The 118828-nt window shown below is 35.2% G+C and overlaps 10 protein-coding genes across 11 annotated transcripts; 6 read left to right on the forward strand and 4 right to left on the reverse strand.

Annotated features, from left to right (window-relative positions):
• Nucleotides 1–37754: 37754 nt before the first annotated feature.
• Nucleotides 37755–41459, reverse strand: LOC132901838 (uncharacterized). The gene is made up of 2 exons (XM_060944686.1): nt 40325–41459; nt 37755–38504 (listed from the first exon to the last, which is right to left on the reverse strand). The coding sequence occupies exon 1, from the start codon at nt 41314–41316 to the stop codon at nt 40330–40332; it is 987 nt and encodes a 328-aa protein (XP_060800669.1). The 5' UTR covers nt 41317–41459; the 3' UTR covers nt 37755–38504; nt 40325–40329.
• A 1197-nt stretch (nt 41460–42656) lies between these two features.
• Nucleotides 42657–70960, forward strand: LOC106131213 (CD151 antigen). Of its 2 annotated transcripts, XM_013330224.2 has the most exons (7): nt 42657–42692; nt 64117–64341; nt 64782–64973; nt 65412–65585; nt 67244–67393; nt 67873–68064; nt 68476–70960. In XM_013330224.2, exons 2-6 carry the CDS (start codon nt 64201–64203, stop codon nt 68014–68016), a joined length of 801 nt encoding a protein of 266 aa, XP_013185678.1. In that variant the 5' UTR covers nt 42657–42692; nt 64117–64200; the 3' UTR covers nt 68017–68064; nt 68476–70960. The 2 variants fall into 2 exon arrangements, with proteins under 2 accessions (XP_013185678.1, XP_060800585.1); XM_060944602.1 differs by lacking the exon at nt 42657–42692 and having other exon boundaries at nt 64068–64341.
• LOC132901859 (uncharacterized) lies at nt 45529–46425 on the forward strand. The gene has a single exon (XM_060944762.1). The coding sequence runs from the start codon at nt 45529–45531 to the stop codon at nt 46423–46425; it is 897 nt and encodes a 298-aa protein (XP_060800745.1).
• LOC106131212 (sorting nexin lst-4) lies at nt 60616–63964 on the forward strand. Its single transcript, XM_013330223.2, has 2 exons — nt 60616–60744; nt 61443–63964. The coding sequence occupies exon 2, from the start codon at nt 61458–61460 to the stop codon at nt 63123–63125; it is 1668 nt and encodes a 555-aa protein (XP_013185677.1). The 5' UTR covers nt 60616–60744; nt 61443–61457; the 3' UTR covers nt 63126–63964.
• Nucleotides 70961–72709: 1749 nt separating the features above from the next.
• Nucleotides 72710–74773, forward strand: LOC106131215 (GATA zinc finger domain-containing protein 15). The gene has a single exon (XM_013330225.2). It carries the CDS (start codon nt 74039–74041, stop codon nt 74720–74722), a length of 684 nt encoding a protein of 227 aa, XP_013185679.2. The 5' UTR covers nt 72710–74038; the 3' UTR covers nt 74723–74773.
• A 597-nt stretch (nt 74774–75370) lies between these two features.
• On the forward strand, nt 75371–77516 carry LOC106131216 (inosine-5'-monophosphate dehydrogenase). Its single transcript, XM_013330226.2, has one exon. The coding sequence runs from the start codon at nt 75693–75695 to the stop codon at nt 77229–77231; it is 1539 nt and encodes a 512-aa protein (XP_013185680.1). The 5' UTR covers nt 75371–75692; the 3' UTR covers nt 77232–77516.
• A 509-nt stretch (nt 77517–78025) lies between these two features.
• LOC106131217 (rab proteins geranylgeranyltransferase component A 1) lies at nt 78026–91397 on the reverse strand. The gene is made up of 9 exons (XM_013330227.2): nt 91238–91397; nt 90272–90470; nt 89855–89990; nt 89279–89522; nt 88952–89174; nt 83998–84347; nt 82438–82556; nt 81814–81936; nt 78026–79825 (listed from the first exon to the last, which is right to left on the reverse strand). The coding sequence occupies exons 1-9, from the start codon at nt 91284–91286 to the stop codon at nt 79676–79678; spliced, it is 1593 nt and encodes a 530-aa protein (XP_013185681.2). The 5' UTR covers nt 91287–91397; the 3' UTR covers nt 78026–79675.
• A 1531-nt stretch (nt 91398–92928) lies between these two features.
• Nucleotides 92929–99971, reverse strand: LOC106131382 (uncharacterized). The gene is made up of 2 exons (XM_013330481.2): nt 99560–99971; nt 92929–95011 (listed from the first exon to the last, which is right to left on the reverse strand). The coding sequence occupies exon 2, from the start codon at nt 94987–94989 to the stop codon at nt 94108–94110; it is 882 nt and encodes a 293-aa protein (XP_013185935.2). The 5' UTR covers nt 94990–95011; nt 99560–99971; the 3' UTR covers nt 92929–94107.
• Nucleotides 99972–100130: 159 nt separating this feature from the next.
• Nucleotides 100131–103106, forward strand: LOC106131159 (histone PARylation factor 1). Its single transcript, XM_013330157.2, has 5 exons — nt 100131–100855; nt 101133–101281; nt 101375–101604; nt 102216–102469; nt 102963–103106. Exons 1-5 carry the CDS (start codon nt 100280–100282, stop codon nt 103014–103016), a joined length of 1263 nt encoding a protein of 420 aa, XP_013185611.2. The 5' UTR covers nt 100131–100279; the 3' UTR covers nt 103017–103106.
• A 570-nt stretch (nt 103107–103676) lies between these two features.
• Nucleotides 103677–108788, reverse strand: LOC106131135 (DNA-(apurinic or apyrimidinic site) endonuclease). The gene is made up of 6 exons (XM_013330131.2): nt 108614–108788; nt 106555–107290; nt 106006–106164; nt 104494–105069; nt 104198–104378; nt 103677–103924 (listed from the first exon to the last, which is right to left on the reverse strand). The coding sequence occupies exons 1-6, from the start codon at nt 108638–108640 to the stop codon at nt 103786–103788; spliced, it is 1818 nt and encodes a 605-aa protein (XP_013185585.2). The 5' UTR covers nt 108641–108788; the 3' UTR covers nt 103677–103785.
• Between the last annotated feature and the right edge of the window lie 10040 nt (nt 108789–118828).

Below are 118828 nucleotides of genomic sequence, written 5' to 3' on the forward strand. Positions count from 1 at the left end.
CCCCTAAAACGTGTGGTTCCCGGCACTAAAGAACAGGACCACTACGTCTCTTTCCCATAGACGTCGTAAAAGGTGACTAAAGGCTAGTAATCGTCTTTTCAAGACTTTTGGCTCTGTCTACCCCGCAAGGGACATAGATGTGGTAATATGTATGAGCATATGTAAATCGCAAAATCCTGATGCAATCGTAGGAGGTATTGTCTCGAAAAATTATGGGTCTTAATCTTTTAAGCAATGTATACGGCTATCCTTTAGTCATATTTTAATTTCATCAATTATTTGAGTTGAGTGCTTACTTTTGCCAGGTAAACATTTCTGACACAGAATCATATTAATACACACACAAACAATACTATATACAAATATTATTCACTCACGTAGTACATTTGGAAACTTCCACAAATCCGGACCATAGCTTCAGCTCAGCTTAGCATATAAATTTGTTTGTCTCATTCATCGAACAGCAAATTGTCTTCCATTTCATCGTTTTCTATGAGCCTCAAATTACTCCAAAAATTTCCCAATATTCACATAACAGATATATTAAAAGTATTGGCGTTCTGAACACGTTTTCGGCATCAATTTTCGACGGTTATACTATTATCGAATCCGCAGGCACTATTTTGTGAATATAAATAACGCACTCTATTTCTGTATGTCACTGCCAAAAACTAAAAGCGTAAAAGTGAAATAGGATGTAATACTGTTCGATAATACTGGTTTCTATATGGCCAAACGTTGAAAGCACTATCCCGTTAGATTTTTATGTATTTTATGTGTACTAGAGGATTAACTGTGACGATAGTTCAGCAGTGGGTTTTATTTTTAATACTGGCTGAAAATAAAAAAAGTCCAATTTTGTTCGAATTTTAAAACGTATTTCGTTTAAGAGTAAAAATAGGCAAATACGACTGTTTTCTTCCTCTTCGCATTAAACCAAATACATTAAATATAGTTACCTACATCCTCACTTCGCTAAAGATAAATAACTAATTTACTTGAATTTTAGCTGGAAGATAGTGCCTTGTAGGAAAACTACCTGACGTACGTAGTTATTGTCTTATCTGCTTCCTCCACAATAGTCTTATTCTAATAGCAACATTATTTTTACATTACATATTTGATTTTATTCTTCGGTTTAACAATTTATGTTCTTTTCCAAAAGCATTTATTAACTAAAACATTTTCTTTATTTAGGTACCTAAAATGACTGACTTTATATAAAATTTTACTTACTCTAAATTAAAGCTATTTTGAAAATTTTTTATTGTGCCATATTTTTTAGCTAGTATTATTTTATAACTTCCCCGTTCACGACCTGTTCAGAAAATAACCTGAAAAAGAACCTGATAATAATCTGTTGAAACCTTCTTATTCAAAATAGCTAAAATAATATGTGGATGAAGCGAAGGAAATATGCAGATATCGTGGCAAGTGGAAAGAGGTAGTCTCTGCCTACCCCTCCGGGAAAGAGGCGTGATTTTATGTATGTACTAGAGGCCGCCCGCGACTTCGTCCGCATGGAAACCCTATCAATCCCGCGGGAACTCTGGGATAAAAAGTAGCCTATGTGTTATTCTGGGTCTTCAGCTACCTACATACCAAATTTCATGGTAATCGGTTCAGTAGTTTTGGCGTGAAAGAGTAACAAACATCCATACAAACTTTCAACTTTATAATAGTAGTAGGATGACTGTATGTAAAATAATATGCAGGAGAAGAACTGAAAACAACAACCAGGCCACAATAATCGAAATTCCGATTATTCCGATTGCTATGCTAAGAGCATTATTTGAAGATAAGAATACTCGCAGGGTCTATCTAGATCTATGTCTGTGCTTAGTATGCTGATCTGAGTCAAACAATATGATGATGAAAACAAACATACACACGTTACGTACAGAGGTTGAATATGATTGTACAAATCGGCAGCAGCAACCGGGGTAAACGGAAATTGTCGAATTTTCGACGAGTGCAAATCCGCGATCCATCGCAAATAGGGTTGCCAGGTGTCAAAAAAGCAGGACATAGTCTTTATGATCGCCTGTCAAAACATAGCAGATTTTTATGTACAAGAAAAAACAATGAGAATCGGGAGGTCTTCAGGATTACAGATAAAAATGACCACTCGGTGTATCCTCAGCCTCTCTCCATTTCAGGATCTCACCTTCTAGAATAATCCCCCCCAATTCTACGGCTGACGATAAACTAAAGAAATTTTATAGGAAATCAAAGTAAGGGTGCGCTCTTAGAGAGCAAACGCGAGAGCATGGCACTTCCCCCATAATTCGGGTCACATAACCGGAAGGTTGGTCAAGCCATGGGTGGTAGTGGGATAGTGTCCGTCTAAAATTTACGATGTGCCGCCTTCCCGGCTTTTTAATTATCCAGATGCATGAGCGCAAATGTTTTATATTAAAGCTGAATCTCATTATCAATATGCAACCAAAAACGAACTCATTATATCAAGCAAGTCATGGAATATGTTCCCCTCCGTCTCAAAAGAAATTGTCTCATTGCTACTGGGTGTCCGGCCTTTTTACTGTTTTTACTGTTCGGCTTTTACTTACGGCAATCTAGCAACCCTAATCGCAAATAGAGCTCCACTAGATTTTCATGCATTTCATTTCTATATCGGTTCAGCGTGGCGAAAAATTCGGGTGTGGATCTTGATATTATGATTTTGGGTGGGTGTTTGTAAAAGCATCGGTGGTTAAGGTACTCACAATAAAAACGCGATGCGCAGGCTAAAATTGTACCATGTACTAAATAATTCTTTTCTGAGTTATTTATATTCAATAATTTCTAATCTGAGGGAAAGAAACGTGAGAAAACCTGCACTTTAAGCATCTGAGTGAGTAACCAAATCCAATTTGGCTTAGTCTCTTTTGCATTGATGTGAAGATATTGAATGAAAATTTTACTCCACCGGAAACCACGCATCTTCTACTCAAATACTATAAGTTTCTAATGATTTATATTTTCTATTCTTAAACATTTATATTTCAGTGCTAATTTTGTCATTAAAGTCAAATTAGCTACTAACCACTATCACGTTTGAACGAAGAAAATAACCCTATTATGGATATCAGGCAAGGAGATTTCATATCGCATGATGACCGAGGATCGTAAAATTGAATAATTCATATACAGCCCTCGTTTGCATTCGGCCTGCGAACATCGACAATAAGTTGTAACATGCATACAGAGGATGAAACAACAGCTAAAATCCCCGAAACTTAAACGATTTGGAGCTGAACAATTTAAGCGGCATTTAGAGTTTAACTACAGCCTAGTGTGGCCTTCAAACCTTGCTACTATTAGCTCTGAATATCGTTTATGGGATAATTATCGGTTCAAATTTAAACAGGGATAAGTGTAAATAAACAATAAACACACCGATTGGACTAATCTATACATATTTTAAATACATTTTTCGGTTTCAGGTAATAATAATAATGAAGAGTGGATCAGTTGGAGTGATCATACCGAAATGACTCAAATATTTGCGCCTTCTTGAGGTAGGTAGGTAATTTAAAACATTATTTAATCAAAACGTTGAGATGTATTTTCCCATCTCACGTTTCCTGGACAGGTGGTTATACTAAATGAATAATTGATATTGTTAATCAATATTAGAACTGAAAATATTATCAACCTCCTCACTTCGTTTGCATAGACAAAATGTAACTGCCCACTATAAAAAAAAAAAAACAATTAATTTTAAGCGCGCTTTAAAATTAAATAAATTATTTTATACATAAGCTTTATTATCTTAAAATATAATTAACGTTAAGTTTTTAATTCATCCATAGTATATTCTTATAAATTAACACGTTCTCATTCTGTTAATAAAGGTTTTCAAAGAGTGCACTAACAATTTAATATTGTATCAGTGTGTTCGTTTGTAATATTAAAAAAAAAATTGAATCGCAGCGTTCAAAACCTTGAACACGCAAGTCAAATGCGAAAATGACATAGATTTCAGAGAATCCGAGGTCACATTCCTGAAAATAAATTACAGCCGGCCTCAAATTTTCAGCCAGGCTTGAAAATGTGTTTGCAGTGAGTAATGGCGATGGCATAGTAACATGACACTATTACACGAATTACCGTCCATTTATCCTGATTCGGTCTTTACGACACGATTTTACCATTCTTTTTAATTTTATTTTTAACTACCATTATTGTAAAATACGTGATATTTATACTACGTACAGTCACCGGCTCACTACCACACCAAGTACCAGTACACGTCTGTCTGCGATTGCCGTTCGCACGCAACTGTCAACTTGACATTTATAATACCGACTTGTGTGTGTGAGACAGCGTCTTGTATCCATTACTAGATACAAACACTACATCCCTTCCTTATTAATATTTTTTTCAATAAATATAAGACAAATATATTGTTCTACTTTTTTACTCATAAAATCAACATACCAAGCATAAGTTTCAATTCATAGACATAAATCAGCAATCAATTATTATAACCACTCGTATCACTTTCACAATCATCTTTATTCATATTCAATTCATCTGTAACTGCAGGTTTTTGGACTGGTTTCCAAACCCCCTCTATCTTCTTTAAATGAACTACGTTCCTACGTAATTTCTGACCAGTTACTTCGTTTCTAACAATAATATCTCCACCACAGGTCTCTTCTACTACATGTGGTGTAGGATTAAAGTTAGTCGATAATTTGTTTGCCTTTTCCATTTCTTTAATGAAAACTTTATCACCTTCTTTTATCACATTATCTGTAGCTCTTCGTTTCCGATCAGCATACTCTTTCCCTCTCTCTTTTTGTAGTTTGTCTCTATCCCTAACTTCAGAGTCATCCCCTCTTCCATTAATATCTTTCAACATTGGAATTTTGTCTCTATTTTGGCGTTTGAAAAACAACTCTGATGGAGATTTTCCAGTTACAGCATGAGGAGTTGAGTTATACATCATCAAATATTCATACAGAGTCTCTTTTATATCTTTCTTTTCCGTATAGTCAATTCTCAACCGCTTTAAGATGTCTCTGTTTTGTCGTTCTACTTCTCCGTTCATTTGAGGCCAGTAGGGGATAGTATTAAAGAGTTTAATGCCCGATTCTTCGCAATATTCCTTAAATTCTTGACTAGTAAACTGCCGCCCATTATCTGCGGTTATGGAGAGCGGAAATCCTAAACGGCTAAAAATTTCCTTTAACTGGTTAATAATTTGTGTGCTCGTAATTGTACGAATAATTTTAATTTCTTTGTAACGGCTATAGTAATCAATAATTACCAATAAATAATCGTTACTAGGTAATGGTCCTAATAAATCCATTGCAACATGGCTCTTCAGGTAGGTCACGGCGTTTCATACCGACTGGATTATTTGGCAAACTCACTAGGGTACATCCTTTGCAACTTTTTACCAACTTTTCCACGTCTTTATCAATTCGCGGCCACCAGACCTTGCTCCTGAGCCTTCCTTTCATAGCTACGACTCCAGGGTGGCCCTCGTGAGCTGCATCTAATACACGTTTCCTGAGGCTACTAGGGATAACTATTCTATTTCCTCTTAGGAGTATGTCTTCATAAAAACATAATTCATCTTCAAAAAGTTTATAGTTCTTAACCGTTTCATCCCACTTACTATTGTAAATTCCTTCTTTGACTTTAATAATTTCTAAGTCCTTTTCCACTTCATTTATTATTTCCTTCAGAGAGATAGCACGAGGTCTTGCCATTTCCACAATATGGTGGACATAGTCATACTCATCCTGATGACTAGGTGTGATGTCACATAACCGCGAAAGCGGATCTGCAATATTAGTGTGACCCGGCCTGTATTTTATTACGTAATGGTACGCTTGCAATCTGAGAACCCATCTTTCTACGCGAGCGCAAGGTTTTGATTTAGGTCCAAATAAAAACTCCAGGGGTTTGTGGTCGGTTATTAATTCAAATGTTTTGCCAAATAAATACGTACTGAAATGTTCTACCGCCCAAACCAAACCTAAGGCTTCTTTTTCCGTTTGGCTATATTTTCGCTCACATTCATTGAGAGTCCTGTTCCCATACGCAATAATTCTCGGACCATTTTTGTCTGTTTGCACCAAAACAGCTCCTAGCCCAAAAGGACTAGCATCAGCTATTACCTGTGTTTTGTCATTGACGTCGTAGTATCCTAGAGTTCGTATTTTAGTTAAATTATCCTTAAGTAATTGAAATGCATGTTCTTGTTCCTTTCCCCAGTAGTTTTCTATGTTAGCCTTTTTACCCAGCTTCTGTCTTAGTAGTTCTTTTAACGGTTCTGTTGTTGTAGCTAGATTCGGTATCCATTTGTTAATGTAATTAACTAGCCCCAGGAAACTTTGTAATTCCTCTATAGTTTTTTGGTGCTCTAAACTTAGATATGCCTTCCATGTATTTAAGTAATGGTCTTATCCCTTTGGAACTTAATTCATGACCTAAAAATTGTACTTTCTCAACTTTATGTATGCACTTCTTTTCATTCAAGAGGACATTATTTTCTTGCAATATTTTTGCGACCTGTGATACCCTTTTATCATGTTCTACTTCGTCTTTTCCGAATATAAGGATATCGTCTATGTAGTTTATTACACCCTCACATTTTATAAGCATTCTTTCGAGAACTTTTTGAAAAATTTCTGGTGCACATGTTACTCCAAACATAAGTCGTTTATATCTATATAATCCGTGTGATGTTATAAAGGTGGTGATATGTCTTGAATTAGGGTGTAATTCTAATTGATAAAACGCATTTTTTATGTCTAATTTCGTGAAAAATTTCGCTTTCCTAATTTGCGGCAACAGGTGTTCCATACAGGGCAATGGATGATTTTCCCTAAGGATTGCAGAATTTGCACGACGCATGTCTACACACAATCGTATTTCGCCATCGTCCTTCAATATGGGTACAATGGGTGAAACCCAGGGGGAAGGCCCATAGACTTCTTCAATAATATCTAAATCCAACAGTTCTTGAAGTTTTTCTTCAATTTTCTTCTCAATAGGAATGGGTATCCTTCGGTACGGTTGTATGACTGGTTTGACTGATGAGTCTATTGGAATCTCTACTAAAATATCTTTAAATTTTGGAAAAGGTTGCTTTACTGCCGATATTTGGTTTACTCCAAGGCCAACTCTGAGAACACCTAAATTGATAGCTGTGTCTTTTCCTAAAAGGTTGCGCGATCCATTTCTAACAACATAGATTTTAGCTGTAAGCCCTTTGCCGTTAGGTTTTATTTTCGACTCAAAGCATCCTTTTATATTTAATGGAACCGAACTGCCATAAGCCAACATAACTTTATTTGGTTCTTTAATTTGCCTCTCACAAATGATCTTTTGACTTTTTAAATACTCCCAAGATTTTTCCGTTATAATATTGTTTTTACAGCCCGAATCAATCAACATTTCCAATTGTACCCCACCTATCTCACATTTAATCATAACATCATTATCGACGTTAAAGATGTAGTCTATCTCTTCATCATTTACAGCATTTATTTCCCTTTTGTCCTGTCGAAACTTTTTATTATTGTTGTCACTTTCTTGCTGTTGCAGTTTCCTTTTTTGTCCATTGAGTTTAGAAATACCACCACTTTTACAACATCTCTGGTAATGACCCATTTTTCCACATCCATTACATTTCTTTCCTTTCGCGGGACACTTCAAATCAAGATATTGGTGCCATGTAGCCCCGCATCTGCTGCATCTCTCGTTAGCCTTTCCCTGTCTTCTTTCTACACTTTTCCATCCTGATTGATGTGTACTTTTATTTGTGATTGCGTTTATCTCATTCGTTTTATTTTCTTTAGATTGACTGTCGTACCCTTGCAGTTGATGATTCACAATTTCCAGTGTATTTTCTTCTACTATAATTTTGTCCAAAGTTCCTTCATCACCCATTGTCAGTATCTTTTTTCTAAGTTCTGCAGATATACATCCTTCGATGACTTGGTCGATAATGTGTTCGTCAGTATTTTCGAATTTGCATTTAACAGCTTGATCCCTTAGTTTTACTAAATACTTTTCGAAACTTTCTCCTTCTTCTTGCTTGATGAGGCGAAAAATATGTCTTTCGTATATTTTATTTTGTTTGGGACGGAAATATCGATCAAGCTTTTCGATTGCCGTCTTGAAAACATTCACTCCTTCTTTATCTTCGACACTTGAGCCAGGCAAGTTGAAAAAAATCTCCTGCAGCCCTGCACCACCTAACACAAGTAATGTTGCTCTCATCTTTTTAGGTGAAGAGATATCAGCTGCTTCAAAATAAATTTCTAACGACCTTTTCCATTTCTCCCACTTTATACCAACAGAAGCGCTGTCTCCTTCTAATTCCAGTTTATCAGGCGGCGGTAGTTTGTCCGACATGTTGTCTTATGGGGCGACCTGTAAGAGTGGAGGGGTAATAGTTTTACCGTTATGTAACTACGCTTCTATGGGCGCTACGTCCAACTTAATGGACACCTCGTCCAATTTAATGGACGCCTCGTCCAATTTAATGGACGCCTCGTCCAATTTAATGGACGCCTCGTCCAATTTAATGGACGCCTCGTCCAATTCAATGGACGCTTCGTCTAATTCAATTGACGCCTCGTCCAATTCAATGGACGCCTCGTCCAATTCAATGGACGCCTCGTCCAATTCAATGGACGCCTCGTCCAATTCAATGGACGCCTCGTCCAATTCAATGGACGCCTCGTCCAATTCAATGGACGCCTCGTCCAATTTAATGGACGCCGAAGAATTGCTCTGATCAGTGAAAAACCTAAAACTAGAAATATAGAATTTAATTATTTATTTCTTTGTTCCTAGATAAATTATTTTATTAATTTTATTCATTTTATGAGTGTATTAGTTACAATAATGAATTGGTGTTTATGTACTTGACTTGACATAAGCAATAAAAGTTATATATTTTATACAATTAAGTATTTAAGGTCGTGATAATTATGTGAATTTGTTATTAAAACCGTATTATTTTAATCTCATAATAATTTGCTCTGTCTAACCCGCAGAAATAATGACTTGGTAGATTAAACATTTTTTTTAAATTTTAAGTAATAGGAAATTTCGTGAATAGCACTCTTTTATGATAGGCTGTATCGTGAACGCAACCTTCCCATTGTCTGTGCTCGTTCACTTTTTTTTTTTGCGTATTTACACTTTAGCGTTCGCGCCAATTTGAAAATTTATTTTATTGTTTTGTAAACTATAAACATAATTTCGTCATAATACCTTACGGGCAGACAGAGTCACCAATCTTGAAAAAAAATGAAATGCCGCGACCAGCTGGCGGCTTAATGTTAATACAATCCAAAGTTTAATCTAGTACAAATATATATGTATCCACTGTTGTATATTATTCTTATAAAAGATGCATAGAAAATATATTAATTAGCACATATTTACTTCTTAACAAAATTATAAATATAATTTAACTGTCGTAGAAATTCCATTTTTCGTAAACTTATAACGCCCTATTTCGGAAAAATTGTTTGGCTACATGCCGCTGGTACATTTTATAAAACATCATCCAATTATTATGCGTATATATATATAACAAGTAATAATGTTCACGCATCAAAACAATATGACTTACCTTTTATCTCGTCGCCACTTGTAAAATACGTGATATTTATACTACGTACAGTCACCGGCTCACTACCACACCAAGTACCAGTACACGTCTGTCTGCGATTGCCGTTCGCACGCAACTGTCAACTTGACATTTATAATACCGACTTGTGTGTGTGAGACAGCGTCTTGTATCCATTACTAGATACAAACACTACAATTATGTCCAAGGCTTCGATACTGTGGAAAATTTCATAAAAAACATGTAGATACTTATTAAGGTCTCGCCTATATTCATTTCAAAGAACTTATGTTAAAATTCATAGACTCCATTCATATATTATTTTTAAAGTAAAAGCGAATAAATCTGGTTAGTAGCTATTTCGTACGAAATGAATCCCAAACTTTATTCTCTCTCTCCTCTGCGTGTTCCCGGTTGCACCCTCCACAGAAGTTGAAGGGCGGACCACGGACTAACTCTAACTCTTCTTCTGCCACCTGTCCAAGTCGCATCCTCACCATTCTGCAGAGGAGCCTGGAGTATGCCTTTGACCATGGTTCCTGGATTGGATGAGTCAGTCTTTGTCGGACTAACTCTAACTCTGTCCACCACGTAAGCGATGAAGACGTGGTTATGTTGATATCATATTTATTTGGTTTACTTACCGAAAATCTCAAGCTAGATTTTTATATACCTACTACTAAAATCGTAAAGTATATACCTACTACTAAAATCGCAAAGTATATACCTACTACTAAAATCGTAAAGTACATACCTACTACTAAAATCGTAAAGCTTAAAATTAAATCTGAAGGTTGTACTAACCTCGCCCAGCGTAATGAAGGCTCGCCCAGGGCGAGCTGGGAAAATTAGTCATCATTAAAATTGTGAACATAACATTTCTACTAAACAGTGGAAAATTGTCCACTTGGTCTAAAAATTTGCAAAGGTTAAACACACAAACACATTAACCTTTACATGGAAAACTGCAGTAATAGTTAAAGCAAAAGACTCGAAGGCTACCGTTTGTCATGTCGTATTTACTATATGATAATTTGATTTTAATAACATTCGCAATTGTATACAGGCTTTTTTTTGTTCCAACTAAAATTGTATTGGTTGGTATTCTCGCCATAAAACATTATTAAACCACTATCATTTTTATCTTACTCACATGTTTCTCACGAAACGGAAGTTTGTCGAAGTGTCCTAAGTGTTAGGTCTATCTGGGTCTCGTAACAACTTTCGCGACGTCAAGCGTGTCGAATTACATGTATAATTCGAGAGGTATGAGAGTACATTTTGAGGGCGGTGGGAGGGAAAATTGTAGTCATTCGAGCCGCTACAACGAAGGCGTTATATCACATTCCTAATCGCTTAATTTATCCTCAAAAGCATTGCTCGATGAAATAAGAGATTTTGAAAAGGACAAAGCGGTTATGGGATGATTCTCATAAGATCGAGCCGTGCCCGAGCGGATCATGCACTGTTAAATCTGTATGATGATTTCAGTCCACTATAGAGGTGTTTTGAGCTCATTAACAATCAACACATTTTTTGTATGATAAATACATACATACATACATATATCCATATGGTCACTTCTATATCCCTTGCGGGTTAGACAGAGCCAACAGTCTTGAAAAGACTAAATGGCCACGTTCAGCTATTTGGCTTAATGATAGAATTGAGATTCAAATAGTGACAGGTTGCTGGCCCATCGCCTAAAAAGGAATCCCAAGTTTGTAAGCTTATCCCTTAGTCGTCTTTTACGACATCCATGGGAAAGAGATGGAGTGGTCCTATTCTTTTTTGTATTAGTGCCGGGAACCACACGGCTATGATATTATAAATACTAGTAATAAGAACACTAATACTGGCCCGGCTCCATATAAAATGTCGAACTTTTGTATAATTACGTTAATCTTAACCGTCACTTTGTTTGATCGTTAAGCGGATGAACAGACAGAGTCAAGGGCAATAACTTTTTGTAACTAAGAAGTTCAAGTTGCCTTAAAACACAGATATCCTAACGTTTCTTCACACTGCAACTTATGTGTCAGACAATAACTTACTCCCGTTAAGAAAAAAAAAGGACATAGAGAAAGAAAAAAAAAACACAGTCTCCGCTACTAACGGTTACTCTTTGTGGTAGAAAGTTGAGATACTCATATGAGGTTTAAATCCAATTGCCCAAAAAATGCTACAATACCCCCGTTGGGAGAAAGCTTGGAACGCTCCCAACAAGAGCAATCAGACACGCCTCGCTCCACACGGTGGCGATTGAACTTACTGTTTGTATGGAACTTGCTGTCTAAAGATCTTCGAAGTGGCATAGACGAATTTTTAAAAGCTTTTAGAATAACGTCAAATCTCTTTATCCCTTACAAGGTAGATAGAGCCAATAGCTCGAAAAGTCTGTAAGGCTGCGTTTAGGTGAAATGTCAAATAATGGAATTGCGATTCAAATAGTGACAGGTTGCTAACCGATCGCCTAAAAAAGAATCCCAAGTTTGTAAGCCTATTCCTTAGTCGCCTTTTACGATCCATGGGAAAGAGATGGAGTGGTCCTATTCTTTTTTGGTGCCGGGAACCTCACGGCACCAAGTTAAGTACATACATAAAGTGGCTAAGATAAAAACAGTGAATGTATTACTAGGGTGTAAACAGTGCAAAAGATGCGAACGAGGCGAATGTAAATACTTGTTACTTTTTAAATATCTTCTCATGTTAGTGATTTTTGTCCTTTTTTTGAGAATAAATATCTTTAAACCTAACCTATAGATATAGAAAATTATGAATCTTTTTGTTCTCGACCCCTAGAAGGCACAATTTGTGCTTTGAACCCTGTACTGAAAGAGTTTAAATACTTATTACTACATGTTACGAAGGAAATTCGCATTTTACCTTCTTTCATCCAATCTAAATCGCATTGGCAGTATATTCACTAGAGCAGTAACTAACTTAAGTGTAAATTTAAATTCGTTTCCTATTGCCCCGCTCTCTAAGTCTTGTTGGAGCACGCCGAACTAAATGCAATCACTTTCAGCAGTGACATGAAATGCATTCGACCTTAGTATTGAATTAGGCAACAAGGGGTCTCAACCAGTTTACTTAAATAGACCAAAGTGATAGTAGAATCATAGAAGACTAGCTGTGCCCGCAAATTCGTCCGCGTGGAATAGTTATTTTGGGCATCATTGAAGCCATCATCCTTGATGAATAATTGTCCCCGTTTTTTCTCATTTTTCATTATTTCTTTACTCCTTATGAATGGTCGTCGTCGCCGTCGCCGTCCTCGATGAATGGTCTATTCAACGTAAAAAGTATTTTTCAATTCGAACCAGTAGTTCCTGAGATTAGCGCGTTGAAACAAACAAACTCTTCAGCTTTATAATATTAGTATAGATAAATGAATGAATGAATGAATGAATGCTGCCATTCTTTCACATGTCACTCCGATACCGTGTTATCGAAAAGACATGAAGACCATGTTCAGTAATAGAATTAAGATTCAATAGCTATCCTGAAGCCGTAAAAAATACCAAATTCATAAGCCTTAATTGCAACTGCATGGCATATTTCTTCACTACTAGACCATGTTAGTATTTTACTTAAAACAGAAAATTCTAACTAAGAAAACGAGCTTAGATAACTTATAACGTCTGTCTGTCTCGTAATTTCGTGACTTCTCGCCATCACCTCCGACAGCCATTATTTCAGAATCACCCATTGTTATAAACACAAGCCAGGTGTAAGATGTACTTCGTTTATTAAATACAAGTTAGTATGGAAATAAGGCGATAGAATAAGCTGCCTTTTAAAAATTTAAAAATGCCGGTGTTTTATTATCACATCTGGATACTGCATAATAGCAATTGTGTTATTTCTATTTATTAGGTTTGAAGAATGTTAACACATTTTTTTAAGTTACAGTTTAAGTTACACTAGTATCGAAGCGAAAATAATATTATTATACTAAAAACAAAACATTCATATAGTCCATCTGTCTCGTAATTTCGTGACTTCTTGCCATCAGCTCCGAACACCATTATTCCTTCGAGCAGAATCACCCATTGTTATCAACACAAACCAAGGATAAGATTTACTTCGCCAACGCTCCCGAGTTTCACTTAAATAATAGAGTCCAATGAATTCTGCCTTTTGTTGACAGAACCACAGTACAGTTTAATTAGCTTTTAAAGTGGTCTTGATTAAGCGACATTTATTTGATTTACTTTATACATACATACAATATAGTCACGTCTATATTCCTTGCGGAGTAGACAGAGCCAACAGGCTTGAAAAGACTGTAAGGTCACGTTCAGCTGTATGGTTTTATGATGGAATTGAAATTCATATAATAACAGGTTGCTAGCCCATAGCCTACAAGAAAAATTTCAAGTTTATAAGCCTATCCCATAGTCGCCTTTTACGATATCCATGGAAAAAATATGGAGTGGTACTATTCTAAAGTGGCGGAAACCACAAGGAATTTAACACGTAGTTTTGTCTTTACTCCTAAGTAAACAGAACTAATATCTATAAGATTTGAAGACCGCGTTTATCTAGATGACGTGATGGAATTGAAACAATGAGATGGTGGCAGTTGCTAGCCTGTTGTCTTAAGGAAGGATCTCGATTATAAGCCTTCTCCATGATTGGCATTTACAATTTAGACGGGGAAGGAAGCAGCTGGTGCACACTATGTTTTTTTTTTCATAACACCAGCAGGCAGCATTCAATGCCAAAATATCTTTTTGAAAAATAGATTTTTTTGTATGAATATGTTTAATTATCAGAGGTCGAACGTAATTTATCTTTTTTCTTGAGAAATTCTACGGGAATAGTAGAAATTTTAGTTTAGCACGGGCGGGGCTGCGGGCAAAGGTTGGTTTCTCTATGAAATAACGGGTTAAATCAATTCGCACAGCTGAACGTGGCCTGTCAGACTTTCAAGATAGCTGGCTCTGTCTACCCCGTTAGGGATGTAGACGTGATTTATGAATGAATAACGGGTTAAATAAAGTGGTTTCCCACAGACCCCTAATTGGTTCACTATCCAGATATCACAATCCAGCCTGATTGCCCTATGGTGGTGAATTGTGACAATTCACAATGTACACAATGGAACCACATTCTATAATTTATTCGAAATATAATAATATTTAGATTGGCAGACTTAAACGCTTTTATCCTACTAATATTATAAATGCTAAAGTTTGTGAGTATGTCAGAATGTCAGTATGGATGTTTGTTACTCTTTCACGCCAAAACTACTGAACGATTACGATGAAATTTGGTATGTGGGTGGGTAGCTGTGGTAGATTTTTCCAAACCACTACATACATATATAAAAGAGAGAAAAGAAAACTGGAAAAAAATGGAATAGAACTTCAACAGTAACATTCGTACTCATATTATACATACCGAACTCCTAGAGTATGATGGGTGAGAAAAGTCTTAATTATATTTTCAACTAGTTAAATAAAGCGACTAATAAACTAAATAAAGTAAATCAATGACAAACAACAACAGTGAAAAAAAAATCAAATTGACGTAAAAGAGGGTTTACAATCGTAACTGTTTGACATATCTACTCTCACGTACTATTTACCGTCAAGTAACTACTTACTAAGCCCACAAGAACTTGAGGCATAATTACTGATACGAATGCCGGTCGAATAACAATAGGAAATAAATTGCGTTCCGATTGTTAAGCTGTTGCTTGTCGATATAGAAAATAGGCCAATTCGAATGATGAAGCGGGGTGCTATTTTTATATTAAGCGAATAGGAATAACAAGTGAAAATAGTTCATCAAAAAAAGAAAACAGTTATTTTCAAAGGAATAAACTTAAGACCGGCAACATTATCCTTCTTTTTCAATTATAAGTATTGTAAGCCACTGAAAAACTAATTTTACCTTTATTTTAAAAACTAATGTTTAGGTTTTATATGTGTAGGAAATCAGTGCATCAATGTTTTAAAATAGAAATTGTACAATCGCTGTCAAACCGCAGGTGTAGAAGAAGCGGTGGAACCTATAGACATTTTCACCGGACGACAATTTACAAATTTATTCAGCAATTAAATTTAAATATCGTTTAGTATTAGTATCTTTATATTATGTGGTAAGACGATATGATGTCCCCAATAATACCATTTCAACATGGACGACAAGTATTTTATAACCAAAATCAGCTATACGCGCACGTAACTTACCTTTATTTTATCTCCGACGCGAACTGCGACGCGAGAGTTTAAAATCAGTTAATTTTTTACGAGATGAACGAATCACTTTATTTTTATAGATACTGTACGGTTAATTTGACCAAATTCTTTGACCATCAAGTTAGAAAATTTAAGACACTTATTTTATTTTTTAAGTAATTGCCACCTCTGGAATTCAAACCCAGACTGGTGAAATAACTACTACGCCATTGAGTTAATTTGGTACAGTTTTATCTGTTCGGAGCAACAGCAGTCGGTAATGCAAAGCCTTCGGCCCCGGCTGTTATCACATGCCTTCAGGCGATATAAAATCTGGCACGTGTATTGACCAGCCTCCACTTCGAAAACAAAATGTTTTGTTTCAGCTTGTAAAGTATTAATTTAATAAGAATTTAAAGATCATACGGCTTTCCAAGCAATCCAAGAAGTTCGTAACTTATTAGGTAATAATTTCATAAGAATCAAAGGGAATTTGTCTATTAATTTAGAATAACGTCAATATTTTATAAGAATGTTTGTAAATTCACTAAGTACCTATTTATAAGTTACTAATTTTCATTTAGTGCAGTGTCAGTATTCATGGAGTTAAGAGGGATAAAGTGAAAAGAATTAACACCAGGGGCATGAAGATTTATTTTTTTGGTGAAATCAAAGAACTGGATATACATGTGCTCATAAAAACACAAAAGAAATCCGGAATCAGGTCAAATGTATCGTTTATAATGCGCTCCCACTCGGCGGATTAAAAAGGATCGAGGTAGGGTAAGGGCTATTGGAGACATGATACTTTTGGTCTTGCAGACTGTCGATTAATTTGGAAAAAAAATATTTTTATTTCAACACTTAAGCAATTTTCACTATGATTAAGACCTTAGAGTACGAGGATTAATACTTTAATCGGAAGACCACCGACGCTCTATATGTATATATCAATAGTTTTGGATAAAATTTTAAATCAAAACGACATTGGAATGTTTCCATAATCATATCTATTTAATATATTTAGCAAATTATAAAAATCCAGTATATACAGATAGATACATTTCTTTACGGCCTAAAGCAAAAGTAGTAAAGTACCTAGTGAGCGAGCCACTATTGACTCAATTTTATTTTTAGGCCTATTATCTTTTTTATGCCCACTAACATTATGCATACATACATATGATCACGTCTATATCCCATGTGGGGCTAACAAACTTGAAAAGACTGATAGGCCACGTTTCGTCAGCAAGTTTCAGTTCAAATACAAACTAACATTATGTTAAAAAAAGTATAGCATAATACAACCCCAAAGTGGCCAGTCTGCCTAGACTGTAAAAAGGATTGAGTTGGAGGCTGGAGGGTCGCAGAGGTAAGCCCACACAGATTAATTACGGTTGTTTGTGTAATGAGCTCCAGTGCGTCATCATCAAGGAAAGGGCAGAATCTCTAGAAAACTACATTAATTTTAAAAAATGTTTTAATTCTCGTAATAAGTCTCCAAACATACGTGTAACGAGTTATATTATATGTCTATGTATAGTGCTAATGATTTAAATGTCATAAACTAATAATAAAGGCCTTCAATTGGCTGAGTTAATAAAACAAACGCTATTGGTATCTTCAAAAAAATAAAATATATGTAATTAATTAAAAGAATAACGTCTGTATTGTAGTCACTTCTATATCTTAAACAGAAATTGATGAAAAGGTCCTATTTTGCTCAAAATAAAATTTTATTCATAAAATAATTGCTTAAAATTAGGTACAGAATTTTATTTTTTTGATTGGTATTTATTTAAAAAAAACTGTTTATTTTTTTGTCATTGATTCGCAAGAAATATATCAGATTTCATGTCAGCTCGTAACTGAAAGTTCTATTATCGATTCCATTAAACGAAGTGGCTTTCTGTCTCAAGCAGAGCCCTCTCATTAGAGGTCATTGCTTGGAGAGCATGTGAGTTTGACTGAGATTTGTACTTGCCATCAATTAACATAAGTTACAGATGTCTATCTTTTTTCTGCTGACTTCGGGTCATCTACGTAGATAGTTTGTACCTACAATTGTAAAAATTATAGGATCTCTTATTAACGTCGCTATCGTGTATATAATAATGTTATAATATATATCTTTTAACAAAAAAATACATAAATTAGAGGAATTATAAAACCTTCTATAAGGATCTCGTTACGGCTTACCTAATAATAAGTAAAAACTTTTCGTGCTCTTAACTTTTCGGTTTTATCCATAGGGATAATTATCCTCGTTTTGTGTGTGACTAATCTGAAAAAAAAATCTCTACAGATTTTGATGAAATTTGCAAAAGACATAAAATAGGTTTAGGAATGTGTGTGTGGGATGAGGTGAATAACCATACCTGAAAAATACAGTTGTTTCCTTTACCTACTAAACAGATGACTAAATTAAGGAAGGGACAAATAACAGACTGCGAAGTGGCCAAAAGATTTAAAAGATGCATTTAGTTTCTGGATAAACGAGGAGACGGCTTCAGCTGTTACATGCCAAGAGAGTTGTTCTAATGGGCCATTAACGAGCACAGTTCGACGGCCTGCTTCCTGGCAACACTGAAAGAGGTTGTATGCAGACTTTTGTAAGAGTGCGCTTTAGTACTGAAACTTACGTACTTGTTATTGTACATCTATAGTCTACACTAAGAAATTTCATTATGGCTTTTTTTTAAATAAAGAAAAAGGAGTAGGTTTTTTTGGATTTAATCCACTTTATTCAAATGGTTTTTATCTTTATTTTATGTTTGATCAGACGTAACAATTTTTTAGACTATCTTTTCAGCACCAGTTGTTCCTTTTAGTGTAGGTATACATATATTATGTGAGTATTCATGATAGTACTCAGGGTATTTGATAAACTATTGACAAACTATTGACAAATTTTTTACTAAAAATTTACACAGCAATTAACTTATACTTAATTTAAATAAAAAACTGAAATGTAAATTGCACACAGATATTTTATTCCGACCGCTCCCTATGTTATTACTTATGTATTTGACCAAAGCGCACTCCACAACACTTCTAGCATGGACCGCGTTCGGTTCACTCAGCAGTTTTTACTTTTTCGCCACCATAGACAAACGAGGCTCGCGAATTTATGGAATTACCGCGTAGTCTGTAAATTGCAAATGGCGGTACTTTTCTGGCGCGAAAATGGATATAATTTTATAATGCAATTGTGCATTTGTAAGTAACTGGTTATATATTTGTATTATTAATTTATTTATTTGTATATTTTATATAATGAAACCAGTATCTTTAAAGTAATATTTGCAGGATATTTTTATAATATATTTTAAGTGAATAACAAAATCTTTTATAAAGAAGGTAAAAGGGGACGTCCTTGACTAGCAGTTTCAATGGCATAACAATATAAAAAGTTACAAGTTTTATTTATTACTAGCTGTGCCCGCAACTTTGTTGGCGTGCTATTTGAAATAAGATTTTCTTTAACATATAAGGTTTTTGGATCTAAAATCTTTGCTACATCACTAATGGCACATATCTTTCTGTTTTCGTACGTACTACAATATTCAGGTACAGTTTATTCCTTGCTATCGGAGATAGTACAGCTTAGTTGACTTTATCAAGCTGCCCGATGCGCCTTTATCATGCAAATTAACTACTGCTGGTCCACACAGCACTGCGATTAAACCCCTTGGCCATTGTCATTTTCCCTGGATTTGCAACTGAAGGTTCCATAAATTTTCGTCTTGACGTTTTACTTGCATTGATACTGTAAGATATCGCTTGTGCTTTTCTTAGTTTTTGCGAAATAATTATTATTGTGAATTTGCTGTAATTTATTGTATTGCAATAAAGAGTTATTGTATTAGTGCTGTATTTGCTAAATTGTAATATTAAAATACAACAGAATACATGAACAGAAATTTGTTTACATAAAAGACATTGAGATTATTACTATCTGCCGTTAAGTGTCCTTTTGGCTGTTTTAAGTACATATTTTTCTTTATTTAGTTTTCACGTATTTTAATAAAATGTATGTATTAAGTGGGACAATAATGAGAAGATCGACAAAGTTAATTAAAATATTTTTATTTACAACAAATGTTATTTTTTATTCTAAAAAAGGACTTAATGGTAAACTATGGTAAACTATAATGAAAAAAAACAATTTTTGTTTCATATATTATTATGTATCCAATAGACCAATTAACGCGCCCTTTTTTACGAACGCATTATTTTCATGACCAAACTTTTTATAGCATGACGAGAGCGCGAATGTTGTTTTCATTCATTCGAAAAGTGACGTTGAGTTATGAGTCGATGATAGTCAAAGTGGCAAGAGGATACAATCGGTACATAGTTTATTGTGCTGTCAGTCAGATTATGTTTACGTGGTGAACCTTTTGTTAGGAAACAAAGTTTGGCAAAATGCATTCAATAAAAATCAATGAAAAAAATATATGTTTACCATGGTGGTGCACTGTACTGAAATTAATCTTTCGTAAGGTTGGCTATTAGTTAATGAATTTGCCTTACTTGTCATAAAAATAATAACTCATAAAATTTTATTTATATCAAATATACTTTTTTTTATAAAAGCATAAGCAATACGACATACAAAAAACACAAACAAAGTCGATTTCTCGTATATTTTTTTGTTAGATACTTAGTTGATTTTCACGAATTTCTTTGATTGGCTTTCATCAACTATCCCCGATAATTAAATTGCTGACGGCAGTCTCACATCGTATGTAAAAATACCGAAACTTACAATGGAAGGGAAGTTCAGTGTATTTCTTTAGACCTATTATTTTTAAATAATACTTTTTTTTTGAAGAAATTTAATAAAACTACAGTATACATGTTTATTTTAATAGTAAAATAACCTCAAACTTTAATATACATAATTTATTTAATTACTTACTAGCGGGGTATAAAATTATACTTAAGATATTTTATATATTGATTTATCCATGTGACACGTGGGAAATTAAGGCAAAAAATTAACTTGCTTTTATAAATTAATCGTCGATTTAATTTCCCTAACATCTATAAAATTTGAACTGAACAAATGTATCTAGACCTGCAAAATGAATATTTCCCAATGCACAGATAAATTCTCACGCTAAATCGATCGGATTTATTTCTCTCCTGAGTGCAGAATGACTGTACAAATGGCTCGAACTTTTATTGTACTATCTATAGTGATGTTACTTAAACAAGCTAAAATTTGCATTAAATTCACGGCCACGTTTTAAACTCGCTTAATGAAAGATGAAGATTAGTAAGCGAAATTAATATCTTTGTAATAAATTACAAGAGATGACAAATAATACTAATACATGTAACATAACAATATTTTATGATTTATTGACACGTATTACTTCTTCCTCCTAGATTTAGTCCCGGTTGCATCCTCACCACTCTAGAGGCCCGGGGTATGCCTTTGACCATGAATCCTGGAGTGTATGAGTCAGGTTTTAACACGAAGCTACTCCCATCTGACCTTCACAACCTTTGAAGTGAAAACTAACACGTACCTATTGGATCCAGTGTGAACTAATTGTGAGAATGTGCAGGTTTTCTCACGATGTGATGACCTCAAGAACATCGATTAGTATTCAAATTTTTATTGACACGTATTATAATTATCATAATATGAGTATGATTCCGATTTCATTCATTACGTTAGCTGTGAATCTTCATGCGTGGAAGTTCCTCAAAAAAATCTTATTTAAACGATAGTATACAAGCAAACTTATATACAATAATACAATAGGTATTCTCTTCACCGACCTTAGCCAACGGCACGAACAAACAACTTCAAGATTCAATTTTATAGGGATCAGCGGAAGATGTTGCGAAGGAAATATGGACCTAAGCATCTGTGATGTGTGACAGTATTATTGAAAACGTGCACAACGTGTTTGTTTTGCATACAAAGTTTCAATTCGGTGTTATTTTAACACTAGAGGCTTTATATACAAGATTATATTGTAATAGTGTGTAAATAATAGTTTCGTCTTTTATTTGTTTGTTTAGATAACGTAGGGGAAAACAACCTACCTACCAATTTTATACCTTTAATCCCTATTTTATACAAAATTAATTATCTTAAATCACAAATCTTCGCCCTTGTATTTCTGGCCCCCAATAGATCATTACATTGCTTGTTATAAATTGATCTTTTGCTTAATAAACACTCCACAAAATTAGCGATAGTACCCGATGTCAATGAAAATAACCCCGTAGGTACACAGGATGTTTAAAATAATTTCCCTTGACAGAAACCAGCGTAATTTGTCAACGTCGCTGCGCCACGTAAAACAATGACTTGGCCTTTCCCCACCCGCGCAACTTATTAAATAAACATTCAATTTAAGGACTTGTCACACTGTTAGTTTGGGGGGTAACTTGCAAGTCGCCAAACTGGTTACAATACGCCACATGTAACTCACAACACAGATGAAAGCCTTATTTCTGAGACTGGTATATAAGGTATTTACATATACATTTACTTTATTAATCTAGAAAATTGGTTGCTGCATCTCTAAGAATTGTCCTAATAGGCAACTAATGTAAAAAAAAATGGGATTCTTCTTGTAAGCGATGGGATAGCAACCTGTCCCTATTTAAATCTAAATTCCATCATTGAGCTATACAGCTTAACCTTTCGTGGCTCTGGCCAGCCAGCTCTGTCTACCCTGCAAGGGATATCGTCTTGATTAATGTACGTATGTACGTAAAGTCGTAGAGTTATTAACATAGGAATCGAATAAAATCCTTACCTAAATAATTTCGGTTTCTATAGTAGAACTTATTAATACAAATAATACATACGATAGCTTTTTTGTGGACAATGATCGTACGCGCCATTTACTGACCTATTTATTATTTACCTTTATGATTTTATTACCTCTAATGCACGATTCATCCTTGTTCTAAAAACTCGCAATCGCTAATGTGACCTACCCTAACCCTTTCCGATCGCTAATGGTGTACAGATAAAAATGTCCTCATAAAATAACATTTGCGTCGAGGAGGGAAAATCGAGGCGTCCTTGTTTGCCTACCTAGGGTGCCGTCATTTATTGCTCGGGTTCGTTACTTATTGTGTGTAGATCAAATAATATTTTACTTTGTTTTTATCTATTTATTACACCTTAATGATTTTTTTCTTGTCAGGATTACGAACCGATTTAATAAACACAATCTCAGGGCTCAAGTCGTTATAAAAAATGTACGTTATCTGATTAGTCTCGAATATTTATCTTCCTCAGTATTTATTGCTAAATACAGACTTATTGAATAAGTATACAGTAACACCAGTCTTGAACTTACTTTGATGCTATCAAAATCTATGTAATTTACTTTTTTGCATATTTACTTATCAATATGATGTGCAGACGAATGAAAAATGTAGCCAAGCATTGGAAAGGGTCACACCGGTCATCGATATTCAAAACCCTTTTTGGCTCACTGAAGATATTAAAAGCTCAGCTGTACAGAAGATAAATATTTTACGGTCCGCTTGTGACCAGTAAAAGGTTTGATGTTACCCGCTCCGACATTTTGAGGGTCACCTACAAGGAAAAATTTTCAGATTAGGAGATGCAGATTTCCTTGTAGTTTTGTAATAGAAAATAAATAAATAAATAATAAAATCATGACTCTTTCCCGGAGGGGTAGGCAGACTACATCTTTCCACTTATCACAACCATGATAGTATAGGTAGCAATAACTAGATGTAAGTACCTATATAATTTCTGTACTATTACAATTACTAATAACTTACTTTTACTGTAAAAAAATAAAAAAGTCATGGATTTTATTGCAAAAACCTTAAACATATAATTTGATATTTTTACTTTGGAAAAATTTCACGATGTTCTAATGCATCATTTGCGAATTAAATCAAAACTAAACTGTATGTAAATTTTTCCTCGGCGACGGTTAAAGCGGGAATATTCTCAGAAAATATAAACCCTCAAACGATGTCAAGTACTATTGATGGCCTCCTTAAAGATATTATGTTCCAAAACAGCGGAGTATTGGGGAAACAAAGTGTGCTACAAGTATAATGGAGTCGTCCAACAAAGGAATTGGGCGCAATCAGGCCTTTCGCCTTTTTTCCTTGTGCAAAAACGGCCCCTTTGTATGAAAACAAATATAAACTTAATTCGAACAATCAAGATTTTTTTGTATTCTACGATTTTCTAAGGTCAGCTAGTTTGATGACCTAAAATAACCTAATTTTATCAAGTAAACGTGACCTCATGCTATAGTTAGATACAGAAGTTATGTACCTATTGGCTCTGAATACTCGCATTACTAAGTGTTAAGACGTAATATGTGCGCGGCTTTACCGTCAATTAATAGAGGACAGTACTTAAACGTACCTATTTATTTGAAGAAGAAACTGCTAAATATTTTCTATTTCGACAACTTCAGCAACAAATCGCTTAATATTTTTGTAGAAAACCGAACGATCCTTTTGTATAAAATCGGATCTTGGTTATTCGTGCGTTGAACAAAGTAAAGGCGGACCCTCGAACTCCTGAAGATATTTAATTTAAAGTTCATCAGTTTCCTTTACATTCCAATTTAATGACCCGACAAGGAAAGCGTTTTCTTTGTAAACTTTGTTACCGCTAACAAAACCTTTGTACTTCATGTGTGTATTAAAACTTGTTCTTGCCACTGAAACCAACGTAAAGAAACCATTAGAAACTGAATGTGTAACCATGAACTAATATGGGCCAGGTTACGGGAGTCATGGCTTGCCCATTCCGGAAACACGGAGAAGGCGTACCCTGGACTCGATGTGACGATTTAACTGGGTCTAATGGCAATTTTCCTTGTTTTTGCATGTTCTAATTGATATAAATTCAATAATCTTTGATCCGCAGCACTAAAGTCACTCCCTTTGTTATCTCAAAGTCAGCCTACTTAATAAGATTTCAACACTGTGCTACTTCTTCAACTTTTGAACTTCATCCATTGAATTATTTTTGTGTGATTCGATTAACAAAGCCGAAGTGGATTGATTTATATTCATTTTTGGGGCTGCCAAAATATAATGACATGATTTATTCTGTAGTATGATGTCCATTATCAACTGACCGTAGAATTAAATAAATCTAGTATAATTGCTCAATTACAATATTATAAAAAAATAAGGAAGTTATCTCGAAGTTAAAAGTAAAAACAGCTATAGACACACGTTGTTTGTCGGTCAAGTCAAATAGTAACCTACAGGCATTGTTTAGCAGTTATCACTATATTACCCACAATATCAAGATTGTATCTTCAGGACTGTCGCAATCCTAAGTAATAAACAAATGCTAAATGGCTTGTGTAGTTGTTTGTTACGTCTTCACGCCTTATCTAACCAAAAATGATAACGAATTCGCGGACAAAATATATAGAACCAAAATACTTACAGTTTTGTACAGTCAACCAAAGTTCTTCCTTCGCATCTGACAGAGATCATAGTTGTATGCACTTTACTTATTCAATATAACGTCGACGTCGTTCTTTCGCGAACTTCTTAGAACTTGAATAGAATTTGAATTTTTGCATAGCGAGGCAAACGTTGGACTCAATCATAGAAATACAATTAATCCGATTTGGACACAATGATACCAAAAATGAACTATATTCGTATATAAGGAACCTTTGTTCCGGGCGGTTTTTCCATAACTGCTACGTAAAAGGTTTCGATATTTTTTAACATAAATATTTTATATCCTTCTAGCTGGGAAAAGCTTGCGGTGCTCTGCGTATAATTCCGAACTGACTTACCCAATCCAACAGCTTTATGGTGGAGTAATAAGGATGATCAGGTAGTTATACAAAACGACTGACTTCCCGAAATTAACGACTGTATATTATCTTGCAGGCGAGAAACAGAAAGAGAGGCAAGAGAAACGCTTAATTCAAAATATTTTTAATTATATATTTTTACGTTCATGTCAACATCAGAACCTGCAAACTAGTTAAGCATGTTTTTAGATTCCTTAAATCTAATGTAGAAGTATGACTTAGGAAATTCTGTTCATCATTTTATTACTTCGGTCACATCAAAATGTTTGAAACTTGTGAAACGTCGTGGCCGTGCCTTTTCCGGCTTCTACTATTGAAATAAATGTTCTGAAAGTTAACAAAAACGAACTCAGTCAAGGCGCGGCGTTTTTACCTCTTTCTATTGTTGATACGAACTTTTGTAGGCAACCGAAAGTGTACTTTGAAAGGAACCTCTGTATAATATTTTTATTTCTTAACTCGAAGTAATGCCACAATATACATACACTCCGATGTAAATGTGAATTTATTCTGAGAGATGATATCAAAGAGCGATTTGTCATCAGCACAGAGTGCGATGTTTAAAAAGTCATAAACCTACCTTACAATCCTTTTCACCTGTTTTCTAAGGAAATCAAAAAACATCCAGTGAACAGTATATACTTTTTTAGATTGAGGAACAAAACGAAAAAGGTACTTTATTAACACCTTTTCGTCAACGTCCAATATAGGTAGGTCTCTTCTATTTAAATTCTTGAGTACATTACAATAAGAATTTTTATTTAAAACGTAAAACAGTGAATCCTAGTGGAAACCTCTAAACGAAGTTGCTTTATGTAAAAAATGTTACTGGCCACCATTTTGAAACAATAAAAATAAAAAAATATAGAATAATTCAAATAGCTCACACAATGTTCTCCTCGCAGTAAACCTATTTAATTCAAACTAAACATGAAATAGGCAACCTGTACCGTTCTGTATCATTAGTGTATGTCAGTTCACATTACAGGGCAAATTACGCCCCTTTGATCTTTCAGCTTTTTCAGACAGACGCAGAGATAATTAAAGTACAGTGAGGATGCACGATAATGTCGGTAAAATTATTTAACTTTAAAAAGGCACAGAGGAAGTGAGGCAAAGAACTGTAATGTGAAAATTAAGCCTTGTCTGAATCGGATAATGCTTCGGATGCATTTCAAAGTTATTAGGTACTAAATAGAGTATAAATAAAAAGTTATTGCTTTATTTGTTGTTTTCGTTTACTTTTTATATGAGTATTAAATAAAGATACAATATTATATTCTGGTACCTACTATGTTAATGTTTTGTCAAGGTGCAACACATTTGCTTTGTACAAAAGAACAACTATCGCGTTAAAGATCATATTCCGTTTTACTAGAAATTATTGCATTCATCGATGAACTTATGCTTGTAACAAACTTCAGATATTATAAATACCACGATAAACTTACAGGATATTTTAATAAAATTTTAAATATGAACTCTTCAAAGGGTTAGCCATGTGGTTTACATGTTTAAATTGAAAATTAGAGCAACTGACCTCTTAAACCACAACAGGGTTATCAGGATATTTTAAACTAAAACCAGTTTATACAAGGTTTAAAATACTTTCAGAAACAAATAAGCTTTTGAAATTTTTAAAACTGTTAACCGACAACTTACAGAAACTGTAGTGTATGTAAACATAAAAATATTGCTTTCAACATCGGGTTCATTGAAATCTCTTAACTGATTTGATATAAACCGTTTCTAACTAAAAATAATTCTGCTTTTTGTTAATTGAATGAATAACATTATGAAACATAAAGTAGTAGTAGATAATAATTTTCCATCTTATTTTTTTTTCTAGTGCTACATTTCAATCTGTGTAATTTGTCCCGGATATATTTATTTTATTTATTTATATTTTACTTAAGTAATACGTTACTGCTGCTGAAACTTTAAGTACTTGACCAATTATACCAACCATAGATGAAAACACTAAAAAGTCATACAATACCTATATATATCTTTCATTGTCACTAAAATTGACATCAAACTTTGATTACTTGTTCCCGAAGACATGAAATTCTTTAAACGGACAGTTGGTAGCTAAATTAAACGAGGATTCCGCTAAATGTAGTCTCTGTAATGGGATACGAAGGCGGCAATTTAGATGAACTGCACAGAAATTACAGGATGCTTTGCACGTCACACTCAATTTGCATAAGAAATAATGGGGAATGTTAATTATGCATAGGTTATATTGATGGTTAGTAACGACAGTTTTGGAACCCAAAAATTTAAACAGAGAGAGAAAGACAGAAGAAATTGTATGTGCACAGACACTTATAAAATACAAACACATTTATTTATTTAAAACTTTATTGCACAAAAAAAATGTACAAAAGGCGGACTTAATGCCGTTTGGCATTCTCTACCAGTCAACCAGCTGACCAAACAGAAAAACTTTAAGTTGGTGGTGCGATAAATTGCACATGCAAACTGCAAAATAAATACAATACAAAAAAATGCATAAATACAACCAAAAGACAGAACACTCGAAGCGACATACAACTTAGATGTATAGGAATGGAAATTATTTGAGCTCTAACATTACCGCCGTGTTTTTATCCTGTTTTACGATTAGGCATGTGAGGATACATTTTTCGCGTTAAAATTTCATATGTCAACCCTCAGCTCTTCTTACAACAACAAGTAATAATATAAGGGAAAAGCAAGGACACTATTCATAATACCGGTACGAATATGGATTTTGGGACGCGGAAGTCAATTTCCGATATTTGTAAAATATATCAGGTAGTGAGCCCGCGAGCCTCCTCAATCATGCAGGCGTCCCAGGAATTTTCAAGGAATGTTCAAGGAATTTTTCGATTAAGCCTGCCGCCATTGTGTGAGAGTGACTCGACAATGCCGCGTTACATTTTCTTGGACATCAAGTGGGGTGAATCCACTTTTTGCGGAAGGAAATGTGACCGAGCTTCTTTTTGTTTTCGCGGTGTAAGAAATGAGGCGTAGGCTGATTAATTGTGAGAAAAAGATGGTTTCATGCTTTATTCTTTGGCCATCAGTTTTTATAATGTCAGATGAGCCGTTCTATACATTGTAAAGGTTGGATAAAAATAAAATAAATATATACTGTACGGTGTGAATTCATGATGAGACATACAATACAATACAAATTATCTTTATTGTCCATAAAAAAATACAAACGTAGTAGAAACATACATTATGAATATGTTGAGCAAAGGCGGACTTATCACTAAGCAATCTCTTCCAGCCAACCTTTGGGTAGTGAAAGGTTTTGAGAGAGAGATTAGAGAGAGAGACATTAGATTTTGATTATCGCAAAAAGACATTAGTCCATCCAGCAGGCGTTTCGGTCTTTAAGATACAGTGGGCTTCGTCAACCCCGTAACTGATACACATAGAGTACATAAACTGAAGACTGAATAAAGCGAAAAAAAAAGTCGGATTGCGAACCCCAGACCTCGAAGCTTATTGGCGGAGGGTGCAACTGGGATCGCGCCAGGATGAGAGTACATATACCTATATGTAAAAAATTGCCTACGACCCCTGTAACGGAGGGCCGACCTTGACATTAAATTTTCGGTCATCCTACGACCGTGATCTTGACTTACTTTACAATAAGTGGGGGTATCTTAGAAGGCACAGAACCAAGACATTACAGCACTATTACCGCCGTTATTGCTTGAAAACTAGAACCATCAAAGAGGTCGTGGTGTGATATATACTTACTATAAGTATTGTTAGTATAATAAGTCGTAAAAAACAGCATTTGTCTGTACACATGAGATAGTTTAACAGAAAAAAATTTAAAAACATTTGGAGGACCAATAAATAGAAGTTTATTTTCAAGATTTTTATCTATCTTTAAGTTTTTTACTCATATGAAATATTAATGAAATTTGATTAGATTTTATATTTAGCACTTCAAAAGAACTGCGTAATATAATTTACGTAAGTAAAAAAGTGTTAAATTGTTAAATGAAATTGATTCGGCAAGTTATAAAATATTTTTATGTTGGAAGTTCAGAGAGGCTGGAGACATGCCAAATGAAACCACAAATTAAATCCCCCACTACTAATATATCTATTGTTTGCGAACTTCATGATGAGACATTAGATTTGGAGAATTGCAATTTCATGCTTATATTATAGCTTAATAATTTGAAGCAATAATTAAGAGAGTTATTTTTCTTACTTACCTATCTGTAATATATTATCTACTAGCGAGCGACCCGCCCCGGCTTCGCACGGGTGCAAAATTCGGAAAAAATTATACATAAAAATCTTCCTCTTGAATCACTCTACCTGATACAAAAAACCGCATCAAAATCCGTTGCGTAATTTTAAAGATTTAAGCATACAGACAAACAGACTAAAATAACGACTTTGTTTTATACTATGTAGTGATAATAATATTATCTAAGTATTAAAACTATTCCGTAACTGAAGTGACTGACTGGCTGTAGACCACACACAGCCCAAACCGCTGGGTCTGGTAACATGTAAAAACATTAAAAGTTTAAAGAGGTTTTCCTGAATTTCCCGCGGGAACAGGAATAAACGGGACTTTACGTTGAAGGCGGGCTGAGCCGCGGGTGTCTCTCTAACACCACATTTAAGTTAATAAAGTATGTAGTGTTACATGTAGTTTCTAAGGAAAGCGAAATAAATTTATATACATACATACATACTCCTAGTTACCTTACGGGGTAGACCAAGCCAACAGTCTTGAAAAACTGAAAGGCCACAGCTGTTTAAATTTATTTATTTGTGCCAATTTTTATTTCTGTCGTAGATTTCACAGATCACAAATCAAGACTGTTTTTTGCTGCATTTCCCTTCACCTACACGGGTTTTCGTTACATATTATCCATCCACACTAATAATAGAGCGAAAATATTTGTATTTTTATACATTTGTAACGAATAAACTCAAAAACTACTGGGCTGATTTTAACGTAATTTGGCATAAATATACAGATTGAATGGACCTTCAGGCGTAAAATAGGAAACTTTTTCTAGAATTTCCCACTAGAGCGTAGCCCGCTAAAGCTAGTATAAAATTAAATATAAAACGCTGTTTCATAAAAAAAATATATTTTGCTTATTCTAAGACGATAGTAAGTAAGTCAAGACCAGACTGAGGTGAACAATATTGCCTCATACACCGTATAACGGCACTCATCGGAAAATAGCTGTGTTATGAAGGCCTGATGCCGTGTCTGTCATCATTATTCATTACTTGTAAGATGACACAACGTTTCCTAGTGTTTTCCTTTGTTTTACGTTAATTCTGGATAAAATTTAATCTATTCCTAATGATAGTATCATAGACAACAAAAATAGGTAAATTTTTCAATGACTTAATGAAATAGACTGACGAAAATAAAACACCGCCAGAAAGATGTAGACGTTGTTGTACACACATTTTTACATGCATAAATCACGTCTTTATCCCTTGCAGGGTAGACAGAGCCAACCGTCTTTTCAAGACTGAAACGTCACGTTGAGGTATATGACCCAATGATGGAATCGATATTCAAATAGACACAGGTTACTGGCCTTTCACGTACAAGAAGATTTAATGAAACATTAACACATTTAAATACTTACTTTATTTAAGAATAATTATATTCAAGCCGATTGATGGAAAAATTCAAGACGACCGTACAAAGTGTAGGGTCCGAAGACAGATCTCAGGCGAAGCATATCATTGGATGATGGTGTAACTGGGAACACGGAAATGTGAGAGAAATAAATGATTAATGATACCACAGTAACCAGGTTTGAACCATTATCGAGTGTCGTTGATGGACTTAAGATTTATGAACTTCAATAACATTGTTTACGGAACTTTATGAATACTAATACTTAGGCAAAGAGAGTGTCATAAGAAATCAATGTAGAAAAAATGTTGGGTTTTTATTTGTAATTAGAGGTCGTAAGAGGCGTCATTTTTAAATTGGTCAATATATGTTAATTTTTTATTTAAATAGTAAAAACATAATTATTTAATTCCTACATTTTAGTTGCTGCATTATACCTATATAAAACCAAATTAATTCACTTCATTACATTCTTTTAAAAAATTTCAAAATGAGAACAGTTTCCTCGTTTTTCGTAATCTCGATGTCACCGGCCAGTGCGACTTTGCGAGTGACACACATCCGCGGCAGACCCTCGTCATGTCACCAGCATCTTTTTGCTACAAAACTGCAACAGACGGCTGGTACCTACTTTGCTTTTTTTTCCTATGTAATAATATAGTAGTGGAACGGCTTAGGCATACACCGCGAAACCTTTACCACTCATAAATGGAACAGTTTTCCAAGAGATTTCCTCTTTTTTTCATAATAAAATGTGTTACTAGCCAGAGCCAAAGATTTATTAGTTCGAGTCAGGTTCTTTTTATTCTATAACTTTTATTTGATGGAAGTTCTAATCAGGAGTGCTCTAAGCCGCCAAGCTTGCATGAAGAGAATTATGAAGAGAGTCGCGGAAAGTGCCTATCTTACACTGCCATTATTATCTTGCATAAGTACATAAAAGCTATCTAATGTACCGCTATAACCAAAGTCAGCAAGAGGAATGAGCGTTAGTCACAACAACAAAGCCTTCCTACACAAAGTTAGATTTGCGGTTTCTATTTGTTAATACTAAGCTTGAACCATTTAGCACGCTCTATAGGTTTAATGCGCAAACTAGAGCTTAAATTCAGTCAGAAAACATACAATTTGTGGGAAATAGCTCGCCACTTTCAGTGCTAAAGTTACAACGGTGCAAAGCGAAATACAAATTGTTGTTGTAATTTACTGTGTACTAAAACTTTTAGTGGTAATAGAGTAGCAAATATTTGCTTATCTTCCTACAGTATGCCAAAATGGAAACATAAAGTATGATACCAAACCTAATGAAAATTACATTCTTCTCATTCTAGCGGGAATTCTGGATAACCTCTCCTGGTCCACCCCTAGATCATATAGGTATGTAACCTATGTGGATACCCAGCAGTTTAGTCTGTGTGTTAACATATCAGACAATAAGTCAGTCAATGTCCTGTTTTATATACATACATACATACATATGGTCACGTCTATATCCCTTGCGGGGTAGACAGAGCCAACAGTCTTTAAAAGACTGAATGACTACGTTCAGCTATTTGGCTTAATGATAGAATTGAGATTCAAAAAGTGACAGGTTGCTAGCCCATCGCCTAAAAGAGGAATCCCAAGTTTATAAGCCTATTCCTTAGTCGCCTTTTACGACATCCATGGGAAAGAGATGGAGTGGTCCTATTCTTTTTTGTAATGGTGCCGGGAACCACACGGCACTGTTTTATATATTGGGAAGTTGAAGATGTTTAATGCACATGTTATGCAGTATTTCATTATCATTAAAAATTCAACAGACTTCAGTGTTCTGCTCTGTTCAATACAATTAATTTCCGTACTCCATTGGATCTGCGAACTACGGGAACTATCTTACCAATAAATTCTAAGTGAGCGGGCGCAGAGATCTGATTTCCGATGATATAGAATTAATACTCGATGGTTTCCTTACTATGCGTTTTAGATTAAATTTGATATCCGTAGTTGTTAAGATTAATTACAAACCGATAGAAGCGAATAATAAAGGGTAAGGGAAAGATGTTGTCCCTACCTACCCCTCCGGAATAAAGACATGATTTTATGTATGTTTATATGTAATAAAGGGTACCTTTACATAGTATTCTTTAAACTAGAGGACGCCTGCTTATAACGAAAAATCTCGTTAATTTCCGTTTGCGCGGGTATTTCAGGAAATCCTCTCATATACGCACTCCTAAACCACATAAAGAATTGAATGAAATTTGGCAAGGCGCAGCCCTAAATGCTGGTTAGCAATTTAAGCAATGCCTTGTCTCTCAATCAGTCAGTCACGGAAGAGTTTTATATGATGTACATTTTAGTTTACTAATTTCGGTCACTTCGCTTCAAATTATAACACTTATTATGTTTAATCTTGGTTTTTAATTCTTACGAGACAGACCGAGCTAACTGTCTTGAAAATGTTGATGGGCCATGTTCAGCTGGTTGACATAATGATGGAATTTAGATTTAGATCTAAACTATCCCTTTATTTAATAGCAAACACATCAGCAGCCAATGTTGACTTATTTCATAACTCAGTGTCATGTTATGCTATTTTTGTTTTTTTTTGTTATGTATATAAATGTATGATAGAGCCACCACTTCATTTAAAGGTAGTACAAACAGTTTTAATCTCTTTAAAGCACACCTGAATGCCGTTTCCACTCCGCTAAAAACCTTTAGTTCGTTTTATTTCCCAGTATACAGCCAGAACAAGCAGAACAATGGCTTTTTGAGATTTCAGCATCTATTTTTGCCTTTTTCAGAAATATAGTTGAAAGCATACACTATTCAAATATATCACGAGTAGCAGAACGGATACGTGTAGAAACTTTACTAGGTGGAATACATATATCCTACTCCGCAATGCCTAGTGCCGTGTGGTTCCCGGCACTTTATTTTAATAGAACCTCTTTCCTTAGTTGTCGTAAGATGCAGAAGAGCAACAGAGAAAGAAGAAGACTGTACTCTTCTTTACTCAGTTTGAACGGGAAAGAGATCATGGCTTTTTTGGCCAAATTATGTATTTGTCTTACACATATCATGAAAATTATATTTAGTAGTTACTAATGACCCGGCCTGCCTTCTTATTAATTATCCAAATAGCTGGGGAAACTACACCAAAATCCGCCGAAAAAGAAGAAAGCTTGAAAAAAAGAGGTGGAGAGGCTTTTTAATTAAATATTCTATTTATGTAGTGATTATATTAATTTTGCACTTCTAATTCCTCAACAAAAGATGTGGTTTCTGCCAACCCCTCCGGGAGAGAGGCGTGTTTTATGTATGTATGTATTAGTTTATATTTCACACGTCTCTAGGCAAAGACTCACGTCATTATACATATTCAGGTAAATTCTTACCTTCAAATTTCAGTTATATTTGATACTGAAGCAATCTAGAGTTTCGTATCCGAGTTACTGAGAACTAGAATCTAGTAATCTCTCTAGAGATAACATCTCTAGAGAGAGAAGGTTCGCTTGAAGACTTGTGTGTACTTCGTCAAAGCGGATATAGTCTACGATTTGTTTCTATGTACCTAAAGGATGAATAAAATGAAATGGAGAGTCTTAGGAAATAGAAATTGAGATCTGTAAAGTGTAAAGGGGAAGCAGACTGTTAGTAAATCCTACTAATATTATAAATGCGAAAGTTTGTGCGTATGTCAGGATGTCAGTATGGATGTTTGTTACTCTTTCACGCAAAAACTATCACTTACGATGAAATTTGGTATGTAGGTAGCTGAAGATCCAGAATGACAAATAGGCTACTTTTTGTCCCGGAGTTCCCGCGGGATTGATAGGGTTTCTATGAGGACGAAGTCGCGGGCGGCCTCTAGTTGTGTTATATACTTATTAAGCCGTATTACCAAATACTGCTCAAGCTACTATGACCGATAAGATATTTAATTAATTGGCGCACCCTTTTAGGTAGACCTAGTGGAACATAGGTACCTCCGCTTGATTCGCCTGGGAAAGAGGCATAATTTTATACACCTATTAACTGTTGCCCGCGGCTTCGCCCGCGTTTCAGTCGCCTTTTCACGTAACCTGTGTGTAACTACAATTATATTAACTACACGCATAGATGATTGAAAGATTTTGAGATAAAACCTTTTGTAAAAAATGGAACTAATGACAAAAAGGCTCTTCATAATTTTCACACAAAAAAGAAATAATCCTCATTTATAATTACAACATGAAGATAATTTGTCCACAAAAGAACCACGTTATTATTCCTTGATAAATTATTCATTTTGTTGTAATTAAATTGGAGATAAAATAAAAGGTGCAAAAGAGATGAAAGGGATGCTTTTGGAATTAATTAACAAAGAATAATATCCTGTTTATTCTTCACTAGCAATCGCCTGCGTAGTCGCTCGCGTATATATTATAGCTAATGTGTTATTTTTTATATATAAGCTAAATTACTATAAATTTCCATCTTAATTTTGCAAAAGAGTAGGAAAAAAATATATCCACAAACTTCTGCATTAATAATTTAAGTAAAAAAAATGTATGTAAATATTGATAAGGAAATGATTATTGTAAATTAATAACTTCCTGTAATATGAATATAAAGACTAACTTATTTCCAAAAAACGATCGCTAATTCATGATCTTTTTTACAAACTTTGATCAAAATCGGATTTACAGTTTGGCCATGAAAGAGTAATAGACAGAAAGATAATAAGACAGACTTTACTTATTAGTTTACTTGAAATGTATTTGTTGCACAAGGTTAAGAAATTAAAACGTAGCTTAATGCTATTTCACGTGTAGAACTGAACTTCTTCAAGAAGAATACCCTTTTTACCTAGGTTCTAATCCTGAACGATGACCGGACACCTCTCGGAGGCACGCATACAAGATAAAGTTGACGGTAATCTTATAGCTATATACAGGTTAAAACAAAATAACTTTCGGAAACAAAAGATCAATTTAAATTTTATCCCGTCCACATCACACGCAGTCACATCCAAAACAAACAACAAATAAAACGAACGCGAATTCATTTTGCGTAACTCAACACGCGTGCCAAAGAAAAATAATTTCCATTTTGTTACACTCCCTGAATGCTGTAAATATTTCATTCCGCGGGGGTACGAAGATCGGATAAATCCGCGAAATAAGAAACAAACTGAGCGGGTGGATAAGTACAAAAGCTATGAATGAAGAATCAATAAGCTTATTTTAGAGTGAAGGAATTATATTAATTCTCAATTTAGATAGATAAGACATATTAGACAAATACCATGATTGCCTACATGCACTTAATATGTTATAAAATATTAAAAATTTCTAGTTGCTTTAAAGTTTAAGCGAGTCCTTATAAACACTTGCAAAAACAAGTCGACAAAAGCAAGGTATCGCAGCATACCGTAGCAAAACCCGATAACCGCAAGTCTCGATTAGTTGGCTGCAGCCGGTATCCGGAATCCGGGCTTTACCGATATTTGCTAAGGATGTATCGAGAATCGGGAAAATGTAAATGGAGTCCAGAAATCCGGACGCTCGTTACGAATGGACGCTTGTAAATTGACTAAACCTTGATTTGAGGATAGATTTTTGAATAATATTGCAATATGCAGATTTCTGTCGATTTCAGGAATAAATAAATAAATATATACGGAACAAATTACACTGATTGAGTTAGCCTCGAAGTAAGTTCGAGACTTGTGTTACGAGATCCTAACTCAACGATACTATATTTTATATGATCAAACGAACTTCACAAGTGAAGTTCGATCAATATTATATGATTCGCTTCATTCGAAGATATATTTAATACTAGTAGTCCTTTTAGTCTACAAGATAGCTCACGCACGATTTTTAAGAGACAATCGATGTTTAAATCGATAAGTCAAATGAAATCGATTGATTCAACCACTCATCGTTCCTTGTTCCAACCGTCATTCTTTTAGAGATAGAGACGATGCAGAACTTTGCTTTCGGGAAAGAGTGAGGGGGGACCTTATATCTTCGAATGAAGCGAATCATATAATATTGATCGAACTTCACTTGTGAAGTTCGTTTGATCATATATTATATTTCTTCGCTTCATTCTTCAGATATATTTAATACTAGTAGATGTTAAGAGAAAAGTTTTGCAGTCGACTAAATAAAACAATTAAGGAACTTCTACTAATCATTTTAATATGTACTCAAGGTACGTTAATTAAGGATACATTCTTACTTATAAATAGAACAATAATAACCACAAACCCTGTTATTATCTCAATCTTGTAATATTGAATGAGCAAAAGTATGATCATCTAATATTGGTCGATGATAGAATTGAGCGAAAACCTTCGACGCATTTGTCCAGCCGGCAGCTTTCCGTATGGTATCGATAGAGGTCCCACGAGTGGCAGCTGTGGACGTGGCTGCGTGTCGCGTGCTGTGCGCGCTGAACGTCGACACGTCTACACCGCTTTCTGATAGCGTCTGCTTTATCCATCTACTTATTGACTGTGCTGTCGCGCTCTTGTACGGGCGCTTCACAGTTATTAAGAGATAAGGTATATTAGCAGGTCGGTCTTGTTTTGTAACGAGAATGTAATCTTGAAGAACTGTGGCAGGACAAATGCGTGGATTTTCATGAAAAAAAGGTAGAAATAAACATGGTTGTTCTCTGCCTGGAGCGGATGTCTTCAACATGTCTTTGATTTCTATGTTAACTCCTGTCGAAGTAATGGTAATATTTTCTAGCTTTATAAGAGACATGGTTTGAACTCGCTGTGCCGTGCATAAAGCTAATAAGATCACTAGTTTTTTTGTAATTTTTTCTCGGCTGAGTTCTTTATTGGGATACCATTCGGAAATATAACTGAGAACTACTTGCGGATCCCATGTATTAGAGTATTTAGGAAAGCTAGGTCTTAATTTAAATGCTCCTTTAAGGAGTCTTTTAATACGGTCATCAGATCCAATATTACTACCTAGTAAAAGTGATAATGCTGATCTGTGATTATTTAAGGATCCATATGAGGCTCCTTTATAATACTGCGAACTTAGGAAAGATAAAACTGTCGGCACATAGCAATCAAAGACATCTAGACTATTGTCATTGCAATATTGCCACCAGAGCTTAAATGAAATATTATATTGTCGCATAGTATTCTTGGCCAATGATGCTAACATGAGATCTAGGGTCGAGTCTGGAGCACCCCGCGAGGAGAACGCTTGCCTGAGAGAATCGCGGCACCCAGGGTAAGGTGATTTCTGTAACACGATTTTATACGATGAACATTAGGATTTAACCAAACTATATCGGAGGTGGTCATTCTCATTAATTGAGGATACCATGGCTGAGATGGCCAAAAGGGGAATACTAGAATTCCGGTAGCATTTTCTTGTATTATTTTTTGAAGACACTTAAGAATAAGTGAAAATGGTGGAAAGGCATAAAAAAAATATTTATTCCATTTTACTGTAAAAGCATCAATAGAAAAGGCGTCAGGATCTTTTCTCCACGAAATGTAGTTGTGGCATTTAGCATTGGCCCGAGAAGCAAAAAGATCTATTGCTGGATATCCTAAGCGATTAGTAATCTTTTCAAAAGCCAAATCGGATAATTGGCATTCCGTATCTGGATTGAGTTTACGAGACTCTTCATCTGCTTCGAAATTATCCTTTGTATTAATGTAAGATGCAAATAACCAAATATTTCTTTCCTCGGACCATTGCCATATTTGTCTAGCCAGATTGTTCAAGTGGGGGAATTGTATACCACCCATACGATTAACGTAGCTGATCGCTGTCGTGTTATCAATACGTAATAAAATTGAACAATTAGATTTTTTACTTGCAAAATATTTGAGACCTAGAAAAACTGCTAATAATTCTAAATAGTTTATATGCGATTCGAGTTCATCGGTCCTCCAAGCCCCGTTTGTTCTACTTTTATTGCATACTGCACCCCAGCCAGTACGAGATGCATCTGTGAATATTTCCAAATCAAAGTCTGCTATTTTTAGGGAATTATTACAAGTTAAAACATTAAGCTTCCACCAGTTAAGGTCTTCTAAGATTACAGAATCAAAATTGAATTTTGCTTCGTAATTTGCGCATTTCTTAAGTGCTAGAAATTTTTGACGTTCTAAAATTTTTGTGTATAACCAACCGTATTTAACTGCGGGGCAAGCAGCTACTAGAATTCCTATAATTTGAGCGAATTCTCTTATAGTACATTTCGGGGCTTTTGAGAATTTCGTTACCAAATCTAAAATCTTTTATCGCTTTTCAGAAGGTAAAGACAAAGTTAGATGAACTGAATCATATATAAATCCAAGAAATTTGCATGACTGTTTAGGCTCTAATGAGCTTTTTTCGTAATTTATAATAAAGCCCAGACATTTTAAGAGTTTAAGCGTTATTTTAACGTTATTATAACAATCATTATAGTCATCTCCGATGCACAAAACGTCATCTAAATAAAATACATTTTTAAAGCCCTGGGAACGAAGATAAGACATTACTTCTTTCATAATTTTAGTAAAGACTCTAGGAGCGACCGAAAGACCATACGGTAATGCATTGAATTCATATGTACTAATATGGTCATTTTCGTCCTGATGAAGAAATCTTAAAAACTTTCTATCAGACTCATAAATTGAAACGAGAAAATAAGCTTCTTTAAGGTCAATAGTAGCCATGAAGCCATTTTGTGGTATAAGTTTAGATGCCGTCCGGAAGTCCTCCATTTTAAAATGTTGTTTAGAAACGAATGTATTTAATTTTCTTAAATTTAAAATAAAACGTTTATCGCCATTTGGTTTTGGGGCTAAGAATGTTTGCGATATGAACTCACCAACACAAGGTTCGCAAGAGCGAATCGCACCGAGATCTATAAGTTTATTTATAGCCACAGTCATCTCTGCATTTTCGGAGGCTGTACGTGACAATAAAGGAACATGTGTCTGTATAACATGAGACTCAAAAGGGATAGAAAATCCAAAACGAATCCAGTCTAAGACTACAGGATTTGATGTTATTTTAAGCCAGCAGTTATAGAAATAAGAAATTCTACCAGCATGTTGTACCTGGTTCACTGACGAGTTGCGGTTGTTTTCGATTTGCTCGTGACCGCTGTGCTCGACGATTGTTGCGCTTGAGACCGGCGTGTCACAGGGGTAATCGTCCTGCTTGGTCCTCGGCGCCCCCCCCTGTTCTGATGGTAGCGCGAAGACCCGGTCCAGTTTCCCTGGTATGAGCCAGTTTGTTTGGTCTGGTAATGCGAGCGCAGAACTGGTGTTGGGTGTTCTGTATTAGACGTACTTTTAGAAGTCTTTACAAATTTTTTGATAGAAAGGCCTTGTTTTTCAATCGTTTTTGAGGCCTTTATTTTTTCACCCAACTTATTCCCGTACAACCTGTCATCTCTTTCGCTGTCTTGGACAACATTAAGGAATGGTTTCGCGAGAGAGTAATTAATAACACTAATACGCGCCTGCGTCTCTTGAAAGTGAAGGTCAGTAAGTATTCGGCATCCATCGCTTAATATTTTAATGGCTTCTACTTTATTATCCGAGGTTAGCATCGATGTCAAAGCCTTATTAATAGCCGATATGCCAATCCCTAATTGCTGCTGCGCAGTCTCCTTCTTCTTGTCCCGTTGCCTGGCTGCCTCAGCTATAGCGGCCGATACCTCACGATTCAATTTTGGCGCTTGCAATAAAGTGCAATTTTCGGGTATAAGGTACTCCTTCATCAGCTTCTCCTTTGCTTCTTTTGGTAGGCCTTTTTTAAGGATAGGTTCCCATCGCTGGGCTAGATTACGATGAATAGCTTCCCCAAATTTACTTTTATCCTCAATTTCTTCTCCAAGCGCGGTAAGTACATCCGGGTCAAGTTCCGGGGTGGCATCAGCATCGGCGTTATTTTCTGGTACCGGTATTGAGAGTTCATCGATAAGTACTGGGGCAGACTCTCCAGGTGTACCGTTATTCGGGGTTGGCGAAGTGGAACTGCGAGACGAGTTATCGTCTGAAAAATATAAAACGATTTGTAATCGTTCAGCGACCGTTTTAACCATCGTGTTAACTCACGGTTAACCGCCCGGTATTTGGTCTATATAGAGAGGTGACCTTCGTGTTAACTCACGGTTAACCGCCCGGTATTTAAACTCTATACACAGGTGACCTTCGTGTTAACTCACGGTTAACCGCCAGGTTTCAAGAGATACCTACTATGAATACCAGTAGTTACATAGTAAGTACTTGCGTAAATAAAATAAATCCCTTGTAAAGGTTGCTATTATTGTATGGCGGATTTATATTTTATGTTTGAGGGTAGGTTAAAAATGCATTTTCTATGTACTTATTTCATATAAGGGATTTTGATATGGTCTAAAATTCTAAATTGTTAGCAAGGCATTTTAAGTGTACCATTTGATAAAATTTTCATTTCGAGGAAATGATATTTAAAAAATGGGTAATGTATTAGTTACTCACCAGTATCTGTTGAAGATTCTATGAAAATTCGACGGCGTTTCCGTTTTTGTTGATCTTCGAGCTGTTTAAGTTTTTTCTTTAAGTATTGTAGATCACGTTTCGACATTTTTTAATGAAGAAATAAATTTTATTTTTTCCGAGTAGGGTATGCGTGTGTAAGCTATCTCGCACGAAAAAAGAATGACGGTTGGAACAAGGAACGATGAGTGGTTGAATCAATCGATTTCATTTGACTTATCGATTTAAACATCGATTGTCTCTTAAAAATCGTGCGTGAGCTATCTTGTAGACTAAAAGGACTACTAGTATTAAATATATCTGAAGAATGAAGCGAAGAAATATAATATAATAAATACTTATATAGATAAACATCCAAGACCCAGGCCAATCAGAAAAAGTTCTTTTCTCATCATGCCCTGGCCGGGATTCGAACCTGGGACCTCCGATGTCACAGGCAAGCGTACTACCGCTGCGCCACAGAGGCCGTCAAATAAAGGAATAGCAAACATTTTTCGGTTTTATGACGATCTTTATCACTTAAACATGATTTTATCAAATCAAAATTCAATATACATAAAATCACGTCTACAAGAACATCACTTGTGAGGTAGACAGAACCAACAGTCTGGCAAAGACTAAAAATCCACGTTCAGCTGAGATTAAACAGTTCAGCATCATTGTACAATACCAAAAAAAATTACCAAAAAGTCTTTATTAAATATTAGATCCAATCATATAAATAAACAAGACCGGGAACTATTTACCCATGCAGTAAAAATAAAGTTTATTTATAACCCCATTTCAAATTGTTATTTCATTCTACTATTATCAAACGAATAATCAAGTTTATACGTTTGCTCTCACAAATGTCTATTGCTTAAGGTTGAAACATACGCAGTTGCTAAACATACCTTTTCTGTTCCAGATCTTAACACTTCCCAGCAAGAATTCATTGCAGGTCAGTATTGAAACTTTTTGAGTTCTCCCGAACCCGCGGCACAACACGAACGATTCCTTTGATCCATTCAGAGATGCTTTCAAAAAAGTTAGATACTGCGTGTATGGCTTTGAACACGGGAATTCGCTCAAAAGGTCGCGCTTTTAATGAGATGAATGAGTTTCAGCCGGATAAGCCTTTTAGGTGGCTTCTGTGTGAAACATGCTTTTTGTAGTACTTTTGCCGTTTGGAAACTATTTATATTGACTTAAGAAAAAAATTAAACGGTTTTAAATCTCTAAACGAGATCAGATGGGTGGCTAAATATGTTCAAAAGAATTGAGATACACATTTTATTTATTAATTATTTATTTATAACTTTAATGCACAAAATAAAATGTATAAAAGGCGTACTTAATGCCGTTTGGCATTCTCTATCAGTCTACCAGCTGACCGAACAGAAAATTACTGACCCTTATTTCTAGAAAACAGATGCAATACATAAAAACATTACTCACAAAACTTCTACATAAAATACAAAAATATTTAAATTAAGCCTGAAAATCCGAAGAAAAATTTCCTATTAGCCAATAACGAAACCAATTAGCATGTCTTCAAGGCAATCTTTGTTGAGAGCAATCATTGCGATTGTCATCAATCTTCTTCAGCCGCCTCCTGATGAATTCCCGGTTATAAGAGCCTCTTGTTCGCATTTTTTTTCCATCGAAATGAATCTTTTGCCGCTGATTAAAACTTTTCTTTCAACCGAATTGGCTTCGGTGATTTTCGCGAAGTTTCGATCGTTGTTTCAGAGTGATTGATGCCTTTAATCGCGGCCTGTAATTAACTATTCTTTTAGTTTTAAGAATTAGTTATGATTGATGCCTTCATAAAATGAATCGACATTCATATTACAATCGAATGATTTTTCAAATTACAAATTGAAACAACTTTTTTATATTTCCCTCTTTGATAGGTATGTAAGTGGAATAAAATTATGGCGCATTTGTATGCGGATCCCACAGAAAATGACAAAGTAACTCCAATATGCTCATACCAAGTGTTTCTTTATTATCTAACTAAAATGTCCAATTCGTTACAATTTGTTAAATATTTAAATGTCAACTATGCTGAATAGAATTTGCATTAAAATTATTATACAAAAACTCTCAAAATTGTGCAAATTACTATCTCATTTCGGGGCTAAGAGGGCAATTTCATTTTCAATTCCCTTTGTGATATCGGCCCTTTAGTTTTCTATTATTTTATCATTCCGAAAATTCCAACTCATTAGGTGTTTTCATTTGGAAAATGAGAAAAAGCGAATACGTAATGGGAGAAAATTATGCGTAAAATTTTTGCCCGGCCAATTTTTGATCTTTGTTTTCAAAGAAAGTTTTGAGATCTCTTGAATTTGGGGTTCTGAAATGTAAATTATTTTTATACTTCTTTGCTCTTATGTAAAAAAAAGTGAAATAAGCGCACAGTACACCTATATGATTGTAACAGGTTTTTTAGAAGCTCCGTGTCAGTCTTTATATTAATTAAAAACGTAATTCCATTATGTTCAAGATCACTTTGTGCGAGTGAACAGCAAAGCCACAGTTTCTTATCGAAGTTGTGCTAGGCTTTACCCACAAATTAAATATATCACAGATGATTATTAATTGATTTATCTGTCTCTCTTTCTTTATCTCTATTCTCATCTGCTCTCTTGTGAAGTCAATATATCAGTGATACCTTGTATCCAATTGTGAAAATAAATCTATTCTATTATATCCGTATCGAAAAGTGTATCGGGGACAGAAGAAGTTGGAGCAATAACATAACCCTGGAAGCACTAAAATATTAATAGTAGTAACGTTAAAACTTCTTAATTAAAACAAATAATTATATAGTTTTAGCTCCAGCCTCCCAGCTACCCTTCTGTGCCCCCGTTTTGCGTCCGTATAGAAAAGTGTATCGGAGACAGTAGAAGTTGGGGCCGTAACATTTGCCTCGGAGTGCACTTTAACTTTGTTACGAGCCTCCCAGGTCAACGGAGCTGTTCGTTTAGAGACCAATAATGACGAGAGCTGGCAAACCTTTCATCATCATTTTTAATTTAGCTTTAAATTTTAATAACAGCGGAAAATTAAAAGAAATTAATACTCTCTCATAACTATAGAATTCGAAGTTCAGTTTTTTTAGTCATTATTTAAGAACATTAGGCAGGCATATAATGTTTCTTTTTGTTCGGTATGTATAATAGGGGTGTAATGAAATGTTGACTTGCATAAATACGTCATAAAGTGGTCAGGTCTATCTGCCCCCGACTGTACATATAACTTTTTATCTGTTTGCATACGTGCAAGCTGTGATAATCTCCTTCCTTACGAGACCTCGACGAGAGCGGACGTGTTTAGTGTTGTATTTGCAAAAGTTTAAAGGTGTACGCGCTTATCTATATCGTAACGATACGAGCAGTCAGGTCATATTCCTATCAACAATAACAGTGCAATTACGACCCATACAAATAACACTGCTCCCCGGTGCGGTGCGCGAGTGCGGCTACGGTAACCTACGAGCGCGGTTGCCCCTCCATTCCTTCGCAAGATAAAGACATCAAGGTTGGGATTTGTTTATCTCGCTCGCACCTGCGTGAAGGACGCTGGCCCGCCGCCGCTTGGTAAGGTGACTGGTGATAAAGGCTACGAGGCTACGACGCTTACCCGCCTACGTCTACGGCCAACCAGTGCAGTGCTACGACGATCTACGTGGATTTCTATTCATAACTTCCTTACGAGTGTTTGAAGAATTCGGTCACAAAAATATCAAGTACAAATAAATAGGTTACCCAATCGCAAAGCTACCTAAAATGGCTACGCAAAGATCCCCACCGCCCATAAACAGAGTACAAAGCAATGAGCCACGCAACTTAGCACTCCCACAAATTGGTGACTCCTTAAGTCGAGCGCATTCGGATCCTAGTCTTAATGTTACACAGCGCGGCAATAACAAGCGCGTGCGCCGGGACAGTAATGATAAACCTATCGAGTCGACTGAGGATAGTACCTCGCTCAAAGCTTTGATTGCGGCTCAAAACACGAAGCTGGAAACTATTATTAACTCAATTAAAGATTTGCAAGGCCAAATGGGTGTCGTACAAAACTCAGTGGAGTTCATGTCGAGCAAATACGACGAGTTGCTGGGTCGTTGCGACGTCCTAGAGGAAGAGCGTAGGGCGGATAAGGCCTATATTAAACAACTTGAAGGAAGAATTGAGAACCTTGATAGAACTGGTAAAATGACGTGTATAGAAATAAAATATATACCAGCCAGAAATAGAGAAACAAGGTCTGATTTGTGTGACTTGGTACAGTCAATCTGCAACGCCATTTGTGTTCCTTTGAATAAAGAGGATATAAAGAATATTTATAGACAGGGTACAAATAAACAAATTGTTGCCGAGTTTATAACAGTGACCAAAAGACAGGATATTTTGGCCGCGGTAAAGAAGTTTAACCGAACTGATACTGACAAGAAACTGAATACGTCACACATCAGCATGGAAGGTCCACCACAGCCAATTTATATAGCAGAATTATTAACGTTTAAAAACAAGAAGCTGTACGCGATGGCAAGGGACTCAGCCAGAATGCATAAATATAAGTTCTGCTGGATTGCACAGGGTTCAGTCTTTATGCGCAAAATGGAGGGATCTCCGGCGATCCGCATTAACGAAGAGAGTGATTTTGGCCTCATACAAAAGTGACTAGACAACCTAGCAACAAGCAGCATTACATATGGTTCCCTATATTTGAGCTACTTTTATAAGTTTTTATTATTATTTCTGTTTTTAGAGTACATGTTTAGTAACAATGGCAAGCTATCGACTTCGTACACACTAACACACCCACGCATCAAGACACATCCAAACAAAATCAACAAACAACACTACCCTTCTTTAAGTGCAACGCATTTCACATTCATATATATAAAATTATTCCAAACATTAATTACAAACCTACTACAACTTCAGTCTTACGAAACTTTATACTTTTACAAACAAAATTCGCAAACCCTAATGAAGAAATTATAACGGACATAGACGAAAATAACATCATTCCATGTGCAGAGGTTGGGTCTCCGTCTGAAACCCCGTCAATTTTAACATTTAATTATAACAATCAAAATACTCTTTCAATTATTTCTGTCAACATTAGAAGTTTCAACAAAAATTGGGACAGATTTTTAACATTTATAACTGACATAAAAATTTCTATTGATGTCATAGTGTTGACGGAGTGTTGGACGGATTCTGGATTTGTACCTGATTTGCTAAGCATATGTTATTACACAAAAAAAAGCTTAAATCAAAACGACGGAGTGGTTGTATATATCAAATCTAATATTCCGTGCACTTGCTCAGAACCAGTTGTTAGCGAAGGCAGTTGTCTTTTACTGAAAATTTCTAATGATTATTCACTCATTTGTTCATATAGATCACCCTCTTTTAAAAATCCAACTAAATATATAAACTCTATAGACGAAATCCTAAAATGCATAAAATCAAAAAATATAATCGTCACAGGTGATATAAATATAAACGTTCTTCCAGGGTATGATAACATATTCACAAATCTTTACTTAGAAATGATGAATTCACATGGACTTTTAACAGGTGTCTATAAACCAACCAGAAAAGAAAGATGTATTGATCATTTCATGGTCAAAACTAATTTAAAAGCCCAGACACTCATATATAACGATTTTACTGACCATAGACCTATACTTCTGGTGTTAGAAAAGGTAGACATAGATAAAAACGAAACTTCGTCTTACAATCTCAAACTTGACTACGAAAAAATAGGCAAAACACTGCAGATATATAATTGGTCTCCTTTATACTCGAATGATAGTCCTAATACTGCAGCTAATATACTAGTATCAACACTACAAAAAATCATCAATGACAACACAACCATTGTGGAAATTCCAAAAAAAGTCAGACCTATCAAACCCTGGATCACAATAGGATTAGTTAAATGTATGCGCAAACGCGATCAATTATATAAAACATACATTAAATCTCAAAACAATGATTCGCTTAAATTTGAATTTATTAATTATCGGAATATTTGTAACAAAATTATAAAAAATGCCAAAAAAACATACTTCCAAGCACTAATCCATGAAAACAAAGGCAACACAAAAAGGACATGGAAGGTTGTTAGGGAAATTTGTGGCTTATCGAAAAGTAAAACGACATGCGAGGAGCTACTGTCAATAAAAACTAATCCCAAAGACTCACTGACGGAAGTTAACTCATACTTTACATCCATAGGTAAAACTTTAGCAGACCAAACTCTTTCTAAACTTGGGACAACGCAGGATGTTCTAGCGAGTAAGATAAATTCAGACTGCAGCCCATCTAAATCGATGGCATTTATCCCAACGGAACCAACTGAAGTGCGTGACGTTATAATGAAGCTAAAATCTGAGTCTGCTCCAGGTATAGATAAAATTTCCGCCAAATTTTTAAAAACTTTTATAAACCTTTTAGTTGAACCAATAGTATTCATTTGTAATCTCAGTCTTTCCACTGGCATATTTCCAAAACAATTTAAAACCGGAATTATTTGTCCCATATACAAAAGTGGAAGTAAAGATCAACCTACAAATTACAGACCCATAGCACTATTATCAACACTTGCTAAAATACTAGAAAAAATTGTCAACAAAAGACTGGTGAGCTATTTGAATGCATCTAAATTGTTATCACCCAATCAGTATGGTTTTCGGAAGAATAGGTCCACCGAGGATGCGTTACTGGAACTTACTGGTTCCATCAGCTCTTACCTGGATAGAGGTGAGCGATGCATCGGTTTCTTTCTGGACTTGCAAAAAGCATTTGATACGGTCTCTATCCCAATTCTGTTGAAAAGACTGTATGATGCAGGTGTCAGAGGTGTCGTCCATGACTGGTTCAGGGATTACCTTACTGGCAGACAGCAATGTGTGAGAGTAAAAAGCCATAAAAGTACAGAAGAATACTGTTCATATGGTGTGCCACAAGGTAGTACGCTTGGACCTAGTCTGTTCTTGTTGTATATTGACACGTTATGTAGCCTGGATATCCCTGGAGCAGAATTGCTCATGTTTGCCGACGATACCGCGGTTATATTCCACGACAAAACTTGGGCTGGGGTGGAGGCTCTATCGGAAGCTGGACTTGCTAAAATTACATCCTGGTTGGAAAACAATCTACTAACGCTGAATACGGGCAAATCTAACTACATATGCTTTTTTAAAACTTCGGCATCATGTCCAACATCTGACTTCAAAATCAAAATACACACGTTTCCCTGTAATAGAGATTTCATAAAAAATAATAATTTCAACTTGTGCAATTGCTCATACTTAAAGCGGGTTCCAACAGTCAAATACTTAGGAGTAGTGGTTGACGAAAAACTATGCTGGGCTCCACACATCGCAGTTATTTCGGCTCGAGCAAGGAAACTAATTTACATATTTAAAAGACTAAAAATTGCTGGTGACCCTAAACTCCTAATGACAGTTTATAAAGCTCTCTGCCAGTGTATCCTCACCTACTGCATTACATCTTGGGGTGGCGCTGCCAAGACTTCCATCTTGGGGGTAGAGAGGGCCCAAAGAGCAATTATTAAGGTTATTCTGGGATTACCATTTCGCTATCCTACAACTTCATTATATGAACGAGCCGAAGTGTTGTCCGTACGGAAACTCTTCATTTTCACAAGTCTCATTAGGTTCCACAAACAAGTTGTGCCCAAACTCTCACTAGCTAACAGACGTATCCAGCGCTGCCTTGTCCCAAGAGTGGAGACAGTATTTGCTCGTAGATTCTACAATTATATTGCACCAAAACTGTATAATAAACTGCTAATAATAGACAGAAACATTACAAATATAAGTTACAACGCCTTTAAAAAATTCCTCTATAATTGGCTAAAAAATATGACATTTGATGAGACTGAAGAATTATTTATTGTAGTGATTTGATAGATATAATATAATTATAGTAAAACCGGCGCCATACTCACTCACACGCACACGCACAGGCACATGAACACGAACATGCACACGTACACACACTCATACACACACACGCTAACACACAACATGCACATTCTTTTTCACTATTGCTGATTCAGTGTTGTATTAGTTTAGATTTATCTTAAAAATTTCACTATATTTTGTTTTTTTTTTTCTCCTTTCGTTTACGGTATGAAGATAATGTAACTGACAATCGGAGGAAGCCTGACTCCCATACCACAGGGAAACCTTCAATGGGGACCAGCACAACAAACTTATGTAAACTCATACTGAATAAACGATATTTGTATTTGTATTTGTATTTGTATTTGTATAACGAAGGTTGGTATAGGTCAGATTTGCGTAATGCCGCACTTTTAAATATTTTTAAATATTTATTTGCATATTTATTACATTTGTCGCCAAAAAGATGACAAAAATAAAATAGCATATGTACGGTAAAACCCCCAATCATCGACACTTTAACGCACTAACTCTAGTATTTTTACAATATTTGTTTTATTTTTTATTATTTTATCATATTTTGAAGTTTTGAGTAAAATTTTAGGGTATTTTGCATGATATATTAAAGTAGAAATGAATGTGATATAAAAATTTACAAGATATACCAATATAGATTTATGGTATTTTTGGCCTAATATTCGACTGCAGAAATCCATTTACCGACAACCGGTTTTTGACATGTTCCAATAATCGAAATCTAGTAATCGACATGTTCTATTTATGGACACCCAATATTTAACGGTCCATTAATCGTGCACCCAGCCTAAAATTTTCGAATGGTAGCTTTAAACCGAAAAAAGTTATGAGCAATAAACCTTACTCACCTCCTTAGTGATTTCACTAATAAAACTGGCTTTCCGTTAAAAACTTCTGCCGGTCGATATTTAAAGCTCCACCATTTTTTATCAAAATAACCGAATGTAGAAAGTGACACTTGCAATGAGAGCTGGATGAACCTTGTGTATAACCTATGCTTCGTTTACGTTCAAATACACAACATTAGTATATCCTTTTTTTATTTTACTTTTTATGTGTCGATCATTGGTGGTCTGTCGGACATTGGGTACTTTACGTTATAGACTATCTTTATGAAACTTGCCTAGTAAGATCATTATAACACCTGTCACGTAAGAGTTGAACTCCCATGGGATACCGAAAAAAGTAGGCACTAAGGCGAAAGGGAATAAACACATTAATAGCAAACTTCCACGCTAGCCTGATAGCAAAGCAATAAAAAAGTGAATGCCAGCTACTTCTCTTCCCGCGTAGATCGTATTACATATGTAAACAAAAGAAGAAAAGTTTAATAAACTTGTCATCTTTGAACTTGTCTTAACATCTTTAGTCGATGAGCTAGCAAACTGCCTCATTGAGCCATGCATCCAGCTTATCATGGCCAATCAGTTTTCATGACTATTGGCTCCGTCTACTGTTAGGGATGGAGACGCGATGTGTATATATTGTGTAATTTATAATGAAATTCAGCTTCATTTTTCTAAGCAACTCTAAATCGATTCACAGACAAAAAAAGGTATTAGACATGAATTGGAATAGTGGTCAGATCGCCGTTAGCACTTATAACTGAGCCATTAATGGGGACAAAAGTGCCACTTTGACCGTTTATAGCACTCTCAAAGTTGCAAATTGTGCTCGGCTAAGTAAAGACCCATTTACGTGTGTCGCGTCAAAGCTTTTAACCTCTTGAAAAGTTTCAGTCATTATACGTAATGAAAATTTGTACTTTTAATTACTTTCAAGGCTTACGTATTCATCTATCTCTGTTTGTACCTCCGTACTAACATCATAAGTTACCTACATAATTTACTCTTTTAACCTTACGGCATAGATAGGTATATTATAAGAGACGAAGGTCACATGTAGCCGGTTGACTTAACGTTGGAATTTAGATTCAGATACAGTTATAGATTGAAAGAAGCAGGAAGAGGAGCACTTTACTAGTAGTAAATACTTAAAATATACAAATCACCTGTCACCAATCCAGAAATTTTAAACAACCCTTAAAAAATTAATTGGAACAGCCTTCGTTTGTGAATTATTCATAAATTCCAAGATCAGCATTCTAACTGATGTTGTCAAAAACAAAATGGAAATTAATATCGCTACCCCATCAGGTGTTCCGTACTTTTCAATTCAATATTCAGATGTTACGGAATGACACATTTTATTTAAGGACCGGTCTGGGAAAAGTAGGTGGAAACAACCTTTCCAACTTTCCAAATAGAAAACTTTTGTTTTTAGGAGTTTCTCTTTTGCTTTTAAGATTTCATATAAGTACTAGCGTCAGAAAGTCCTTCGCTTTTATTTTTAAACGAGCCTTTATCCGCAGCTTTTCTCGCGCGAAATTAGCGCCACCTACAAAGGTTCCCACAGGAACTTTAGTTTTTACCGGGACGAAAGGTACCCTATGTCCTTCCCTCAGACTCTTAATATTATATATATGCGAAAATTCAAAAAGATAAAAAAAGTAAAACAGTATTTATTTCGTCTCCATATTAGGTAATTAAACACAGAAAAATTACAAAAAATGTAGAAAGTATTGGTGGAGACTGGCGTCTGTTAAAGACTCAAGCCTGTGTAACAATACGCCAAATAGGTAACAAACAAACTTACTTTCTCGTTTCTCGTTAAAAACATAGAATTAGGATAGTGTATATGTATTTCTATGAAATGTGACATTAGTTCAAAAGATCGTGATATCAGGTTGTTTTGCATTACGCACCTTCTGAAAATGGAAGAAATCACAAGTTCAGTGAAAGAAAAGAATTTAATACATACACATACATTAATCACGACTATATCCCTTGCGTAGAAATTTACTTGCAAATAAGTTCAAAACAGCACATAAGCCATAAGATAAAGTCTTATATTATTCAGATTACTATGGGAAAAGCATATTTATGGGAATAAATATTACTGCTTTGTGATCTACTTCCTTATCTCTAGTATGAAAGTGTCTGACTAAATAGGGCGTTGTATATCCAAATCTATTTTATCTCTCATCAAATTCTCTTAAACCCTTAGTCGATTTCGGAAGATATAAATTGGGGAATGTCAATTTGCCATTAGGCTGGAGTGAAAGGCAAAAAAATCGCTAACAATTTAATCAAGTTTGATTCCACGGGAATATAAATTGATTCTTAAATCGCGGTGTCTTCTTTTTTAGATAGACATTCCGTCAGTCAAAGTCTTAAGTTAAAAACGTTGGTGGACGAATCGGCAAGATTCCCGGTTAAAAGGCGTGATGCGTATAGGCACAGGATCAATTCCCACCTTGCCCGTGTACCAATGACTATTTCGGGTATTGGTTTAACTACTACTAACTAACCGATGCTCTTATGGTAAGAGAAAATCAGATGGAAGTCGCTTCGTGTAAAAACCTGACTCACCCAATCCAGAATCTTTGGTCAAAGGCATACCTCGAGCCTCCAGAGTGGTGAGGATGCATTAAGAAGACCGTCTTTAGACCTTAACCATACCCATAAGGATTTAATAATTTTGCTATTCTTTGCCCAGTCGCCAGCGCGATAGTTAATTAATATGGGCCTAAATTTACTGGAAGCTAGAGAAATACCCACATTAGGTACCCGCGGGAAAGGAAAATGACGGGATTTTTCGCTTAACGCGGGCAGAGTCGCGGGTGTAATCAATAAATGAAATTCACAAATATTCTCTACCTAGTTCTAGGTATGTCTTTTCCTTATAAACAAGTAAACTATATCCATCAGAGGCGCTTTGCGAAGTTCCTTTTGATTAATTTACTGCAGTCATTGGCGAGGCGACAAGCAAGCAAAACTAATGGTAGCCGTACCGATAAAACGTCGCCATCTGATCGCACGAGTACCTACTATTTTTGAAATGCTGACTCATCTAAAACCGCCATTGGATTTCGAGTGATTTATTATTCTCATTCGATTTCCGCTTCCTGCATAGTGCAATAAGTGCAAGTAAAATGTCTGCTAAATAGATAGATTTTAGCTTACTGGGAGGTAACGACTTAAATGGTAAAAAAAACTCTGTTATAATTACGACGTTAATAAATCTGAATATTTCCAGTGTTGCCACAACATAAGTATTTATCTGCCGGTAATTTTTTTTTTCATTAATTACATTATTGCAAAATGGTACGTAACTGAGCCCCTTATCACATTGCACATTGAAGGCTAAAAAGGCGCGTCAAATGTTTAAAATGTGTATGCTAACGGCAACCCACAACACTGAATATTTCTGGTTGCTACCTACTTGTATTTATAATGTGGATGGCGGGAATGGAAGAGGGCCATACGCACACGCACAGACAAAAAAAAATAACTAATGTACTGTCCGCTTGAAGTACCAACGAAAGTACCTCTACACTCAAATAAAATGTCACGAATGCGAAAATTAAGGCACATAATATCACCAATCGCCTTATGAAATGTAGATTAAATTTGGAATCACTTAATAGTGATGAGCTTTTCAGAGCACAAATTTAAACATAAGAATGTTTAAATTTGTGCTCTGAAAAGCTTCCGGTTCCCAGAATTTAGCCAAAGGCAAAGGTTACTAACGTTTACACTCCGCACACATGCATGCAACAGAAGCCTGTAATTCGTAGACGGCGGCTAAGCAATCTGTCGCTGTCTACGACATGTGCTTATCCCACTTGGAGATATTGCTTGCAGTTGGCTAAATGTATTATTAATGTTATTTTCTTTGTTAGAAATTAAGCTCGTGTGGTTCCTGGCACTTAAAAATAGCACCACTCGATATCTTTCAGATGGATGTCCTAAAAAGCTACTAAGGAAAAGGCTTTTAAACTTGGGATTCTTCTTGGGGGCGATGGGCGAGCAACCTGGTCACTATTTGAATTTGAATTCTATCACTAAGCCATATAGTTAGCTGAACGTATGGCTTCAGTATTTCAAGTATTTTCATGACTGTTGCCTCTGTCTACCCCGCAAGGTGTGTAGACGTGTTCATATGTATGTTTATATCTAAAAATAATTAATTATTAATATTTTATTAAAAATGTGTATACAACTACGTCTCTCTGGCGGTTTTTTTTATTTTCATTAGGCTAAAAAAAATTAATAACACAATATAGACTTGATTATATGTATGTTAGTATACATCTGAGATTTGAGATTTGAGGTTGTGTATATTCTATACTTCCCGACATTTTTCTCTCGACTTTAACTTAAAGCTTTGATCGACTCTCGGCATCATCTCAAACGTAAGTAACTCATTGGATTCAGTATTTGAAAATTAAAATCCTTACGTTGTATGAAAACTTTCCAGTCATTCAACATAAGTACTACTCTAGCTATATTTTCTTTAGCAAATAACAAATCTCCAGTGTTCGGTGGGCGTTAAGGGCGGGATTTCTGAGCCCGAAGCGGGAAAGTGCAGGAAAACTCGACAAGATGCGGATTTTATTTCGAGTGCCTTGAGCTGAGGCGAAACGGTTCTGACATAGTAGAAATACGATTTCAGTACGTTACGTGTGGTGATAACTTTAGCCATAATAGAAAATTTGTAAAAGTCAAATTAGTGCATCGTGCAACTTGATTACCCATAAGCATATGCTGTGTGCAAACCAGCTAACGAGCTGACCAGAATTTTATAAGTTCTTTTATAATTTCGCTTTGTATAGAAAGTAGTAAATTAAAATGTGTTATTTTAACTTAAAAATTGTAAACATAACGACTTTTTGTTAAAAAAGTCATCGGTACTCTCTAATAAAGTTAAAACATTCCTCAAAAGCGTATCTGTATTTTTTCGAAGCACACAATTCTCAAAATATAGCTACTATAGATATGGTTGAAAGAACAGTATTTCTGGCATTCTTATCTTTCTTGTGCCTACCGCACACTGTGAACTTCAAACGCAAGTTTTCAGCCAAGATCTGCAAACCGTTAACAGCAAACCCACCATTTAAAATTCACACAAAGTACCGACTTTAATTAGTTTCCTTTATAAAATAAGTAGCGACAAAATTAGATTCTTGCCAACTTTTTATTTATTGTCTTCGCCAACGCAGAAACTTGTTCCATCTAAACGCAATCAAAAACTTTCCCCCTTTATTCGAGTACTTATTTAGTAGAGTTATTGCTGGCTCTATTAGTTAAATAATGGGCTACAAATTAAATTTAAAACTGTTGCGTAAAAATTTCAACAAAGAATAATAATAATTAGATAATAAATTTGTTTGCCAAAATTATTACGTAAATTACGTCGGACCTCATTAACATATTTTAAAAAAGTCAGAATAATACATTTTATAGGTAAAATTCTGTTTATTCTGGCTTTTTTACACCAAGTGCCTTCGTTAGCGTAAGCTTTATTATAAAAATAAAACAACGTATTTACACAAAACATTTGGAACAAATCGTTCGATTTATTATATGTTATATTCGTTTATATGTCAGTGTTCCACTTTTATCATTCTAATACGATAGGCGAAATAGAACATTGGTCGTACAATGTGCCAGTGAACATCATGTAAGTAGTCTACCATATCCCGTGATAAAATCACAACATATCCTGTATTCAATCACCGTAATGTCAGGGCATCATGGCGATTGTAATGTGGGCCCAAAAGTTGTAGACCAGTCGCAATTCAAACAGATGGTGGCACCCAATTATGGTAAGTCCTACCTTTATTAGATAGAACTAGTAGTAGGTAACCACAGAGATTAGTTTTTATAATTTTTTAATAGAATTCCGAACGACAATCTTTATTTTTTATTACAAATTAATTAATGAAATAATTACGTACTGACTTCTTGTAGGTATAGGTACTACTTAGTAGATACCTTATTAATCCACAAAATACACAGAAATCTAAATAAGACAAATCCTATGTCAAAAATACGACCTATCTCATCGGAAAAGTATGAGTGCAAGTTTAAAAAATTCCAAATGCAATCCAATTTTTAATTGTATTATATCCGAATACTTTCTTAATTACATAAACACATATGTTAAGTAAGTAATTCGTAGTCACGAAAGAAGTGTCAACGTTAGATTAGAGCCCGATTTATCGTCCCTCATTCCTATTAACGAAATTGGAAATTTTCCTGCTCCTAAATTAGTTCCTTTTAAAAGTTTCTACCCCAAATAAATCGTTTACTTTCCCGTTAATTGACTTCTCTAAGTTTGCCTCCAAGGGCCGTACAGCGATGTAGGTATAGCTATCAATTGTTGTTTAACATAAAGTAGATTGGCACCACAGAGTAGCAGAGAGCACAGACTCCATCACAGTCAGGGCATGGCAGAAACAGAGTCGAAATATGGACTGACGTACGGGGCAATTCACTGCATTACCTAAAGAATAATACAATTTTATTAAGTAGCATATATTTAAAGGAGGTACCTAAATAAAAAAGAGGCAAATAAATCCGCTAAATAAAGATTTTTAGAACTTCCGATAATATCTAGCGCTATTTCGGGCAAACCTAGTTTCCATACATTTAGCAAAAATTGCTGTGTAATTGTCTCTCGTAAATCGTCGAAAATGTAGCAATTATGTTACCAAAATATTTATTGTGGATGCTCGAATAAATTGAATTTATGCTAACATTCGGGGTGCACCGGTGTCTTCAGAATATCCCTACAAAGCCCTACCGTGCCCGTCTGCCGCACAAATATCGAAAAAAGGTTTTATCTCTTAGAGCAAGATCCCAGAGCCGTAAGACACAACTTATTTTCTAAAGAATGGATCTTTCGATTCTCAGTAGTCTTTCATGTACTTTTAATACCTGCATGTTTGTGAGACTTGCCCGGTGACACCTGCGCAGGTACCAGGCGAGAAAGGTAACTAAAAATCACAGTTACTTAACTGAAATTTTTATGACTGATTTTTATATATATTTTATAGAATATTACTCTGAAGTCATATCAGAGAAGTCAGACGCTTTCCATGCGCCATAACTTTTGTCAGACGCTTTAAAGCTCTATCAAAAAAAAATTAACTTAATTTATTTTTAAATGTCTGACTTTTATATATGTTATTCAGATAACTATTACAAAGTTGTATTAAATCAGTCAGACAGTTTGTAATGACCAAACACCCCTTAAACACAAGAATTACTCAGCCTTGAGTATGAGCGCGATAGCACAATGCGCATGCGCGTCAGAGTAAAATATCTAATATTTGAAAAGTACTTACTGTTTTCAATTTCATATTTTTGCATATCTATTCAAATACGATGAAATTTATAATTAAAATAATAATTGATCATTTTTAAAATAATATAATATATTGCATATAAATAGGAGAAAATTAATTTTTTTGTAGCAATAGCCTTTCAAAAAGAATGAAAATTTTATTTTATTTTAAACTAGCGACCCGCCCCGGCTTCGCACGGATGCACAGCCGATACTAAATATATGTATCTCTATTAGAACTAACTAAAGGACCGCCCGCAAAGCGGCTAACTAAGTCTTGCTCCCGGCAAAAGTGTCACTTCTGCCTGCAGTCCCGCAGCGCAACCTTTTGTTTTAGGATATTGTTTAGATCTAAGAAGAACTTTTGCGTAGGTGTAGTTTTAAGAACAAAAGCTAAAAATAATCTCATGAAAATTATTAGACTTCGCGCACGACCGCTGCGTAGGGAGCAGCCGGAGCACTTCGCAACGGACCGTGCAGCAGAAATCGTAATATTTTAATTTCACCACAACTTCAAAACCAAACGTCCAATTTTAATCATTCAAGACCAAATATTATCTACATAAACTGTACTTATTGATGAAATTATTTATTTTGATAAGGATTAATATCATGTTAAAAAAAAAACGCGTTTAAATGTAGACCAAAAAAAATTCAAGAATTTAAATAAAAATGTGGTTGTTGTGCCTCACTCGACATAGATAGGTATAGTGTGTCGCGGACTTTTTTGTAGATATTTATAAGATCTACAATAAATTAAAACATTTTATGGTTCTATCTTTTGTAGTTTAGGCAGCGTACGCAAAATAAGTAACTTTTTGGTTGATTTTTTTCAGTTTGTGTCCGAAAAATCCAAATATATTACGGAACCCTATTTTTTTCCAAAATAAAATATAGTCTATGTTACTCGTGGAAAATGTAGCTTTCGAATGGTGAAAGAATTTTTAAAATCGGTCCAGAAATTTCATCATTTATTAAATCTCTATACTGTCCACTCAAGTCATCGTCCTCATCATCAGTTAGATTGTCGTTGCTGGCAGCATTTTCTGTAAAAATAAAATCATAAACAATTAAAAAATAAAATGAAAAATATAATAATAGATTTGCAAAAATATGAAAGTTCTTCTTAGATCTAAACAATATCCAACAACAGGTTGCGCTGCGGGACTGCAGGCAGAAGTGACACTTTTGCCGGGAGCAAGACTTAAAGAGATACATATATTTAGTATCGGCTGTGCATCCGTGCGAAGCCGGGGCGGGTCGCTAGTTTAAAATAAAATAAAATTTTCATTCTTTTTGAAAGGCTATTGCTACAAAAAAATTAATTTTCCCCTATTTATATGCAATATATTATATTATTTTAAAAATGATCAATTATTATTTTAATTATAAATTTCATCGTATTTGAATAGATATGCAAAAATATGAAATTGAAAACAGTAAGTACTTTTCAAATATTAGATATTTTACTCTGACGCGCATGCGCATTGTGCTATCGCGCTCATACTCAAGGCTGAGTAATTCTTGTGTTTAAGGGGTGTTTGGTCATTACAAACTGTCTGACTGATTTAATACAACTTTGTAATAGTTATCTGAATAACATATATAAAAGTCAGACATTTAAAAATAAATTAATTTTTTTTTGATAGAGCTTTAAAGCGTCTGACAAAAGTTCTGGCGCATGGAAAGCGTCTGACTTCTCTGATATGACTTCAGAGTAATATTCTATAAAATATATATAAAAATCAGTCAAAAAAATTTCAGTTAAGTAACTGTGATTTTTAGTTACCTTTCTCGCCTGGTACCTGCGCAGGTGTCACCGGGCAAGTCTCACAAACATGCAGGTATTAAAAGTACATGAAAGACTACTGAGAATCGAAAGATCCATTCTTTAGAAAATAAGTTGTGTCTTACGGCTCTGGGATCTTGGACTATCTGGTTGGGGCCGTGAATTGTGATTTTTGTTTTAAAACAACTAAAGCACTTAAGCCTCTCACCGTCTTTCATGTTCCTCGGAATCTTTTGTCCGAGTCCCAATGCTGCGCTGAAAAACAAATTTATAAAAAAAAAACAAATGTACTTAACTAGATGAAAATTATTTATTTTTAATGACCATTTCTGCTAGTGTACCTACCTACTTCCTGCCTGCTCCTGACACAAGGCTTCGAATTCCGGCCAGGACAAATAATAGGTAAAAATAACATCTTTCTCTCGTTTAATCAGCATCAGAGATATGATGATGTGGGTCCGGCACTTTAGAATAGAACCACTCCATCACTTTGCCATGGATGTCGTAAAAGGCGACTAAGGAATAGGCTTATATTCTTTGGAATCTCAATTCCTAGACATCTCAATGACCTTTAAATCTTTTGCGAGATTGTTGGCTCTGTCGACCCCGTACAGAATAAAGACGTGGTTATATGTATGTAGGTATGTATCTATATATAGTTCACGACAGACTTTAAACCATGATATCCGCACTATTTTTAATATTGCTACTAGATTGCCAGCTACTTGATAATTATTTTTTCCGCCATCTATTGGTAACATTCGAAACTAAATATGCCTTCAGTTGTTTCACTATTGGCTGTTACATGTATTCACCTTATGTCAGTATTGATCCTCAAGGTGGGATTGGTTAATTTTAGACATTGCACATGACCAGCCAATAGATTTTATGTATTTTGACGTTATTCAACAAACTACTGCTGCGACAGGCCAGCCAGCAGCCAGACAGCCAAACGAGTTCTAACGAACTGTCATTCAGATGACTGTACAAGTACAATCAGTGTATCCGCCTTTGTAAATTATTTTGTGATTACCAGTAAGTATTTCGTATTTTTGTGTATTATTAGTTACGTATTATATACAAATTACTCGTATGTAACCCAGGAATAACTTATATAGTTGCAAAACTTTATAATCGAATGGTTATCCCAAAATTGACGTCATGAATTTCCAACACAAAACAGCCAAATAACAAGTTATTACCGATGTTAATGCAATTATTCTATTTGTGTTAAAATTTTGCTATTTGTTTACCTTTTTCTTTCAAGGTAATAAGGTTACAGTAAAGTTTGATCTTGTAAAACGTCAAGTATGCTAGTTCGAAATGGTTAACAAAAGTCGTTCATGTTTTTGTATAAACACAATTGTCTTGGAATTTGAATAGCATTACTCCACTTTCTAAAATCATAAGGGGGCAGTATTACAATGGTTTGTCATCTATATTCGACAATTACTCGCCGAGCTTAATTAGGGGCTATTAGGAATATGTGTCAACTCCTTGTCTTGCGACCAATATGAAATGTTAAGCAACGCCCTAAATAATATGCTCTAATAATAATTCGACCCATTGATGTGAACATTGCATTATCTCCTTTATGTATATATTCTCACCTTTTCTTGATAACAATGATAAGATAAAACATGTACCTACTGGCTTACCTTATATCTCTGTACTTTAGTTAAATATTTGTAATACACAAGCATGTGTAATAAATAATTTTTAAATTGTTTTAGGTAACAGGGTCCAAGATGACGACCCAGGTCCAGGCATTGTATGACTTCATGGGTGACCCAGGCACCACGGAAATGTCAATTACATCTGGAGAAATTTTGACTCTACTCAATACCGAAATTGGTGAAGGTTGGTGGGAAGGCAAGAACTCTAAGGGTGAAACTGGTTTATTTCCAGCTGCATATGTTAGGAAATTGACACCAGATGAATCTACACATACCAAAGCAGCCCCCGCTGTTCCAAGGTATGACCAAGCTGCCGATGACTGGGGAGACCAACAGTATAGTGCAGGGGACAACAATTATCAGCGCACAGCATCACATGAGGATGGCTGGGATGACGATTGGGATGATGACACTTACTCTGAAATTGGCCCGGCACAACATAAATCACATCACAACCAAAATTCTCAACTGACACCATTACCAGGAATGCCTATATCTGAATACAGCAACAATGATGACACAAGCTCTAATTTCGGATCTACAGTAGGAACAGTTAGAAAAAGCAAATTTGCACCTTCATCCAAAGTTTCTGGTGAAAGCTACCTGCTTGGCACTCTTAATGTGGAAGTGCCTGATCAAGATAAGGTTTACATCATTCAAGATGAAGAGGGTTATATTTGGTCTCCTATTACTCAACCCTATTCTGTCACTGTAGCCTCTCCAAAGAAGGAATCAAAATTTAAAGGTATTAAAAGCTTTATAGCATATCAATTGACACCATCATTTAATAATATACAAGTTTCAAGAAGATACAAGCATTTTGATTGGCTACATGAAAGATTGCAAGAAAAATTTACTCTTATTCCAATTCCACCATTGCCTGACAAGCAGATATCTGGCAGGTATGACGAGCAGCTGATTGAGAGAAGGCGTGTCCAGCTCCAAGAGTTTGTTGACTGGATGTGTAAACATCCAGTGTTATCAAAATGTGAAGTCTGGCAACACTTCCTTACCTGCACAGATGAAAAGAGATGGAAAGCTGGCAAGCGACAAGCCGAAAGAGATCCTTTGCTGAGCTTAAATTATTGTATTTCATTAGCTGTACCTGAGAAAGCTTTACTACAATCACAAGTTGATCACATTACTGATCAGTGCCACACATTCATAGCTAGTATGGACACATCGGTCAAATCTGTAACCAATATGTGTGTAGCACAAACTAAGAGATTTCAAGGTCCTTACAAAATGGATTGTCAAAAGGTCGGGGAGGCATTCTACAATTTGGGGAATGCTCTTAGTTTAGATGAAGGAACCCTAATTTCCACTTCAAAATTGACATCGGCAATTAAAATGACTGGAGGTGCTTATATTGAAATTGGGAGAATGTATGATGAACAACCTAAGTATGACTGGGATCCTCTTGGTGATAAGTTTCATCTGTACAAAGGAATTGTGGGCTCTTTTCCTGATTGTCTTGCCAACCATAAAGGTGCTGTGCAGAAGAAACGAGAATGTGAGCGGCTGACAGCTGAACACAAGATGGAAGTGGCTCAGTTGAATGAAGTATTGAGAAGGACTGATGTCATATCTTATGCCCTCCTTGCCGAAATCAATCATTTCAAAACAGAGAGAACCACAGATTTGAAAGCCACCATGCAAAAATTCCTAAGGCAGCAGATAACTTTCTACAAGAAGATTGTTGAGAAGTTGGAGACAACTTTACAACAGTATGAGGAATAAGTAGATAGCGTAATCTTGTACCAAACTGTGAACTATTTGTTGTAAGCTGTACCTTTGTAAAATTATTTTTTTATACAATGTAAATCTTACTTTCTGCTATAGGAAATCATAAAAGAAATATCAATTTTATCTCTGTATAAATGTCAAAACTATTATTTCACTCTAATCAAATTTGTTTTATCTTGATGTTTCTTAATAATTACAAAGAGTACAATAAGGATGTTTGTCAAATAATATAAACACCAGATTAATATTAACTCTTTAAACATCCATCACCCTATGTTTTAAGTATTCTTCTATTCCCTGGTTTGGTGTTTACTGGGTTAATATAAATTGTAGGAACGCAACTAAAAATACATCTTAACAGTTTTTAGTGATAAACAACAGATAGTTCATTTGCATACAAAATCTTGTGGAATTGATTGTGTTAAAGTAATGAATATTAATTTCTTCATATTGCTAAATTGCTATACTTATAAAACTGTATTTTAAGGTTTATTTATCAAATCCAAAGGATTGGCAGCACATCAAACTTGCATGATGTATGTAGTATATAAATGAATTTGCATTGTGATGAAATCAAGGACTGATATTAAATATATGATACATATGTATAACTGATTTACTTTCTGTACACAACTTGGTCTGTATATATTATGTATTTTCAACAATCATATTCCTGAAATATTTTTATCAACTTATACATTTTAATTGTACTAACTATAAATGAAGTAATTTTGACATTCTGTTGTCTTATTTTTTATTAAATGTTGTATAATATTCCATTTTTATAAGATATTTTATAGGGCTCTATAATTAAATAAATAATGTAATTCGTTCATGTGTTTTTAATGTATAAACTACCTTGCTAATCCATACAACGTTTGGGAAACCTAATCTCCTAATTAAGTAAGTAGGTCCCCATTTTAATTTGTGTATTTATTGTATGTTATTGGTTCTTTAAATTTCACAGTTATCTGTTTATTTTCAGGGGGTCAGTGACCACGTCAGAATGAATGATTGGAGGTGAAACAAGCAAGAAACTGGCTTGACATTGCCTACTAGATAGACGAATATGGCGGAAGATAAAAAGAAAGATGGCGGCGCTCTGTTGGCGAAGAAGAAGAAAGTGAAGCCGCGCAAGTCGAGGGACGCGGACTGCTGCAGTGTGAATTTCCTGAAATGCGTCCTACATATATTTAACGTCGTTTTTCTAGTAAGTAAACATAGACAAAAATGTCGTTATCCTTTATGGGGTGGATAGTGCTTTTAGACACAGAAAGCCAAACGTGGTCTTGAGCCATATTTGGCTGGTGGGTAACTTAGAATAAGTTAAAATAAAGAATAAATACAATTACGCTTTGCTATATAAAAGTGAAAAACACTTATTCACTCACTCACGAAATCTCAAAAACTACAACAACAACACAAACCTAATCCTGACACCCGCAGTCAATTTACCCTTTTAACGGTAAAAGAAATTTTCATGATCGGTTCAATATTTTCGAAGATGAGCCCCTACAATCGAACAATCATAATTAAAAACTCTACCTCATTTAACTATTTGTAGCTTAGATATAACTATGTACAAAACCTGATTTTTTTTCGTAACCTTCGCTTTAACTCTTTTTTTTACGTTTTTTTTTTACATTTAAGTTTGCAGGCATTGGCGTTCTTGCAGTCGGTGCTTGGACTGTGACGTCGCGGCACAGATTCGTGTCTTTGCTGCCTACCCCCACATACCCAGCCATTGCGTACTTGCTAGTGCTGGCGGGAGCTCTCGGTGTGCCTATGTCAGCACTGGGCTGTTGTGGACTAAAGACTGAAAACAGAACCAGCTTATTATGTGTAAGTATTTGCCACAGTGCAGTGATTAAGATTTCTTGTATGCTCAAGTTTTTATACAAACAAATTTTTTATAAGGATATTGAGGAGAACATAGCTAGCTTTAATTCCGGAAAAAAAGCAGTTCCCGTAGAATTTGTAAATTGTCGCTTTTCGCAAATCCTAGCTTTTTATCTCGGAAAAGCTAGTAGAATTATAAGAATGGGATTAATTACGGGGAAACTCCGTCACAATGGACGGCTAAAAAATCACCTACGTTTCAATTCTCATATATATTCATTTTTAACAGATTTGTACTGAGGTAAATATTTAGGATAAACCTACCTAAAATTTCGTCAAAAAAAATTCCTCATTCTTTTTTCGTTACACAAAGAACTTCTGCCGAATAAATTTATTGAAATCAAATAAAAAAAAGTACTTATCCGTTTTTGGTCGTTTCAGTACACATATTTCCTGCTGATCACATTCATACTGGAGGCGGGCGCGGGCGGGCTGGCGTACTACTACGAGGTGGCGGTGGAGCACGAGCTGCGAGCCGAGCTCAACAACACGTTTCTCGCCAACTACGCGCTCGACACCGACCTCACGGACGCCGTGGATCGCATGCAGACTGAAGTGGGTTTTAACATCCTCAATTCCCTGGCATATACATAGTGAATTCCCTAGAATGTTTTTCAGTTGGGTCGAGCCCAGGCTTAGTTAGCATACATATGTCTTTTTCCCTTATGGAGTAGAGAGAACCTTAAAAGTCACTGCTAAAGCAGAATAGCTCAATGGCTCAAAACGTTCCTCGCCAACTACGCGCTCGACACCGACCTCACGGACGCCGTGGATCGCATGCAGACTGAAGTAGGTTTTAACATCCTCAATTCCCTGGCATAAACATAGTGAATTCCCTAAAATTAATTCAGTTGGGTCTTTAGCAAGGCTTAGTTAACATACATACGTCTTCTTCCCTTATGGAGTAGAGAGAACCTTAAAAGTCACTGCTAAAGCAGAATAGCTCAATGGCTCAAAACGTTTCTCTCCAACTACGCGCTCGACACCGACCTCACTGACGCCGTGGATCGCATGCAGACTGAAAGTAGGTTTTAACATCCTCAATTCCCTGGCATATACATAGTGAATTCCCTAGAATGTTTTTCAGTTGGGTCTTTGACAAGAGCCCAGGCTTAGTTAACATACATATGCCTTTTTCCGTATGGAGTAGAGAGAGCCTAAAACATAAAAGTCACTGATAAAGCAGAATAGCTCAATGGCTCAAAACGTTCCGGTAGTACGCTTGTCTGTGACACAGGAGGTCCCGGGTTCGAATCCCGGCCAGGGCATGATGAGGAAAGAACTTTTTCTGATTGGTCTGGGTCTTGGATGTTTATCTATATAAGTATTAAGTATTTATTATAAAATATAGTATCGTTGAGTTAGTATCTCGTAACACAAGTCTTGAACTTACTTCGAGGCTAACTCGGTCAGTTTAATTTGTTCCGTATATTAATTCAGTTGGGTCTTTGACAAGAGCCCAGGCTTAGTTAACATACATATGCCTTTTTCCGTATGGAGTAGAGAGAGGCTAAAACATAAAAGTCACTGCTAAAGCAGAATAGCTCAATGGTGCAAGTTGACATGTAAAGATATTACCAGATTGCTAGCTGATGACCTTAAAGAAGAACCATAGGTTTATAAGCTTTTTCCTTGATTGACTTTGACAATCCGAACGGGATCGAGGCAAGGCCAGTAAACGCAAATTTGTATGGAACAGCATCAATGCCATCGTGTTATCTACCACTCTTTGCGCTAATTAAATCCCATAACAATAATATCCTATGTTTGTTGCACATCCAATTGCCTGTACGTGCAAATAAAGTTAACGTAACTATTATAAGTAAAGGAGAATAGGTACATGGCCGTGGCAGGATGTTTTGTCTAATAAGCTAGTATCGAAATCATAAGCACCTAGATGGAATTTGAATCTGTGTTAATGAGAGTGCCGTGTGGTTCGAGGCACCATTAAAAAAAAGAATAGAACCACATCATCTCTCTCCCACGGATGTCGTAAAAGGCGACAAAGGAATAGGCTTATAAACTTGGAATTCCTCTTTTAAGCGATGGGCTATCAACCTGTCGCTATTTGAATGCCAATTCTATCACTAAGTCAAACAGCTGAGCGTTGCCTATCAGTCTTTTCAAGACTGGTGACTCTGTCTAATCCGCTAGGGATATAGACGTGATCATATGTATGTTAGTGAGTAACACTTTGAAACGTTTAATTCCAGTTCAAATGCTGCGGCGCGGTGCGGTTCGAGGACTGGCGCCGCAGCGCGTGGCACGAGCACGACCCGCGGCTGCTCGTGCCCGACTCGTGCTGCAGGAGCCCCGCCTCGCGCTGCGGCGCCAGGGACCACCCCTCCAACATCTACTACACTGTAACTACCATCTCCTCCACCAACTATAAACTTGTTCACGCGAGCATCCTAATGTTTTGTTCTTGCGTTTGTGTTTAGTAAGTTAGCAGCAAGCGGCTATATACGCAACTACCGACTTATTTTTATTAAAAATATGTATTTGAATGCAACCAACCAACAAATGTACATATTTATTTTAAATGTTTTCTCTGTAAGTGAAATGTAAATTTCTTTGAGAAATAAAGTTCTTTAACCACATTTCTCACAATCGATTTAACATACTTACTTATAACTAAGTGGCGATTTAAAAATTCCGTTCTAACGTAACTGATTACTGTACATAAATTATTATCACTAATATTAAAAAAAAGCTTAAACCTATGAGTCAAATTATGGATTAACTCTAAATTTGTTATTGCCAAAAACTCATTTGCTAGCTCTGCTGATCAGGCAAATCTCGATCGACCCGATCATTCAATATGCCCACTTATTATTTCCAGGGCTGTATACGCCAATTCACCAACCACATCCGGGACCACCTGATAATCCTGGCGGCCGTGGGGGTCGGCATGTCGGTCATCCCCATCTTCGGCTTTCTGTTCTCGTGCGTGTTGTATGTCAAAATCAAACACGTCATCGACTGACCACGGCCTAAGCCCTCCGCCACTAAGAACCGAAAAGTGTTCGATAAGGTATGTTTTTCTTTTATTTCCAAGTAATAAAAGTAAGTAAAAATAGTAAGATAATATCGTTAGTGTTAACCTTAACGCCTTCGCCGGCCCCAATAATATGACACTGGTATTGTTTAAAGCAAGAATGAATAATGTGCTTGCGGGCCCCACCTTAAGCCTCACCTTGAGGTCAAACGTACTCTAATAAAAAAGATAATTTTCCGAAGTAACCTTAGTTCCGGTTCTTTAAAGGTTTTCACACCAAAAGTTCGAGTCTCCTTAATCACCGACGTTCCATAGGAACTAGATTTGCTCTATTTCCAAACAACGCGTTGAATTTCGAAATCATTTTAAAATTTTACCAGAGTAAAAAATAATAAGTCATTAAGATTTGTCATTCTTTGTTTTTTATTTAAATATTTATATTTCCAGTCCGCCTCGGCGGGGGACCTCACAAAGTTCAATCCCGGACGCAGTTCGCAACGTGGGCCTAAATTCGAAAGTTCTAGAACCAAACGGAACGTCAAGCGGCCGCCATGTCCGCTGCACCACGCCGCTGAAAAAAGCGGCCCACCCATATCTACAATCAGCGATAACGTCAGCATATAAAATATTCCAAATTCAAATTAAGCGAAAAGACTTTATTTTTTTTACAACTTAGAGTGCGCTGGGGATTGGCACCTATTTTCTCTTCTAAATGTCTTCAATTCCTAATTCAAACAGATCGTCATCTGCTCTTTCATTCTACATAGCCATGTTATAACTGTTTAAAATATAGACCTTACTAAACTAAACCAATTGGTGATAAAGATCTCTCTAAAACTAACAAAAGAATCTCAGCGTAAACAAATAATAATTTACTTTAATGTGTTCATCTGATGTTACATAATGATATAGAATTTAAATGATGTTCATGTTTAGCTCGTAGCATTTTAGGTAGAGAACAAGATCGAATTTATGTCAAAGTGTATCTATGTCATACATTGAAAAGTAATACATAATTATGTTAAAAACAACCATAGAGGTGGTAACAATTCATGTAAATTATTAATAGCTATATGCGCCGAGCGTTAGCAGTGTTGATTTTATCTCCTTGACAACGACGATGCACAAAGGTTTTTTGTAAGAAGGTCGCCTACAGCATCTAGCAATGAAAAATACTGTAATAATGTTCGCGCGCTCTACTTAGCCATATACTACCTCTATGGTAAACTATTAGAGGTTAAGATGGTGCTACTATAGAAACCTTAGGCCGTTGTGTACTTAATGTTGTAGATAAATAAATAAAAATACCTAGACGTGCATGAATTAAACAACTTTCTGATAAATCAGTTACTAAAGAAATCCTGTCGTGTAACTTCTCCCAATGAATACTAAGCGAGCGAGAGATCCATAGTTACGTTAAGAGTAAAACACAATCCAAATTTTAAACTAATTTACATTTTTCACCCGCATTTTTTTTCTAAATCAGTTTTTATTTTTAATGCATAATAATTTATGTACAGTCTACCGCATCAAGTTACCCTGCATGAAACTATATGACGCGGTAATAAAGGCAAATTTGCGTAGGTTAATATGCTGTTAGCCGTACACACCCAATCCCTTGTCATTTTATTTACACAAGAAAAATTTAAATCAGAAATCGATTGATAATATTCGATTCGTTTACATGCAATAATAATTAAAACAATCCAAATCACTATAGTTAAACTAGTTAGGTAAATATGCAATTTAAATATGTGTAAAGTCTTATCTTCGTTAATAATTATTTTGCTAGACGAATTATCAGTAATACATGTTTAATAAACTACACCTAAGCTGCATGTGCCTTATTAATAATTAAGATTGTAGTTAAAATTTAATAAGTATGTCTAATAGAAAGGGTTCCATACTTTTAATTCTGTAAAACATCTAGAAACATCCAGGTAAGTTTGTTTTTGACATCACATAAAAAGTTCATAACACCAACTAAGGCAGGCTGTCAGACGTGAGACAATCAGGTTCTTAGTGATCAATAGGTCACTGTGGAAATGTTTTATTGTAATTATATAACATTAAAATTATGTTTATTTTTAGCACGCTTCGCGCAAATTCGCGATCATTCTGTTGTGTACCCAATTTATAATATGTTGACCCTTTAAGATCAAACTATATATAACTAAATATTATTATATCTTATTACAAACGATTCGTAGAGAGATTTTATATTACCAAGTCAAATTACATATTCAGTTCCTTAAATCCAAAGTGCAGAGTTTGATATCAGTGAACAGTTATATTGTTTGCTGTATCAATTGATATTGTTTTTCTTTATTTTACTTACAAGCTAAAATACATCGGGCCATTGAGTTTAGCCTATTTATAAAATATTATGTGAATAATGAATTCATAAAAAATTGTTTAAGTAAAATGTTAATAGTTTCGCTCAATTTGGATGAATGAACTTTTATGCCTTGGTTGAGACCAATTGAGTTTCGAATCAAAAACTTAATTAAAAGTATGAGACGCCCTTTCTAACGTCTAATTTATAATACTAAATGTGATTAAGTTATTTTTTGTATCGTACTACAAACCAAAAAAAGTCTAATCATTACATAGTTAGTTATAAAAAAAAATATTCTTAATTTATTTTAATAATATCATGTTACGCCCTCTTTTTATCTTATAATTTAATTTTGATATCCCGTAAAACTAGAATAAATCGAGGGAAAAATTTGAGAGATTTGTGTGTTCTCGAGATGCACAAACTTTTAAGACTTTTAAAACCATATACCTAAGTATGTGCTCAGGGCTGAAGTTTAAAATTATTTTGCACACATTATTTCTCGAATTTTCTGTGATTTGTATTTAAATCTATGTACACCTCTCGTTGATATTTTTCGTTATATTTATAGCCTTCTTGTTAATGAATACAATTTTAACCACATTTATTGTGTTTTAGTATCCTGTGTCCCTCAAAAGTTCACCAAATTAATTACCGATACCTAGGGTTTTTCGAGTGAATATGTATTATTTTAGCTTGCGTTACTAGCTTACATCACGCGTATAGGTCGCGCGGTGGTTAAAGAACGCTCGGAAAAAATAGTGGGGGCAAACGGCGCATGTGTACATTCGCGCTCAAAAATGCTAAGGGAAATGTTTTTTTTTTTATTTATTTAATACTAGCTGTTGTCCCGCAACTTCGCCCGCGTGATTTTCCAAAAAAAGTAGCCTATGTTTTAACTCGGTTATTTAACTATGTATATCCATATCTTATAATATACTTATAATGTTAGTATGGATTTTGTGCCTTATAAATACTTATAATCCCTACTTATATTATAAATGCGAAAATGTGTATGTGTGTATGCATGTTCAGTTTTCACACTTAACCTGACCTGGCTGAACCAATTTTGATGAAATTTGACATAGTTATATTCAACCGTGGACGGACATAGGGTAGGGGTGACTTGTACTGTTTGAGAATTGATATATTATTTTAAGTTGTCGCGTACAAATACGATAAAACAATTTGTGCGCAACAGTACCCAAGAGACACGGGACGCGCGAACTCAACGCGGGAAGTAAAGAGTGACTAATCCACCAATACGTGTCGCCGTCGGCGCACACCCGCCCCCCCTCTCTCCTCGTCGCACCTAATAGACCTAAAAATTGATCACTGCGCATGCCCCTTCTACTTTTGCCGAGCGTTCTTAAACCACCGCGCGACCTATACTATCCACCTTACTAGCGTACAGGGTCCGAATTTAGGAAGCACGCCGAACCTTTGGGTTAAATTGTGTTTATAAAACCATCCATCTTTGAACACATCTTGCTAAACCATCTGGCAGATTGAGGTCAAACTTAAATTTCCAATATAAAAATACCTTAAGCCAAAATTTGTGGTTGCATAAGTTTAACTAGTCTGTCTAGGTATCTGTCGTCCTATGAATGGTCATCTTGCATACGTTTGATAAGAAACCGTTAAATTTTATGGTTTTATAATTATTTAAAGTAGGTACCTACTTGTACCAAATACCATTTCATACCTGAAAATCTAAAATTTACTAATAAACCTCATTGGAGTATCATGATATTTAATAGTTTTAGATGATGCAATATTTCAAGGAAAACTTTAAAAAGTGATCACAAAAACTTTACGATTGTGTTTAGATATATTACCCAGATAGATACTTTGTTTGTTTTTTCTTATTATAAAAAAGAATATGAAGATTTTCATCATTTGTCTGGCCATTTAAATGGTTAAGAGCAAGACGACAGGTAGGTAGGTATTACGAAATTATCATGGACGTATATACCAATTAATAAAATTCACATAGTTCTTAATTATTTTTCTCTCGTCGAAGAATACCTACTTAACTAGTGTCAGTTATGGCCGCAATAATGACGGAGGGACATAGAACTTTTTAATGATAGGTAGGTACTAATAAGTATTATAAAAGTCGTGAGTTCCGTTTGCATTAAGTTGTTTACATTTAGCAGATAGGTATTTAGGTATAAGAATCGTGACGTCTTGACGGGAAACAATAAATATTTTATAATATCTACCCAAAGGTTTTGACACATTCGGGGCATCCACCTATCAAATATATACCTTTTGTTATACATCATCAACAAATGAAATTTTAATTACTCTAATTAAGTACGTTGGTAGTGGAAATTCGTAATTAAATAGGTAGTCGATAGTTCGTCTTCTAAAGAGTTAACAGTGTTAAAATGTTTCGCATATTATTATTTGTGATATTATTAAGTAAGACTGTTATATCTGCAAGTGTTACTCAATTTCAAATGACCAGTTTTGAGCCATGGTTTCAAAATGTGGACGGATCATCACAAATTCAGCAATCAAATATTATGGCACAAGCAAATAAAGCACCTGGAATCAGTGTCGGATACATACCAGGTTCTGTCTCATCGCCATTTAAAGAAACTTTCTCAAATTTAAACTCAAATTTTCAAGTTAATCGATTTACATTCCCAACAATATATCAACAAAATGTATTAAAATTGGATCCATTAATCAAGACAAATTTTAATGTACAACATCAAAAATCTTTCGGCGCTGTGATTAATGTTCAACAACTCCATGGTAATTTTGAAACAATACAGAATACAAACAAATTTCAGAAAATTATCAAAGGTGTGCCTTTATTTCCTAATTTAAACGTCGATGTGTTTTCTAAACCACTTATCCCTAATCAAAAGCATAACACCCTCCAAGTAGGGTTTCACCCTGAATTTGATAATAAAATTACGAACGTTAACTTAAAACCACGTCCTAATACTCCTTACAATATTTTCCAAGGAAGTTTTCATCCTATACATCCTTGGTTCAATAATCAACAACAGCATACCTTTAATCCTGATGAAAGTCATGTTTTTTCCAATTCTAATCATACTATCAATAGAGCTACTACAGACTTTCCAGTAATTCTTGAATACAATAATAATCATCATCATTATGCCTTATCTACATCAACAACAGTACGAACGCCTTCTTCGTCAGAATCTACAAATGGAAATGATGAAGATGAAGGAAATTACCCCGGAGATGTATACGATATTGACATCCGCCGAGATGAAGCAGACTAGACTAACTACTTGTACTGGATTATGTAGTTTATAGTAATAAATTAAAACTTAAACAAAACACAAAAGTTTTTAAGAATGAATTACCGAACAGAAATCGAATAAAATAGATAAAAATAATATATAGAATATAATAAAAATATCTATCGAGTCATTAAAATGGATGAGAACCCATGAATAATTTTTGATCATCGAAATCATAAAAATGTGTATAACTGTAAGTATGTAGAATACTAAAACTTGTAATAAACTAGGTACCTACCGAAACAAAACTGGTTTGCCATGTGATGATCTGCGAATTAGCCATTCTTACTCGGAAATAAGCGTCAGTTAAGTGTGGGCTGTTCGCTACGGAATTATCAACAAGTTGCGGATATAAATAAAATAAGTTAAAAATTCAGGAAACATGAACATAAGTCTCTTAATTTTTGTGATGATGGCAGTGATGTGTTACGGAGATTATCCTACACCGATTTTAGATGCTATCATAAATGGCGCTTCAAAAATTCGTGCAAGGATACAAAATGCAGGTACATTTATTGATAAGATAGCTCACAGACAAAGTGGAAGTTTGAATTTCGGGGGAAATATTGATATCAACAAAGATAATGAGCATCATCCTCCGCCTGGCTACGGATCTCATGGTTATGGTCCAGGTCCAGGCCCTATGGACTACAATACTAATGCTAATAATCACAATAACAACTACCAGCCTGGATTTCTAGTGAGACCTGGAAACAACCAACCTGGATATAATAACGGACCAAGCAACAAACCGTGGCAAAATTACAATTATAACGGGCAAAATCAGAATCAAAACGAATATTACAATTCAGAAGACACGTCACAGGAAAATAAAAACAGTCACGGTAACACCAACTACAATAAAAAACCAAGCGATGATGGCCAAACTTTATATTATGGTCCTAAAAAAGAAGACGGCCCGACTCGAATACCTTTGAACCCAAATGAAGTTAATTACGGGGCCGACAAAACAGAAAACAATTCTCCAAAAAGAGAAACTAAGAACGAAGAAGCTGACGACGACCAAGAATATAACATCGATGTGAGATTTAACAATAATGATTAATTAAGTAACATTGTATTCATAATTAATTTCAATTAAAATAAGTAACGAATTGTTCACTTGTTTTGTTTATAGCTAATCACTAACTGGTTTACCTTCGACCTCGTCAGGGTCAAGTACAGTAACCTATCTAATCTATAAATTATCTAGTCTACAAATGTTATCGCCTCTTTATTCTGGTCTTACAAATTATAAATTATTGTATACGACGAGTTTCAAGCGTATTATTGTATATTGCATTTTAATGAAAGGCTTTGAAAATTTAAAGTAACCTTTGCTTAAGAAAGATTTTGTTTGTACTTATGTTCTAAATCTCATCAAAATCGGGTGAGCAGTCTTATATTTAATTCTTTTTGAACATTTAGCCTAATATGAAACCATTAAGCTGAATTACCAAAGGGGTGAAACTTCCAAATAAAATCTTATTCATAAAGTATTTAAATACTTAGGAATTTACTAAAAAGTAATTTATTGTATCATCGAATTACAGTGAATAAATCTTTTGAACATACTTTAAACCATTTTTTTTTCAAGTCGGTTATAAAATAAAGTCGTCCTTAGGCCATTCATGAAAATAAATATCATTTGTCTATGGAGCTGTCTGTCAATGTCATTAATATTTTTGCAATTTTGACATGAGGCATTGTGAAATGTGAAATTGTGAGTGAAAGAGGAAGCCGGTGTCGTGCTTCGATTTATAAAATTTAATTTATAAAATTTATTTTTGATAAATTAAACTTTACTGTTTCGTATAACGTTCCACTATCTGTGCTAAGTACAATAATTTTGATACAAATCTTGTATATCTCCCATCGAGAAGAATCTGAGCACACCACGTGTGCAATAAGAGTTTGCAGAAACTGGATATCGTAAAGATTTGAAATTCACGACGAATATACAAACACCAACAATTAACTTCACTGCTACGTACGAATTTATAACCAATTTGTATCCACGTGCACATTTTGTAAACATGTCTGTAAAAGCTGAAGGTGATTTGCGTGATGGCCTGTCGGCCGCCGAAATATTTGCCAACAGTGAAGGTCTTACTTACAACGACTTTCTGCTCCTGCCTGGCTACATAGATTTCACTGCAGAGGAAGTTGATCTCACGTCCCCCCTCACGAAGAAGATAAACCTGAAATCTCCACTTGTGTCAACTCCAATGGACACAGTTACTGAAGCAGACATGGCCATATCGATGGCTTTATGTGGTGGTATAGGTATTATTCACCACAACTGCACACCAGAGTACCAAGCCAATGAAGTGCATAAAGTAAAGAAATACAAACATGGATTCATCAGAGATCCTGTGTGTATGGGACCTGACCATACAGTGGCTGATGTGATAGAGGCCAAGAAAAAGAATGGATTTACTGGATACCCTATTACTGAAAACGGAAAGCTGGGAGGCCGACTGATAGGAATTGTCACCTCCAGAGACATTGATTTTAGGGAGGGAGATCCACAACTCAGCCTCAAAGAAGTGATGACTCCAATTGATGAAATGATCACTGCCCAGTCAGGTGTCACTCTTCAAGATGCGAACTACATCTTGGAGAAAAGCAAGAAAGGTAAACTTCCAATAATCAATGGAGCTGGAGAACTTGTAGCTCTAATTGCTAGAACTGATTTGAAGAAAGCCAGAAGTTATCCAAATGCTTCAAAAGACTCCAACAAACAACTACTGGTTGGTGCTGCTATTGGCACAAGGGAGGCTGATAAAGGACGCCTCCAACTCCTTGTTGACAATGGAGTAGATGTAATAGTACTTGATTCTTCACAAGGTAACTCAATCTATCAAGTTGAGATGATAAAATACATCAAAAAAACTTTCCCAGATATCCAAGTTATTGGAGGCAATGTTGTAACAAGAATGCAAGCCAAGAATCTGATTGAAGCTGGTGTAGATGCTCTGAGGGTGGGGATGGGCAGTGGCTCTATTTGTATAACTCAGGAGGTGATGGCATGCGGCTGTCCCCAGGCTACAGCAGTATATCAGGTTGCCACCTATTCCAAACAGTTCAATGTCCCAGTAATTGCTGATGGAGGCATTCAATCAGTGGGTCATATTGTCAAATCTTTAGCTTTAGGAGCATCAACAGTTATGATGGGTTCTCTGCTGGCTGGCACATCTGAGGCTCCTGGAGAGTACTTCTTTTCTGATGGTGTCAGACTGAAGAAATACAGAGGAATGGGAAGCTTAGAAGCCATGGAGAATAAAGATGGGAAGGGTTCTGCAATGAGCAGGTATTTCCATAAAGAAACTGATAAACATAGAGTTGCCCAAGGTGTGAGCGGCAGTATTGTAGATAAAGGGTCAGTTCTCCGCTTCCTGCCATATTTACAAACAGGGATGCAGCATAGCTGCCAAGATCTTGGAGCCAGATCTGTAACACGCTTACGGGAGATGAGCTACTCTGGTGACCTGAGATTCATGAAGAGAACATACTCTGCACAGCTGGAAGGCAATGTACATGGTTTGTTTTCTTATGAAAAACGTTTGTTCTAGTTCAATACAATGTGATATAAGTTATTTACTAAAAATATTTTCAATGTCAATAGTTCAAGTTGTATGTGATTGACAAAAATGCTTCAGTAAATAGAGAATATTATTTTCTGTATTTGTATTTTAAGGTATTACCTATACATATAAGCGTAAAGAAAGTTTATGTATAATTATAGTAGGTATAAAGTATAAATTCCATTTTTATATTTTGTGCCCCAATCTGATGTTACATAGTGACGCCAGACAGATTTGTATCCTGTACTCTACAATAAAGTGTGTATTATTAAATCTTTAGTTGCTTATTTTTTCTTTATTCACTAGGACATGAAGGAGGTATCACAAGGTTGACTGGAAGAGATTGCTTTAGCGATAAGTCTGCCTTTATCTAATAACCTGTTTTTTTCTGTTTTTCTTTTTCTTATGGGGCAATAAAGAGTTTATCTATCTATAACACAGTCCCAATGATAAACCTCATACATACATAATCTTTAGAAAACATTACCATGTAGAAATTTTTTGTAAAGCCCAAGAAACCATACATCTGCTAATGTCTGGCTTCACCTCATGTAAGCTGTTAGGAGAAAGGATTATCAACCACCAGTATAACTATACTTTAATACCTTTTTCAATTCTTTACTATGACATGACCAGACATTATTCTTAATAATGGCTATTTGAATTTGCTAAAAAACAAAGATACCCCATATTGAAAACCACACCCCACAAACAGCTTTTAGTTTTGTCCAAGGTATAATAAATGGAAAAGGTAATATCTGCAGATAAATAAAAGACGTTAATTCTAATAATCACAATTTATTGGAATTATAAATGCACAAGCTGAACAGGCATGATTATTTTCATCAATAATAAATATTATTTAAGTGCTACATAATTTAAATAATAATAAAAAAAGTGCTACAATCTATGCTTTAGACTGGTGCGTCCAAAATGTTAACCTAACATTTTAAAACTGCATCCTAGCCAACTAATTCTAGCATTGCACATGCTTACTTCTCATCGTATAAATCGATTTTACAGACAACAGTACATAAGGCTACCCACCAGCCTTTCACGCCATTATTTCTTGCCAATTGGTTACCAACTAAATAATTATTAATCTAGACATCTTGATATGCTGTTGTCTGTACCTAATACTTTGGTTTTGCGTGTTATCAATCGCCATGCGTGTACTCTAAAGAGAGCATATTCTTATCAATATGTTTTAAAACATATTTCCAAGGCTTTTTTTGTTAATACAATACTTGAAATTACTAAACAAACATTATTCATTATGGAATGCTGATAGTAACTTGTTAACATTGAACATCGAAATCCTCAAGTTCTATGGACCAAATAAATGACACAAAAGATCCTCAGTTCGGTAGCTGAATCCTTAGGACAATTTCGCGAGAACAGGAAACAGCCACTTTAAGTCGCGTGTTCTTACCTACATTTCCATACATAAATAATTCGATCGGATCGCGTCACATCACAAGTGCAATTCAAAGCTCAAATAGTCAACGCTACGAGTTTAATCTTGCCATTTTCCACAAGATAACTTAGCTTGTTCTCAAAGCAACCTCCATTTCCCGCTTTCGACCTTCTCAACCTGCCAAATGTTCTCATTTAAAAGGAACGGCTTCACTTCACTAGCTAATTTTAATAAAAAACAAAATCTTTCTAAGTTTAAATTTGAATAGAAAAATGTTTCAATTCAATTTCTTCGTATACCACAGAATAATTGATAATGCTAACCTTACACTGACTTGAATGTTTTATAAACCAATATAAGTAAGTAAACTCGGAAGGTGTAAAATTTCATGATTTCTCTATCCTACGAGTATGTTGCACAACCGGCGTCCCTATACATGCCGCACGCACCAGTCGGAATGCACGAGTCAAGCGACCAAAGCGTATAAACCTTACTGAGATTACACCTTAGCTGTATTCAGTGCGTTTGATCGTATGTTTACCAGGCCTAGAAAGAGGAACCGTTGCTCGAAAAACAATCGCAGTGCAAATGGAGAGCATGATATCGCTTTAAGCGTAATAGATAATAATAAAAAGCCGGTTTAACGTTTCTTTCTAGGAGGATGCAGGTTTTAACTGACGCCTGTTCTTTAGCAGTATAAAGCTTTTTCTCAATACATGTAAACTGTTGTCTTTACCATTCATATTTAATACTGGTGATATGAGAAATTTAATGAAGAATCTTATAAATTATCGAATACTATATACCACTTTAAACATACAGTTTGTAACTCGCATATTAACTCTGATTAAACAACAACCAAGCCAGACCCAGTCATGAGGAGTTAAATTGCTAGAAATAAATTCAAATATTCCAGCGTAAGAAGTTTTATACTGTAACATCAAGAATACTGGCATGTCAAACCTGCACGTTCAAACGCACTGTTTAATTGGAAACACTAATTAGCCGCCGGCGACTACTCCTTGGCGTCGCCGTCGTCGTCGCCCTGCTCCCGGCGGAACTCGGGCCCGTGCGTGACGTCATCCTCGAACACGATCTCCTCTGGGTCCGGGGCGCGCGGCAGGAACTCCTCGCCGGGGCAGATCCGCTTGAAGATTTGCTCGGCCTGAAAGAATGGAATACTCAATGAATATGTCCCGAACATATAATATTAGCATGGCATGAATGAATCAATTTTAAAACAAATAAAACTAACATTCTAGTAATTCTAAAATATTTTACTTTGTATGCTAATGACCCTTTCATTACTAAAACAGTAATATTTCAAAGGCCTCAAAGTTCGCAGTCTGCTAGAAGAACTTGCCACCTGTATGTGCCGTGAAACATTTGGCTGCCTAAAACCTAGTCGTCTAAATAATATTTGTTATGTAATTTTTCATCATTCGGCGTCAGTAACACCTATCTGGAGAGAAGCCAGGGTTTCGCTGGATGGGGTTCCCGAAACCACGCAAGAGAACTAACATACATATGTTCATACATCAGTTGCCTGAATGAGCAACATGTCGAAATTACCATTCAAATTTCATTTATCTTCTAATAATTATTACTGATGTTGATATAAATAAAGTGCAAAATGTTATCAAGTATTTATTTTAGCAACATAAACATTGCTTTATCGGAGATAAGAAGACGAAGGGGTACATTTACTTTGTTTAATCGTGGTTTGGCGGTCAATAAGATAAGATTTAGACAAATCTTATCTTGTTGGCGTCAAATAATATCCAATAGTGTCGAAAAGAAACGAAAGCCTTTCAAGTTGATGGTTCTATGATGAAACTGAAATTTTGTGCTTTTTGCCCATCAAATGGGAACTGCACCCGGGGTCGCTACATGCCATAAGCGCTCACAACAGATGAGTTAACAACACTGCCCTCCAACTACGGACAGGCTGTTCTATACAAATGACAACTAATTTTGTGTGGCAAGTTGAAGCGCCACTTCGATCACTGCGATTGTCCCGAGAACTAATTTTTTATTGCAAATGTTTACCGTAAAATACGACGACATCGACGAAATATTTTGTGAATATTATTTTATTTTTTGCTATATAAATGAAATTTAAAAAATTGAGCTAAAAAAACACAAGGAAACGTGTGTTTTGTAAAACTCACTACAACACATCACACATCACAGATTTTAGTTCCACGGATAATCGTATCTGCCTTCAGCGCCAAAATGGCGGCACAATGACATGGAATAAAATAGATTTATTTTCAAAATTGGACACAAGGTATCACTTATTGACGTCACATAACTTAAATCTAATTACAACTACTACCGCTTCCAAAGCGCATGTGTAGAATAAGCGGCGGAACAAACGGACGTCAATTTACAAATATACTTAGATCTCTTAAATCTAAATCGTGGACGAATTCACCTTGTCTACATTAAAAAAAACATGAACGAATTTAGAACTAAAAACATAAAGACAGCAGCCAGTGCAGTGTAAAAACATGAATGAATGTAGAACTAAAAACATAAAGACAGCAGCCAGTGCAGTGTAAAAACATGAATGAATGTAGAACTAAAAACATAAAGACAGCAGCCAGTGCAGTGTAAAAACATGAATGAATGTAGAACTAAAAACATAAAGACAGCAGCCAGTGCAGTGTAAAAACATGAATGAATGTAGAACTAAAAACATAAAGACAGCAGCCAGTGCAGTGTAAAAACATGAATGAATGTAGAACTAAAAACATAAAGACAGCAGCCAGTGCAGTGTAAAAACATGAATGAATGTAGAACTAAAAACATAAAGACAGACAGCAGCCAGTGCAGTGTAAAAACACGAATAAATGTAGAACTAAAAACATAAAGACAGCAGCCAGTGCAGTGTAAAAACATGAATGAATGTAGAACTAAAAACATAAAGACAGCAGCCAGTGCAGTGTAAAAACATGAATGAATGTAGAACTAAAAACATAAAGACAGCAGCCAGTGCAGTGTAAAAACATGAATGAATGTAGAACTAAAAACATAAAGACAGCAGCCAGTGCAGTGTAAAAACATGAATGAATGTAGAACTAAAAACATAAAGACAGACAGCAGCCAGTGCAGTGTGTATATACTATAGATAGGTATATAGCCACTGACCTGCAGCACGGCGCGGTCGAAGTCGAGGCCGGCGTCGGGCCCGGCGCACGCGTGCACGGCGCCGGAGTTGCTCGCCACGGCGCTGCTGCGGTCCACCACGTTGTAGAACAGCGACCACAGGCACTGGAACACCGTGCGGATTTGTTAACACGTCATCACTATTGTCAAAGTATACTAAAATTCAAAAACTTTATTCACTATTATGGTCATACATAAATGCATATAATTGTCATATCTTTTGATATCACATTGGTTGATGTCGAATAAATTACTCAAAACTAACGGGACGGTCAGTGCAGAAGAAGTAGTAACGAACTGCACTGCAGCATTTTCTTCAATCGTCGACGTCACATAATCCAAACTTAGAAATAGAATTACAATAGAAATGTAGACGAAAGAATACATCGTTGTGGTAAATTGATTTAATTGAAATTTAACTAAGAATAAAAGATACAAGAGATTTTTGGTAGATCAACTACCATTACCAACAGATGGCGATGTACTCATTATGTTCTTTTCAAACTGACTAATAATATTTAATGTTAAATGCAAAAGAAGCCGCGCTAATTAAACAGTTAATCGTGCATAGTACTGAATAAGACCCAAGGGCTAATCGTTACTCACCTTGGGTTTGTCAGAGGCCTGGGTCTGGTCTCCGCCGGACATATCGAAAACCTTCTCAGCGTACGCCTTTAAATCGCTCTCGGCATCTTTCACCTTCTTCGTGATGAAGTACACCACAACTGTTAAATAAAATAATTTACATAATACCTATAATTTACAAGTTGAATTTTGGAGATGTTGAAAGTTTATCAAGTCATCCCCGTACAAAACATGGCTTCCCAGTGTTGTATTATTGACTATGTCTTCCCCGTAAGGGATTACAACATGATATGTGTGCGTATCCGGAATATATTCCACCCTTTTTCGATTATTTTTTGGGTCCATAAATTTTACGGGATTTTTTTAAGTGAGAAAAAAAAATTTAGGAACTTAGCTATAAAAAATACGTCAAACTATGATTATGCAAAACAACTTATGCAGTTACTTAAATTTAAATTTAAATTCAAAATTTTTATTCATTACTAAGGGATACTTAATATCACTTGGTTTCATTACATTGGTTGACGACAAATAACTTACTCAAAACTAAGTTTACTATACTTTTTAATTAATAAATATAGCAAATCTGAATTTTATTGCTGAGGTTCCTACAAGAAGTTTAACATTACATCACCTACATTCCAATCCCCGAATGACTCACATGTTAACGCCCAATAAAAAAGCGGCTCAAAAAAGTTGCTACTTTTCGAGTGGCGCAATTACACAAAAAACTGAATAAAAAGTTGGGTGACCCTGAGAGGGCTTGCGAATAAGCAATATAGAGAAACTTTGAACAAATATGGCAATCTGCCATGAAATATTATATAGATAAAGTAAAGAAACAACTTTTAAACCGGCTTTGGAGAGGTTTGACGGCCTCTGTGGCGCAGCGGTAGTACGCTTGTCAGTGACACCGGAGGTCCCGGGTTGGAATCCCGGCCAGGGAATGATGAGAAAAAAAGTTTTCAGATTGGCTTGGATTTTGGATATTTATCTATACCTATAAGTATTTATTATAAAATATACATAGAATCGTTGAGTTAGTATCATGGGAAAGAGGCGTGATTTTATGTATGTATGTAGGTGAGTTAGTATCTCGTAACACAAGTCTCGAACTTACTTCGAGGCTAACTCAATCCGTGTTATTTGTCCTGTATATATTTATTTATTTGTTATTATTAAATTGTAAGGGGTAAAATAAGTTTGGTTCGGCCACATATGTAACAATGTATTTCATCTGTGATTGAGTGTTGATTGTCGATCAATTAAGGTAACCTAATCGTGGTGCAAGTAGTAGCAGTAGGATTTAAACTTCACTTTTATTTACATTAGTGAAATGAGTGTCAAAGTGTGAAACGTGTAAAACCCGGACTGATTCAATCCAATATGGGACTAACGCAAAGAGATAATGATATTTTACATTTATTGGAATGTAAACACAGGTAAATACATCAGCAAGTGATACAAAACACAAGAACGGATTGAATTATGATGTACCGTATCTATTCAATATATATATATATATAAGAAGTGGAAAGTGCAATCGGTACATAAGAAAGATGGTATCAGAAATCAACTCACACAATCCCTTAGGGCAAGATCCCGTTGCCGGCCCAACTTCGAGCACCGTCACAGCGTTATCTCCCTCATTGAGTGGAGGGAACCTCAACAGGGTCAAGGGCTCCTTTTCGCTCGACATTATAGTTCCATTCGTTATGAACACAGCCCTAGAGATGTCCGAGCTCTCAGCCGGTTCTGAAGACATAAACTCCTTGGGGCATTCGTTGATGCCGATCACGAGGTGTTCACAGTTGACAGTCTTGTTTTTGGTTTCAATGACTACCATGGTCTTCCCCTCGTCGACGGTCTTCGTTTCCACCTTGTCTATTGGCCGGTTCAGGCAGTACACGCCACCGAATACGGCGCAGAGCCTGTGGGAGAAGAGTTTGTTAATATTTTTTACATAGCACACAAATACACATTACACAGTTACACGAAATAGTACATAGTTATAAAATAAATAAATCACTTGCAATTGCGGACTTAGGAAGACGAAAGGAAGGTAATTTTTTTCGTGCTATAATGTTTGTATTATCTTGGTGCAATAAAAATCTAGAAAATCGTCTAAAGCAAAAACTGTTCCAAAATTGTTATAGCCAGCCGTTTTCTAGAAAAATCTTGAGGAACACAGTCTTTTTATCCTGAATCATATTACACCTACACTACACTTTATGAACATCTATACTAATATTATTAAGCTGAAGAGTAATGTAATAAAAAATTAATTATTTGTGGTGATTTTAACATTGACATTTTAGTTAAATCAACCGTTAGTATACAATTTATTAATTTGCTTAAATCTTATAATTTAGAGTATGTTTTTTTCGAACCAACCCGAATAACATCTACATCTGCCAAGTGTCTGGATAATTTTTTTTGCAATAATCTTTATATACGGAAATCAATTATTCACAAATTGCCCTCGGATCACACCGGTCAATATGTTACCTTTGAGAAAGAGTCCTTAAACAATTTAAATAATGATAAAATTATGTGTAGACCTCTTTCTTCCAAAAACATAAGAAAATTTAAAATAAACATTGCAAATCAATTAAATACTTTAACATATTCTGGAAATAATCCTAATGAACATTATATCAATTTATTTGATATGATTTCTGCTGAATACTCAAAAAGGTTCAAGCAGAAACAAGTCAATATTCGTAATAGATTACAGTTCAGTGAATGGGCTACAGTAGGTATTCACAAGAGTAGGAATAAGTTATATGACTTATATGCCCAGAAACAATACAATTTTGACCCCAGTTTTGTAGAATATGTCAAAAATTATTCAAAATTATTTAAAAAAGTTTGCAGGCAAGCCAAGTCTTTGCACATAAGTAGTAAAATAAACAACGCACCAAATAAAATTAAAGAAACATGGAACATTATTAATAAAGAATCTGGCAAAATCAAAGATAGAGACAGTATTAAACAAATATCATCCGGTAACAAAAGTATTTCTAAAACTCAGGACATAGTAAATGCTTTTGATAATTTCTTTGCAAAAATCCCTGTGGAGCTAACTTCTGACGTTGACTCTTGTCCATTGCGCGCTGAAACCCTACTTAATAATAACACAACTCCCATCAAATCTGTCTTTAAATTTAAATATGTTAACTCTGATAATATATTAAAGGCGTTCAAACAACTTAATTTGAAAAAGTCTGAAGACCATTGGGGTATGTCTGTTAGTATCATAAGTCAAATCATAGATATTATTGCATCTGATCTAGCTTTTATATTTAATGAATGTATTGATGAGGGTATTTTTCCAAATTTAATGAAATGTAGCAAATTAATACCTCTATTCAAAAAAGGGGAGAAAACAGTCCTTGGCAATTATAGACCTATTTCTATATTGCCAGTTTTGAGCAAGGTGTTTGAGAAGATGATGCTTAATCAAATGCAACAATATTTTAAAATCAATAACATTTTCCATTCCCAACAATATGGGTTCACTGCCGGGAAGTCCACCACTGATGCGGGAGTAGCACTTGTTACTCAAATCTATGACGCGTGGGAGAGTTCACAGGATTCAGTTGGAGTCTTTTGCGATCTCTCTAAAGCATTTGATTGCGTAGATCATCAGACACTTTTGCGTAAACTTAGTCAATATGGGTTTGACCACAAATCAACTAAACTAATGGCATCCTATTTGACTGATAGGCTTCAAACTGTAGATATTAATGGAGTAAAGTCAAGCGGATCAAGCGTCTCAATGGGTGTTCCTCAGGGCTCAATTTTAGGACCATTCCTCTTCTTGGTATATGTCAATGACCTGCCTTTTATGGTGGAAAAACAGGCGGGTATAGTGCTGTTTGCCGATGACACTTCTTTAATATTTAAATTAGATCGCCATAGCGAAAATGTAAGTTCGGTTAATAATATACTGTCGGCCATATCTATCTGGTTCTCAACCAACAATCTTCTTTTAAATGCTAATAAGACCCAATGCATTAAATTTACCCTTCCAAACGTAAGGCAGGCCAATACTGACATAACACTGGAAGGCCAGAAATTAGAATTTGTTGAAAATACAAAGTTTTTAGGAATTATAATTGATGCAAAGCTACAGTGGGGTGCTCATATTTTTAAACTATCCAATAGACTTAGCTCTGCCGCTTATGCTGTTAGGAGGATCCGACAATTGACAGATGTAGCTACAGCTAGGCTTGTTTATTTCAGCTATTTTCATAGCTTGTTATCTTATGGTTTACTTTTATGGGGTAGCGCGGCTGATATACAAACTATTTTTATAATTCAGAAAAGGGCCGTTCGCGCAATTTACGGCTTAGGACCAAGAGACTCGTTAAGACAACTCTTTAAGAAAATAAACATACCTACAGTAGCGTCCCAGTACATTTTTGATCTTATAATGTATGTTAGGAAAAATACCTCTTTTTTTCAAAAAGTTAGTGCCACAACTGATAGAAATTTACGTAATAAACATAAATTAGTCATGCCGTTTCATAGGCTTAGCAAAGTCAGTAAATCATTTATGGGGAACTGTATACGATTTTATAATAGGTTGCCGGAGTCTGTTCTTGATATGCCCAACCGAAAATTCAAAGAGTATGTAAAGAAAGTACTTTGTGGGAAGGCTTATTATAGGACTGATGATTACCTTAATGATAAAAACATCTGGCTCGAGCTTGGCACAGGAACCTCGTAATTAATTGTAGTTTAATTTGAACTTAAATCAAAATTTCAGTACACTCTGTACATAAATCTTTTTAAAATTGGCAATCCATAATATATATATATATATATATATTTTTCTTTTTTCAATATTAAATCTCATAAATATATAAATCTCCCGTGAACAATGTATTCTCCCGTCCACATTCTATTCTAAGTATAATTTAATATTGTGAAGTTGACGTTGTTGATGAAAATGCTGCAGTGCAGTTTGTTACCGCTTCTTCTGCACTGACGCCTTGGAAGCGGCAGTAAACTTAGTTTTTAAGTAATTTGACGTCAACCAAGTTGTTAAACCATACGACAATTATTAAGCGATATAATAATATCCTATAATAATGAATAAAAATTTTGAATTTGAATTTGAAAAAAGTTTGTTTGAACGCGCTAATCTCAAGAACTACTGGTTCGAATTGAAAAATTATTTTTGCGTTGAATAGACCATTTATAGAGGAAGGCTATATTACATCACGCTGCAACTATAAGGAGCAAAGAAATAATGGAATATTAAAAAAAAACGGAGAAAATCATTCATCCTTGAGAACAGAAATGATGCCCAAAATAACTATTCCACGCGGACCAAGTCGTGGGCACAGCTAGTCAATAATAATGATGAATCATATTTTAAATAATGTGCCGCTTTCGACACCTGGTGGTTTATCGAGCATCTTACACAATAGACAACCAACAATTAAAGTAAATGAATGTGAACTTAACGTATCACATGTGCGCGAATAAGAAAAGAATATATGTATTTCCGATCTTAGATTACTCATAATAAGTGAAGCCTCCATTACATGGTTACTTTATTCCATTTAGCGGTCATTACACCCGAACACGTATTAAATTAAATAATAAAAAAAGCAGAGCAAATGGAAAAAAGATGTTTGCCTACTAGAAATGTGGGCCTACTGGAATGAATTTCTCTATAAATAAGTAATGCGCTTGTACTAAATTTTTCCTTAGTCCAAGTTCTAGTCGTATTTTATTCCTTGATATACATAAATATATAAAAAAATTAGATATGGAGAAATTTTACTTATCGCACGTTTTGCCGAAAATCGCGGGGTAACAGCGGAAAATAACGAGATTTTAGCGGCGGGCATACTTAAGTTACGACTGCTCTCAACACAAAAATAAAGGATTAATTATCATCAAATTAAAAAAAGTCATGCTGAAACGCGTCATGCAACAATAGAAAGTGGCTCCTTTTTCGTGTGTTGGTCAACTTGGTGCACATTTGGGTCATTGAACTGAGTTACGAGGCGCGAGGCGTAGTCGGTGCTGTGATGGTGCACTTTTTGCACTGTTTAGTCACGGTGACGGACGTGTCATTATGGAAACTACGCGTACACGACCTCTTTGTATGTTGTATAACAGCGCCAATGCCAAGTTCGGTTTAGCGGTTGTGAGTAACAGACATTCATAGGTAACTTTGAAAACTTGCTTTTCAAGTACTATTCTAATTACCAGAACTGTATCCTATATTTCCCAGGCTTATTGCAATGCAACAAAAAAAGTATGATCAAAATCTGTCTGGATGACCCCCAATATTATTTTTAGTGTCATAGATAATTTTATTTCTCACAAAAAGAAATCAGATTACCTGCAGAAGCATTGGAGCAGTTTACCACAGAAGTATAGGCGTGTTGCCGTAGAGAAACTTTTTGCACTTTTAAAAACCTTCCAAGCTCTGCATGGCATCCGTGCCAATCCACTTTCACTGGCATACAGTATTTGATTTATCAAAAAGGTTCATAAGCAATTGAATTACCTGCAAAAACATTGAGGCAGTTCACCACTGCCGTACATAGGCCAAAGGAAGGGCGTGTTGCCATAGCGGCCGAGACTCATAAGAAACTTCTTGCACTCTTTAACTCCTTCCAAGCAGGGCATGGCGTCGGTGCCCCCAGCGATGGCGTATAGCACGTAGTGGATCAGGTTTGGGGTGAGACCTTTGTGTGTGAGGTACTCTTTGAAGGTTTTGTCATTCCAATCTGTATATACAAAAGATTTTTTTTACATTTTCACTAATGTAATTTTCAGTATGTGTTGAAGTGGTATTATGCGATAAATGAAGTTAAAAATACAAATAACTAACCTTTAAATTCGTTGTTCATCTCCTCCTCATTGTATCCGACAATGGAGGTGAGCATTTTCATCAGCATCCGTTTCTCTATGATGCTGACGGCTTCAGTGGCGAAGACATCGGCGCGAGAGCACGGGACGGGCACAAGGCGGTCGTCTAGCCAGGTCAACACGCGGGTCACGCAACGGAACTCCGCGTAGCGAGCGATGTTCGAGGATATCAGCAGCTCGACAAGAGGGCCGCGGGAGAACAGAAGCTAAGGAGATACAGATAAGGTCAGCGCCCAATTTGTTTTAGATAATAACCAGAAAGTGGAGCAATGAAAACCACATGACTTAAAGAACTGTTTAGAATAACATGAGTTCTAGTATAGACCACCAATAGCTGAATAAAATAAGAACAAATAAAGCTGAGGTTTCAGTAATCATTTTAAAACAATGTTTTTTTTTTCTTTAAAAAAAATTGTGGAGGACTATGAGTATAGTTCTGTTTTTCAAGATGGTTTACTGTATGAATGAATTCATGCAGAAAAATGCCACAACTAAAGATGAAATCATAAGAAACAGATAATCATAAAATTTTCCTTACCTTTGGTGTCATGTCAATGTTAAATTTCCTATACTCGGCGGCGAAGGTCGCCTGGCTCCATACTTTTTTAGCCTCCGCTTTGCTATCATCAGTCTTGTTCTCTTCTCCCTCTTTTATTTCTTCTTGTGGAGATTCTCTTTACAAATTAAAAAATAAATATATGTATGATTGCTAAATTAATATTTTGGGCAAAACAAATTTAGTGGATTAATTAGAAAATTATAACTTTAAGATCTAAGGTAATAACTCAAAAAAGAAAAAAAATAAAATTAAAACTGTTCCAATTTCAGCTGTGATCTTTATTTGGAACAAATTTAAGTAACTACTACTTTTATAGCTATATTATTATTATTTTAATTATTCAGAAATTTCTTCATTTCCAGTGTCTTAAAAAGTTTTTGTGCTTTATATACTCACTTTTCAATGTACCACTTTTCAGTTAAATTATAAACTTGTGGTTGTCTCTTAGGGTCTGCATTCACTTCCTTCAAAAACTTTTGAAGCCCCTCAAAGTTATAGGAAGCCCACAGACCCCCATAGTGGTCGCTGGAATCCAGATGTAAAACATTCTTGCCTATTCGGCTACAGGCGGCGGCCACTATTGATTCCACCATACCTTAACAATATACATTTATTTGTTAAGCATGCACTCTTAAACAGATAATTCAATAAAAGGGTTGAATATAACCTGAAATAACATAATAAACACTTTTTCACACCCACGAGAGTGCCTTGGGGCACAACTAGTAAAGGTATTTTATTTAAGATAAGGATAGTATCTCTTCTTAAAATTCAATAGATTTTTTGTGTTATTATGCTATTTGTTATAGTTATGCTATTTGTTATGTTATGTGCACGGCACATAACATAACAAATAGCTCCCAGCACCAATTCAAACAAGAATAGGACCACTCCATCTATTTCCCATGGATGTTGTAAAAGGCGACTAAGGGATAGGCTTACAAACTTGGGATTCTTTTTTTAGGCGATGGGCTAGCAACCTGTCACTATTTGAATCTCAATTCTATCATTAAGCCAAATAGCTGAATGTGGCCATTAAGTCTTTTGATTCATTCAAGCCTGTTGGCTCTGTCTACCCCGAAAATATGTTATAGTTATACTGAGCCATGTCTCTGCAAATATTTAATTAAGTAATGACTAAGTCAATATGGGTCGCAAATATTGAAACCTTTAAATTTTGGTGAACAAAGTATTAAGTCAATTTATTCACTTATTGAAATTCATTATCAAAATATTTTTACACCACTTTCTGACTAGGTAATTTCACACTTCAGCAGTGATGACCAAGCAGTTGGAAAAAATAAGATCGATAAGTAGGCTGCCATTATCCCGGTATGGGTTTTCGTGTACTATAAAACTTACCTGTGCCAATGACGATGACCTGGAAATCGGTCGGTAAATCGTCGTCCATGATTGAATACAACAATTCACTAGTAAGAAACTAATCACTTAGAAAATTATATGAAAAATTCGTAAGTAAGAATAAAAATCAGTACTCTCTTTGGACTAACTCCACAGACAAAGTTAGTAGAAAGTAGATGACATGTCATGCTATGCTAACTTGACAGTGACAGAAAAGATTGGCAGGCCCTGTTCTGCTCCATGGCCATGAAATATATAAAGAATACAAACACAATGAGGCGTGGACAGTGCATCAAAGTTAAGACTCATGAGTTTTAACCAGGCATAGTACATAAATATACTCGAGACTGCTCGACACCGAGACTGCGAACATATGTGTCACGATGTATTTTTGCAATATGGGCTCGAGCAGCATGACTTCGTACGAACTCGGTTGCCCTTTTACACGGGCAGCGGACGGTTATAATATTTAGGCGAAAGTAAATTAATACTAAAATACTTTAACACTGTTAAAACACATTCGATTTCATACATACATACATAAAATCACGCCTCTTTCCCGGAGGGGTAGGCAGAGACTACCTCTTTTCACGATCTCTGCATATTTCCTTCGCTTCATCCACATTCATAACTCTCTTCATGCAAGCTCGGCGGTTTCGGGTACTTTTGACCTGACCCTTTACCAGGACGTCCTTAATTTGATTAAGATACAAACATTTATGAGGTACTAGGTACATATATTAAGTACGTACCAAGATTACTGTAAAATTGTTAATTCCTTTTATGATATTCATGCGTAAGAGATACAGTACTACGTATGGTTCTCGGCACTCGGAACAGGGGCACATTGATCAAGTGCTTTCATGCAGGTCTGAAGATTCTGGTAGTGAAGAAGTACGTCTGCCAGTTCTGGCAGTCCAGGGAATGCTTATAAAAGAAGGATTCTTCTTTAAGCGATGGGCTAACAACCTGTCACTATTTGAAACTATTCCACCATACAGCTGAAAATGGCCTTTCAGTCTTTTCTAGACTGTTGGCTCTCTCTACCCTGTAGTAAGGGAAAAAGACGAGATATATTTATGTCGGTAATGTATAGTTTCTTTTTTGGAAAAGACAAGCATTTTTTTGGTTCCTTTGGGAACGAGATATTAGAACAGCGGGCGAAAGATTGTCCATTCCATACTAATAAAAAAAATCTTTGATATAAATGTGAATGTAAGTTTCTGTGTAACCTCTTGTTTTTATATCCCAATTATATTAAAATAATGCAAAGTCAATTTGTTTTCTTCACGAGTCATCTACTGAACCAATCTTCACGACATTTTACGTATTTTAATAATAAGATTCTGGAGAACAAAGGGACCTTTCATCCCAGTAAGAACTTTATAGTTCTAAATACGCGCCAGCGAAGCCAAACCCGATTATAATGTGAAAGTTTGTAAGAATTTGGATTTGTTTTTGTTACTCTTTCACGCAAAAAAAACTGAACAGATTTTTATAAAACTTTGCAATAATATAGCTTAGCCCACAGATGTATAATTCTCTCTCTCTAGAATAAGTACTCATAAATGTTTGTGGCTTATATAATGCAATAACTAACAAAAGTCACATATAGATTCAAGGCGGTCGAAGTCGCGGAAAGTTTATATTATGAAACCAAAAAATGTGATCACGAAAATTGAAACAACACATGAGTTGTATTTTATATTTACAATTTTTTACATACATTTCAACATTATACAGACTACTGGGAGCTCTTTTTAATTCGAGCAACGAACATTACATAAACTAACACGTAAATCTAAATCGTAATAAAAACGACTTCTGTGAGTCAATCTACTGGGCCCGCTATGGCTGTGGCGGCGGTACACAAGAATCAATAAAATTCTGGTGTCCATAAAACAAGAATAGTGGCAGTTTCCTTGGAAAGAGACGTTGGTTCGAACAACATTAATTTGTTAGGCCGCTTACGACTTCATTATTGTTCTGAGGACGTATTGATCTTACATGCCCTTCATTTTGTTTAAGGGTAAGTAGCAATATTACTACATATTTTAAAATACAATTACACATTCTCAAATTGACTTCGCACTGACGACTACCTACCCTAACAAGTATGTAAGTACTATCTACATTTTATAAACACCATGTCAAGTCGGCGAACTTTGGCTAGAACAACCACATTTCAGTGGGGTCCGCAGTTAGTCCGATTATAGTTTGAAATTTCTTTAACAGAATAGCCGCTGTAAGAAGTAAAAATCTTCGAAAACTATTTAACTTGCCTATAGTTAAAAGTACATACATTATAGTGCCTATAAAAGACTAATTCGGCAGATCGTTATTTATCTAATACGTTTACAAGAACACTAAATGGTGAACATGCCAAATGAACGAAAAACTGGTACGCATAGCGACAACAGCATTCCAGACTAGTCGTCAGCAAATGAAAAATGAGCAAAATGTTACATCCGGCTATAAAGGAACACGTCAATTATAAATAACTTTATAGGTATCGTGGTTTGTGAACATCAACATTGCGAAACATCAATATAATAACAAAACAAACTATTTACACACTAAACATTAAAATATCGACATTCTTATTTTATATTCGAGAAGATGCGGAGAAGCTGATGAAGTATAAAATGGTATTTTATAGACACGGAAAAGCTCATTTTTTGTTTCAAAATAAATTCTTTTGAATTATTCAATTCAGCCAATTTAAGTGATATGTCAATTTTGAGTTCAAAGTGATATGTTAATTATGCCAATCCGAAACATGTAAATAAGATTATAGAAAGTCGATATTTTAATGTGCCAGTAACATGTAACAGCCGGTATGGTACGCTGATATACCACACCAAACCAGACTAGAACAACGTTTCGCGCGAATGAGACGCGCGGTCCAGCCGAAGAGGCAATGGCGCCGGCCTACTGGTCAGCTCTGTGCCTTCAGCGAGAGCCAGCGCCTCGCCTCCTCCGCTATCAGTGGAGAACTGCTCTATTTCATCATCTGTAGAATCCACCTCATCTTCGGCAAACACTGAGTCTGCACCAACTGATGCCAATTCGCACTCCACTGCATAAGACGGTCCTACACTGCCTACAGAAGCAAGAGGCGCAAGTCTCTCACTAGGACAAGGCGATAATCGACGTTCAGGTAAAGCACACACCACAGAAGATCCACGTCGTTCTAAGTAAGAGCTTCCTGAGCTCGAACACGTTGCTGAACTCAAACGGCGATCACGAGGACCACCTGAAGCTCGCCGTTCTGCAAATCGCAGGGCAGATCCGGGAAGTGAATCACCGCGTAGTGTTGATAATCTGCGAGGTGGTGCCAGTAAACTTCCGTAACCACCACCATACGATGCAAATCGAGAAGTACGTGGCCAAGGCGGCTCTTCACCAATGGAGGGTCTCGAACGCGCCCGTTCGGATAGTGCTTCTTCGAGAGCCGCTGTCAGCTGGCGCTCTTCTTCCACGGCTTGTTCTTCTGCCACGACTGCCTCAGCTAACTCTACTATTTTCGGATCATTTAAAGCTTTCATTGATTTGCTTCGACTTTTATAAACAATCAGAAACACCATCAGCGCAAAAAATCCGCCCAACGTGGCAGCTATACGCACACCCGTCATGACGTCATAAGTAGCATAGAATTCGATCCGTACTCGATCGCGTTCGGCTTGCGAGCGCTCAGTAGAATTCTCGGCTGCACCCACATCACCACCGCCCCATCCATCGCGATGCTCCATCGTAAGGTCAAGTGTTCATGGCCTGTGGACAATACAAAAATACCTTTATACATGTCCTTTTTTATCAATGTTTATCAGTTTGCTTTTTAAGTGGTACAATAAATTTATATGCAAGCTTTTAGATAAAACGTATGTCAAACGTGTGTCGAACAACCTGAATGTAGTACTTGTAGTAAAACAAGGTTTAAGCGGCAACTAACCGCGCAAATTTCAAAAGTTAATTAATAGTCCTAAACTTATCAAGTGAATACCATATTCCCTTCACAATTTGGTTTACTCCTCCAACCCTCCCAGCACCATCGTTCACATTTTTATAAAATAAGAAAGGGAGTGTGTAAATATAGACACCACTACCACCGGAAAAAGTTTTACAATATATATTTTAAAAGCGCTTTATCAAGTTACACCATACATTTAGCATTTCACTGACTGGTTTCGTGCTTTTCTCATTCGAAAACTGTTATACAGATAATTTCCTAATATTTAAGGCTCCGAGATTTCAACTGTATACTGTGTTAACCTGATTTCAACTGTAATACCGAGAGAGCCTTAGCCAATATTTTGTTGCCATTTCGAGTAGGTAAGGGAGGCAGAGAGACAGACCAAACAACAATGTTGTCGCTAGGCGATTTCCGTTCGCCCGTTGCAGCGCAATGTCGACGTATCTGGGACACGGCATAGCATAGATTTGCATGATGGTGCTTCGCTTTTTGTATTTATATCAATGTTTTGCGTTTAAGTATTGCTTTTACACGTACGTCTGATATTTGTTTCTCGGAGTAAGTCATTCCGATCACTTTGTTGTCTAAACGGATCTACTCATTGATGACAATGACGATTTTGACCTACTGTACTGTTCAATAACGACTGCTCTCAATGTGACTGTTCAATATAAACACGAAAATAATAATAATGTTATAATTTGTGAAAAACGAAGGATAATAATGTTATAATTTACGGTTTATAGATTATTAAGAATGTGGTTTTAATTTAAGTAATTATGACTATCATAAGCATTTGGATACTAATTCGTGAAAACTTGATAATAATAATTGTGTTTCAGTTATGATTGTGGTATTATAAACTTTATTAGTTAAAAGCACTGTTAGTTTTCCAGTAAAATAAATAAAATAAAATAAAAAAAATTTAATGATAACAATCACGATTTCGCAATTTGGCACGCTGTTGCTCTGAAAATACCAGTTATTCTCAATATTACAAGATACCCTTCTGAAATCGTTAATGTTCCGAAAAAGTATTTAGAGAATCCCATAAATTACATTATCAAGGGCGAAACACCGCTCCGGCCGTTCTCGGCTCGACATCGTGTAAGGAAATTAGAACATTTTTTTAAATATTTTGCGACTCTTAGCATTTAAAGCACTAATTTTAAGCCCAAATTCTGCAAAATATTTATTAAACTATTACGACAATATTAGCAAAACAATTTTCGATGTTACTCACACCTAAAGGGTAAACATGTCAGTAATATTTCGTCGTACATATAAATATTCTGGTGTGGTAAAACCGCTGATTGGGGTTATAATAAGAACGTTTTATATGATCAGTTTTATGGCAGCACGATGTACACATGCAGTTGTTCTAAATTTCGCAGTGTTTCGATTCGATATATTGCGCCCAACAAACAATGCTACTAAATATAGCAGTGCAGGCACGAGAAGTGACGACGTTCATTCTCAGATTGTCGAAGAAATGGAGTCATGTCATAACTAATTAGCAAAAAAGCTTTAAAAAAATAAACAAAATACATTATCGCAATGCAAAAGTTAAAAACAGTTGTAATTAATTAATATAATGCGCAGATTTATTGATCGGCGTGTATAGACACTAAAATACGGTTTACAATGCAAATAAATAATAATAAATTAATAAATTGGCCATATGGCTAGGATATATATTTTTGGCATCGGACAATGGACACAAGATTTCCACTAGTATGGGTTAAGAATATCTGAGAGCATAGATCATGGAGAGTTAGTTTTAGTTGAACATAATTGGATCCGAAACCAACTTTATCTTTAATGTAGATTCTTTTCAGTTTTATAATCTATACTCTATACTAATATTATAAAGCTGAAGAGTTTGTTTTGTTTGTTTGTTTGTTTAAACGCGCTAATCTCAGAAACTACTGAACCGATTTGAATAATTCTTTCACTGTTAGATAGTCTATTTATCGAGGAAGGCTATAGGCTACATTTTATCCCGGATTTCCTACGGGAAACGTCAACAATGTAGGTGAAAGTTGAATGAGTCGGCCATCTGCAAGCTTTCCACGCGAACGCTGCGCAAACCAACAAAGATATAGTAAAACAATGTACTAAAAGATGTGAAGTACTCATTTTTTGCCACAAAAAAGTCCGCGAGAGTATATATCTATCTCTTAAGGTTTACTTACAATAACCACTTTTATGTTCATTTTTTAAGATTATTTTTCATTATAAACATAAGTTATTTTGAAACCAATGTTCTTTAATTCAGTATTAATCCTTATCCTGACGGCCTCTGTGGCGCAACGGTAGTGCGCTTGTCTGCGACACCGGAGGTCCCGGGTTCGAATCCCGGCCAGGGCATGATAAGAAACGAACTTTTTCTGATTGGCCTGGGTCTTGGATGTTTATCTATACATATAAGTATTTATTATAAAATATAGTATCGTTGAGTTAGTATCTCGTAACACAAGTCTGGAAATTACTTCGAGGCTAACTCAATCTGTGTAATTTGTCCCGTATATATTTATATTTATCCAAATAAATATGTTTATTACTTTTGGCTATATTCATGTAGACTAAAATTGCCATTTACAGTATATAAATCAGACGAATAGGTTTTGAGATATAGTCGTTATAAGCAGTTTGCAGCGAAACATTTAATACGGCGAACCAGCGTTCTTACTAATACGCGTGACCCCCGTGACGTGAGTTTTGGAGATAATGATGTGGGCCAAGTCGTCGCCAAGTCGCATAACAATTAGCAGCTATAATTGATAAAGCCGAGGAGGATGTTTGCAAAAATAAATATGATGCCCAAAATAACTATTCCACGCGGACGAAGTCGCGGGCACAGCTAGTAAGTATATAATTTTGGTGTGAACTTTTAGTTTGTTGCTTTTTAGGGTTCCGTGGACAAATGGTTTTATACATGAAAAGGGTTATGGAGCAGTGTAGAGGGAGCAAAAGAAATTTTTTAATATTGTATCAAGTGGAAAGCCATAGCCTACACTTTGAGAAATAAGTGTGATGGTACATGAACTGATAGACGATTTGTATAAGAGGTGTATTGTTAGATGTATCTTCTTAAATTATATTTATGTTGCTTAAGCATTTTTATGCTATGCTTCTGAAAGTAAATAAAATTACAAAAAAAAAACCCCAACTTCAAACTGATTTTTTTTACATTTTAGTAAAAAATAAATAAACTTCTACAAATAATTTCGACTTTATAAGTAATAAATTAAAAGGAATATAAACAATTAAATGAAATTAAGTATTTAATTATTTTGAAGACAATGCCAAGTAAATACTACAAAAACAAATACAAATACATTTTTTACTTTCAGAAAGAGAATGGGAAAGGGGAATATTATTTCCTTCCTGGAAAGAGAAAAATGGGAATATTTCCTGATCCAAATCCTACTAATGGGTTAGTAGTTCCTCTTATGACTACCATTGGATCATGTTTTAATACATCCAATTGATGATGGGCCAAATGATGTGTGACAAAGTACAGAAATGAGCACAACTTATCACAGACTGGAAAATTGTGAAAGACAGGTTGACAGAGAAAAAGAAGGATGGATGAAAGACAGGAAGATGGATAAGACAAAGGATGGTAAAGGTTTCTTTGTTCCTTTCTGCCAGAAGGGCACACTGGTGGATACATAAAACACAATTGTATTATAATAAGAATCTATGTGTCTTTGAAAATTTTTAATCAGCAATAAATTAGAAATAAATAATATTATGTGAAAATATTTGAGATAATGTTTGTAAATAGTAAGCTCTAAAACTACTACACTGATTTTGCACAGAAAAGAGAAGACCTTCACAAGTAACATACTACTTCTTCTGGCTACTTTTTCTGGAAATTCCCATAGGAACAGGAATATAAATTGAATGTGGGTGGAGCTACAGTTTACTAAGTTCTGTTATAGTTTATAAACCTTTCTCTTGATTGATGTTTATAATGTGTATGGGAAATTTATCATATGGCACATACCTTCTTTGTCTTATCTTCACTATCAGCACTTTAAAATGTGACTATCAATAAACTATTAGTACCTAACAACATTTATTTTTTACTTACATGACTCCCTGTGCACAGATTACAAAAATATCATTAAGAAACAAAACTAATGTTAAAATGAAAGTGAAAAACAAAATATATTAGGCATTATGCAAAATTATTTCATTTGATGAGACATACTGTTACTATTAAATATAAAAAGCAAAACTGATGTTAAATAACCAATAGCGACATATAAAGCATTGTCAAGAAATAAAACCAAATTCCTGTATAAAACAAGTAAACAAAATTATGAATAAATAATTACCAGTTGAAGAACATGATTCGTAGTCTGTAGAATTTGACGAATGGCAGCAGTTACGATGATTTATTATAAACATGTCCTTGGTAAATTATAGTTAAATTTTTTAAGCCCATTCATCGAATTAACTCCTGAGTAACTGGTGAACTACATTTTATATTTGAAATATAAAATAGATAAAAACAATTAAACGCACCAACAAATCCATAACACATTTGACTATATGCTATCTTAATTCACTCGCATCGTAATATTTACAGGATCTGTATATAACCTACAACAATACTTTTAAACAAATGTATTGAACACCAAGAACCACTGCCCAGATTTACATATTTTATTTTGTAAAAAATAATAAAAAAAAATCCATTTTTTAACTGCTCCACTTCTTCGCAAATTGAAATTATGACACTGACGTGACGTTAAGTAAAAGTAGATTTTTTTTTTTCGATGCTAATGTTGCGTTCTGTTGTTTTCTTTGTCTGTGTGGCCAAATCAATTGCTCCGAAATACCATAAAAGTAAAATTTGGTCTATGGTCAAACATCACTGTCATTTGTCACTAGTGTGTAGTGTCTAATTAGCAAGCTGATGGCTAGCGGACTGATCTATCTGTTGTTGTTTGTGGTTGTAGGCAGGAATTATAGTTTCATTGTGATTTCTATATGTAACGAAGAATTATAATTTTTGTGAATTTGGACATCAAATTACCCATTGTAATAGCAATATGTCACTTGAGTGGAAAAAATATATTGATGACCCACGACAAGTCTGCAAGTATGGCGGGAAATGTTATCAAAAAAATCCAGTTCATCATCAAAGTTTTAAACATCCTCCAAATCTAAACAAGGGCAGGGTTTCGCCGCGCTTCCAGCCCTATATGAGAAAACAGAAAGTAGCACATGATTCATTCCATAGTAAAGATAAAGAGGCAGACATGATTCCAGAACAAAGTAAACGGAAAGATGATGAAGTTGGTAGCTCTACTTCTGAACTGAAAGTTGATAATGAAAAGTTTCCCAAGGATCATGTGCCCGTTTTGCCAGAAAATATAACATTTTTAGATGTAAGCAAGGATAATAGCGTTTTGAAAGATTTATTTTTAGTAGAAATGCCAACAGATTTCTTTAAATTTTATGAAATGCTTGGTGACTCACTGTCTGCTATTGAAAAATCACTGTCGAGTGTTAACTTAGAAATGATCGGGCCTTTCGATTTGCTTCTGGGCAAATTGCCAAAACTAGACAACAAAAGTCTTTATTTGATTCATTGGAGATTTTTCTATGATCCTCCAGAATTTCAGGTAATAATAATGTACCTACTATATTATTCTTAATCATGTTGTATTCTTCTTATGTTCATAAAAGTTGTCTAAAGGCATTTGACATGGCTTTATTACTTTCATGTTTTGAATGTTGGTACCAACCGCCTAACATGCCTTCAGAATCACCAAGGAGCTTGAGAAAATTGTGCCACAGAATTCTCAGACATCTGTGTAATTTTTCATTTATATATTTATCAAAAACTATGAAAAAAAATTTAGAGGTAGGCATACATTTTTTTATACATAATTATTCCAGGCAGTATTGAAAAGGAAAGGGAAAAGTGAATTCCACATAGGGTACTATCGAGACAATCCTGACCAGCAGCCGGTATTTGTAGCCAGTAGCGATAGCGCCAAGGACTGTCATATAACACCCATTTCTGATAATTTATTTGGAGCAGTGTAGTAAGTATCCAAGTCTTATATTTAGGTGTGTGCTAATCATTTTATTTATTTAAATTTCAAATGTAAACGAAATGTATATAATCTCATTTTCAGTCAGTACCTACAAAAGGAGAAAAAATCATCACCATTTGTTTCAATAGCATGTGAGAAGCTAATGGAGAAAATTAAAAAAGCTGCAAGTGATAATGGCTACAGTTTAGAAGAATATAATATGAAAAAGAGATGGGCGGTGGCTGTGACAAAAACATTTCATGGGGCTGGCATTGTGGTGCCTGTTGAAAAGAAAACACAAGTGGGATACAGGCATTTGGTTGAAAAAGATGGTAAGACCTTTTCACTGACCTTTTGTTTTTAAATCAACTAGAAAGAGTCAGAATGGTGAGGCCTTAAGAAAGAAGAATGAAGGAAGAATGGGAAACCTTACCGTGATCAAAAAAAAGGCAAAAGTTCCGGTCAAGAGTACCTGAAGCTGCTGAGCTTGCATGAAGTGAGTTAAGAATGCAGATGTTGCAAAGAAGTATGCAGAGATTGTGGCATATCAGAAAAAGGAGTGATTTTATGTATGTAAAATACCTCGATTAAAAGGCCAAAACATTGTTAGGAAATCTGCACATTCAGGCAACTAGATGTGTAACCATATGATCTTATATGAGTTAGGTTCCACTGCAAAGGTAACGAAGGTAGTAGCCAACAGTCTTGAAAATACTGATAGACCTTGTTCAGCTGTTTGGTTTAATGATGGAATTGATATTCAAATAATGATAAATGCTAGAAGATTGATAACATAAATTCATCAATTCCCATGCATGCAAGGATGTAAAACTAACATTAACAGATGGACTGATGAATCTGAGTTGTTAACATCAGTTTTGTACTCTTGATGTAAGTCTATTAAATAATCACATTTCTAAAAATAATAGATTTTTCTTTACAGGTAAAATAAAGCAACTTTTCACCCAGTTAGAGAATGCACAATCTGATTCTGACCGGGACAGAATACTATCAGAACTTCAACCAGTGATAACATATGCAAACATAGCTGTAGATGAGTGTGACTTCGGTACTGGTCTAGAACTTGGCATAGATTTGTTCTGCTCTGGACTTAAAGTACTGGAGGGAAATACCGTATGCAGTTTAACATCTGCTTATTCCTTGCTAAAAAGAGATGCTTTTGCTAAAATTATTGAGGTAAGAATGGTTATATTCTTGAAATATTTCAGAATGGCTTCTGTAAAAGTCATATAACTTCTTCTATAGTTTATTGGTGTAAATTATTTTATCGTTAGTTGGTTTATTTTACAATTTTCTTTGATTTTTTTAATCAGTTTTTTATGATAATTTAAGCGCGTTTGAACTTTATCTACTTGGTGGTACGCAAGATGTGGCCTAAGGTGGTGGTCGCAAGCTCAAATAATGCCTATTCACTCTTGCCTTGAAAATCCCCAAGTTCTTTGTATCAGGGAAGAGAGATGGCGGGGCAGGAAATCCAAATCACACATTTAAAGATTTTGCGAAGGGTGGGGATAACGACCATGTACGGGTGGAATTCCTGCCCAAAACACGGCGTGACTTTAATCCTGCAATCAGTTCTAATGGCTTAAAGCAGATGTGATGCTAGTAGCCCTTCTGGAAATAATTTCTAAAGAAATACCTGCTAAAGAATGGATTTGTTCTGTTACAGGTTCATATGAAGTACCGTAGACGAGGGTCGAATATGTCAATACTGAATTGGTGAATATTTATTTGGTATTTAAGTATTTTTATAATGTTAATTTATTTACTATAACAATATAAGTTCAATAAATTGTCTACTTAATTTATTTAATCTTTTTTTTTTACTTCTAATTAAAACTGTGAAATAATGAACGAACATAATGTCTCTTGCACAACCCCTTTTCTTGGTGGGCAGTGAAATGATGAATTTCTTCACTTCCAAAATTTAAAGTAAATTAATTATGTGTTGCAGCACAAATGATACTTGTATACTGGCGTTTTTAGCACTAATCAGGAAAAAGTAATTAGAGATTAATGTCAATTGACCGACTGACCTTGTGACTTTTATTTTGTTATGATTAGCTTTTACACAGGACTTCGCTCCCATACAGCCAGTGATACTCCTGAAGGTCTATTCTACCTCTGTTCCAAATTGGTCCAGTAGTTTTTTAATGATTATTTGTTACAAACAAAAATTGTTTTATTCACATTTACAGCGTCTGTGACCATGATCTTGGAGTAAATCTAGGTTTTAAACGAAGCTACTCCCATCTGAACTCCGTAAGTTAGAATTTAACGGTTTCCTCGTGATGTTTATTGGGTTCTTTAACCGCTCGGCCACCGCCGCTTCTAAGTCTATAGTTTAGTTGGATGAGTGTTTTATGTATGAAAAGAAAACTAATTTTACCGGAAATAACTTTAATGTTCTCTCAAAAAAATATTACTTGTGTCAATGTCGATATAATGAAATTGTTGATATGAAAATTTATTGTGTAATGATTCTTAAGTGCCTATTTTGGTTTGTCAGCACTGCTCAGATGCAGGAAGAGGGTTATTGGGCAGTGATCGCTGCCATAGACTTGGTCCCTGATGATGCTATCACATAGTGACGGCAGGAGCCTCTCGGACACTATGAAGTAGTCTAGGCGCCTGAAATGAACAGAAAACATGACACATTAGATCCATTCAAAATATTCTCAGTAGTTCTTATATGATCTATATATAAAAAGAAACAAAATAATTATAAAAAACGGCAAAAGAAATCTTTCTTCCCCCGTGGCATGGCATGGCACGCGCGGCGCCATTTTTATAGCACGAAAAACTATCGCTATCCCGTTTCACGTCATAATAAAAAGCGAAACAGCGATAGTTTTTCATTACGTTGCCAAGTGGCCGAAAGGAAACATCAATGTAGGTACTTACCATCCCACATTTTTCGATCGGCTATTTTTCATATACGTCCAGAAGGTATATGCTCCGGTCTTGTCAGGGTTGAGATGGCGGAAGGTGTCGACAAAGCCATCGCCGAGTAAGTCGCTCATGCCAGTTCTCTCTTCAATGGTGAATCCAGCATTTTTTTTGTTAGTCTTAGGATTGGCCAAATCTGGAAAAAGTTAAGATTTTAAAGAAAAACTTTGCATACTTACGAAAATAACTCTCAACAATTCGACAATATTGAGATAATATAGTTAAACATCAATAACATGTTTGTAACATACCAATTTCTTCATGTGACACGTTCATATCGCCGCATATTATCACAGGTTTTTTCTTATCTAAATCCTTAACGAATTTTCGGAATTCCTCGTTCCATTTCAGTCTCTTAGGGAGGGTGACTAGGTTTCGACCAGCATTAGGAACATAAGTGCATATCAAATAAAAATGTTCATATTCAGCAGTAATTATACGGCCTTCACTGTCCAACTCTTCATCTTGTAGTCCATACTGGACATTCATCGCGAGTTTTGTAGTATAGATGCCAACGCCCGCATAACCATCCTTTTCACTACCGACCCAGTAAGAATGATAGCCTGGCAAATTGGCTACGTCATCTGGTAGTTTCTCCTGAGCACATTTGGTCTCCTGCAGGCACAGAATATCTGGTTTTTCATATTTTATGTAATCAAGACCACCTTTATTCAACCATGCTCTTATACCATCAACATTCCAACTAGCAATTTTGAAATTCCACTCCTTATCCTGCTTATTTTTCGAGGAATTGGAAAAATCTAATGAGTCATAATCTGTTGATGCTTTGTTTTTGGGTGGTGCAGTTTTAGTATCTTCAGATAGAGCTGAAATATTTGTAAAAATAGTTTAATACTCGTATCAAACAAGACCAAATGACAGAATAAGGTATTGTAAAAAAAATAAGACAAAGGAGAACCATTCCATTGCATATTAATTAAAATTTTAGTATGTTAGTAATTGTCATAAGAATTGTAATAATAAATGGTTATATTGTTATTTGTTAAAAATGCCCCCAAAGGTATTATACTACATAATGTTGAACCACAAAATTATTATTGAATTAGAAAGGTCAATGACGTTATATTTGAAAATCGACCATAAGATTCTCGGCCTATGTTCTGGGGGCAAACTTTAGAGGTAGTCTCACTAAGTTATGATCTGGTCACCAATAATGACGCCACAACAATTAAGAGGAGCACTGCAAAAACTTACCTGTGCTTTCTGCAGTGAAGCATTATTTCCAGGGACCCCAGCGCCAATTTTTGCCAAAATTTCCAGAATGTTCAGATATTTCAGAACTTAATTTTTTAAGAAATTTGTACAATAAAATTTTTGCAGCGCTCTTTTTTACCGAGCATTTATTTTTTATGGTATGAATATCAGATAATAACCTTAAGTTCATCTAGATAAAGAGATATAGGTTAATGTGTGATATATGTATGTATCAAGTTTAAACAAATCAGCTCATTATGCAAACATTACATACCTTTCATTTATGAAATACATAATAATACAAAGTTTGTTACAGTCAGTTTAATTAATTAATAAACAAGATAGAAAAGAATAAATCAGGCAATCTAATGAAGTTTAAGGGCTGGTCGATTTTAAAATTTAACATCACCAATAAAACAGGTGTAAATGATTAGAAAACCATTTATTAAGTAGTAAAGAAAACATTCATTCATAATAATAAAGTACAAAACAATTATTGTCAAACACCTCACCACTAGTTAACACTAACAACATTTATACATATTTACCCCTCTTCTTTTTCTTTGGTTCCCCTGTGTCTTGCATATCTTGAGACTCATCGTCGACTGCTGGAGTTTCCGCTGACCTTTTTTTTGGAGCCCGCTTGCCCTTGGCAGGCTTTATTTCTTCTTCCACCTCATCTGTTTCTTCAACAGCCTTTGCATCACCTGAATTTGAATCAGATTTAGCCAGTTTTCAAAGTTTTCTATAGCAAATTTGATGATCAGTTAATAAAAATAAGCTGTTTCTTAATGGTATTTATTGTGATAGATTATCTACTGGAGCTGCTCTAATGGCAATTCTTTTTTTTTTTTGTTAAATTTAATTTTTATTTTTGAAATTAGTGCACTAAGAACAAAATACTAATAGCAGCATATTATATAATAACCAAGACCCAGGACAATGGGAGAAAGTTTGTTTCTCAACATTGGTTGGATTTTATACCAGGGACCTCCTGTGTCACAGACAAGTGCACTAATGCTGCGCAAAAGAGGCAGTCAATTGTATCATATTATCAGTAAAGCATTATCATTATTATAAAATTATATAATACCTACCATTTCCTTTTTCTTCTGTTTGTTCATCTTCTTCCTTGTCTTGAGGCACCTCTTCTTTAGGTTTCTTACCCCTTCCTTTCCGGCCTTTAGCCTCTTTCTTTTTAGGCTCCTCCACAACCTTTTCTTCTTCACTCTCTGGTGTTTTCTCTTTCACTTCTTTTGTTACTTTTTTTCTTCCTTTAGCCACGGGCTCAGACTTCACTTCTTCCTCATTACTAGCATCATCCTTGGACTGAGGTTTACGTCCTCTTCTCTTAGCTGAAGGTTTTTCAGCAACAGCTTCTTTTTCTACATCACCATTAGCTTTCCCTGGTTTTGCTTTCTTGCCTCTTCCAGCTTTAACTACTGTCGGCTCTTTTTTTGCTTGTTTACCACGTCCCCTGCCAGCAGGAGCCTTTTCTGCCTCTTCAGAGTCACCATTGGCTTCAATATCCCCATTTTTGTCAGCTTCATCCCCATCATTAGAAACATCATCAGGATCAGATTCCTCAGCCTTTTTCTTTTTACTCTTCTTGGCTGGGGGAGCAACATCCTCAGCTTTATCATCAACTGGTTTCAGTCCATTTTTGTCATTTATTGCTTTCTTCTTTCCGCGTTTTGCCTTCTTATCTGGCACTGCAACATCCTCAATGTTCTCTTCAAGTTCTGCTTTAGCTTCAATCACTGGCTCCTCAATTATTTTTCCCTTTCCTTTGCCTTTTGGTGCTTCATCAGCTACTTTGACATCTGTGGCTTTCTATAAGAAATAATTATATATATCAGGAATTAAGTTAAAAATCTACATGTGAGAGTTACATACTGGTACCCTGCTAGGGGTAGCTGGTGCCCATTTGGTAACTTTCTGTGTGGACTTCATAAAGGTAGGCTTTCCACATTACCGGGAACAAAATCCAAAATTATTATACTGGATACTTTAATTTACCCTATTTTTACTGTTTAATATCTCTAATTCAACATGTGATAAATGAAGTAGTTCACAATATAATAAGTATCTTTATTGTATCAAAATTTAAATTGTTATAGGAATTGTACATAATTAAAAGAAAAAAATCCAATTATATATTTCATACACTATGATACTATTTGCCGTGTGGTTCCTGGCACCATTACAAAAAAGAATAGGACCACTCCATCTCTTTCCCACGGATGTCGTAAAAGGCGACTAAGGGATAGGCTTATAAACTTGGGATTCCTCTTTTAGGCGATGGGCTAGCAACCTGTCACTATTTTGAATCTCAATTCTATCACAAAGCCAAACAGCTGAGCGTGGCCTATCAGTCTTTTCAAGACTGGTGGCTCTGTCTACCCCGCTAGGGATATAGACGTGATCATATGTATGTATATATGTATGATACTATATACATACACTATTTACATAAATAATTGGATTTTTTTCAGCATCAAGCATCTAAATTAGTCATAACACTGTGTACAAATAATAAGTATTAGTTAAGGTAAAGTGTTACATTTGCATCTACAATGCAAAAGGGTTTTCCCCATTATGATAGGATGAAAATTGGTTCAGCATCTGTACAGAAAAAAACTACACACTGTTTTTAGTTATTTTCATATGTACACAATTTTAACTGTTTTTTCATGGACATATTAAAGAAACTAGATTGAAAGATAAGAATAACCTAATTTTGCAGCATGAATACGATTATAGAATGCATCCATGATTAATCCTCGTTTTTACTAGTGACAATACAATGATTTCTAACAATTAATAATCTATTATTAATATAGGATGGCCTACAAAATGTGATTCAATATATGAGAAAAATGACGCATACATTTTATAAAGAAATAATCGACTGCACAGCCATTGCAACTTTTGGAGGCAAAGCTCGTGTAAATTTGCATATCCAACACACGCGGTGAATTAAATTGTACTCAAATTGCGTATTGATCATAAATCTAACACACACAAAAATGGGAACACAATATTATCTTTTAATAGGCTTTATTAACACAATTCCTTTAGAACAAAGAGTAAAACATAAAGTAGGCAATGTGTTAGCAAAACGGAGCAGGAAGAGTTGAAAAATGATGAAGATACCTTGGTTTTTGTAGATCTTGGTGCCATTTTATTTTTCAATTATTATAAAACAACTAAACCAGTTTCTTATTAAATTTATTTAAAGGAAACGATACCGGCGTTTACACTTTCTACTGAACGGCAACGGCAAGCGAAAAGTTTCCGGCAAAAATTAATGACAGATCCCAGATGACAGCAAGAAATGCCAATAAACCGCGAATTTTTTTGTTTTTTTTTTTTAGTGGAATGCGAAGAAAATGAAGCCTCACTTCACAAAAGCAAAGCAAAAAACCGGCAGAATGCAACGGACTACATGGCAATGATTTGTACTGCATTGTCTGTCAATGTAATTTTATTTGTGATATGTCATTGTCAGTGTTTCGAGTTTCATATGTACATCAGTCAATGAAATAATATTCTATGGAGGTGCCCTAATTGTTCAACTTGACTCAGAAATAAAAACTGATATATCTGTCTCTTTCTCACAACAGTGGTTTAACGGGAGAAAAAACGTTTACACTCTTTTATCAGCACCCTCTTCATTGGCTTCGATGTGTTTGTGCTGGAGCACCGCCATCTTAAGTAGCCCGCTTAGCTTACTCGTGGAAGTTATCACCGTGAGGATTTTACGTTTTTCCGAGGAAATCTCGTGTTTTTCTACTGTTTACCAAGTTGTGCTTATATTAATCGTTAATAAACAACAAATGAAGTGTTCAATAGCATATTGTGGCTTATGCCAAAGCAAAAATAGGCCGAATTTAACCTTTCACCGGTAAGTGGTTAATATTTGGTTAAATTATTGTCTATCATACAGTGTATTTAATTAAATGTGTTTAAAAACCTTATTACTTTTAATCTTCTTTGTTGTGAGCTTTAAAAAATTGTAATATTCTCAATATTTCATTCACATCGAAAACATAAACACGTGTGCTAGTGTTGAACATCATCGAACATAGAATCTTATCGATAAACTAGCTGTGCCCGCGACTTCGTCCGCGTGGAATAGTTATTTGGAAATCATGAAAGCCCTCAAGGACGAATAATTTTCCCCGTTTTTTTTTCACATTTTCCATTATTTCTTTGCTTCTTATAGTTGCAGCGTGATGTTATATAGCCTAAACATTTTTTATTTTTAAATTGTTATATATTCTATGATGTTCATTGAAATTAAGTGATGTCCAAGACAATTTTGTTCACAATTAAGTACTCATAAGCAACAATACATTTATTTGGATAAAGATTAATATTATTACGTTGATACAACTCTTAACAAATAATGCATTAATTTCGACCAAATTTGGTTTCCATAAGAACGGTTCTAGTGAGTTTATCTTAAAAGATAGACATATACTGTCGCGGACATTTTTTTAGATTATTACAAGAGGAATAATTCTTTCATACATATATTTTTGGTATCTTGAACCGTTTTTGCAGCGGAAGCCCTCAAGAATGAGTAATTTTCCCCGTTTTTTTCACATTTTCCATTATTTCTTCGCTTCTAATAGTTGCAGCGTGATGTTTTATAGCCTATAGCCTTCCTCGATAAATGGTCTATTGAACACAAAAATAATTTTTCAATTGGAACCAGTAGTTCCTGAGATTAGCGCGTAAACAAACTCTTCAGCTTTATAATAGTATGTATATGTATAGTATTAGTATAGATAAGGGGCTAAGTTATGATATTGTATTTTTTTCTTGTTTTAGTTTACCAAGGAACGAATCTCGGCGAAGGGAATGGCTACAAATAATTGGCATAGAAAATATCCGGCCGGGAACAAAAGACATCTATGTGTGCTCAATGCACTTTGAAGAGAGTGCATTCAATAAAACTTTAAATATAGTTAGATTGAGAGATGATGCTATCCCAACAATATTTGCAAAGGTAAATAATGTGTCAATCTATTTATTTTGGATCCAATGAAGTTATTTAAATTTTACCCTGTAACTGTTGACCGATTATTCTGATTACCATATACTTCACAATTTCTATTTTGACTGATATTATTATTTAGCATGACGTGTTGTGATTGTGACAAAAGTACATGAAGTCTCATGTACTTTTGTCAACTCATAGAAAACATAATAAGCCTTTTTTCTACAATTTTGTTCTGATACTTACTAATTTTCTTATTTCAATTTTGACTGAAATGTATTTTTATATTAATCGGAACAAATTTTGTTCTAGTACTCACAAAATATCTTATAAAAAGTAGTCGCAGGCCTCCATAAAAAAATTTTGAGTTGCAGGATGTCCACATTTTAATCTACCACAATCACTGGATTATCACAACCTATCACAAACACTGGTGATGAGGCTGGTGGTGTGATGAGTGTTCCTTAATGTTATTATGATATTTTTCTTTACAATGTTATAAAATGAAAAGATGTGATTGTTTTTACATGAATAAGCTCTAAAACTATGGGTCCAATTATAAAAATTATTTTAATGCTAGAAAGCTGCGTTATCCCCAAGTAACTTATTATGTGTGTACCATGGGCAAAAGCGTGGGTGTCTGTTGGTGTACAATAAAAACTTTTAAGTTACAAAAAAATACTTATAGATTAACAATTTACCAAACATTTGAGTCCATGTTTCTATTTTACCTACCTATTATTACTTGTAACCATGTCATTTGTTAAATCTTCAATTTTTTTCTCTTTCAGGCAGACCATCCATCCCCATCTGCATTAATGGACATTACAACTACCACTGATCAACCACTTAACACCATTGATCAACCATCATGCTCAAGTAATCCTCCACATCCACATGATCTTGAATTGGTATGAGTTTATACATACATACATACATAAAATCACGCCTCTTTCTCGGAGGGGTAGGCAGAGACTACCTCTTTCCACGTATGAGTTTATGATGAAATAATTTTGGTTTGTCACGTAGAATTAATTTTTTTTTATTTGATTAGTATGTCATTCATTCATGCTGTTATAAATGTTTATGTAATCATGAGTACCAATAATGAAAATTTCCCTAATGTTCCAGGATTCTGCACTCCGAGAATTAAAAAGATTAGAGGAAAAAGTGGAGAAACAGAAAAAGAAAATTAAATGCTTGAATGAAGTGGTCCGTCAACAAAAGATTAAACTTGACTCCTTTAAAAATATAATAATAGAGTTGAAGCAAAAAAATTTAATAAATGTGGAGACATCCATGTTATTAAGGCAATGCACTGGATCAAAGGACTTTTTAGAGAGGCAGATTTTAAAATGTAAAGGGATGCCATTGCCAAAACAGTACTCTGAAGAAATCAGAAAGTTTGCCCTTACCCTGCATTTTTATTCTCCAAAGGCTTATGATTTCATCCGAAGAACATACGAGTCCTGTCTCCCACATCCACGGACCCTCAGCAAGTGGTATGAAAACGTAGATGCTGCACCTGGGCTGTGTCAAGAAGCCTTTCGTACCCTTGAAGCTAAGGTTAAGGCTAGTAAAGAGCCTGTCATCTGTGCCCTCGTGATAGATGAAATGTCTATCAGAAAATCCCTAATTTGGGATCCACGACTAAAACAATATCACGGTCGAGTAAACATTGGGTCTGACTTAGATAGTGACATTGCTGAAGTAGCAAACCAAAGTTTGGTATTTCTTTTAAACTGTGTTAATGGAAAATGGAAGCTGCCCGTGGCATATTTTCTCATCACTAGTTTAAGTGGTGAGCAAAAGGCTGGTCTATTGCTTTCATGTTTACATAAATGTTTTGAAGTAGGTGTTAATGTTGTCAGCGTTACGTGTGATGGACCTGCATCGAATTTTTCAATGTTTGAATGTATGGGGTGCAATCTCATGCAAATGAATGAGACCTTCTTTTTTTTGAGAATCATAAAATATATGCATTTATTGACCCTTGTCATGCGCTAAAATTAGTTAGAAACGCTTTTGGAGATAAACAAATTTTTTATGATTCATTAGGAGCAAAAATTGATTACAATTTATTAGTTAAACTTGTGGAATTGCAAGAGAGTGAAGGCTTGCATCTGGCCACTAAAGTCACGAAAGCCCATGTATTTTTCAATAAACAAAAAATGAAGGTCCGATTAGCGACGCAGCTGCTAAGTGAGTCCGTTGCCGACGCGCTTGAGTATTGCAGCAAAGAATTAAAAATCGAAGGGTTCGAAGATTGTGATGGGACCATACTTTTTATTAGAATTCTGAATGACGTATTCGATGTGCTGAACAGCTATTCTGTGAGACCTCCAGGGTGGAAAAAAGCAATTTGCTCTAATAACATTGGACTTGTGGAAGCGCTTTTTGAAAAGGCCGAAAAGTACATTAGTACATTAAGATTTGCCGACGGAACATTAGTAATAGAATCCCAGAGGAAGACCGGTTTCATTGGCTTAATCGTCGATATGAAAAGCGCTTTACAATTATTTATGGAATTAGTGCTCGAAAATTCAATCCTGGTGTACTTACCGATTTATAAATTTAGCCAAGACCATATCGAGTTGTTTTTTTCCGCAATCAGGGCCCGCGGAGGCTTTAATAATAATCCAAATGCAGTGCAATTTAGGGCTGCATTTAAGCGGCTTTTAATACGCGCCGAGATACGCGATAGTGGGGTTGGGAACTGCATACCGTTAGAGCAGATTAATATCTTGAACTGCTCTAGTACTACAGATCCAGTTCGCACCATAAACGACCTCACAGAAAAAAAGTCATTTATAGAAGTTGAAGAAGACGATAGCGAGTTATTCGATGAATATATAGACTGTCTTAATAGCAACATCTCAAAATATGCTGAGTCTGTTGTTACATATATTGCAGGGTTTGTTGCAAGGAAACTATCACGAAATTTAAAATGTTCAGTCTGTGAGTCATTGTTGCGTGGAGACCCTCAAATTTATTCAAAATCTTTAATAACTTACAAAACTCATGGAGGTCTTATTTATCCTTCACAAGATCTCGAGAAGATTTGTCTTAAAACGGAAAAGATACTAAAAAGAAATTTCAGGAAAACTAACACTGAAAAATATTATCTCTACATATATTCATTCCTAATAGAGAACATTGAAGAATGTTCGAAAATATTATCTTCAGACTCCAGCGAGCATGATTCAAAACATCAACTTTTATTAATTAAATCAGTTATCAAAACTTACCTTGACATTCGATTCAGATATTTCGGTAAAAAGACGACAGAAAAAATTTCTCTGAGAACCTATTTTAATAAGATTATTTTATTTCGCAACGAATAAATATACATAAAATTAAAGTAGCCTTTGTGTTTTTGGAATGAGAATCGAAATTTAAATAATTGATTTTATAAAAAATGATTTTGTTGTGTTGTTTAATCATCTGTCTTCCAATCCAAAGATGGCGCTACCGTTCTGTAAATTTTAGCTCCATGTTAATAAATTCATTATAATAGTATTTCTTGCCATTCAGACGTTGCAACATAAAAATCAGTGCATTATATTACAATTGAACTGTGTTATTGTTATCGATTATAAAGAAATGTGTTTTTGGCGCACTACAGTAGCACGAAGAAATATTGTGAAATAAATGTAAAAAGAACTAAAACTAGCTATAATTTTAATGTTAATTAAGAAAATATTATAATAAATGTAATATAGTGTTTCTTCGCTAAAAAGTATATATAGTTTTGTATGGGTAATTTGTGATGAAAGTTGTAGTCAAGAAGTTGCCGGTTTATAACGTAAACAAAGGTTAGTTCGCCTGTTTTTGTAATTTTATTGTTTATCGTACTGCACACCATCAGGTATACTTTATCGACTCTTCTGTTGCCACACACCCAGACGGTAGTCATACTTAATACTTATAAAGTAGGTAGATCTTGCTAGGGTTAGGTAAGTTGGTTTATAAACTTAGCAAGCACTTTTATATCAAAAACTATATTCGTTCTGTTACCTCCACTCCTCTCTTAGACTCCAGTTACTCAGTGTTGATCTCACAAGTGTGACCTCACTCATGTGAAATTAAAAAACAAACTACAGCTATTCGGTTTAGTCATAACAAATACAATAAAAAGAAGCAGAAAACTGAGAAAATTAAATAAATGTATACAAATATGTGTTCTTGTTTAGAATTAACTGAGTGTATATTGCTGGAAAGTCAGAAGTTATACAGACAGTAGTACCGTGGTTCCCTCTCCATGTCTTGGGGGCTTGTCTGATAGTATGCCGGAGTGTCGTTGTTTGATACGTGTAGCCCACAGAACACTGTTTTTTTTTTCAGACAGTATAGGACGCAACATGGGTAAACTGTTAAGTGAGAATTTAGAAAACATAATACATTATTGTCTAACCAATTCGAAAACTTCTCACAAATCATTAAGAGTATAAAAAACACACAATTGAGCAACACGTTATAATGGTTGGAAACAGTTAAAATATTAGCAAACAAGACCTTATTCAGGGTCTAGGTACTCTAAATAATTTAAATGTATGTAAAATATTTTTTTGTGCTTTTCGTTATTTAAGTTGCCAGACGCTAAAAAGAAATCAATTTATTCATTTGATCAATAATATGGTTAACAATATGTCATATCGTCATGACAAGTTCGTATTTTTTGATACGAATCTGTTTATAAAAAAATGTTTATTGACGAAAGATAATGTTTATATTTTAAGATTTTATAAAAATAGAATTGCTACTTTGTTAGCAAACAACATAAAAGAACTGACGGGTTTACATTGTGGTAAACGATTCTTTACATTTCTTTACATTCTTTACATAATCTGTCAAAATCGACAGAATCATCAAATTTTTGTAATGATGATTCTGTGGACGCAACACGTGATTTAAACTAAACCTTAGGACTGTTTGTATTAGTGTTTAGGTATCTTGTGCCGAACTTGAGGAACACATTGTTATTTGTATTTATAGTCCACTCAATAATAGTTTTATTAATTTTCTGAATGTAATAAATAAATAATAATAATTTTATTTATTTTTTCACAAAATTTTTACATTTGGTGCATGCAAGTAACAGGGTTAACACTTATACTACTACTTTTAATAAAATAGGTACCTAATTACTGTAAATTTTGTGAAGACTGGCGCTTGAAATAGGCTTAAACTGCCTGTCGTACAAGACACCAGGTCTCCACATCCTAGATAAGGCTTCTATTATAATTTTAACAAATTGTGACATATATCTTTGAACTCAGTGCACACACATATAATTATATCTATAGAACCGAGATGCTTGCGTTGGGTGTATAAGATAAACAATATAGGAACATACAATATAAAAAAAAATATTTAAGGGCATACATAGGTACATATATAAAAATATACAAGATACATATAGACACAAACGCATATATAAATATTCCTGCATAAGAAAGTGATTTTTTTTTCTTTATTTAAATTTATATTTCTCTTGTGTTGGGAGCCTTATGCCTTATTTTTATTTTATTTTATTTTTGTTAATATGTGTTTTGGTTTTTTTTTTCATTATTTTAATGGTGTCAAGAGGTGATCTATATCATATTCATTTAGATGGAGTAAATAGTTAAATTACTTATCTTTTAATTGTTTGTTAGTGTACTTAATAATATTTAATCTGTTTTGAAGGATGGTATATATTCTTGGGGCTAGAAAGTTGTATAATCTTTGAGCAAAGCGAGTCTTTCATAGGGGTACATTAAACCGATATCTTCTAGTGTCAGACAGTAAGGTTTGTTCAGAATGACGGTGAAACCTGCGAACAACATTATATATGAAGAGCTTGCGTAAGCTTAGGGTCTTAGTTTTGAAATGAAGTGGCGCAGTTGGATGACGAATTGGCACAGACATGAGTACTTTCAAAACTGCTCTTTGTGCTCTTTCCACTGGTAGGAAGTGTTCCTGCGCTGCAATGGAGGAAGTTCTAAGAGTAGTTGCAAAAAGTAATAAGAAAGTAATTGTTTGCGGTGATTTTAACATTGACCTATTAGTTAGCTCCACAGTGACAACACAGTTTCGTAACCTACTTAAATGTTTTAACTTAGATAATGCGTTCTTGGAACCAACCCGCTTCATTGCCACATCTGCTAAATGTATTGATAATGTTTTTAGTGAAAAGAAACCAAATAATAAAAAAATAGAGGGGTACAACAACAGCAAAAAGAGAAAACGAGGAGTTCTGGAATAGTGTAAGAGAAGTATTAAAAGTTACCAAGCCAAATGAAAAGATTATTATGCTACGTGTTATTTTAATGGATGGGTGGGGTTGTAAAGCGTGATGGATATGAAAAGGTGTTTGTTGCGTTTGGTGACGAAAAGATGAATGATAATGGAAGAAGTGTATTAAAATTTGTCTAGAGTGGGATCTTTTTGTGTCGAACTCAATGTTTCGACATAAAAAGATCCACACCTACACAAGAGTGAAAGGTATTTTAAAAAGTATGATAGACTTTGTGATTGTAGATAAAGGTTGAAGAAAAATTGTAAAAGTAGCTGTTGAAGTGTGTGGTGTAAATATAAGAAGAAAAGAAACAAAATCACAAAAGTGCGTGGATGAGTAAAGATGTGCAAGACTTGTGCGAGAAAAAAAGAAAGCATGGCTGGATTTGTTTGCAGCAAAAGCTAACTTAAGAATGCAAAAGGTCATGGATGAAGATGTGAATGAAGCACGTAAGGAATATAAAAAAATAACAAGATTTGGTTAAGAAAGCTGTGAATAGAAAGAAAGAAGAGTATAAAGAGGAATTTGATAAAAGGCTATCATAAGACTTTCAGTCAAATCTGAAAGTATTCTGGAAATCCGTAAGATCAGTCCGAGGAAAAACTATAACCAGAGAGATGACTAGGATCAGTTGCCAGGATGGTAGCGTTGTGAAAGGAGAAGAATGTGTGCTAAAGATATGGAAGGACTATTTTGAAAGTTTATTTGAAAAAAAGGAAGGAAATTATAAAGATTTCTGATTTAGCGAAGAAAAAGAGAATGAGATGGAAGGCGAAATTGAAATGTTCGAAATTGTGGAAGCACTTAAGAGAAGAGTATGAAAGCGGGTAAGGCTGCTGGGTATGATAGTGTCGGTCGAGATGCTAAAAGCAGGAAAAGGCGTAGTAGCTAGTCAGTTGTACTGCCTTTTCAATTTGTGTTGGAGAAGCGGCCGAGTACCAAAAGATTGGTGTAAGGATGTTATCGTACCACTATTCTATAAAGTCTATTGCTCATTCGTAGATCTGGAAAAGGCCTATGACAGAGTTAAGAGGAATGAATTTGGTCAGCACTTTCTATACATGGGGTGAGCAGTTTTTTAATACGAGCACTGAAATCCTTATATGAGGATTCGAGTGCTTGTGTCAGGATAAACGGAGCGCACACTGAGTGGTTTAAGATTGAGAAAGGCGTTAGGTAAGGATGTGTTGCGTCACCGCAACTGTTCTGTTCTGTGGCTGTTCAACCTATTTATGGATAGTTTGACAGATTTGAAAGAATCTGAAATTGGATTAAGGATGAATGAGTTACTCGACAAATGTCTGCTCTATGCCGACGATCAGGTTATACTGGCGTCATCAGCGGAAGAATTACAGGAGATGGTAAACTGTATGCGTGAAGCTTTAAAAGAGAAAGGAATGAAAGTGAACGTAAGTAAAACTAAAACACTGGTTTTTGAAATGGAGAAAGAAATGACAGCATGTAATATTTTGATTGGAGGAGAAAAAGTTGAGCAAGTGAAAGAGTTTGTATATCTAGGATCAAAGATTACATCAGATGGCAAGTGTGATAGTGATATTGAAAGGAGAGTGAACGCGGGGAACATGGTGAATGGAGCTTTGCATGCCTTTATGAGCAGTCAGAAACTATCCAAAAAGGCTCGACTGGCCACAGCCAGTATAGGGGCGTGTTGGTCCCGACATTAATGTATGGGAGTGAAAGTTGGGTATGGCAAAAGAAGCACGAAAGCAGAATAAATGCAGTGGAAAAGAGAGCGTTAAGGAGTATGATGGGTGTGAAATTGAGTGACCGGATAAGGAACATCGTGATAAGGAAATGTTGTGATGTGAAAGAAGATGTAGTTACAGGAATAGAAAAGGGTATGTTGAGATGGTTCGGTCATGTGGAGAGGATGAATGAAAGCGGGATGACTAAGCAGATATACAAGAAGAGTGTGGAGGGAAAGGTCGGAGTGGGAAGACCTAGACGAACGTATCTTGATCAAATTAAGGACGTCCTGGTAAAGGGTCAGGTCAAAAGTACCCGAAACCGCCGAGCTTGCATGAAGAGAGTTATGAATGCGGATGAAGCGAAAGAAGTACGC

The sequence above is a fragment of the Amyelois transitella genome, chromosome 6, assembly GCF_032362555.1.
Source record: "Amyelois transitella isolate CPQ chromosome 6, ilAmyTran1.1, whole genome shotgun sequence".
NCBI lineage: Eukaryota > Metazoa > Arthropoda > Insecta > Lepidoptera > Pyralidae > Amyelois > Amyelois transitella.

Bases quoted from the DNA above. Each gene is read 5' to 3' on its own strand.
- LOC132901838 (XM_060944686.1), bottom strand. From the start codon at position 41,316: ATGGTTAAAACGGTCGCTGAACGATTACAAATCGTTTTATATTTTTCA.
- LOC132901859 (XM_060944762.1), top strand. From the start codon at position 45,529: ATGGCTACGCAAAGATCCCCACCGCCCATAAACAGAGTACAAAGCAAT.
- LOC106131212 (XM_013330223.2), top strand. From the start codon at position 61,458: ATGACGACCCAGGTCCAGGCATTGTATGACTTCATGGGTGACCCAGGC.
- LOC106131213 (XM_013330224.2), top strand. From the start codon at position 64,201: ATGGCGGAAGATAAAAAGAAAGATGGCGGCGCTCTGTTGGCGAAGAAG. The intron at 65,586-67,243 runs GTGGGTTTTAAC...GTTTAATTCCAG, and splicing joins TGGATCGCATGCAGACTGAA to TTCAAATGCTGCGGCGCGGT. The intron at 67,394-67,872 runs GTAACTACCATC...TATTATTTCCAG, and splicing joins CCTCCAACATCTACTACACT to GGCTGTATACGCCAATTCAC.
- LOC106131215 (XM_013330225.2), top strand. From the start codon at position 74,039: ATGAACATAAGTCTCTTAATTTTTGTGATGATGGCAGTGATGTGTTAC.
- LOC106131216 (XM_013330226.2), top strand. From the start codon at position 75,693: ATGTCTGTAAAAGCTGAAGGTGATTTGCGTGATGGCCTGTCGGCCGCC.
- LOC106131217 (XM_013330227.2), bottom strand. From the start codon at position 91,286: ATGGACGACGATTTACCGACCGATTTCCAGGTCATCGTCATTGGCACA. The intron at 89,175-89,278 runs GTTAGTTATTTG...TTGTATATACAG, and splicing joins GATGAACAACGAATTTAAAG to ATTGGAATGACAAAACCTTC. The intron at 81,937-82,437 runs GTGAGTAACGAT...ACGGTGTTCCAG, and splicing joins AGGCCTCTGACAAACCCAAG to TGCCTGTGGTCGCTGTTCTA.
- LOC106131382 (XM_013330481.2), bottom strand. From the start codon at position 94,989: ATGGAGCATCGCGATGGATGGGGCGGTGGTGATGTGGGTGCAGCCGAG.
- LOC106131159 (XM_013330157.2), top strand. From the start codon at position 100,280: ATGTCACTTGAGTGGAAAAAATATATTGATGACCCACGACAAGTCTGC. The intron at 101,605-102,215 runs GTAAGACCTTTT...TTTTCTTTACAG, and splicing joins GCATTTGGTTGAAAAAGATG to GTAAAATAAAGCAACTTTTC. The intron at 102,470-102,962 runs GTAAGAATGGTT...GTTCTGTTACAG, and splicing joins CTTTTGCTAAAATTATTGAG to GTTCATATGAAGTACCGTAG.
- LOC106131135 (XM_013330131.2), bottom strand. From the start codon at position 108,640: ATGGCACCAAGATCTACAAAAACCAAG. The intron at 106,165-106,554 runs GTAGGTATTATA...ATTCAAATTCAG, and splicing joins AACAGAAGAAAAAGGAAATG to GTGATGCAAAGGCTGTTGAA. The intron at 103,925-104,197 runs GTAAGTACCTAC...TGTTCATTTCAG, and splicing joins CGATCGAAAAATGTGGGATG to GCGCCTAGACTACTTCATAG.